This window comes from Podarcis vaucheri (genome assembly GCF_965113315.1).
Source record: "Podarcis vaucheri genome assembly, chromosome: 2".
Classification (NCBI taxonomy): domain Eukaryota; kingdom Metazoa; phylum Chordata; class Lepidosauria; order Squamata; family Lacertidae; genus Podarcis; species Podarcis vaucheri.
This window is the reverse complement of record NC_138760.1, coordinates 56950311-57094489: the sequence shown is the minus strand read 5'-3', so window position 1 is coordinate 57094489 and position 144179 is coordinate 56950311. Positions and strand designations below refer to the sequence as shown.

At 42.9% G+C, this 144179-nt stretch overlaps 2 protein-coding genes across 5 annotated transcripts; both read right to left on the bottom strand.

Moving 5' to 3' along the window:
- Window positions 1-62210: 62210 nt before the first annotated feature.
- NSG2 (neuronal vesicle trafficking associated 2) lies at window positions 62211-113706 on the bottom strand. 2 transcript variants are annotated; one of them, XM_082213525.1, is made up of 5 exons: window positions 113456-113706; window positions 112537-112687; window positions 86758-86877; window positions 67337-67447; window positions 62211-65849 (listed from the first exon to the last, which is right to left on the bottom strand). In XM_082213525.1, exons 2-5 carry the CDS (start codon window positions 112663-112665, stop codon window positions 65658-65660), a joined length of 552 nt encoding a protein of 183 aa, XP_082069651.1. In that variant the 5' UTR covers window positions 112666-112687; window positions 113456-113706; the 3' UTR covers window positions 62211-65657. The 2 variants fall into 2 exon arrangements, with proteins under 2 accessions (XP_082069651.1, XP_082069652.1); XM_082213526.1 differs by lacking the exon at window positions 113456-113706 and adding an exon at window positions 112916-113203.
- Window positions 113707-120748: 7042 nt separating this feature from the next.
- On the bottom strand, window positions 120749-133509 carry LOC309527127 (uncharacterized protein C5orf47). Of its 3 annotated transcripts, none has more exons than XM_082213660.1 (5): window positions 132170-133485; window positions 129261-129349; window positions 126131-126233; window positions 122746-122795; window positions 120749-121132 (listed from the first exon to the last, which is right to left on the bottom strand). In XM_082213660.1, the coding sequence occupies exons 1-5, from the start codon at window positions 132639-132641 to the stop codon at window positions 121106-121108; spliced, it is 741 nt and encodes a 246-aa protein (XP_082069786.1). In that variant the 5' UTR covers window positions 132642-133485; the 3' UTR covers window positions 120749-121105. The 3 variants fall into 3 exon arrangements, with proteins under 3 accessions (XP_082069786.1, XP_082069787.1, XP_082069788.1); XM_082213661.1 differs by having other exon boundaries at window positions 132212-132840; XM_082213662.1 differs by lacking the exons at window positions 120749-121132; window positions 122746-122795 and adding an exon at window positions 122802-123875 and having other exon boundaries at window positions 132170-133509.
- Window positions 133510-144179: the final 10670 nt, after the last annotated feature.

Here is a 144179-nt window from a genome sequence, read left to right as displayed (position 1 = left end):
CTATTTAAATATGTTTTCAAAAAGGTGTTCTCTCTCAAAACACTTACTCTGTTTTAATTTATTTAAGCAACTTCAGGTATTTGTGGATAGAAAAGTAGGGCACAATGGAGGAGATGCTTGGGGAGGGGGAATTGTTTTGTCTGTTGTTCTGATTCAATCCCACCTTTCCTCCAAGAAGCTGAAGGTAGTGTACATGGTCTCCCCAACTCTCCATTTTATCTTCGCAACGAGTCTTATGGAGTAGGTTAGTCTGAGGACTCAGCCATACAGCTGCAAATAAAACATTTTAAATGTGTTGTAAATATGCAAATGTGACACTAGATGGTGACAGTGAGCTATGCAAATTTCAATGTATTCTTCAAAACATTTTTTTAAAAAGCATTTTCACAGCGTTTTTTATATGTGAGAGGCAGTGACTGGCTCAAGGTCACCCAGTGAGGTTTATGGCCCAGTAAGGATTTGAACCCTGGTCTCCCAGGTCCTGCTCCAACACCAGAAACACTACATCATACTAGCTTGCAGACATGTGTAGCATGTAGTTCCACCCTTAAAATAAATCCTGGGATTAACTGTTGAAGTGTGGTGTGATCATCTTTTAAATAACAAATCCTTACTCAGTAAAATAAGGTTTACCTCATCTCATTGGATGTAGAATAAGGATTTATTTTATTCTTCATTAATTAAGCCACAGGGAGGCTTACAATAATTAGAACAATACTTACCACACTCAATTTCAAACAAAGGATTTCAAAGGATTTAGCTACGTATGTATCCAGTCGGCCAGTCACCTTGCTTCTGACTCCTTCCTGCTTTAGCCTGACATTTCTCCCCTCTGCTAGCACAGATGATTGAACCATGATAACACTCATGGCTGAGCTTTCAAATGCAGGTGAAATTATACCTAAGAGCAGGAAGGAAGTGCCAATCAATAGGTATATGTTGTATAATACGCTCAATATGTGACCCAAATCTCTGGGAAATCTGTTTGTAATTGTTCCTTATTCAAGGCAAATGGAATCCATTTTCTAAACTTTTGCTTCAGTTCTCTTAGGGCACCTTGCACTATATTACCTGCGGCATTATTTATCTTTCTTTCTTACTTTGCATTTTCTCTGTGAGTTCTCCCACGCACACACAGACATTATGTAGGAAGTCTTGACACTCTCCACCCCAGCATGACAGACGAAAATATACAGAGCACTGCACTGCAAAATAACAACAAGCACAATTTCAGAGAGTAGCTTGTGTACTGCATTCTCTTCAGTAACACCCTTACTTAAATCAAATCCAAATTTAACACAATGCCACTGAGCTACTAGCATGCTATTTGCCACCCACCTCGGGTTAGAAAATGAAGCACAGATTAAGAAAGGATAGTTTCAAAGAGAGTTATGTCGCAACAGTTTCAGAACATGTAGCTGTTAAGAGATTAGGGTGACCATGTGTTCTACCTTACAGAGGAGCCTCCTCTTATTCAAGGTGTCCTCTAATCCAATTTTACTTTGAAGATAACAAATCTAGTATGAAGGGAGAGTAAGGGGCCTTGAAGTTCCCCATCACCAGTTAGCACCTGTTACACACTGTGCTGAGATGGCCAGCTCATTACTCATCCCTGACTCTACATTGTTTATGAACAAGTTGAAAAGTTTGAGGTCCATGGTGGACTCCACTTTCTTTTCTTTTCTTTTCTTTTCTTTTCTTTTCTTTTCTTTTCTTTCTTTCTATTAAAGTTTTCAGTTTTACAATTACAGTCGTACCTTGGCTCCCAAACGCCTTGAGAGTCGAACATTCCGGCTCCCAAACAATCGAAAACCGGAAGTGAGTGTTCCAGTTTTTGAACTTTTTTTGGAAGCCAAACATTTGGTGCGGCTTCTGCTACTGTTTCCTGCACAAGCGGGAACCAATCGGAAGCTGCACCTTGGTTTCCAAACTTTTCAGAAGTTGAACGGACTTCCGGAACGGATTCCATTCAACTTCCAAGATACATCTGTACACCGTTTTCCATTCTTATATAGTAGTTCATTTTTACTTCCCACCCAGCATTCCTTGACAGTTCTTTTTACATCTTGCTTAGTTGCATATACATTAATTCCTTCACCTTATTTTCCACACTCTCATCTCTTTAATGTTGTCAACTGATGGTAACCCCTACCTGGAATTTACATTTGAGGTCAATTTTTTGTAAATATTCCCCTAGATCCCACTCACTCCTTGCCTGTTTGTCATCTTGATTTCTTATTTTAAATCTCATACTGGCAAGCTCTGCATATTCAATTAGTTTATTTAGCCATTGTTCTTTCCCTGGGGTCTCTCTTTGTTTCCAGTATCATGCATATACTTTCCTTGCAGCTGTTGTTGCATATAGAAATAAGTTGTGGGCTTTCTTTGGTAACTTATTCCCAAGTATGCCTAGAAGGAATGCTTCTGGTTTCTTGGGGAATGTGAATTTAAATATTTTTTTTTAACTTGTTATACACCATCTCCCAAAATTCCTTTGCCCGTTTACATTTCCACCATAAATGAACCCTCTGCTTCTAGACATTGCCAGCATAGTTTTGAGCCTCTTTTATATACTGCATTTTTTAAATGGTTTCTCTTACTTCATAACATAGAATCATAGAATCATAGAGTTGGAAGAGACCAAAAGGGCCATCGAGTCCAACCCCCTGCCAAGCAGGAAACACCATCAGAGCACTCCTGACATATGGTTGTCAAGCCTCTGCTTAAAGACCTCCAAAGAAGGAGACTCCACCACACTCCTTGGCAGCAAATTCCACTGTCGAACAGCTCTTACTGGCAGGAAGTTCTTCCTAATGTTTAGGTGGAATCTTCTTTCTTGTAGTTTGGATCCATTGCTCTGTGTCCGCTTCTCTGGAGCAGCAGAAAACAACCTTTCTCCCTCCTCTATATGACATCCTTTTATATATTTGAACATGGCTATCATATCACCCCTTAACCTCCTCTTCTCCAGGCTAAACATGCCCAGCTCCCTTAATGCAGAGAAGTTCATTGTTGAATTCTGTATTTTCCCCCACTCGGCAATTTCAATATTATGCCCAGTATCAATAGCCCATTTTATCATTGCCTCCTTTATAAGTTCATCTTTAGTCTCCCATTCTAGCAATAGTTTGTGTATTTTAGAGATTAATTTCTTGTTAGACCCCAAAATCACTTTTTCAAATTATGATCCTTCTCATACAAATCCTCTTTCTTTATCTTTTTTGAACATCTCCTTTGTTTGGAAGTATTGAAATCAGTCAGGTATCCAATTAGACACCTCCCCCGTATCTCTTAGTTTTATGTTGCCATCTTTATATTCAAGGAGATTTTTGTATTTTCCCCAAATCCTATCCATATTTAGCCTTTTTACTGCAACCGCTTCCACTGGTGAAAGCCAACCGGGAGTCTTTCTTTCTAAAACGTCTTTATGCTATGTCCAGACCTCATATAGACTCCTTCTAAACACATGATTAAAAAATCCTTCTGAATCCTAGTGTTCTCATACTAGAGATAAGTGTGCCATCCATAGATCATATCAGCATCTTCTAAATCCAGTATATTTGCATCCTTCAAATGGATCCACTATTTCATCTAGCTTAAACAGGTTGCTTCATAATATAATTTCAACTCTGGGAGAGCGAAACACACACACACACACACATCAATGCTTTTCATCTGTTAGCATTTTATATTTAAGCCTTGGTTTTTTCTTTTACCATAGAAAATTTAGTATATCTTTTTCCCATTGTGTAAAGCAATTGGGGTTAGATATTACTGGAAATGATTGGGGAGAACATTCATTTTAATTACAGATATCCTACCCCAAAATGACAAGTTCATTCACTCCCATTTTTAAGTCTTTTTAAATTTCAGTCCACACTCTGCTATAGGTACCTTGGAATAAGTTTAGATTTTTAGATGCAATCCAAACTCCTAAGTAATTTTCTTTTTCACTTTAATTCCTAAGTCATTTTCTAGTTCTCTCTTTGGTTATTTATATTCTGAGTTAGCATTTTTGTTTTATCTTTATTAATATAAAATCCCACTAGATTGCCACAGCTATTGGTAAGCTTACCTATGGATTCTCTACTGTTATTACTACATCATTCGCAAAGGCTTTGTCCTATCAGTATGCCCTTTATTCTCTCCTCCTCCCTAATCTTTCTTGCAAATACCTCCAATACCAAATTAAATAATAATTAAAGAAATTAAATAATAATGGAGATAGATCTTTTGTTAGATCTTTTGACAACCAAATCATGTCTATTCTGGAATGGATTTTCTTTGGGTGTGAATAGTAGGTGTAACTGCGCTTGGTGGGGGGTTTTATGTGATCATGCATCAACTAAATCTAAGGTTTGTGTCATTTCAAAAAAGGATCTCAGGAATTTCCCCTCCATTGGTTGGCCCTCGTTAGAAGTTTTATCTTCCAGAGAGATCACCTCATTGTAAACAAATTAAGTCCAACAACTACTGTTTTTGCAAATAATTCACAATTTTATTTCTTTTGGTTTTGATGTTAAGACCATTTACATTCCAATTTAAAAGCTTGATGTTCATCCTTTCTGTTATTTGGTCTACTTTTGTTCCAAAGGTTCTTCAGTTTCTCCTAACACTTTTTTGCATAGAAACTCCACTTTCTACATCCCTCCCTTCTATTCCAAGCGAAGGAATAGCCTCTTTGTACATTTAAATGTGCAATCATTGTGGCGGTGTGTGTGTATAATAACATGCTAAACTCTGGTTTTAAAAAAATGCTAAGCCATTTGGTGGGATTTCTTTTCTTACATGCCAAATTCAAATATACAAAACTCCCTTCCCAAATCATGAAATTTGGCTTTCACTATATGTTTTGCTGCTTTTATTTTTCCACATCATCTGCTCCCTATTTAATTGGAAAATACAACTTCCGTACTGTTCCTGTGTAACTTGGATTATGTTTTGTTTGTTTGTCTGTTCTTTTGATTTTTACATTTTAAAAATGGTAAGAAGAAATGTTAGGAAATGGTCCCATGAACAACAGGAAATAAAGACAGAAGGAATGAAATGCAGAGGACGAGTCGTTTCCTGGAGAGGGGGTGGGAATTCCAAACATGATGGAAACAAGGCTTCCCTTGGATGGGCAGGGAGTGCCCATGTTTAGTGAAAATATGGCCAATTCCCTTTTCAGTGAAGTAAACAATTTACGGATGGCTGTACTGCTGCTGAAAAAGTGCTGTCTGCACTGTGAATAGTGCAGGTGGCACTTGATGTGTATGACATCATGCACCCATCTGCATCTTAGATTCCTGCCCTATTCCTCTCCCATTGGGAAGGTGAAAAGCAGAGTGGGTGCTGAACATCATCTAACTGTCCATGCACCAGAATAGGCAAAAAGTTTCATCCTATCCTTCTCGGGGCTAACCAAGATGCGTTGCTGCCTGAGGCAAAGCAGAAGATGGCACCACCTCCGATTCCATATACTGAAGCCTAGTGGACTAGCAGTTAAATCTTTCTTCCCTACTGGCAGTAGAACCAGTGTGCTCTGCTGCACCAAAGGCAACAGGACAGAAACTGGAGTGCAGGATAGGCCATGAGGTACACATGGATCTGTCATCCAGCAGCCAAGAAGCTCAGGGAGAACAGCAGGGGTGGGGTCTTCCTTATTGTCATCCAGCTTTTGTTGCCGTGTGTGGCTGGGTGGGGCTCTATTACAGGGGTGGGGACACCTTTGGGCCTGCACATGTTGCTGGACTCCACCTCCCATCAGCTACAGCAAGCATGAACAATGGCCAGGGAAGATGGGAGATGTAGTTCATCAACACCTAGAGTGCCTCAGGTTCCACATTCCTGCTCTAGAATTTTAGTTCATGTGGATCTCACTATGCACTCACTCTGTCTTACTGAGAAGTAATTACGTTTTACCAGTGCCTGGTTCATTCTATTTTGAAAGCATATTTTCAACCCCCTCCCCACTCCCCCACAAAGTCCATTTGTTTTGCTTTGTTTTAGTGTACAATAAGCCAACAAATTGTATGCCTTTGGTTTCCCGTTTCCTATGGCACAGCTGCAAATCACTACATGCACATAATGCATGCACAGAGCAGGGCCAGGAATGCTTAAAAAATTAAAAATCATTGCAGAGTAAAAGAGAGGACTTGGGAATAGCTCTTCTCTTGTCTTTCTTCCTCCACCTTTCACAAAAGACCCTCAGCAGTGAAGCAAGGGCTTTCTAGAAAACATTTCCCTTTCTGTGACTGAAAGGGAACGTGGGCAGCAAAGGGCAAAGGAAAGAGTTGACCTGAGAATTGGCTCTCTCTCATCACCGCCTAACTAGAACCCAGCTTCTGAGGAGATAGAAACCGAGGAGATGATGTGTGAGTCTCTGAGGAACTAAAGCTTGAATATTAGCAAAGCCTTTTAAACACTGATTGGTGATGCTTTGATTTGATGAAGTGGAGAAAGTCAAATTAATATCCAAGGCTTTGGAGCACAGCGTGGTGTCACTGGTTTTCTCAGTGGGTGGTACAGAAGGAAAACCAGAAAAGGCAGTGAAAGGGAAAATGGGTTAGACTTATATACACATCACCCATCCACATGGTTGAGTGATCCCATAGGTGGAAGAGAGCTCTCTCTAGGTTTAAGAGTGTGTATTAGTTCCTAGGTGATAAAAGGTACGATTAACATCTGTCTTTCTCTTACCTGCTGTTGTCTCTTTGCCCATTTAAACTTTTACAAAATTTACACTAATGGGCAAGTATTATCCAGTACACCTGCAGTTTTGGTCGCAGTTTTGAGAAGGAGGCATGGGAGCTCCAGCAGTATCCCAGAGCCCTCCTGTTGCCTTCTCAAAGCCCAGTAAGTGTTTGCCTAGCTTTGGAAGGGAGATGTGAGAGCAGTAGGACCCTGCAAGAGCCATCACACCTTCCCAAAGTCCAGTGCATCATTTAAATATATATATCTTCCCCCACCCACCTGCACAAAGCTGCGACCACATAAGTAAAATAAGCATAAGATGAGAATTGCTTGTGTATTTAACCAGGGTTGGAGGGTGGGATTAAGTCTCTTTTTCAGATATTGTACCAAGTGGGAGTTCAGTTTAGTTTCAGCCTGATCTCTCTACCTTTTGCTTTTCTCCTGGGTTCCCCTACCCCCTCTATCACCACATCACTCAGTCTGTCTTTGGGCTCATCTTGCTGCAATGCTCCACATCTGTTTCACATGTATACACACCATTGGGTAGTGAGAAGTGTGGTCCAGAGAAGCAAGAGAGGGCTAGAAGGAACTAGACAGGCTGCTGCTGTCATAGGCTGAAAGTCTGCCCTGCTATAGAAAGATTGGTTACAGGGTTGAGGCCTCTAAGGTATGGAAGGGAAGAGACTCAGTGGCAGGACTCTCAGGGCCTAATCCATCCCTCAGGTCGGTGGTTCCCCACCCCCAGTTTACAGTAAAAGGGCAAATGCAATTGCAGCCACGTGCAGATGGTCTGAATTTGCCCTCTGATCTCCAGATATTAAAGCAGAGTCCGGTAATTGAAGGCAGAGACATAAATGACTGCATTTATCAAAGAGCAAGAAATTGCAGAGAGTCAGAAATAATGGCAGTGCTAACTTGTGAGTGGGACCTGGCTGCCAGGGGGGAAATGTTGGTTATTATACAACAATAGGCAGCAGATTCGTGTCTTTAGCGGAACCACCCAGACTAATAGCTTCCCTGCACTTTGGAGGCCTCTGCTAAAGGAAGTTCAGTAGCTGGCCCACATTATTATGACTCAGACATGTATTCTAATGGGCTGTCAGAGGACAGTCCACTGTTTCAAGAGAGCGTCTCTTTAAACAAGACAGGCTTAAAGAAAAAGAACCATAAAAGGTGGGAGCAGAAGAAGCCCATCAGCAGTTTGCAGCACCTGGTCAACAGACCAGCAGGCACATGTGTCACACACCTGCTGTCTTCCCTGCTGTGGCAAGATGCACTGTACTTAAATTATAGTCATTATTTCTCAAATTGCATCTATACGTACAAATTACCATATGCATTTTTATGCAAATTGGTGCCTTCTTTTGTCCTCGCCTTTGATTATGCAAATCCTCTTCTATGGTAATGCTTAACTGGCCACCGGATGCAGATTAGACCCGTAGCCTTGAGGACCTTTTCCTGAAGCCATCACCTGTAATTAGGAGGTAGGCTGTGATGGTATGGAACACCAGGGTTTACTTTAAATACAGTGCCTCTGTCTGTCTCTGCACATACAAACATATATATATATATATATATATATATATATATATATATATGCAGGTTTTGGTGTCTTCGGGTGTCTTCCCGTGTAAGAGTCGGGGTGTCTGTGCGACGTTTCGACGAGGTCTCACTCGTCATCTTCAGGCTGGTGCTTTCGGCTTCTTGTTACTGGAACAGAGCAGAATCTGGTGTTTGAGTTCCTATAAATACTGTTGAGGGGTGTGGTGTATAGCCTCCAACGTTCTGGGCAGACACACACACACACACACACACACACACACACCTAAAAAGGGGTGCATGTGAAATGAAATGTTGGGAGGGAGAATATTCCCTGACTAGTTTGTAATCTCCAGTGGGAAACCACATTATAGAGCTTGATTTTCCCTAAGTGTAGACAAGACAACAAAGATTAATAAGAATTTGGTACAAAATGTATTTGTGCCATTCTTCAGTCCGCTTGGAAATACATTTCCATTTTAATTTAATTTTTTTATTATTCTATAAAGGCTTTTGAAATTCCAAAGGGAGAATTTGAGCCAATGAAAAAGAAAGCCTGTTTCTTTGAACATTGTGCAAGAATCAATGCAGGTTTTTCTCCTTTTTAGAAGACTTCTCATTAGTTCTGAAACCATTCATAACTCTAATTTATTAGGCTCTTCTGTGCTTATTTCCCTTGAAGAAGCTACCGAGGAAACCGAAATGGTACTCCTGCTGATTAGGGCCCTTTATGCACTGTTTCTCACATCAACATGTTTTCCTGCTGAATCTGTAACAAAGCGACTGCTGTTTGGTTTAAGTGTCACTTATGTTACCTGAATTATGTTGAACTCCATCAAAAACCAGAAGAAAACCAAAAGGCAGAACAGTCACATTGGAAGGCTAAAGGATGAGTCAAAGATCCTGATCCAGAGACTGTTGCCAGCAACAAAGTGTTGCACACACAACTAGTAACACAAGGGGAATTTGTGTGCAGTTACATTACCTTATTACTCGTTGGTTAAATTAATGTGCCCCCAGCCCATTCAAGACTCATATAGTTATCTGTCTACCATATTTTTATACTGTTTTGCAATTTATCCAATGCCATAAGAGGCTCACAACATTGTTTTTTTTAAGGAAGAATTCATTTAAAGCAATAACTCCAATGAAATCTAAATTTAAATCTTCAACCAGCAGCAGAATTAATCCTCAATACCTACTGGTAAAGATGGGCCTGTGTCTTGCAGTGCATGTGCTCTAAGTTGCACAACCTGTTCAACTGAACCACATCTCTGCGTGTTTTGACTGACTTTCCTGTGCACAGTAGGATTTTGTAAAAGAACAGGACCATTTCCTGGATTCAGACTCTCTGACTCTCAGCCAGCGTGGCCAATAGGTAGGAATGGTGTAGGCCAACAACATTGGGAGGACCACAGGTTCCCCTCTATGATTTACAGGAATTGCTGAACTAGAACATTAAAGCCTCCAACATTTCTCCAGTGAATACAGGGACGTCCCATTCCAGAATGATAATTTTACTATTCATACCCCACACATCTTACTGGGTTGCCCCAGCCACTCTGGGCAGCTTCCAACATATATAAAACATAATAAAACATTTTTTAAAAAAAACAAAACAACAAACTTCCCTATACAGGATTGTCTTCAGACAGCAAGGGGGTCAGATAACTCCATACCCTCCAACATTTCTCTAATGAAAATAGGGATATCCTAAGGAAAAGTAGAGGACATTCTGGGATCAAATCAGAAACTGGGATGGCTTCTCTAGATCAGGGATGACCCTGGAAAACAGGGGCACTTGGAGGGCTTGGAACGTGTGTGCCCCAAGAGGCTGAAGAAAGGCGGGGAGTCCCTTGCATCAAGCCTTTGGCTTTGTGTGCATAGTCTCAGCCAAATGTTAAGCCTTCTGGCAACATGAGTGTCCCCCCTCCCAACACACAACAATATTCCATGCCTTTCCTGAACCAATGGATGTAGCCACACTCATGGCTTTATGGCACAAGACCCTTTAGTCAGATATGAAAATTGAGATTGCAGGATACTTCTGGCAGAGGTCTATCGCATGATCCATGTTTCTCTTTGAAGTAGCTTTGTGCATAAACATGTAAGAATAGCCCTGCAGAATCAAGCCAGTGACTCACCTAGTCCAGTATCCTGTTCCCACAGTGGCCAACCAGATGCCCATGGGAGTCCCACACGCACGACATGAGCACAATAGCACTCTCCCCACCTGTTGTTTCCAGCAGCTGGTATTCAGATGTACACTGATGAGGCTTTATAATTAAATAATGTTAATGATTATCTTTAATAAACTACAGCTGACCCTGTAACACGCAGGGTCTGTGATTTACTAGGAACATCCCTTGGAGCACACCAGAGAAATGAATATATTCTGAAACCAAACTAATAATCTCTTTTCTCTGTCTCTTATCAAAGAGGCCTAGATTAGCCCATCCATACAATCCCCTCAGTCAGATCATTCTTGAGGAGCAATAAAAATTTCTTGTCCCTGCTTTGCAGAGTCAAGTTTGATCCAGGATCAGACTACAAAAGGCTCATGCTTGATGCTAGCGAGCGTGCTAAGGATTTCATCCACATACGCACCCCACACATACTCACACACCACCATCTATGGGCAAAAAAATCTTGACACTAAAAAAGAAGAATACATCATCCACCCATCTAAAAACAGTACAAAATGGGATCTGCAGTTTAATGTTAGGTTACTCTAAACTACAAGGTGGTTTGTGGAAGACAGATTGGTAGCCTAGCAACAGGGTGCAGCTATTTGAAGCCATCCCTCGTGAAAGAAAGAAAGAGAAAAGGCAAAGTATTTTTACTAAGGTATATCCATAAAATGTCACTCCCTTATACCCTCATTTAATATTACCTTCCCAACCCCTTTTGGCACACTTTTCCTTTCACAGACCTCACCACCTTCCTAATAAGAGTGTTACTGAAATCAGGTTTCCCACAAGCATATATTTTCCATTGTACAGAATGAGTCCTATTCAGTCTAAACGCCGGTATGCAGGAGAATATCTAGGGATCTTGCTGACACCCCCTGCCTCCCTCAAAATCAGCTCTAGCCATGGGCTATGGACAGATATTCCCCTCTGTCAAGAGAAATATCTCCTTGCTCAATGGAACATTCTTCCACCTCTCCTCCTCTCATGCGCCTTCTAAACCTGTTCCAGGGGTCCCCTTAACCCTCTGAAGCACATTTGGGGAGGGTGTAGGGTACAGAAGGATAGCGCGGGGGAAGCCCCAGTGCAGGGGGGACTCCTTGCACTGACAGGATGCAGTAGTTGGCACAGGGTGTCACACTTCCACATCCATCTGCGATATTGTTTTTAAGCACTCACAAAAATTAACTGCAGTTTAATGTGCCTTTAAATTCAATTTGATCTAATACACATGTTTTTGCAAGCTATTTCTGCCAATGGAATGCAATTTTTGTATGTTATTGCCACATGTGTGAATTTTTGTGCACACTTCCTCCTAACGTACACAATTCCTGTACACAAATTTTGGAGAAGGGCAAATTTCAAAGGACAGTTGTGCATTTCAGTCCGTGTACTGTTTGGGGAAGTGCAAATTAGGCAGGTTTTGCATGAAAATGAAATCTGAACCAAATTTCTCCCTGTTCCCTAGAGGCTCTAGGTGTACCATAGTCCTGTTGTCCAACATATAAGAAAGGACAGCTTGTCTTCCATGTTCCATCCCTTCAGGCAAAACGCTGTTCTCTAGCACTGTCCATCCAGTATGGCTGGGTGATATATGAAACCGGCTGGAAGTCCAAATCATGGTATCAGCTTCATAATTTTTGACCTGGCAATATATCACAAATCATGGTGTGTGTGGGTGTGTTATGCAAAAATCTCAGTGTAGGAAAAACTGTGAAGCTAGCCAATGCCTCTACACAGCTCCATCTTTATTTGAGATATTGTGATATATCGGTCTATAGCGGCACTTAGCTGGTTATATACTGCAGTGTTGAAAACCAGATATTGCCCAGCCCAGCCATCCGGTCAACAGCTAATGTGGTGAATGCACATATGTGACAGTAAAAGCAGGAAGGCAAGATTGTATGCCTGTTCAGTTGTATGTCACGGATATACCTAGGTGCACACAACCTGCACACACATTGGTTCTTATTTGTAGTTGGGGAACTTTGCAAAAAAAGTACAATCCCTGCATACAAACCTACACATGTACAGTATGTATGCACGCACACATATGAATAAGATGGGTTGGGGAACAGAGCTTGTCACTGCAAACCTACTTCTCCTACCCTGAACACATTTACTGTACAGATCATCGGATCACCTGAACAGCCCTCTCTGTTCATGATATATGGCATGGTGGGGTGCAAAGCAAAACCTTTTCCAGGCTGGCAACTGTTTTGTGGAATAGCCTCCCCAAGGAAGCCTGCCTAGCTACTTCATTGTCCTTCCTGTGCCACATTTATATACATGTTGTGCACACATTTTTACGTTATACTTTTTAATTGTGGATGCTGCTTTGGGCACATTTTATTAGCAAGGCAGCTTTAAGAGATAAGTAATAAATTAAATACAGCAGTTCGCCAGCTAAATGGGGCAGCAGCTTTACCAGCATCCTTGGAGCAGCAGAAAACAAACTGGCAGAAAGCTAAGGGCATCACAACATTGGGAGGGTTAGCAAGACAGATAGGTTATTTATCATGTTAATTGCTAATTCAAACATCCTACCAAAAAGAAGAACAATATTGTCATGATCAATAAATTGCATTTTCCCCATTCTTGGCCCCGGCATCTCCGAAACTCATCAAAATGCACCTCTTTTACAATCTCAATTTCAGTCTCTGAAGAAAAGGAGGGGAGGGAGGGCAGCGTGCGGAAAGTATTCCATCCTTGATGCCAAAATGATCAAGAGTGTTCCACCATAATCAGCAGACCTATTGAATGTAGGGCTAGTATGTCGCTGCATTTAAAATAAGCTGCAGGCTATTCACTCAGGGATACCCTTTCATTGATCTTTAGGTAATTCATTCCCATAATTTATTTTCTGCTCGGCTCTCAGAGCCCTGTAAATGTGTTTGCATTCATCCAGCACAAGCCACTGCTTCCATTGTTTTTTTGGCACGGACAGGTGAATTTAAATGGAGCTTCTTAAAACTTGTCTAGAATTGTTAACTTGGGTTGCTCTTATAAGGGTGAATGCCAATAGCTGGATTAATTTCCTCTTTTCAGCAACAGGATGAAATTGCATCCAGCTCAGATTAGTAGCAAATGGGAATGCATGGCATGTGTTGGGGGTTTTTTATTATTATTATTTTAATCATTTCCAGTTCCTCACACCATGAATAATGATAGCAGCTAAACTGCAAAACTCACTGTGTGTGTGTGTGTGTGTGCGCGCGCGCGCGCGTGCGTGCATGTTGGGGGGGGGATCTCTCCTATAATGGTAGAGCCACAAATCTTTTCCATGACAAGACCTGCCACCTTATGGAACAGAACCATCATTTCAACTGCCCCATAGGATGGTTTCACAGATGTGTTTTCACGTCCCCTAAAATGTCTAGCAGTGACTGGAACTGCCAAAAGCTGTATGACTTTCTAGGTGCAAATTTAGTGGCTGGAATTTCATTCAGCAAAGCTGTTTGACCACCACCACCGTCACTAGGAAACGAATAATACTTTACTTTAGGAAAAGGTCATACAAATCGCATATGTATGTTACTGTGTGTACACATGGACATAATCAGCTGCGACCAGTAACATTCCAGCTCCTGAAACTCAGCAAAACATATGCAGGATTATCACATGTAGCATCCTATACAGAACTGTAGGGGAAATGCCACATTTAAAGTTAAGCACATGCTACAAACCAAGAATTTTCTGTCCAGATCAATTCTATACATGTCTTTGCAGAAATCTCGATGAATTCAGTGAGATTTGCCCCGCAAATATGTCACAGGATTGCAACCTTAAATGCCTGTTTGCCGTTTGGTTGTGGGAGAAATTTCACTGCCATCAAATGAAACATTGCGTATTAACTAAGTTCAGCAATTTTCTACAAAAGGACTTTGTGGAAGGTGTAATGACTGTCATGCAAATCAAGACACTGCTTAAATCATCCTGTGTTACCCTGCAGCCACTGCATTAGTTCCATCTCCTGCTGTTAACATAGTATTGAATACCTTTGTTAGGTTTTAATTTTTCATTCATTCATGATTACACAAAAGAAAGTTATTTTCACATATTGCATGGCAGTTCAGTCAAGCCAGTTTGTACTGTGCAACCATTTAGGCTACTAGAAACGAAAAGTTTAAGGGTATCACCAAGAGTGACAATATTTTGCTGTAAATCTCAGATATCGACTGGTCAATCAAATGTTGGCACCTACATATATATTGAAATGTGCAATAGCATTTTCTAGGAGTGTCCATTGTCTCTGTGTGTATCCTGAATGCATAGGTGAATTGTGGCTTTTTAGGACAGACTTTCATGTTCCTTCCCGAGCTGGATTGTGCTCTCAGCAGGGTGTATCAAGAGAGATCATGCTGTCCCATGCCTTCCAAGTAGCTCTGTTGCTTCAGTTCTTTAAAAAACCTTCCTGCCACTACCACCACTTTTCTTATATAAAAGAATGAATCCAAGCTGATCGGACAAATGCACAGAGCTGGAGAAGGGAGTGGGGTGGATGTTTCATGCCGGTGGACAACTCTAGCTCTTTGTCACAGTGAATTATTTTTGCAGTGCGTTCATAGCACAGTAATTTGGGGAGGGATGTTGATGTAAACATGTGGATCTTTGTTCTCCTCCCAAAATGCAGACTTGAGGAACAGCTTAGGTCTTAAATGTGAAAATGTAGGAAGGAATTCAACATGCTGTTGTTGATCATTGCCAGTGTGGTGTAGTGGTTAAGAGCGGTAGTCACGTAATCTGGGAAACCGGGTTCGTGTCTCCGCTCCTCCACATGCAGCTGCTGGGTGACCTTGGGCCAGTCACACTTCTTTGAAGTCTCTTAGCCCCACTCACCTCACAGAGTGTTTGTTGTGGGGGAGGAAGGGAAAGGAGATTGTTAGCCGCTTTGAGACTCCTGAAGGGGAGTGAAAGGCGGGATATCAAATCCAAACTCTTCTTCTTCTCTTCTTCTTTCAGCCTGTCAGGTGGAATGATCCAACACCAACACTCCTCTGAGCCAATTTCCAGGGAGAGGCATGTGGGTTGCCATGAGGAGGAGAGGGGGTAAGCCCTGTTGCGCATTGAGGTCCACTCATAAGAACACGTCAGCACTACAAATGCATACTGATCTGTAGTTTTTGCTCCCACCGCAACCCAAGATTCCCCAAGGAAGGAAACAATCAAATTTAAGTCAGTGGTACACTCTAAGTGTTTTATAGGTAAAGGTAAAGGGACCCCTGACCATTAGGTTCAGTCATGGCCGACTCTGGGGTTGCGGCGCTCATCTTGGTTTATTGGCCGAGAGAGCTGGCATACAGCTTATGGGTCATGTGGCCAGCATGACTAAGCCACTTCTGGAGAACCAGAGCAGCGCACGGAACCGCTGTTTACCTTCCCACCGAAGCGCTACCTATTTATCTACTTGCACTTTGACGTGCTTTCAAACTGCTAGGTTGGCAGGAGCAAGGACCAAGCAACGGGAGCTCACTTTGTCATGTGGATTCGAACCGCCGACCTTCTGATTGGCAAGTCCTAGGCTCTGTGGTTTAACCACAGCGCCACCCGCATGTTTTATAGTTGGTGGCTTATTGTAATCTCTGAAGATGATGGAATACCGTATTTTTCTGTCTATTTTAGGGGCCTCAAAATTTAGAAAATAGGGGGGGATTGAGCTTTTGGAGAGGATTATTTAGGGGGAATGCCGAAAATCGCTCACCCTCTGGAATGAAGTGCAAGCCCGAGTTTTTAAGTGGTGATTGGCAGCTTGATTGTTGGGGGGAGATGCCGAAAATCTCTCACCCGTCGGAACAAAGTGTGAGCCCGAGATTGTAAGCGGCAATTGTAAGCTACGCGAGTGGTTGTGTGCCGCGTTCTGGTGGGTGAGCGATTTTTGGCATCCCTCCCCCAAAAATCAAGCGGCCAATCACCACTTACAATGTCACACTCGCGCCAAAAAAAACATTTGCGTGCCAGCACTCCCCGTGTATTAGACGAGCCTAAATTTTGAACCTCATTTTTGGGTCAAAAAAGCTTGTCTTATACATGGAAAAATACGGTACATCTTGCAGTTGAAATGGTAGACACCACAGGCCTGCACATTCAGTTCAACTTTTGATTTTGCATTGCCACAAAATCACATGAAACATGGATGATGCAGGTGACTGCATGCCAAGCATAACCTAGTTCAGCTACTTGTACTAGATTGCAACGGTTACAGCTGCAGCAGCATGGAAAGCACTGCATTGGACTGAGTCCAGTGAATAATTACAGCAGTTAACTTATGCATGAGCTTTGGAGCCCGTGGTATAATAACAAGTCTGCCTACAGATAAAAAAAATCCATGCCTAGCACACGTTCAAAGGGTCACATGAACAAGCCCCAGACTAGCAACATGGCGCACGCTTCCAGTTATCTACCAGTATCTTCCCAGAGCCAGAGAAAATATTTTTGAGTTACACTGAAGCAATATTTCACTGTATGGCAGTGCCCCATCTAAATCCCTGTCTCCATCTGGAACACTTGCTGGAGGAGCTCTGAAATACAGGGATTTAACATGAGAGGTTTGAAAGGTCAAACTCTTTTGGTGCCATCTTCCAGGATTTGTTTTCTGTCCTCGTACTCCAGCTCTTGTTCAGCAGCACAGATTCCTGTTCCTTCATCCGCCCAGCAACGCCATCTCTCTCCCCATCCTCAGACATCCAGATTAGTCAACGGCTATAAATAAAAAGGTCGCCTGGTTTTGCTGTTCTGGAAGAGTCGGGCTTTCAAAGGATTTTCAGACCCATAAACTTTCTGCTGCTCAGGCACTTGCATCTCACACTCAAGAACAGCAAGTGATAGCTTCATTGCATCAGAGTTTTTGTCCTTTTGGTCCTACTTTGGACCAGGGTGAGAGATCAAAGTCAGCGGCCAATTTCCGCAGTTTGGTGCACCACCAGTACCAAGCTGCTGCAAGTCAGACATTGATAATTATTTGGTAGTTGAGCATGCAGGAGGCATGTGGGGAAGGTGAAGGAGGAGGGAATCAAATTTACACAACTCACTACAATGGCCTTTAAAAGACTTAGCATCAAAAATACATGACCTACCATGCATTATTTATTCTGCAATGAATAGAATTTTATGAAAATCAGGCTCCTGGGTCAGGGCTGACAAATTCGGCTTATTTAAACCTCACATCTGCCTGTTTGCTGGCCGTCATTAAGGGGATGAAAAGGCACCATAGCTGTGTGTCTGTATTCCTACATTAAAAGGATGCCCAGGTCCCCCCCCCTCCCCTTGTCCAGCTCACCTGGGTTCGGCAGCTTTGGTGTGGTGCTTTTATGAATACTCGGGCATCTTAAAGATGAAGCCAACTTGCAATTTCTGAAATGAAAAGCCTCTTTTAAATTAAATGTCTACAGCAGGCTCTGGCTTGACAGCCCTCCTACACACACACACACACACACTGAGCACCCTCCTGCTGTCTCTTTTGTTTCAAGATTCCTCATGCTCCTCCTGAATTGCATTAAGAGCTGAGGCACTGGGCACACTCCCTCAAGCAGCGCCGCTGATAAATGCTCTCAAGTTCTCTCTCATTCTCTCTGCCTTTCCCATTGTAATTCTTATTTGAAATTAATTTGGTGCAGTCTGTGGTCCAGCTGTGTTCTGAATGCTAATGAAGCCCATCTCCTGCTTCAGCTGGGGCTGCTCACTCACATGCTGGCCTAATACCGGATGAGGCAGGATGCTCTGTCTCCAGTGCCATGTACAGCGGCTTCCTCAGGCTTGCTCTTGCGTGTTCTCTCTCTCTCTCTCTATCTCTCTCGCACACACACAAACAAATCTGCACCCAAAACATGCATGCTTTCAACCAGTGCATGTTTGCTAACATGCTGTAAGACTGCTGGCAAGAATGACAATGCTTTCCAAGGTCAGACTTGTATACAAACTGCACAGACTCAATAGACCCTGCTTTGAGTAATAGGTGAACATTGAAAGGTTGCCCTCACACCCCCCCCCAATGTTCTTCTCTGGCTTGGATAAAAATCTAAGCAAAAGAACAATACCCAGTTCCCACCATCACCCATCTCCATTAGCCCCCACCCCACTTTCCAGAAAAGCCATTCCTGCCACCTGCCCAAACATTCCCTCCCTTGGGAGATCAACACCAGAGGCTAGCACCAAGGACAGAGGAAGGGAGTGCTTTCCTTCTTCTCTTCTTCCTTTCCTTCTTCCTGCAAAAAATGTTTATGTTAATGGAAATAATATACCCCCCAAATGCTTTATATTAGCAGAAATTGCTTTTTAAACTCTGCATATTTAACCAAATTGCATAATCAAATGTGGATATCAATAGAAAAAGCTGATGAGTTTTCATAAGGAAGCAAACTGATGCAGAAATGTGGCAAACTGAACTTTAGATTGGAAGGATGAGATACCAGAAAAAGTATCAAAACGAGAGAAGATATTTTAAAATGCTTATTTGGAGGAGAAAATATTTCAGATATCTAGAATTAAAAGTAGATGTTCATGTAGTTTTTTTAAAAAGAAATCTTGTTTAATGTGGAAACAGGATGGAGCAGACATATGAGTGAACAAATGTAGACGGCACAGACCAGAAATTGACTGATTTGTCCATCCCTATGGGGATAGTTTTTTTGGTCTTGTGTTGGGGGACTATGACAATAAGGATTTAAAGATGGCTAAGCAGCTCTGAGGACTTAGGCTATGCAGAACTGTGAAGACACATAAAGCCTGCCCTTGCATGTCCAAAAGTAATCACAAAGCAGTGCAGTTTGCTAGAGGCGCCTAGGATTCCAAGACTTCATAGCCTGGAAACCTCATAGCCTGAAGATTGGTTTGAGCCAAGTGGGGTGCCTCTTCCCAGCTCTCAGTTTTCTCCAGGCACTAAAGGGAATAGGAGTGTGCAGCTTCAGCCCCTGTGATTAGCAAGTAATACGAAGCCATTGGATCGCCCAGCCTGGTATAAGTAGGAGGAACTGGCCTGCAAGCCTTACCTGTTCAACAGAGAAGTGCCACCTGCTTATGGCACTTCAGACTCTGACCCAGTGCCGGATTTAGATATAAGCTAAATAAGCTATAGTTTAGGGCCCCTCTCCCTTGGAAGCCCCCCAAAAATTTAAAGGGGGAAAAACTGGATGTAAATTTCTAAAATACAAGATAAAGAACAAATAAAATAAAACCTTCATACGGCAACAGTGTTTTGTGTTGTGTAGGCTCCTATGATGTAGGCAATGGGCCCCGCCTGCTAGCCTGCTCCCTAAAATATCACTGGTTTGCTCATTTCTATATATAGGGTGTCTACATTCTGCATGTGCAAACAGCTTTAGACACCTGTTAGGTCCATAAATTACCATATAGCATATATTCAACACAAACAGTGACAATTTGTTGTTGACAAAGGACAGCTGGACATATAAATGGTCCCATTACCTTCAGTAGCTTAGGACCTCATCAAACCTAAATCTGATCCTGCTTTGACCTCTCCATCTCTACCACAGACACCCAAACTGAACTCCAGCAACTGATTTCTGGAATCCTGGGCTGGAGAATACATTATGTCCATTTGTTGTTGTTTAGTCATTTAGTCGTGTCTGACTCTTCGTGACCCCATGGACCAGAGCACGCCAGGCACTCCTGTCTTCCACTGCCTCCCGCAGTTTGGTCAAACTCATGTTCGTAGCTTCAAGAACACTGTCCAACCATCTCATCCTCTTAGATTTAATTAATTAGGCTGAGCCCTGACATTAAGTCTCTGAATAAATTAAGGTTAAGTAAAACATTCATAACAGAAGCCTCTGTGGTTTGGAAGTGTACTAACTGGGAAACCAATTCTGCCAGCTTTGTAGTAGGTTTGTCTTACCTAATGCTGTTTGGTTAGCATTTGAACATGTACCATGTGTATCAGCTGCCAGCAAGCTGATTGACTGACAGATGTAGTCTCTGCTGGCTTCACACACACACACACACACACACACACACAGACATATCCTGGAGAGGTTTAACAAACATATGGTGTGTGTTTTGAAGTAAGATGTCAAAGGAATGAATAAACTAATTATATCATGTAACACCTAAATATTGTAAACCACTGCAGGCAGGTGGGATCATAGCCTCCACAGCCAATCAGCACAATGCACAGCCAAGTGCCAGCTAGTTTAGCACTGTGCACAGCTGGTACTGCAACAAAGCCTCCAGAACTAGCTAAGTAAGGAAGAAAACTGTTAGCCTTGATGGTAAGAAATAATAATGATAATGATACGGTGCTTACTGCTTACAGGTACATCTCTGTACAATGCCAAGTAGACACAGAAAAACTGCATAGGCATTATTCATTCTTGGCAAACTTAATATTTGCTTTTTCTTCTCCTCTCCTTGAATCAGAAAATGATACATGCAAAGCATGAATCATAAAGAAACTCGCAATGTCTCAGTGCTAAGTGATGCTAGAGGAGCAATCTAGCCATACTTGTTTAGATATTGCCTCCACCTGTAATGCAACCCTTGGGAGGTCTGCATACTAATATTTATTTAAAGTAGGCGAGTTAAAAAGTAGAATCATGACCTTTGCCACTTTGTACTTGCAGGTAGGGTGCCACAATAATGCCACACGCAAAATTGATTCTATAAACTGGTTGGTGGAAAATTGTTACATAGAAGAATAAGTATTGCTGAAGCGGAAGCAGCATGCCTTCTGCCAGGGTAAGTCTTGCCTCACTAACCTTTTAGCATCATTTCAAAATGTCAACAAGCACCTTGATAGACACTGTGTGCTTGGACTGTCACAGATCCTTTGATGGAGTACCTCACCAAAGACTTGTGAGTAAGCTTTGCTAAGTCATGGAATTAGAGGAGAGGTCCTCTTACGGTTAAAGAACAAGAAGCAGAAAGTAGGAATAAATGCCTCTGAAAATGGATAGAGATATTGTCCAATCTGCCCCAGACACAATGCTTTTCAAAGGAGTCAGTTCACACTTTTTAGTGAGAAATTCACTGTGTGGATAAAAAAAACCCCTATAGAATATTATTCAAATCAGCAAGATCAGTGAAATTATGTGTTCATTATAAAAGGAAATGGATTCCAGATAGAAAAAGAAAACATTAGACAATTTATGGGTATTTTGATTTGGTAAGGAATCAACTTTCTTGGTGGCCACTATTTTTAGTGGGTGGTGTTGAATGCCTTGGAAGTCCACACAGTTCAGGAAAATTGGAAATGGAAGTGGAGGGGGAGGTGGGTGTGTTCTGTCTTTGTTGGGAATATTGCAAAGTGCAAGAGTTTGAAAACAATGGTAAGTAATCCAGTTAAATTAATATTTTAAATTAGTGTCTCACTAGATTCCTTCATGTGCCTATTGAATTGTGTGAAAGGGAAAACCAAAACAGTATTTTGAACTTGGATATTATATATTTTAACTGTAGCCAGACTTCCATAAGCCAGATAATGAAAATACGCCTACAAGCAGAGTAAGTTTGATATGATTAGGAAAAACTGGGAGCAGCTGAGAACAATAAAACTAACGGTGCCACTTAAAGATAAAGAAAGTATACAGAATTTAAAGACCAGATGGGATTTAGTAACCCAATATGTTACATGATTTTATAGGGTAGTTTTAGGATGAGGAAATCACTGGTTAAGGTAATTTAACAGCCAAGTTCTTCTTTTAGAAAGACATCTGCTTGGGATGTATTTAATGATTATTTTAGCTATTTAATGAATTATTGGATGTATATTGTTTTTGCTTTTAATGCTGGTAAGCACAACTTATAGGAAATAAAATAAAAATCAGTTGATGATGTCACTGAAAGCCAAGGCACCCATTAATTCTCTTCCCTCATTCAGCCTGACTGACATCTTGTTACAATTTGTTGTGTTTTGTATAACATAGGAATAAAGGAAGCTGCCTTGTGCAGAATCAGGCGATGAGTCCATTCTAGCTCAATACTGTTAGCATTGAATGGCAGCAGTTGCCAGGATTTCAGACAGGCAAACTTTCTCAAATGCTGCAGGATGCATCTGAGACCTTCTGCATGTTCTACCATGGAACTACGGACCCTTATATAAATAGTATACAGATAGAGCAATCCAATCCCTGATCTAGAGGGGGGTTTGGATAAGAAAGTGTCTCCCACCAGCTCTGCCCAGCTGCACTAGGGCTCTACTGGTGGGTGACTCCGCTAGTGGGTTTTCTGCCATCACAGAGTTTCTGGCTGCATCTGCCTAAACCAGAGATATTGGAGGATTCTGGTGGAAACGTGAGTGGAAATTGCCGGTGTCTGCTTACATGCCCCACGTCCAGAATGAAAATCAACTCATCAAAACATCTACTATTGATGTAACTTTTTGGTATCTTTCTGATCCTCCCTCTTTCCATTATTATGTTATATAAGAGACATATTTATTGCCTGCTATTGATAATATGGTAACCTAACTTGTATAAGGCCCAGTCTATACTGAAAGGCTATTATGGGTTTATGTAATTGTCTAATGAGCATAAAGGTAAAGGTAAAGGGACCCCTGACCATTAGGTCCAGTCGTGACTGACTCTGGGGTTGCGGCGCTCATCTCACTTTATTGGCCAAGGGGGCCGGCGTACAGCTTCCGGGTCATGTGGCCAGCATGACTAAGCCGCTTCTGGCGAACCAGAGCAGTGCACGGAAACGCCGTTTACCTTCCCGTCGGAGCAGTACCTATTTATCTACTTGCACTTTGACGTGCTTTCAAACTGCTAGGTTGGCAGGAGCAGGGACCGATCAATGGGAGCTCACCCCGTCACGGGGATTCGAACCACCGACCTTCTGATCGGCAAGTCCCAGGCTCTGTGGTTTAACCACCCGCGTCCCTCATTCTGATGTGCATATGATATACCTAAAAATAAAAGCTTCCCTACCGCTACCAGTATATTTCTTTACTTTACTTTTATTTTCTGTACAATTATGCCCCAATGGGTCCAAGGTAATATACCATTCAGTTGTAAACAATATCCTAAGACTGCTATATCTCTTCACACTGCTACAGCAAAGTGCAATACTTCACACTGATCAATCATCAGGCATAGTTCAGAGAATACAGCAAGAGAATTAAGATTATACTCAATGAAATAGTTGGGGGGGGGATTCTGGCTATTGTTATTTCTATGAAACACTGACACATTCATTCTCAGCAAAATGGTTCCATGAAATTGCTATGCATATATATAGCACTATTTTCATATTTCATTTCTGATGTGCATCTTGACGGTTGCATTCATAGTGCACGTTCATTTCTTGACTTTTATCATGTTGATCATGTATTTCACCTATACGCACACTCTATTTTATCCTCAGCTGTACTTTCTAGTATAATTCACATGGGGAGTTTGGTCCACCCTGTTAAATTTTCACACTACTGCAGGACAATAGAAGAGCTGTCAAGTGCCAATAAAGCCAAGGCACAAAAGTCCACTATAAATGTAGCAGCCAAGAACCCTGTCGTGAGTGAGATATTTGACAAATGTTCTCTCTGGCACATCTGAATGACTTTTCTTATTTTCCATGGCAACCAGGTGGGTGATTGTCTGACCACATCCTTACCCATGTTTACTTGGAACCAAACTCCATGGGAGTAAACCCACTGAATTGTCTTGATTTCAAACTTAAAGATGGTAAAAGAAATCATAATTAGACTTGTCAAATCTGAGGATTTGATTGAGAAATTAGGCTGGGAAAGACCCAATATTCTTTTACAATATACACTATGTGATAGACTCCCATTGCCACATAGGAAGTATGGGTCTCTATCATTGCTACTGGAATGACTTATTGATCTGGATTTCCAGACATGTCTCCACTGCCTGATATCATTAATTAAGTATTCTCTTTCACTCAAGCTCTTTAATTGACCACAGATGTAGCTAATGTAGCCCCGACTCAAAAGCACATAATAGAGCCAAGGTGAGTTCCCTGGAACCAGAGTTTTCAACACCTAAAGGTTTGAAAAGTTGTTGCAGTTGATATAATCAACAGTTACAATCTCACATTTATGCTGTAATCCAGTGGGAGGAAAATGAAAATCAGAAAGTCTGTTTATTTTACTGACAGAGGAATGGAATGGATTTCAGGGAGCTTAGCTAGCAAGCTGGAGAACCTGGTATGCAGGAGGCTAGAAAGCTGTTCTAGCCTCCAGGCAATTCTTCTTATGTGAGTGGGAAATTGTGGCCATGCTCCCCTGCCCCAACCCTGGCATTATATCCTTGTCAGCCCTGTCCACACATTGGGGCAAAGATCTGAAGTGGAGAGCCTGTTCTACACAACAGGAGCACAGAAAGCTACCTGAGTGAGACCATTGGTTCATCTATCTCAGTATTTGTCCACACTGACTGGCAGTGGTTCTTCAGGGCAAGGGACAGTTCCAGCCTTCTGCATGAACAATGAGCATGGTCACATTCTCCCTCCAGAAGGATTGGTATTGTATGATTAATGAATGCCCACAATAGGCCTTGAATTCCCTGCCTATGGGAACTTGCCTTTGAAACTCATCCTTCCTTACTTACTGGACAGGACTTACACAAAGGTCAGCCCTGACTGCACAATGTTGTTCTGGAGGGAAAGAAGAAATGTTGGAATCTGGGTGTAACAAAGATCAAACACAGACATTTGTATGCATCCTCTATCATTCAACCCTCCCCCCCCAAAAAAAAAAATTTTCATTAGGAAGTAGGGGTAGAATGATCTATCAGTTTCACTTCTTTTCATTCTTCCAGTCTTCAATTCAGTTCCTAACATGGCTGTAGCAATTTGAATAAATAAATAAAATCCTCATAGAAATTCTTCAGCATTTTTGTGCCATTTTATGCTATCCTCATCACTATCATTATTTTATTTTATTTTATTTTATTTTATTTTATTTTATTTTATTTTATTTATACATACCCTGCCTTTTCCCCTGCTTAAACTCAAGGCAGCTTACAGATAAAAATAACTGCTAAAACCATAGAATTTTGTATGCAGCTTTGACAAATGTACACCTTTCTGAAAGCAATTCCCCCTATTATAATGCATTTTTGTATGTTATCTTCACTAACATGTTCACTTTTGTGTACATTTCCTTGTAATATATGCATCTTTGTAAACACTGGTTGGTTGGTTGGTTGGTTGGTTGGTTGGTTGGTTGGAGATGCGAATCACAAATTTTGGAAAAGCGTGAATTTTGAAGGATGGCTGTGCTTTGGTTTTCATATAGTTTAAGAAAGTGCTTTAAATGAAAACTGAATTAAATTTTGCTCCAATACAAGGAAGTGCAAATCAAGTTGGTTCACTTGAAAATGCAGGCCAAGCAAATAATAATAATAATAATAATAATAATAATAATAATAATAATAATAATAATAATTTATTTATACCCCGCCCATCTGGCTGGGCTTCCGCAGCCACTCTGAGCGGCTTCCAAAAAAATATTAAAATACATCAAACATTAAAATCCGCCTCCCATGCTCTCTTGGCAGAATGCTGAAGGGCAAAGCTGTGTAAACAAACAGACCCAGAAAGAAATTGTAGCATAGAAATATAAAATCATTTCCAGAACTGCAAATTAAAATAGTGGGTGGGAAACGATTGTGAAAGTTTGAAACAGAATGGTGGACTATTCATAAATACTATTTTATTAACCATGAAAAATTCATTCCATTCTCCAATGTTTAATGCAATCCAGAACAGAACATTCCAATGCTTTGGGTAGTATCAATATAATATTTAAAAGAAAAGCCATCAAGCATACTAATTTGCTTCTTAAAGAAACTAAATAAATAAAGGAATGAATAAAACATAGAATGCGTTGAAATCACATTTTATTTAGGAAAGACAATGTCTAACTTTGGGCATATTGTGAAGAGCCGTGGTGTTGAATTATATAAGCTGAGTTGTTTGACAAATCAACAGCTTTTCCCCATCAAGGAAGGCAATCATCCTGGGCAACATTTCAAGGCAATTCATATATATTTAAGCTGTCTAAGTCATCTCTTAGGAACTGTGAGTGAGGAAAACCAATCTTATCTACCAACCTATCAATTAAAATTATATGTGATTTTTCCATCTTCATAAGATGCTCAAGTTTGCTAATAGCATCAAAATTAAAATACAGATAGCATCAACAAAAATAAGCATAAACATAAAAGTAAAGCAGAACTTCTTACAGAAAAAAACACAGTGATACAAAAGGCCTGATAAAATAAAAATATTTAACTTTCCACTGGAATGCCAAATGAAATTCCAGAGGCAGAATGTTCCATAGTATAGGCACTATTATCAGGAAAGCCTTTACCCATGTGCCTACCAACTATACATCTGAAGGCAGCTGAACAGAAATCAGTGCCACCTCTGGCATTCTCAATGGACAGGCAGGCTATATAAGAGAAGATGGTCCTTTTTAGATGTCCAGATTTCAAGCAATTCAGAGCTATAAAACTGAACTGTGCAAAGAAACAGACCAGAAGCCAAAGATGGTGAAATACTAATGGTGTGATCCTTTTCCCGCAAAGTGGCTCTGGTAAAAATCCATGCTTCTTTTCATACTCTGGGAAAGTGGAAATAGAAGCCTATGATTTTATGAGAAAAAGTTAAGGTAGGGAAGGGTTAAACATGGCATGGACCAAATAATTTGAAATACAAGTTCTCTAACTGTACTGTTATATTTCAAATGAATCAACTATGATTTTAAGAAAATAACAACCCATAGCTTTGGTAGGGAGGGCAGGATATAAAATTTAGTGGATAAACAAAACAATAAAATACCTGTAAAGTGCTGCCCCCAGCTGTCAGATGTCCTATTCAGATGAATGCAGAGACTCCTTTCCCCTTCAGTTGCTACTCACCGATGAGGACTTCTTCCTACCTCTTCATATTTGCCATACTATTTGATAGCCCAAGACTTGGAAAGCATAATTCTGGAGAGAGAGGGGGGGCTGTCTATGGGCAGTATTAGAACTCACCCATAAAAGGGAGAATCTGTCACTAAAAAATTCATACCCAGATGCAAGAATGTGGATATTAATTTTTATTATTTATAGCAATTTTATTAGGCTTACAGCTAGCTCAACAACTTGATGCAGATCAATAGTACAGAAGTTAGGATTTTTCCACCCTTTGGGTTGTTCTTCTAAATTTTAGTTAACATTTTCTAAATAGTATCATCTTAATGAATTTCAAAATTTAATATTCATGAAAATGATCTGTGTATTATTTTCAATAGTTTTTTCCGCTTTGCATGCGTCTGCTCATATAGACAGAACAATGTGTGAACAGGGGTTTTCATGGAATTATAGAGTTGGGTCATCCAACCTCCTTTTAGCTGCAGTTACTTAATTTCCACAGTCAGCAAAACTCCAAAACGTAACTTGGAAATAGCAGAAGTCACTATAGCAGAATCTGTGTACTCCCTGCTTTCACTCCGTTCGCAAGCTGAATTTTCATATGACATAGGAAAACAGCTGAAAGTGGTCCAAATTTCAGATTCAGGCCTTTTTACTGCCCGTGATGTAAATGTCCATCTGAGCTTGAAACATGCCAATTCACCTCTGCCAAAATACTGACATTATAACTGTGCATATCAAATCCTGGAGGGGAGGGGAGTCGGGAGAGAAAGGCATATTGGGAGGAAGCAATAGCAACTAAACATGATCACCATTTAAAGCGAAAAATAGCTGCAACACAAACCAAGCCCTAGTTATGAGCTGAAAGTCTATGAATAATCCATTATCTCTTCTCTGCTGAGGACTGAATAGGAGAGCCATTCTTACATTTCCTTTATGCTTACTGGCATTCAATTTCACTTTGTATTCTTCAGTGACATGAATGTATTGATGTTTACATCACTACTATACATAGATGCCAGTACTAATAACGGAAAGATACTGCGATGCTGCTAACATGAAAATTAGCAAGACAAAAGTCCTTCTCCAAGAGATTTATAGTGCCCAATTACTCCCCCGATGCCAAACCACATCTCTGGCAGGGGAGTATCGACTCTTGTTTTTAAGCAGATCTGAATGGATGTGATTTAAAAGGGGCCACCAGACTCTTTGTTGATTTAAAAGGCTGAGACAGAGACAGGAATAACCACCATTTTCTGTTCAGTTTTTGGTTCCGATTTCCCATAGTCATTCTTTAGCATTTAGGGCTGGCTGGAGATGAGTGCATACAGTATATTAAAAAGCAGCACCCTTTCATTTCCACGTGCCATATTTAAAATAAAAGTTAAAATGTTGAGGGGGGGTTAGATTGTTGGGGAGGGGACATTTCCATTGCGAAAGAGAGGGTTTTTTTAAAAAAAAGGGGACATCTCATTTAAGGGAGAGAGGCTTCCATTTCTGTCACAAGCTGAAATCAAGATGTCTTGTAACACTCAGGCTGCTCTCCACCCATAATGGAGTGTGATTGTTTCACAGCAGCAGCTCAGCTTCCCTGGTGACAGCACTCAATCTGCTAGATTCATTATATTTATGACCTCAGGATGAACTACAAGCAAGGTCTTGCTAGTATAAAGCCAGCACTTTTTAATGCATAGCAATGATGAATTCAACCTGGGAATTACATCTCAAGACATATACAGTGGTACCTCGGGTTACAAACATCTTGGGTTACAAACACTTTGGGTTACAGACTCCGCTAACCCAGAAGTAGTACCTCGGGTTAAGAACTTTACCTCAGGATGAGAACAGAAATCACGCACCAGCGGCAGCGGGAGGCCCCATTAGCTAAAGTGGTACCTCAGGTTTAGAACGGACCTCCGGAACGAATTAAGTTCGTAACCAGAGGTAGCACTGTACATTTAATATGTCTGTGCCACCAGGATGTAACAGATGACCCACATATTTGCAGTAAGAAAATGCAAAAAAAAAGCTACTTAGCAGCTGCAATGGCCCTAGACATTTTGGTATCCCAAAGCTGTGTCAGAGCTGGCATTGTCAACCAGCTATTCTGGAACACAGTCACATGGCAAAAGCATTGCACATGCACACAGAAGACCTGTATATTAGTAGTAGAGCAGAGACTTTGTTTGCAGAAGGTCCCAGGTTCAATCATTTATTTTGTAAACCGCCTTGTGATCCTCAGGTGAAGGGTGGTCTATAACACATAATAAAATATGGTTAATCACTGGCATCTCTGGTTAAAAGTAGGTGATATAGAAGATCTTTGCCTGAGACTGCCAGTCAGATGAGTCCATACTGGGCTCCATGGAGCAATGGTCTGGCCTATCGTAAGGCTTATTAGTGGCAGGTGCTTGGTTTTCATTGCTCAACAGCACTCTCTGGTATGTGCCAATGCAGCAGTTGGGCAGAACACAAAATGATACCTTAAAATTATCCACCCTACTCCTGGAAAATGCTGAGAGGGTATTTCATTAAACATCCTCAATAAAGGACTAAATTCTCCAGCAGTTTATTTTAGAAGGAACATTGGCACAGCTCTCCTCGCCCCTTCACCAAAAGCAACTGCAGAGCTTTTCTGTTGTCAGCCCAGCCAATATTTTGTTCCCCAACAGTGCCCCATAGTCTCATTCTGAAGCATTGTGTATGTGGAGGAGGGGAGAATATGGCCACCAAACAAAAAAACAAAAAACCAACCAGATAAGAACATTCAGAGGATATTCTACAAAGCTGCAAAATTTCAGAGGGGCTCCGAACGAGAAAATCAGGGCGGTCTTTAAGCTCAGGTTTAGTCCCAAGTGACCATCTGCGTTGCTTGGGTGATGGCTTACTTTGGCTAGATTATTGCTCATGCATCCTTGATTCAGCATAGTCTTTGTGGCTTTCACTCTTTGTTCCCTTTGCTCTTCCCTTTTTCTATATGGGGAAAACATTTTACAAGGAAATTAATTATTTAGTGGCTTCTCGGCAGAAGCTCATATTCTGAGGAAGATTTTGCATAAATAATATCTCAAAAGATGTTCAGCCAGCTACCTGGGAAGGAAATTCCAAATTAATCTGGTTAACTGGAAATGAAAATAGAATAGACTGGAACTGTGCTGTCTTATGCTCTAGGTTAATGCTTAGTAAGTTAAAGATCACTTTTTCATCTGTCAAAAAATTCTTGACAGAGCTCCATTAATCTGATGCTAAATGTAGAATGCTACTATAACCCCCATTCTTTCCAACAGGGGTTTAGGACTGCAGCAATCTACCTATTGTTTCCCTTTCTCTTAAACAACAACAAAGATCCATTTACAATTTGCATATTTTATAATTAATTAATATAGGGAAATTAGGAATGATCTTTTTTGAAGAAGGGATATAGCACTCTGATAGCATATCTGCAGTGTTATAATCTGCCTTGGGCTAATTGATTAAAATAAAACACAGGAGAAATTACTATAAGATGCTAGGGTGGCTTTTCAGGTTTCACCTTAAGCACGGATTGTGATATTTCAAAACAGCATTTAGCTCATGCATGAAAGCAACATTAAGAGGTGTCCTGGGTAGAGATATGTACCTTCCCTTCGAGCTAGATGAAATTAACTGAAAAAAACCACTATTTTGTGGATCTGGGAAAAACTCAAGCTCACCCATGTGATTGTTATGGAAGGACAAAGTTCTTGGCATCTGTCATTTCTCTTTGACATCCCACCAGATGTCAAAGAGAAAAATAACTACCAAACTTTTAGAAGACATCTAAAGGCAGCCTTGTTTAGGGAAGCTTTTAATGTTTAATAGGTTATTGTATTTTAGTGTTTTGTTGGGAGCCACCCAGAGTAGCTGGGGAGGCCCAGCCAGATGGGCAGGGTATAAATAATAAATTATTATTATTATTATTATTATTATTATTATTATTATTATTATTATTATTATTAAAGAGTTGAAACGTTGGACACCGTTACATCTGGCCAATAAAAAGTACCTAACTTTGAAAAATTAAAGTAGTGGACACAGATGTGGAATTGCTTGGGCCTAAATAAGCAATTAGCAGAGAGAGATTTGGGTGCCTTGGAAGCTGGAAAACAACACTTAACACAAAAGGTGTGGAGTAGAGCAGTGTTTCCCAACCGGTGTTCCGCGGCACACTAGTGTGCCGCGAGACGTTGCCTGGTGTGCCGTGGGAGGGAGGTGGGCGAGTCGGGCGGCGGCAGCGAGGAGGGGCCGCCCAGCGTGGGGCTCTCGCCGTCTGCCTGCCTGGCTGCCTGCGTGGCGCTGACGTCACGGGGCTGTAACGTGCCCCACATAGGCACACGCGGGGCAGCGAGCGAGCTCCCTCCCACATCCCATCGCCGGCTCTGCACCAGGCGGTAGAGCTCGGCGAAGTCGCCGCGCTGGAAGGCCAGCAGCGCGCGCGCCTTGGCCAGGCTCTCGCCCGCCTGCGCCTCCAGCCACGGCGCCTCGGCGTCGGGCGGCAGCGAGCCCAGGAAGCGGCCCAGCCGGCCGGGGTCGCCCGCCTGCAGCAGCGCCTCGCACACGCACGAGACCTGCTCCGCCGAGAAGCGCGGCGAGCGCGGAGGGTCGGGCGCGGCGGAGGCCAGCCCCGCGCTTGGAGAGGACGCAGAAGCCGTCGCCAAACCTGATCCTCCTCCTCCTGCTCCGCCACCATCCTCTGGCTCTCTGGCAACGGGGCGGGCGCTGAAGTTGGTAGAAGTTGGCGCGCCTCCTCGGCAGCACCTTCGTCCTCCTCCTCCTGCCTCTGCTCTCCTCCGGCAGCGGGGGTGCGCTGCCCTCCCCAGCCGGGGGGCTCGGCGGGGCCCGCGGGGAAGGAGGCCATGTTCGCGGTGCGCGGGATTGCGGCCCCCCTCGCCCGCCTCCGGCCCGCTCCCCTCCCCCTGCGCGCTGCCCTAGCCGTGCGGGTCTCCTCCCCCTGCGCCACATCCTAGGAGCCGCGGTCCGCCTTCCGCCCCCGGGCCGCGGCGTGGCTCCCAGCCCGGGCTGGCCTCCGCCTCCTGGGACGCGCGCCCACCCCCGCGGCCCCCCAAACTTCGGAGCAACTCTCCAGACGCTTCTCCCCCGCCTCGGTCTCCCTCCTTTCCACTTCTCTTTCCCCCTTCCTTCCCTCTTTCTTTCTCTTTCTCTCCCACCCGCCTTTCCTTCTATTAACTTTCCTTTCCCCTTCCCATGTAGAACAGTCCCTGCAAATAAAAACCTAGCATATTTGGAAGAGGGATGCTAGCCTAACCATTACCTTCTATGCTGTTACTATTTTTTTTATTTTATTTTTTACATAAGTAAAAAGTGACCTTTCCCCATCTGGCATGGTGGTGTGCCTCGAGATTTTTTTCATGAAACAAGTGTGCCTTTGCCCAAAAAAGGTTGGGAAACACTGGAGTAGAGTGAGGTTGCTGTGTGCTGGGGGTTGCCATGATTTTTGCCTTGAGGGAGGCATTGCCGCTTCCCTCTCATTCTCCTTCAGCTTAATGCTGTCTATATGAAATTCTCACATAAAAATATCCCCAGTGCTTTCTGTCTTTTGAAGGAAAGTGACCTTGGAAATAGTTTCTTAAATCTTTTTGGCATTAGGAAAAGATGGAGAAAATTCATCTATTTCAGGGAAAAGAAAAATTCTATTTTGTTTTGGTTTTGCATTTCTTATTTATTTCAGTGAAACTCAGAATCTCCTTGTGCGGGAAACTTGAGTCTTTTTTTGTTTGTCTCAGACACAATTCCATGACTTTGCCTGACTTAGCTCACCAATAGCAAGAGCAAGACTGAATCAGGCCAAATATCACGGAGTAAATGCTGAGCTTTACCAGGTGGCAGAAATAATACTTGAGACTTTATCCCTCTGTCTCTTGTACTTAGTTTGGAACTACAAAGCCTGCCTTCATTTTCCCTGGTGAGAGCTTTACAGAACTTTCTCCATTTTGTTCTCATTAGAGGCAATGTCAGCTCATCAGACACTAGTGAATCTTGTTTCTGTTTTATCCAAGGCTAAATGTACCATGCCGTTTTGGTGTCTTATGAACAGATATCCTGTCATTTCCCATGCTTCACTGAGAAAAGCTGCAGTTCCCATGCGAAACACACTGCATGTTCCACTAAGGTCATCCAGTTAACTTAAAACCTGAAAAATACTGTACTGGCATCTCCAGAACAAGACTGAATATCTATCCTACAATTACCCGTGATGGCAGGCAACAATTCCCAGGGCTCTGCTGTGCTTTTTCTAGCCACTGTTTTTGAAACTGCAGCTAGCCATATCCACGATGACAATGATTCACACAATGTACCTGGCCATGAGAATGCATAGAAAGGAACACACAATTATACAAAACCTATCATGCAAACCAGCTGGTATTGATGCACTGTTTGAAGAATTAGACGCACGTGAAACTATTATTTTGCTTTATGATCTTATACCCTTCAGTATAAAACCTTTCCAGGATGACTTGCAACGAAAGGGTGAAAAGAACAATAAGCATGTCATCCTTTGGTCCCTGGAAGAGCACCGTGCAAAGGAAAAAGCACCTAAATGCAAAGTATATGGTGCTGTTTAAGAATCTGGGAGATAAATTACAGATTGCAGCTTTAGCACAATAGATGTACCCCAAACATGCTCAGTTTTTCATTTTGCAGACTGCACAGAAACCTTATGATTACTTGATGGTGGATTTAAATGTCTCCACACCTAAATCTTATGGCTGACTTTTCTCTCCAGATTAGTCTGTGTTAAGCACTATGAAAAAGGCCACACATAGTTACAAAAGGTACGGATTTAATCGCTTTGTATTCTCTTGAGCCTATCTGTCCCACCAAGCAGCATACCCAGCCACATAAAGAGAAACTTGCCCCTCTTACACCTTCTTATGAAGGCCCCTCCTCATCGGAGAAAAGCCATTTTAAGTGCAGCATCAGGTGACCTGATTTCTGCAATCTCAGAAATATCCCTCAACACTTCAAAAGGCAATGTGCTGAAGTCCTCCTCACCAGGTGCATGTATTAATAAAAAAAGCATAGCGTTATTAAAAGTCTGAGCAACAAGAGAGCATCACTAAGAAGTACAAAGCAATTGATGAAACCATCTGGAGGGGTTCTTGCACTATTACTAAGTTTTGCCATCCCTCTGATATCTGGACTTTTAACTAACGGTGATGGAAAATGCTGAATAGATGTATTTGGTTCCCAGCCATTATCTAGAGCAATTAAAGGGAGCCCCTCCTGCTACAACCTATTCACTTGAATGGAGGGAATTTTTTTACAGGACGGATCTAACTGATTCTGAGGCAACTGTTCAAAAAGTACTGGGCAGTCTGCCTGTTCGATACAAGAATCATTAAACAGAATGATGCAGAGCCAGAGTGTTTCTTTTTGGGATGAGAAAGGAGTCTTTGTGTACACTAGGGGAACACTATAACCACTTCCAGTGTGCTAGGCTTGGTTAGACTTATGCCCTACTTGGGGGGGGGGCATCCCAAAACATTTTGGCACCTGAGGTGGACTGTGAAATGATGCCTCCCTGGCCAGGGAAGAAGGGTTGAGTGAAGATCTACATCAGGAACAAAGGGGAATAAAGATCTACACCAGGAACAAAGGATGGAGGAGACCAGGGTTGGAGAGGGGGTTGCTGAGGAGACAGCAGATCCAGCCTCCAAGGAGTATGCCACAGCCGTTGCTGCCACCTCAGCAACAGCAGGTGATGCAACCCCTGGCTTACCTGGCAGGAAGTCAGTATGCCAAGTCACAAGTTCAAAGTCTGAGGGTCAATCCACACAAGCGAAGTCCAAAGGTCAGGAAATGAGGTTCAGGGTCAACCCAAGTAGCCATGTCCTAAGTCTATCAGTCAGGATGTAGTCCAGAGTCAAACCTGAAGCGCAGTCCCACTGAAGTCCAGAAGCATCTATGTCAAGCTCCATCAACATGGGCAGTTGAGCAGTTCAGCTCTGCTTCCCTTGTGTACTTTGCATACTGACTGCAGCATCTGAGCTTGATGAGGCAGGTGACCCTCACCTGCTCCAGCTGAGGAATCACACACCACCTCCCAGAGCTAGCGAGCCCCACCTGGCCAGCTAGGGAGCTGAGCTGTGGGCCCTTGTCTGCCTCAGCCTCCTAGAGCACCACTCCTGCTGTTCCCAACACTTCAAAGCCCGCCATATTCATGGAGACGGGGTCCCTCTGGCTCTGGTGATGGATCCTGCTGCTCTGGTTTCTGTACATTGACCTCCATCCTCTCGCTATCCTCCGTCACCTCATGTGTACTTCCTACACTAACCTCTCCTTCCCCATCCCCAGTCTGCCCCAGTCTGCCCCATTCCTGGCTACACCCCTTCCTGGGATCCTCTTCCTTCTCTTCCTCTTCCCCATTGTCCTGCCAGTTCATGACACTCTATAGGACCAGTCGTGCACCCTATTTTGAGTTAAAGAAATAGAACTTTAGCCTTTTGGTCCATTGGCGATTACATGCTCTTAGAGGGGTCACATGACTTCCATTTCCTAGATCCTCCCTTCTAGGGTGGGACTCACTGGGAGGCAGAACATCCAGTGATATCATCAGAGGTAGGCCTTCCAGGCTTCTGAGATGGGACTTCCTGTGATAAACTCAAAAAGGATGGTGCCTAAAGAATTTGAAAGGAGGTGTGCTACCTTTACAACTGGTGAGGCAATTTGGAATCCAGCCTGCTGGCCAGCTTGAGTTCCCCATCCTTTTTTTATTAAAAAAATGATATTTATTAGAGGTTTTATTACAGAAAAAAGAAAAAAGAGACAATAAAAAATTACAGTACATCAAAAAGAAAAAGAAAAAGAAAAAACAATACAACAAAACAATAAGAAAAACAAAAACACTTAAAAACAAATCCAATATTTCTGTATCTTTGCTTTTCATTTACTTGTTTCATCAACCTCCTCACACCTCCCTTTTTTGTATTCTAGTTCAATTAACTATTACAGCAAATCCTTTCCATCTTTCTCAATTTTTGTTCTATAATTTATCTTAGCACAATCGAACCTTAAATTTTCCACTTTGGCCCATTAACAATCTATTTTTACTTAATTCTTTATAGCATTTCTGCTAACGCCATATAACTTCATTCCAACATCCTTCTAACATTCATTAATTTTGCAATATTTCTGTAAATATACTTTAAATTTTTTCCAATCTTCTTCCACCAACTCTTCTCCCTGGTCTCAGATTCTGCCTGTCATTTCCGCCAATTCCATGTAGTCCATCAGCTTCATCTGCCATTCTTCCCAGGTGGGTAGATCTTGTGTCTTCCAATACTTTGCGATAAGTATTCTTGCTGCTGTTGTAGCATACATAAAGAAAGTTCTATCCTTCTTTGGCACCAATTGGCCGCCCATGCCCAGGAGAAAGGCCTCTGGTTTCTTCAGGAAGGTATATTTAAATACCTTTTTTATTTCATTATAGATCATCTCCCAGAAGTTCTTAATCCTTGGGTATGTCCACCAAAGGTGAAAGAATGTGCCTTCAGTCTCATTACATTTCCAGCATTTATTGTTGGGCAAATGGTAGATTTTTGCAAGCTTGACTGGTGTTATGTACCCCCTCTAAATCATTTTCATTAGATTCTCTTTTAAGGGCATTTCATGCCGTAAACTTCATACCTGTGGTCCATAACTGTTCCCAGTCAGCCATCATGATGTTATGTCCAACATCTTGTGCCCATTTAATCATGGCAGATTTCACCGTTTCTTCCTGAGTATTCCATTTCAACAGCAAGTTATACATTCTTGACAAATTCTTAACTTTGGGGATCTAACAATTCTGTTTCCAATTTTGATTTTTCCACCTGGAAACCTAGTTTTTTGTCCAAATTATATGCCTTCATTATTTGATAATAATGGAGCCAATCTCGCACTCTGTTTTTTAATTTTTCAAAACTCTGCAGTTTTAATCTATCTCCCTCTTGTTCCAGAATTTCCCAATACTTCGGCCATTTGGCCTCCATATTGAGTTTTTTCTGAGCCTTTGCTTCCATTGGTGACAGCTATCTCGGGGTTTTATTCTCTAACAAGTCTTTATATCTTATCCAGACATTAAACAATGCTTTCCTGACAATATGGTTTTTAAAAGCTTTGTGTGCTTTAACCTTGTCATACCACAGATATGCATGCCAACCAAATACATTGTTGAAACCTTCCAAATCCAACACATCAGTGTTTTCAAGAAGCATCCATTCTCTCAGCCAACAAAAAGCGGCTGATTCATAGTAAAGTTTGAGATCTGGCAGGGCAAATCCACCTCTTTCTTTAGCATCAGATAATATCTTAAATTTTATACGAGGCTTCTTGCCCTGCCAGACAAATCTAGAGATATCTCTCTGCCACTTCTTGAAACAGTCCATTTTGTCCAAAATTTGCAATGTTTGAAACAGAAACAACATCCTTGGCAATACGTTCATTTTTATCACAGCAATTCGGCCTAACAGTGATAACTTCAAATTTGACCATATTTCTAAGTCCTGAGTTCCCCATCCTTGGTCTAGAGTGTTGAACACTTTCCAGCGTGGACTTTCACACAAAGGCATTTACACCATAGCTGTCAACTTTTCCCTTTTCTTGCAAGGAATCCTATTCAGAATAAGGGAATTCCCCTTTAAAAAAGGAAACCTTGACAGCTATGAGTTACACATTCACTGTCAAAACTCACAGATGTGCACTGCACCTATACTTGATGCAGATTAAACCCAATCGCTAAAGCAAAAGCAGCTGGCATCCCTTTTTCTGAATCATCTCTATGCAATGGGGAAGGGATAAAATGTGTTCATTCTCAAGATAGGAACATGAAGTTCAGATCTTTCAGAAGTAACTTTTTTCTGGAAGTACAGTAACTGAAATCATTAATTGATAATGGCACAGTGTTTTTCATTAACTTTTCATTTTCATAGTTAAATATTTAAAAATTCGAAAATAAATGGGCTGCAAAATTCTACAATTCTATTCATTGTTATTAAACCTTATGCTTTCCCAAATCCAGACTTTTTAAAAAATATATCTGTTGAAAGATGGATTAATATTGGGGAAGGGTGGTGCTTTACAGAGTGCATGAGAAAGGGAGGTCGAAATAGATTTAAACGAAAATAATACGAGATTGTTTCAATTCCACATGTTTTGCAATGTTTTGTTTCAGGCTTGGCCTCAAGCTTAGTTTTAATCAATAATTGTTCTCTCATTTTCTCTTTTGTATGACTGATACTTAACATCTGAATAGTTGCTACTCCCCAATTCACTACATAATATATCTAGATTTTAGAGTTGTCTAATTTGGCACAACTGGGCAAAGACGGGGGGGGGGTAATTTGCATTTTAATGTGAACTTACAAAATTTTCACTTCCCGAACCAATATCTAAACACAGCTTTCCTTTGAAACATGCATTTCTCTGAATTTGTCCAACCAAACAATGAAAAGAAGTGTATTAGTGAAATCACACACACAAAATGCATATATTGGTGACAATAAGGTACAACATGCATTTGGTTAAGGGGGAATTGTTTTCAAAAATGGGTTTACTAGGCAAACTTGCATAAAAATGCATAAGATAGGGGAAATGCACACAAAAATGCACATGAATGATTTATATATACACACAAATGGATTAACCAAAGTTTGGAAAAATGAGAAACAGAGTTAAAATGGAACTGACATATTAGTGCATCCTTTTAACCAGGGCTGTTTTTACAAGATTGTACTTTTAAAGAAACCTCCCCCATCTTAAATGAAGTATGCATAGCGATAACTGGTAAAATTGTGTATGACTTTATTGTTACAATTTCACTGGAGAATTGTCTTGTAGACTCCGTTTCCAAATCCCTAACACAGCTACATCCAAAGAGGCTGAACAAATCTCTGTTAATCCTCCACTATCATTATCATATTCAGACACAAGGCTCGCTGCAAGCTACAGATGAGAGACTGCAGAACTTCCTTCTTCCTGAATGTCTGGAGCTCATTCTAATGTGAAATCTTGCACATACAGAGGATGCTTTCCCAAGAGATGCTGGAAAGCTATTCCAATTTCCAGTTTCTGTACATGTTACACCAACATAACTTATGTTGCATCAAAAGTTCCATTATTAATACTCCCGATAAAACCATGCCCACCATTTTCTTTATTTAATGAAAACAAGCAGCAGGATGCATCACTGTTGAATTCGACCAGCTTCCACTAAAACCTAAGGCATACATTGCTTATCCCACATGACTACCTACAAAGCAGCAATATCAGTGTTCAGCCAAATTGTCATTGAATTACCCATGCTGCACCATGCCAGGTCATTGATCCTGGTAAGACGCTGATATAGCCCTTCCATTCTGTCCCTTGGTTTCAATCTAATAGGACATTGATTATTTATAACAAACAAAGCCGGCTTGAAAATGAATCGATCGGCTCCTTGTTGCCTCTGTATTTGAGAGAGACAGAAAGAAAGTGGCACAAAGCTTTTTATCATTTGGCTCCATTATGCAGTGAAAGAGTTGGTTTGTGAGACCAAGCTCCACAACATTATCTAACGATTTACTAAGGCGCCAGCAGGCAGCCAGGTCAGGCCCTGGCAGAGGGGCTCAACCCTGCTTCACCTGTAGAACTATGAAATCTATAGATTTTTGTCCTCTTAGGACTAGGGGTGTATTTTGAGTTCATTTATTTTAAAATTATTTATGAAACATCTTGTATTTTGCTACTTTAAGCTATACCTGAAGCAAGTACACTGTGCAAGAGTCTGCATATGTTCATGGGCTTCTTTCCCCAAATTTTACTTTTAAAATAATAATTTGCCTTTTTTTATTTATATTTTAAAATCCTGTTCTCCTAGGTTAATTGTGCGAGTAATCTCCATTTCCTCAGTTCTATTTGTTATTCTTTTTTTAAAAAAAATCCTTATATGTTAGTTTTACTTTATAGTGGAAAAGAGTGGGTGCTAGAGAAGATAGGACTTTGATTTTATCTAACAGGGTTGTTCTTCTGTCTGAAAAAAGGGGGAATTGCTCGCAGCAGTGCTGAAGCCCTCAACCCACCTCTGCTGTTGAGAAGAGTGGAGCAATCAAATGGTGGAAATCACAACTGGGGTTTAATTACAGAAAGCCCACTCCGGTTTGTGTTCCTCAACAACTCGTATTCAGAGTCATATATCATGCAAGTAATCCATTCCCTCAATTCTATCTACATCACTACCTTATCAGTTACATTGGTGGAATTCTTTTTACAAAACATACTTCAAAGTCTTATGAAATTTTCCCCAGGCAAAGCATGCAGGAAAGAGCGAGCTTCAAAATTATGAAAAACAACAGAGCCGCAAAGCAGAATGGGCTCGATAGTTCACACAAAACTAAATGGGATAACATCTCAAATCACATCCTTAATTGGGACTGTGGATCTTTACAGTCTATAGATAGATATAACGTGTTTTCTAGATCTATGGTACTTTTGCAAATATTGATTTATAAAATCTATCAATATCAAAAACAAAGAACTTCACATTTTGGAATTTGCCATAGCCATCACTGTGATCTGTTGCAAAGTTTGACAAGTGACACTATACTTGATCTTAGCCAAAAGGCCAAGATGAACTATCACCCAGCTTGCTTATTATTCATCCTCTGTGGAATGCTGGAAAGGTTTGTGCTTCTTGAAAACAAAAAACAGTTTCTGCAACCAAGAAGCCAAAATTCAGCCCCAAATCCCACAACAAAGCGACTATGCTGGTTCCTTAGAATGTCACTCCCATGGCCTGGGCAGAAAGATTGAACCTTGACAATATTCTGAATGTAAGATCTAAAAGTGCCATTTTCATCTTATTTGTTACCTCCCCAATACATGGGGTCAGATTAGCCGAGATCTGGGAAGCTACATTCACACCACTTTGAAATCTTCCCTGCAGAACTGGCTCTGAGTTTCCTGCTCCTATCGCTTTCTTTTCGGTTGCATTGTTCTCTTGGGAGAATTTTGTGCCTGTCGATGGTCAAAAAGGGCAATGTGTTTGCTCAGCAGGAGTTGATTAGCATATCCACTTTATTTTCTCTGAACAGGCCTGGGGATAAGATTGTTCTCGGAGGTGGCAGATATTAAAAAGAGCTAAACAACAACAACAAAAAAGAGGAGTGTATGCACAACACTGACTGAAGTGGAGTGAGGACAGGGACTTGCTGACTTAGGAGAGCAAGCTAGTTTACCTGCATAAAGGGATGTGCTTTGCGTGAGCTTTGGGAGCTGTGAACAGAGTGTGCTTCAGGGAGGCTTCAGGCAAAGGTAATTTGAGGGGGACTTGGGCCATTGGCAAATCTAGGCAGGTGCTATGAAACAGAGACTAAGGGTAGCGTTAGAATGAAGGTCAGGCAATCACAGGTGATGCAACCATGAGAGATTGCTGTGATTAATTGCAGACTAGACTGCAGTGCTACAAAGAACAGAGTATGGGATGGACACTTGGGCTGGGAGGGCATTGTGTATATGGATGATGATGCACCTTCCTATCAAAGTTATTAATGAAGTATAAAAACTCACTGGAAAAGGAAGAGTTGAACTATCAACAAATGTCCTGATCTCAAGAACTCCTATCACACATTTGCACATCATAGTAAACCATAAACCAGGGCTTACAAAGAATGAGCTGATTGCACCCACTTTGCTTCTTTCCACTAGTGCTGGGGTAAAACAAACCATAGTCCCTGGCTTAGTGTAAAGTCTCATTCTGTCAAGGACTGGGCAGAGGAGGTCATTTGAGAGGGGGATGATGTCAGGGGCTGGGCAGAGGAGGAGGAGTGGTGGAGACAGCCTCCTCATCCTGGCCCTTACAGGGGGGAGGAAGAGGAAGACAGTATTGATTCACAGCAGTGGTTTGTGGGAGATCACAGTTCAGAGGCAGGTGAGGGGGGAAATTGGGAAATAATGGGAGAGGAGGAGCAGGCAGAGCTGGAGCAGCAACTGGCTGGCACGTTGTCACTAGAAAGCATTCCAGACCCACCATCTCTCAGAACCCAGCAAGCCTTAAAAGCAGGAGAGCAAAGAGCTAGAAGACAGAGGGCACTCAGTGGCACCCATAGAGGATGATGATGACAAATGAGAAAGCGGGAGTTAAGGGGTGGGGGTGGAAATTCACTTGGGACAATACCATTATTCAAGTGGCTGGATTCTATAGCCTCTCTCTGTAAAGTCTGAAATAAAAAAGGACTGTAAGAAACTTTTCCTTGTCTTTATACTTCTGGGCAACCAGCCAGGGGCTGCTGACAGCATCCTGACACATTTAGGAATCACACTTTGTTCACTCCCAACAAATTCACTTAAACATAATCTGTAGCCATGGCTACAAATTTGCTGGTTGTGGTTTGTAGAGTGAAACAACTCAGGAGACAGCTAGAAAGCTACCTAACTTTGGAAAGGGAGTTGTAACCCTAAAATCCACTATTTCCCCCAAGTCTTCCTATGCTCTTATGCTCACACACTTTACTGAAGAAAGGCAAGGTAAATGCACCTTGAGATAGTAACCTAGAGGTAGAAGCCATTTCCTTTCACCCACACAAGCACAACAAGTTGCTAAGTTTCTTGGGTTCTTTCTTGACTACTATGAAAAGGTACCATGATCTCTCCTTCCTACCATTGTTCTGGCTCATCAGCTGTTTAACTTGACCTTCTCTCCTCTCTCCACTTTTTTCTCCTGTTGCAAAGGATTACAGCTGGGAAAATCAATTAATGGGTCGGAATGTATCTGGACTAGTTGCTGTGATGAAATAGTTACAGACAGGATGGAAATGGCTGCTGAGATCTGCCGGAAACCACCATAGTTGTTCCATGGTTCACTGCATTGGCATTTCTTGAGTGCTCACCCTTGAGACAGAAGTCTGTTGAGATAGCTATACAGCAGCTTGGCCCCTGCAGATTGACATCTCTCCCATTTGTTAACAGCAGGGCATATGCTCCATTAAAAATAATGTAGACACAAGCTTACTGCATTCAACTTAAAGAGTTTTTTTATCCACCTAGGAAGATCCTTGATACAGTACTGTCCACTAGTCCATCTAGTTGAGTACTTTCTATACAGACTGACTGCCACAGGGTTTCACACAGGAGACATTCCCAGCCTGGGGATACCAAGAAAATTGAACCAAGGATCTTCTGCATGCAAAGCAGGTTTCCACCACTGAGCTACAGCCGTTCCCTGAAGTGTGATAGACGACTCACACTGAATTGGAAACTTGCTACAGATGCTAGAGAACTAACTGGTGACAGGAGCCAGACTCCCCAGGATGCTGCAGAGTCTGAAAACATCACACCAAAAAAGAAACCCAAGAATTCCAAGAGTGCAATAGGAAGAAGAAACCAAAGAGCTTGAAGCTAAAGCAGAGTAAAGTAGGAGCAACGGCTTCAGAACCCTTTGACTTAAAAGCCTAATAATGGAACATCACAGGTAGATTATTCATACTGCTGAAGATCATGCCCGTTGGCCCTGGCTATGTAGGATCCTTCTTCTTCTTTGACGATCACTCGTAGCCAAGTAAAATTGTCTTCCATAAACACAGTTTTAAAAGTGAGTCCATAAGTGACTGTGGAGGCCAATTCTGGATCCACATGTCCTTCCACAGTGGGGACATAGGTTTCCGGGTGGGAGTTGATCAGGGTAAGGGTTTGCCAAGCGTGCCTTCCTTTTAACATGTTTCTCTCTTTTGTTCTGAGTTCGAGTGTCTTCAAAATGCATGACACCTTTGGTAAAGGCTGTTCTCCAATTGGAGGGCTGGCAGGCCCGTGTTTCCCAGTTGTCATGTTGATACTACATTTTTTTTAGTTTTGCCTTGAGAAAATCTTTGAACCTCTTTTGTTGACCATGCTATGTTGGATCCATAGCAGAGGTGGCACAAAGGAGTTACTGGCCAGATCAAACTGCTTAGATTTCAATCTTTATTAACAGAAAGAATACCAATAAATCCATTGATGCCAATGTGCTATTTTATTTCTAAAGTCCCTGAACAATTAAATCTGTGAAAAGCCATTTCACTATTACGTTAAAGCTATGTTTGATTAATCACATGCTGTTTTATGCATAAACAATCAGAACTCAGTTTTTTTCCCAAGTTAACAGAGGAAGAAGACAGGGTTGCCCCATATCAGCGTTGCCTTATGCACTCAACAATTAAAAGATGTGACTGGGGTACGTGCTGAATCTACAAGTTACAAAATCAGTTTGCATGCTGGTGATGCAATGCTGTCCTTACCTACTCCTTTAAAATCTGTAAGAAAAGTGCTTGAAATAATAGAGAAGTTTGGTGAAGTCTCTGGCTACAAATGAACTCATATAAGTCTGGAAATAAATGTGTTGTAATCAATTAAAGCAAATTTGATGAAAGTAAACAGAATTAGTTGGACAGTTAAGAAAATAAAATATCTAGTAATCTTGTTATCTTCAAACATAGAATAGTTATTTAAATTAAATGATTAACCAATGATGGTTGCAGTGGCAAAATATGTTTTAAAAATGGCCCCCAGATTGGAAGTTGTAGCATTAAAATTGGATATAATTCAAAGATTTTTCTGACAGACGAAAAATGAATATAATTCCTAAGATACTTTTTCTATTTGAAAATGCAGTGATAAAGATCGACAAAACGGTATTATTGAAGTGGCAAAAACTACTTACAAATTTTGTGTGGAATAATAAAAAAAGCTAGAGTTCCCATGGCAACCTTGGAAAAAGGCTACAATGAAGGAGGAATAAAATTTCCCCAAATAGTAGGTTGTTATAAGGTTCCGCGTTTATAAGTAGTAGCCCAATGACTAAATGTCTCAGTGTTATCTTCATGGTAATTTAGAGTAGAGCTGTGTAAAAAGCAATTATTCCATGGTATGGTAAAAACAGAGAAAAGAACAACAATTTTTGGTCAATTCTTGTATAGTTATCCTTGTATAATCCTTCTATAGATACAGTACTAGATACAGTGGTGCCTCGCAAGACGAAATTAATTCGTTCCGCAAGTTTTTTCTTCTTGCGAGTTTTTCGTCTTTCGATGCACGGTTTCCCATAGGAATGCATTGAAAATCAATTAATGTGTTCCTAGGGAAACCGCCTTCAGACCAGGTCCGGGGACAGTCTGTCCCCCGACGTCTTCTGAAGGCTGGGGGGGGACAAGGGCTTTTCTTCCCACCCCCAGCATTTTAAAAAACCTCGGGACAGCGGAGGACTTCTCCACTGTCCGGGGCGATCTTAAAATGCTGGCGGGCGGCATTTTAAAATCGCCCGGGACAGCGGAGGACTTCTCCGCTGTCCGGGGCAATGTAAAAGCCCCTGGGAAGGCAGGCAGGGGGGCCAAAGACTTTTGCCCCCCGCCCGCCTTCAGAAGAGGTCCTGGACCTCTTCTGAAGGTGGGCGGGGGGCGAAAGTCTTTGCCCCCCCGCCTGCCTTCAAAAGCTCTCCCGAGAAGGCAGGCAGGGGGGAGCAAAGACTTTCGCCCCCCGCCCGCCTTCAGAAGAGGTCCTGGACCTCTTCTGAAGGCGGGCGGGGGGCGAAAGTCTTTGCCCCCCCCCTGCCTGCCTTCAAAAGCCGTCTGGGAGAGCGGAGAAAGGCGCTGCCTTTCGGCCCCCGCCGGCCTTCCTGGACCTCTTCTGAAGGCCGGAGGGGGGGGGAAGGCTTTGCTCCCCACCACCAGCATTTAAAAGAGGTCCCCGGAGATTTCCCTATGGGCTTTCGTCTTGCGAAGCAAGCCCATAGGGAAATTCGTCTTGCGAAGCGCCTCCAAAACAGAAAACCCTTTCGTCTTGCGGGTTTTCCGTCTTGCGAGGCATTCGTCTTGCGGGGTACCACTGTATTTGGAACAGAACACTAAATATAATATTAAGATATCCATGCTCACATCTTTTCTTTTTAATGAAGGTTTAAAAATCAGTGGACAAATATCAAAGTGGATAGATGATGATGTAATTACATATACAGAAATTGTAAAATCAGGCAGTGCCCATTTTAGGTGTGTCCAATATGTGTGCAACCGCACACTCACGCATTGTGCCAAACCTGGAAGTGACCCAAAAACATCACAAAAGGAGGCAGAATGGGGCAGGGCAGAATGGGACAGGGTGGGCAATTTGGGGAGTGGGGGGGGGACACTGAAATCATGATCCTATACTGAACCAGTAATCTGTGGTTTTAGTTTTATGTAGCAGTATTGTACATATAATTGCTTTAAGCCGCTCTGATAGTTATAAGATTGTGGTGTATAAGTATTTTTATACATAAATAAATGGGCTTATTTGGCAGGATTTGGGGGGAGGGGAGCCATAGGCTTTAAATGGGTTTTAAAGAAATTGTGTGAATGTGACCTTAGTTGTCTATCACCCAGAAAGTGGAGGCAACGTATGGCCCTGTTTAACAAACAATAATAATTGACAGCCGGGAGAGTATCTTTTTCTGACAGCATCTCATCACCATTTGCACCCCATCACTGCTGCAAGGTAGTTTGATTGAAGTTGATACAATTATTGGAGTGTGTAGATTTGGAGCGGCAGCCTACAATCAGATCCCCCAGATGAGTCACAATTCATGCCTCCATCTCATTCTTCACTGGGGTTTCAGCTTTTTGTAATCAATCCCCTCCCTCCAGAAGGCGTAAGGTGACAAATCATACACAAATGGTTTGCGAATGTGCAAATAACACCTTCATCTGCCACAACAGCTTAGAAGTCCCTATGTTCAATTTGTTTCCTAACCTCTACATTATCCTTCAAATTCAGCCGGCACATAAAAAATAATTGGATAGTTGCTTTGTAAAAAACAGTTGTACGTAACCAACCATATTGAGTACATCACCAAACGTCACAGTTTATCACCATCTAATCAGCAGTGAGCAAGGGGAATTATCATATCGGAATATGCCTGTCTCCATCAATAAGCCAGTGATTATTCAGCCAACATGAAGGCTTAGTCTCTCTTTGTTTCTTCAAATGTACGATCCTCCATGAGGATTCCCCACAGGAGCAATTATTTATACAGAGGTAGAGAAAGCTCAGTGAAGGAGGCGATGGGAATGCTGAGAGAAATATTCCTGAATGTGAAATATAAAAGGCTGGGCCCCTAATTGGCATTTGCAGAAAGGAAATGCAAAGCTATATTACCTGGCAAATTAAATATGCATTGCTGTATCAGTTTTGAAATGCCAAAAGGCTGCTGATATAAAGTGGTACCACGAGAAAACCATATCAGCAGAGACAGAGAAGGGGCAAACATCATTTTGGGAACAAGTTGTCCCATATGTTAGATTTCTGACAGAAAAAGAATGGTATGTTTCACATTAATGCTGCCATCCTATACATATTCGTTTTTTATTTTGTGGGGATTACCTTTCAAGGAAGCAAGCTTGCAGCCTTATTTTAATTTCACTTCATGATTCCATCATAATTTTTATGGGGAAAGTACTTTCACTTCACTATCTTATCTGGATATTCTTACCTGTATCCCCTTATCCTCCCGCTGGTGTCACCTGTTCTGCTGTCCTGGCCCTGGCAGAACGTAAGCACCAAGATAAATAGGCTTAGGGGGGTTTTGTGTGTGTTTTGTAACTTTCTTTTAAAAGCAGGGACTTGGGTCCCACAGCCATTAATAATTGGCTGGTTGCCATGTTAAAAAAAAATGCAAGACAAAAGCAGCATTGGCTTCATGGATTAACATCATCAGAAAAAAGGATCCCTCATCACTCGTTGGCTAGATGATGCTTCTGATCCGGTCTCAACAAACATTAAAACTGGCATGATAAAAGTCTGTAATTTTATCAGGACAAGTTAATTGTTGTTTACTGTTGTAACAATTCCTTTCTCAAAATTTATCTTCTGTGCCATGAACATAAATAAAAACAGTGTGTTTTTTTTAAAAAAGAAAACATTAAAACCTATTCTTCAGCAGAGACTCTTTTGACAGCAACTCATGCAAACCCATCATGTGCAGATTGAAGTGATACAGTTTAGGAACAGCTTTGCCATGTAGTGAACAATTTGTCTAACCCAGTGGTGAAGAACCATTTTTCTATCAAAGGCCACATTCCCTCAAGTGTAACCTATCAGAGGCTGCTTGCTAGATAGGGGCCAGAGCTACTAGTAGCTGAAGCCACTCTTTTTCACTTCTCTTCCTGGCACATCCTCTGTCTCCCTCTCCCCATTCTCTGCCCAGCAGGCTGCCAGGGAAAGAGCAGCTTGCTTTTGCCAGAGGTCTCAGTTGCAAAGGACTTCCGCCCCCTCTTCCTACCACCATTCCACCCATTTTGGCTTTTTCCCTGTGGCTTTCCCCCTCCTGCCCTTGTTTTCTCCCTACAGGATCACCCACATTCACATGGCATTAGATCATGGGCCACATGTTGCCCTGGTGCCACTGGCTGCCCATTCCTGGGCTAAATCATGCCCTTTTGGCTTCCTCTCTCCATATGCCAGAGAGTCAGCTACTTTTACTCAGCTGCTGACCTACATCCTGCCGGGTCTGATACCATTTACCACTGGATCATCCTTGCACCATTTCAGTGGAGCACGTTAAATGAAAAAGAGCAGCAACCTATGAAAAAATGGCCAACACCGTTAGAGGGGTGGGGCCAAAGTGTTATCAACAACGCAAGGAGTTTGTGGTAATGTGCTTGATATCTCTTTCTATGATTGGCAGGAAGTAGCTCATGTTTACACTTACCCTACTGAAATCTGGACAAAATTTCATCCAAGATGACATCAGTTGGCATACAAGTTCTACCAGTATCAAGTCGTCTGTGCTGCTTGATTCATGTGCAAGGCATCCGTGATAAATGTGCATGTGTGGACCAGCCTTAAGCTATGTACAAACCTCAATTATAATTACAATGCACACATATTTCATGAAGAACATTTATTCTTATATGAACATTTCATTGCCTCAGCAATGAAATATGTATGTCAAGAGAGAAAAATGTCACTTCCTATTGTGATGTTAGAAACATGCAGAGCATTACAAGTTGCAAAATGTGAATTTACCTGTGCTGTGTGCCTCCTTTCCTCTCCTCATCTCCTCCTTCTCCTGACTTTGGCCAGCCTTATGCTGACTTCCATACATGTGTTGTCTCATAGTTCCGGCACAGCATGGTAGAAAAAGAAACATGCCAGCAACAGAAATAATAGCAAAAAGCAAGAGGTGGAGAACATTGGAAAGAGTAATAACTTTGGGATAGCTGAACTAGATAAACTGTAAAATGATTATTTTCAGTGTAAAATGAAGCATACGTTTTACTCGAAGCTATTAAGAACTGAGATCTGTGAAAAGCTGTCCCTCATGAGGAACCATGGTGCTGCAGGTGGCAGCTTCTCAGTGAAGTTCTCTCAAACTGTGGACTGACTCTGTACACTCCTGGGCAGGAAGGTGTATAAGAGGGTTTTCTGTTCCAGTTGAGCCTTGCTTCAGCAATGAGTTATGCATTCTTTAGTTCTGAGCTGCCCCAATCTTCAATCTGGCCTCCAGGTTTTCCTTAGCTCTTGACTTCATACCTCTTCGGTGCTGGGAGACCAGGGAGGAGGGGAGCTGTCCGTCGCAGGAGGGGGAGACAGCCTGGTTTCCTCACCAGTCTGCCTAATCTCTGCCTCTTGGCTCCCTTCCTCTCTAGCCTCTGCTTCTGCCCTTGAGCCTGGACTGCTCTCTTCACAGCCTCTTCCTGCTCACTGAACCCTGTTACCTCTTCAGCATCTGGCACCTTCTCCTCCCAGTCTGCTCTCTCTTCTCCTTTTCTGAGCCTTCTTTCCTTGGGAACGCCTCCCACCACTCCTCTGCATCCAGCCAGTCCATGACATGGTCTTGCTGTATACCAACACAGAGATCATTGGTACATCTAGCGCAGCATTATCCACAGCAACTGGCAATATCTTTTCACTGTTTCAGGGAAAGGAGTCTTTCCCAGTCCTACCTGGATAATCTAGGAATTGAACATGGAATCTTTTGTATGCAAAACAAGTTCTCTGCTTCCAAGCTAGACCCCCCTGTCAACAGTCTGCTCTCTACATGGATGGACTCTACAGATCACCAGCAAGCTATGTGGTTAGAGTGGCCAATGGGGACACATCTACAGTACGTAGCCACTGTACAGCTATCTACGTCCATCTTCTCATTTAGCAAATGGTGTTCCCAGCACTTCCCAATGAGCACAAGACCAAGCATACACCAATCAAGTACTGAAATGACTAAAGCTCGGATTTACAGACTTATTTAACACTTGGCTAAGCATCACTTAATGTGGTGAGGCCCAAATGATTCCTCTGCAAAGTGGAATATTTTGTCCCAGAGGAGCTGCAGTCATTACAAATCACAATTATTAGGCTAAATCAGTTTTCAGAGAGCCAGGCAGAAAAGAAGCCCATTTCATTAAACCAGGACCTTGTTCTTCATATTATGTTTTATCAAACATGGGAAAATTGAAGTGCTGCCCAGTGCCAGTTGGGCCAACCACTGTAGACCACTTAAACGGCATAGTGATACGAATACATCATAACTGGAAACCAGCGTAGTGCATTAATTTCAAAGACTGGGTTTAGGTTCCTACTTAGCCATGAACTCTGTGGGGAAGAAACTCAACCAAGGCAGTCTCTTGAAAAGCCCCCTTACATGACCATTATATTTGCAGCAGCCACTCATACCCTTGGTAAGCCACCATTACCAGCAGTGCTAGTAGAATGAGAGGTGTCCCAGGCAGAATTCTCTATGTATTCATGCCCTGGTAATACTCAGATTAGACTGCTGCAAGGCACTCTGTGTGGGGCAGCCCTTGAAGATTGTTCAGAAACTAGGACTGGTTTAAAACGCAGGTGCATAATTTGGTGCACAGCTTGTCCTAGTTCCTGTGGCTCACCTGCAGAGTAAGCTAGTGGCTGTTATTAATTGGAAAGACATGTAATGGTTCTCTCAGCCTAACACGAGTACAAAAGCTGTTTTGTAGCACCTTCCCTCTGGAATACCCTCCCCACCCCCTGTTATTGCGAGGCGCAAACCATTGGGTGCTTATGCCATTGAATAAAAGCATGCTTGTTTGCTTGGCTTTTCTGGACCACTAGAACTCTTACTTACGATGCTGGCATTCCTGTTTTAAATTATTTTAATCTGTACAGTATTTTATTCTTATAAAACCCTTTGAGATTTCTTTTAATGTAAGCAGCATCATAACATTATCAAAGAAATAAACTGCTTTGCATACTAAGAACTTTAGAAACATTCAGCTGAGAGCCAGTGTGTTGCAGTGGATAGAGTGCCAGACTACGATCTGGGAGATGAGGGTTCAAATCAGACATGAAGCTTACTGGGATAGTCACTCACTCTCAGCCTTACCTACCCCACAGGGTTGTTGTCATGGCAAAGTTACCTCCCAGTGAGATTTATTTTGCTGTCTCCCAGTCAAGAGGGATCCACTCCAACTCTACAGTTCTATGATTCTAAGACATCTGCTGATTTTCATCACTGGGTATCTTGACCATGCAAGAGTTTGTCTCTGTGCCATGCCCATTATCCATTAATGAGAGCACTTGCATTACATCCTTATTGGAAACAACTAGAATACCATCAACATTATGCATGCAGGGAGAACCTCTCACCAAGTTCTCAGCTGCAGAGAATATTAAATGTCTCAAGCTTGGACTTCAGTGATGAACATGAATCTGTCAAGTGCAAGAGCAAAAGACTACAGACTGTCCACATGCTTACCCTGCTCAGAGGGTGGAGCCAAGATGTTGTGGTGTACTAAGGGCAATTAAAGTACTCAAATGTCATTTTTGTCCTTGTCTACCAACCTTGTGGCCTCATTGAAACTCTTTTTTTAAAAAGGGAATTTTGTCTGGCTCAAAGGCAGAATCAGTGCTAGGAGAGGCTTCTTTTTCCTTTCAATGGATGAGAATAACATAGCCTGACTGCCTCTTTTCATCCTCTCTCGAGCCAAGGAAACAGCCCCATTTTCAGTGTAATGGGCTGCTTCCTTCTAAAGCACTCATAACCTCTGCATCAGCTGGCCATGCTAGGAGTGAAATATGTACACGGTTCCCATTGACTTTAATTGAGGGAGACAGACAGCCCAAGCACATTTGGAGTCTCCTGTAGTTAGCAGCAGTGCAAATGCTCTTTAATATCCTATAAATCGCTTTTGATTAGCAGCTGGGTGACATCCATCAGCATGCAGCACATCAAAGAGAACAAGAACTATTTTCTTGGTTCTCTCATTTCTTTTCATTGCTTTCCTCCTTTTGCCAAGTTCCTGTAGGACTCACCACCTGCAGAGGGCAAATGGGCCTAGACTGGAGGTCCACCCTGGGTGGGTGAGAGGAGTAGCAGTCTTCTTTCCTTCTGTTAAGAGGCTAATTACATTACCCATGGCTGCCAATGCAATACCAAATACTGGTGAAGTTTCAGTGCACTAGCTGCCAAGATGTCCTGGGACATCGTTGCTGGCCACCAATGTGTTTGACATCTATATCGCCAAGAGTTTCAGTAGGAGCAGGCATGGCCCTTTTCTCTCTTCCCATTTTGACAAGAAAGCTTTGCAGTCACTCCTGAATTAGAGTTCTTGGAGAGTTCTTGGAGTACTTAAGGTAACAGTCGGCACCTCCCTCATTATATGCCTGTTGTTCGTGGGGGCTCCATGCCATTGAATGAATGGAGACAAATCACCTTATCAAGTAAGGTCCCAGAAAGTATAGCCCTGTTGGAACCTGTTGGAGATTCAGCAACTCTTCCCCTTTCTTTCCAGGACTAGAAAATCTGCTCCCAAACCCGGACACACTTTCTACCTCCTCAGTGCCCCAAGCATGAGCCATTTGCCTTGTTATCTCGTAATTTATTCTCTGGAATGTGTGCTCAGCATCACTGACATCTTCCACTGAAAACAAATGAGATCTGGGAATATTTAACTCTGACTGGTTTGCACCCTTGTCATTTTTGTATTGGTGTGCAACAAAAGATTAACATTTATTTTTTGTGAAAATAAGCTGCACCTGTTTTGGTTTTTGGCTTCCTAGTTACAGAGTAAACAAGTGACAGCCAAATACAACTCCCATCATCCCTGACCACTGGCCATATTGCCTGGGGCTGATGGGAACTGGAGTCTAACAATTTCTGGGGTCACCATAGAATCATAGAATCATAGAATGATAGAGTTGGAAGAGACCACAAGGGCCATCGAGTCCAACCCCCTGCCATGTTGGCTAGCATTTGCATGAACTGTTTAATTTTACACTTTTTGATAGCTCCTGTTCACTGCGTGATACTTTCATTACCTGTCTTTTACTGCAAGGTGTTTGCAATCCTGGAACCCTTCCACCCAATTAGGGAAGGAGGTGATTTCTGGTGAGAGCCTTTTCCATCTGCAGCCCCTATGCATCATGTCTCACACCATTTCCAAGGGTACCCCCACCCCATAGGAGCCCACGGTGTAGAGCACAAGGGAGGGGCCCAGGAAGTGCAGCAGGGAGGAAAGAAACCCCTGTTCTGTGTGAATATGATTAACGCTATTTTATGTATGGAAGGAATGTTTGGAGACAAGCTAATAATCATGCTCAAATTCTGTAGGTTGCCTTGTGCAAACCTGAAAAAAAGCAACTTATTCATGTGAAAAATTAAATGCACATAATTAACAAATAAATGGTTGAGTGGATAGAATCTGAAATTTTCTAACTGGTCAGAAGAAGACCCAGGAGAGAATCTGGAAAGGGTATGGTCAATGATCCTTCAAAAGGTCTTTGACAATCATATACCTTTCTTGTTAGTGGCTGAATTATTAAGCTGGTGAGCCTGGCTCACATGAGCACAAATGAATGAAGTAAACACAATGTCCAAAATTTGCAACGCGCATTTATTGCCAACCTGGCTTTTCTTATGAATGCAGAGCCTTTTAGAAATGAATCACTTGTTTTGAATTCTGGAATGACTGTGTGTAATGGAATTCAAAAATAAGCTTTCTGAAGCCGTGGGACATTGGAAAACTGCCTTTTGGTGTTATCTTGAATGATGCCTGCTTGTGTGTTCATTGCAGAAACACTCGTGAAGGCAGCTCTGGTGGAAATAGAATTTTACAGAGTGTGAAATGAAGACAGAACAGAACTGCAGTGCAGACTTTTTCTTAAGCGACTGGCTTTGCTCATTCCACTGAAACGTTGGGCAGCTACATGAAGCTGTTCTCTTTTAATCTTCAACTCCTGAAACTTGCCAGGTCCTAATAAAATAGCAGTAAAGTGACCCAAAAGCCCCTCATTCAGACGGGCCATTTCATGTCTCACGAACTCTTAGCTCTTTTAGAACTCCATCCTCATCTTGATATTTCACCACTCACTCCCCTCTCTCGCTGCTGATTTATAACTGCAGCCATGTTGGTTACTATTATGTACTCTGCATTAAGGGAATAAGACAGTCACAGCTTTTTATATCTTAAATGGCTAAATGTCACAGTCATCTATTTAGGCAACAATCTTAAGACATGGCACAGATCCATCTCTAGACTGACCCAGTGATGGATTTATGGTCCATGGAACCCTGTGCACAGCTCATTTGGGGGCCCTATTAATTCACTTGAATAAACATGACTATGTCTGAAAATACAACAGAGCTAAATGCATAATAGCGTGTTAATTAGTAACTTGCGTCACCTTTGTTTTTCTATTACATTATTAAACAACACTTTTTGTTTCTAATTAATTTTCTGCTTTTCACTTCATGGCACATAATATTGTTTTATATTATACTTTCAGTGGAACGGGGTTTATAAATATTCACTAAGACATGTTTTGGAATAACACACAAATAAAACAAAAAAAAGTCAATGTCACAAAACAAAGAAATAAGAATGGATAGGTAGAACACTATGCAACTGCAGTCCTGGCTCAACTCTCATTTCACTGCTTCCTTGGTCTGACTTCTCACTTCCTTCTGTACCCTTAGTGACTGCTCATGCATTTTCCAGACACTTCTTAGAATTACTACAAGCAACGGAAAGTTCTGTCAAGTTCAAGAAAAGAACATGGCAGCACTGGGCAGCCTGTTGGCTTATATGACACCACAAACGCTACATTTTAATCGCGGAGTAGGAGAAATGAAGAGAGGAAACAATGCAATAAACAAGTAGTGGAATTGAGCAAGGGCAATTCATTGTTTGAAGTATCATTTCAAAGGTGTGCTCTCAATTAACAATGTATATTAATAACTCAGGGGTGGAGACTCAGCTGCACAGGGTATTACTGCCACTACTACTATATCCCATAATTTCATCCAGTGAGTTCTAGGTGGCATTCAGGGTTCATTTAATCCCTACAACCAGTGCTTTTCTTCTAGAAAAAAAATGGTGCTGGTACTCACCATGAAGTTGTTACAGTAAGTGCCACATTTTGAACCAGTGATTTTCTCATAGGAAAAAAGGTGTCTGTACTGTGTACACTTGGGTACCCCCAGAAAAAAGCACTGCCCACAACAACCAGAGATGCCGCAAGTCCTAGAGTGGCCCTGGGAAGTAAACACAGCGCAGCCTGGACCAGATTCTGGGGAAATTGGGGCATCCTGGAATGTGTTCAGAGGCCATGGCAGCTTATGTAAATTCAGGACACTTGAGGGGTCTGGAAAAGTCCCCCATAACATCACACCCTGGATGTCAGGATGGCTAAGGGAGCGGGGACATATTGTTTCAGCACTATATAATTACCATATACACACTTGCAGGACTGTTGCAATGATTTTGTCTGAAGGTAGCACATTTGTTTACCTCAGTCATCATGCAAGCAGCAGCTTGGAGAGAAGGTTTCCTCCTCCTCTCACAATTTTCTAGGCCTAGCCGTCAGCTTAGCAAACTCAAGTTTCCATGGAGAGTCACCTGCTAGGAAAATCTCTTACAGCGAATAATGCAAAGCGAATCTTTAGTAGTGGGGGCTTCCCTCACTGCCCCTCCCCACATATCCTAAGCCTTTTGTCTCTTGTTTCTCTATACATCTCAGCATCGAAAAAGGGGACAATGCCTGTGTGGCTGTTCCATTTAAAATGGGGGGGGGAGAGTTTCCCTGAAAAGCAAGCAAAATGGCTGCTAGTGAGGAAAATGAAGACATTCCTTCTGAGGGGAAGCACATGAGCAATTCATCTCTATTATAATGATCTCTTTTTTAGTACACACTGAATCTAGGGCTTTTTAAGGAAATGCACTGAAGAGAACTCAAACTGAATTTTTAGATCATTCACTGACTCCCAGCTGGTACTAGAACAGGAAAATATGCTGTTGTAAATTGAGGCCCCTCAATAGCAGGGGCAAGTTGGCAGCGCTGTGTGCATGTGTGACCCTGGTTTCCCTCTTCTCATGTCATTTCCACACCCCATGGTATAACACTTGAACAGGGCTACAGTCTACAAAGGAGTTTTTTCTGCTTTAAAGATTTCTAATTAGGTAGAAACTGCTAGCAAAACATATGAAACTGCCTGTAATCAATTTGATTCTGTGCTGAATCTATATCAAACCAAGGGGTCATTTGTCAGTTGCTTTGACTGATTTCCCAACACATCAGTACAAATCAATTAAAAAACACCACCACCATAAAAAAGTTGGTTTAGATTTCCCTTCTGATTGCATTTGTGAAGCAGAAGAAGTAGAGTTTGATGTTTTAGGGCAGAGGGTGAGCACCAACCCTGAAGGACCTACATTTTCATGCAGGTTGCATTGCATTGTCCAGACCAATTCCCTGCAACTCAGAACCAATTAGCAGTCTACTCTATCTGAGCTGCTCCCTGGTTTTTTATTTATTTTCATAAACACAGCCAAATTGTTACAGTTAATTACATTCTGCATACTGTTGACAGAGTTGAGTAATAGTGGAAAGAGGAAGCCACGAGAGTAGACCGAGTTATCTGCTTTCTTATTATCATTTGCCTTCACTGCTTGAGGTTCCGCTCAGTTGTAACAAGTTCTCTTTTTTTAAGGGCTCCCATCAGGGTTTGCTCTCTGTACTTGGCAACAGTCTTGTACAGCCTCTTCTTTGCCTTTCTAAATGCAAATGTTTGAGGATTACAAATCCGTTGCCTCCAAGGTTCTGCTTGCTACAGAAAAGACGGAGGATTGGGCTCATTCAGTAGAGGAGGGAAATGAAAGAATGAATGAATGGATTTGTTTTGTTTTGATTTGATTTGATTTCTTACCCACCCTTCATCAATAAGGTCCCAGGATGAGTAACAGCAATTTAAAAATACAAAATCAGTTCACACAGTTCTCTCTCTTTATACCAGTTAGAGAGAGAGAGAGAGAGAGAGAGAGAGAGAGAGAGAGAGTGTTATACCTAGCCTAGACTAAATGTTACCCTAGCCTAGACTAAATGACCAAGTCATCTTTGTCCAAAAGGTGCCAGAGCTGGCAAACCACCCAGAACCTGATCCTAGTAACCTGAGCCTCCAATGACAATGTACTCCTCTATATTGCATTTTTGCATATGCTGCTATTTTAGATTTAAGTTTCACGTTGAAGGGGGGCTTGAATTTATTTTTAATGCCCCAGAAGTCAAGTAGGCTGGTTTATCTGCTACACCAGTTCAAAACTGTCCACATGGTGTCTGTGATTGCAAGAGTATGTGATGCTTTGGTGAAGACATTAACACCACATGAAATTTATATTTATAATCATCACTACCACCCACTCCAGAGAAGTGATTCCATGAAGATAAGGAAGAATGTTACACCCAAAATTTACTGCCCAAGCTCCATTTGTAGCATTGCATTAAAGGGTATGAGGTTGGGTCATAAATCAGATTTCCCCTTTTTACAACATTCATACAATATGCTATATGAGAAGATAGACAGGAAGCCTTCAATGAAGATAGGGTTCACCTGCCAGTTGACCATTTCATTGCATGGCAGCTGCATGGATAGTGCCATTCTGTAGTTTAGGTACTAGGAAGCACAAGGTCAGAAATTTCCTGTTGCTGTTCTGTTCTAGTTTAAAAGAGACAACAAAGTTCTTGTTCCTGACCAATGATACTAAGCAATTGTTTTTGGAACCTGCTAAAAACTGCTTTATTTCAACCAGGCATGTAACTTTAACCTGTCATCTTGATACATGATAGTAATAAGCATAGGTGTTTCATAATTGCTGGTTGTATTTTACTCTTTAAAACATCACTTGATTTATTGGTATTTTTAATTATTTTGGGGGGTTGTGTATTGTAAACCACTGTTAGGTCTTCTATTCTAATAAGTGTTATATAAAACTTATGAAACTAATAAATAAATATTTCCCAGGAGGAGGGAGGAAGATGCAATGTCTTTGGCACTTGGCAATGGGATGGGTACAACCATTCCTAACTCCCTAAGCCAAATTAGAATTCTTCACTTACCTTGGAGACAAAAAAGCTCTTGCTGTAATGAGGCATGTGCTTGGTTCTATTATTTGGGGAAATAATGACAATGCAAGAGGGAGGTGTGTGTGGTTTGTGATATGTGTTAAAGGTTCCATCATTCTGCAATATTTATCCAGGACCACCCAGTGAAGAACAGGCTGTCCTGGCAGTTTGCTGTTGCAGAGAAATTAGATGCTGAGAAATTCAGCCAGTGCTGCTTTGAGTCAAGGGATCCCAATTATTCTACATTTTAAATGGGCATGACCTATCACAGAAACAGCCCCTGACAGCAATATCAGTTATTTCAAGGGTCTGGGTCCCTCCACGGTCTCAATTTCTTTTTGTCAAGTTATTATGAATACTCAATATGAAAGTCAAAAGTGTGGCACTTATAGAATCCCAAGTGTTGCTGAAAATAGAAAAATGTTCCCTTTTAATAATGTGATAGAGAGACACCACTGAGCCACAGAGACTTTCTGCTGGTGGCTGGGGAAGTGGAGTCCATAAAAATATGAAGCAGAATGAAAATTAGAAGCAGTCCTCCTCCACCTATTTATTCTGCAGTGGGGTTAGGGAGGGGAAAACCTTACAAAACTCCATTTCTAACACACGTTTACATTGTCATCCATGTATTACTTGCAAATCAGAACTATCATTTTGGAAAGTGTTCACATTATACTTTCATTGAGCAACTCGTAAAGTAACTGGGATATTGTATCGATTTTGACAAGATAATCTATTCTCTTATGGTTGACTGTTCTACATTTTAAAAGGAATTTCAAACAGAGAATAACAAAGAATGCTTTATGATGTTCTTTTGTCTGGGATGTGATTTCATTGGGATATGAGAAACTGAACACTTGTTGGTATAAGTCAGGTATAAGTTAGCTGACATCTGAAGCATCTTTATTTGGGAGGTACGTTCAGCTGATGTAGCCCAGCACCCTCTGAAATTCAGAGTCTGAATAGCCACAGGCTCCCCATCCCCGCTTTGCAATAAGGGAAAGGCCTTCTGCACCTCCTTGAAGGCACCTGCTCTTTGTCTTTTGAGGGGCCAATTTCACATTGCACTTTGCCACTGAGCTGCAGTCCTTCCCCTCATAGTTCTGCCCTAAGGAGCCTTTATAAAAGTTGATTCACACAGAAATTCAGATTCAGAAAGATTATTTCCCACACTAGCTTCCATGACAACCACATTCAAACAGGCTGATTAGTTTCCACACAGGTGATTCACTGTACTCTTCAAAGCAGCTATATTTCTCCTCCATACCTTAAGCATGACACCTATTCCGATCTATTGTCCTTTGCCTGCAAAATCATTAATGGAGCTACCTTCTAACTTTCCATAATCAGAAGTGTGCTCAAATGTGTTCTTCCACTCATGAAAGGCTCTTTGCTCCAGCAGGGACTTCCGCAAATGGAAGACAGTGTGTGATTCTCACAAATTCCACCATTTCTCTGTGCTGTCTCCCATAAAGTGTTCTTCTGGAATAAATTCAACAGAAATGGCCTCCTTCTGCCTTCCTTTCAGAGACGCCTCCATGGGATTGAAATGACCACTCCCCGCTTAAAACGGGGACGCCCTTTGCATGGACGCGCACAGCCCTGGATCTGGAGCAGCCCCATCAACATAGGCTTGGCTTTGCCTTCCCTCAGGTGGGATACCTGGAGGTCCCCGCCTACCTCAGTCAGTTGTCCAATCCCACCTGGGGGAAGCGTTGCCAAGGAGACCAGGCCAGGTAGGGGGAGGGATTACCTGCCCACACAATAGAGGGAGGATCTTACCTGGGAATCCTCACTTGGCTCCAGAGCTTCTCCCATCCTACCCACCCTCAGTTAATGTCTTCCTTTGCAGGTTAACTTTTCTTCATAGTTTTTGCAGGTTAACTTTTCTTCACAGGTATGTGGGCGCTGCTACGATAAGGTCGCTGTTAAAGGGCTGGAAAGGAATTTCCCTGCATTGGCAGGTTTCGCCTTTCCCGTAGCAAAACGTCACAACTTTGGCGATATCAGGCCTTGGGCGGAATCCTTTAGTCCATCTTCCTCTTTGTGGCGGCGATACCAGGGTTCCCCATTAAAGGGGTTTCTGAAGGGAGGCTTTGACCATATGCCGAAAGGTCGTCATTGCTCTCCCCTGCGGCGGCGGCGTAACGGGGGCAGCTATCTCTGCTTGAACATATGTTCTCCAGAGCCGGCCCATCCCCTCCCCACACAGTGGATAACCCTGAAGCTCCCTAGGTCCCCAGCTGGGGACTGGGGAGGGAGAACGCCCAATGCCTGAGCCAAGGTCTACCCATATTTGAAATTTAATAAAGTTGTGGCCAATTTAATCCCATAGCACGTTGTCTTGAGTCGTTATTACACATGACGGGGGGGGACCGCTCGGGATCTGGGGACTCCGCCTGTCCACGCAAAGCCTTCTGTGAGCAGAGTGGCACAGCTGGACAAACAGCCCAATCATTTGCACCTGTTGATGGGTTTTTAGTTTCCTTCTTCCATTTTTTGAGTCCTCCATGTCACCAGAGGGTAGACTTTTTTTTAAGCCTGTAGCCACCTTAGGTCAATTCTACTGGATCTCTAGGGAAATTGAAGCTCTATCATTCTAGAGTTCTGAGGAAGTAATCTCCTCTATGAAAGTTGAAAGAGTTTTGCCACAGACCTTGTCACTATGCTTAATTTTGAAACCTAACTTCTTTGGTTTATATAACTCTGTTTTCATGACATGATTGTTTGATTCAAAGGGACAATTTTATCATCTCTCAATCATTGCCGGTGACTCATCAAGCAGAACTGCCTTGCATTGCAGACTTTTAGCTTGGTTCTAAATGTCTGCTAATCATCCTGGAATTAAGCAGCAACACTGATAAGATTGTGGCAAGACTGTGATATCTTTTTGCAACTGACCTTTTGTGCTAAGGTCCATTCTGGCATTCACTTCTGATGCTATAAAGTAACTGAAGCTTATCAGTTTCACAAGGCAATGATTTCTTATGAATGCAGCCCTTCTTTTTTTGCATGTCAGAGGAAAGAAAGGTTTGAGGACCTGCAGGCAGCCTGATGCAGTAAATAATCCTAGCTGTCAACTAAAAAGGACACATCATGGTGTGACAACTTTCCCCCCTAATTTGTATACTGCTCTACATCCAAGTATTACAGGGTGGTTCACAACATATTACTTGACTATGGGCTGGCCTATGCATTGAGCAGAGGCAGCAAATCTCCTGAGCACAAGTGCCACTGGGTTCATGCTAGATAAGCAATAATTATGGACTCAGTTACATTTGGTTGCTGCAACGTGCAGTACTACCCTATGCATGTTTGCTCATGAATCCCATAGCTCAGTGGGACAATACGTGTTTTGCATGTAGAATGTCCCAGGTCCAATCTCTGTCATCTACCAGTAGGGCAAGGAAAGAATCCTACTGAATCTTAAATATAATGCAGCTTCCTACATCCCTAGGCCAGCCCATCATGTTTTGAGAGAGAGAGAGAGAGATAAGGCAAATGTGAGCAATCAGTGCTTTGCATTTCCAAGAATACTAATTCACCCACATTTTATTTGCCTCCCCCATCTTTTAAGTGAAGAAAATAAAAATAACCGTACCATAGTAGCTGAGACTCTCAGACACATCTAGCTTTATTTGTCCTGTCAGAAAAGGTCAAGAACTACACCAAAAATACTTCAGTCTCTTCTACCTACTGACATACAATACACCACAAAATTATAAATTGTCCAGTAGTTGTTCTGGGCATTGTTGTTGGCGGCTTAGCCCCCCCTCCCCATGGATTTGTACATTTCAGGTGAGAAATGGATTTACAGGTGAAGTATGAAGCAGGAAGGGGGTAGAGAGATAAGGATAAAAAGTCAGACAATGAGATTTGGCACTACAGTTTTGGCTACATTATACAACCATTTATCATAACTCCTTTCGTACTCCAGCTCCAACTCAATGGACTTTTTTTTTTGCAAACAAAATATACATATTTGACTTAAATAAGACTTCCAAGTTCATTTTTTAGGACTCTCACTTGCAGTCAGTATAACACTTTGATTCGGTTTGATTCAATTCCACTTTGCTTAGTTTTCCTTTTAATTTGGTTCACTTTGGGCATAATCATCGAAACGTTGCTCCCGCTGACCACTCCCAAGCAAATTCCAGCCCATCTAATTGAATGATCATTCACTCAAAGAAGTTATAATATTTCTTCAGTATGTTTATAACCTGCTTTCCCTCCGTGATCCATCATAAGACAGTGTACATGGAGTTCCCAGGCAGTTTCCCATTCAGGCACTGACCAGACCCAGACCTGCTTAGCTTTAACAAGGAGGGTACATTACATGCCCTCAAACTAGGACTTCCTGCACCAGCGTCAAATTGCATGGAAGTGCCCATATGATCTGGGCATCTAAGGTGGTGCTAGCAAGCCTTGATGTTTAATTGATAATGCAAGCAGTAGCAGCCAGTGTCAGGGGACAGCTTTGCCCAGCAGGCTTCCCAACGAGGAGATCACTGCTGCTAACCAAGAGGGGAGGTGTCAGTGAAGTTGAGTGTGATTGTGGGTTCAGCAGCAGAGATGAGATGTTCCTGCTGCTACATCCACACCGTGCCAACCTCCCAGCTGCCTCGACCCTCTCCCTCTCAGTTACCAGCAGCAACCTCCACACTAGGAAGCCAGAAATGCCGCCATACCCTGCCCTGATGACCACTACCCACTCCAAGGAAGCAGCACCCCTGCTCCAAACCATGTAAAGCATATTGGGCTTAAGGGTCAATTCACACAAGTACTTTGTTTTCACAACAAGGTGGTTTTGTGCAGTCAGCTGGTGGAGGAGACTGGCATGGAATCCACTCTTCTTGATGAGGTCAAAATATACTAGTCTCCGTCCCACCAATGACAAGCCTAGCAAGACTTGTTTATGGGAAATGAACACCCTTTCCTGAAGTCTTACCAATTAAAGGTTGGCTTTGATGCAGGAAAATGGTGAGGCCATAGCTCAGTGGTAGCACACATCATCTGCATGCAAGAGGTCCTGGGTTCATTCCCTGACATCTCCAAGTACAGGATCAGGTAGCAGATGATGTGAAAGAGCTCGCTCTCTTTCTGCCTGAAACCCCAGAAAGCTGCTACCAGTCAGAGCATTGGGCTAGATGGACCAGTGCTCTGACCCAGTATAAACCAGATGCCTAGATGCAGTAGCCAAGTAGTCTTTGCAAAATAAACACTTATAGACTTATAGAATTGTAGAATTGTAGAGTTGGAAGGGACCCTGAAGATCATCTGCTCCAACCCCCTGCGATGCAGGAATCTACAGCTGCCCCATGTGGGGATCAAACCTGCAACCTTGGCATTATCAGCACCAGGCTCTAACCAACTGAGCTATCCAGGCTCAGCTTCCCCCCACCCCGACTATTAGAGGAATTAGACTATTTCTTTGTGAGTGGGGAATGGTAGATGCAAAGTGGCCCCATGTCTCTTTGCCATCTGCATGGTGATAGTTGAGTATTTTAGCTTTGGGCTTCATAGCTCATGGCGAAAATATGAATCTAGAGGGATTAAAACGTATCATCCTAAGGAATCTAGCTATGATCCAACAAGGAAAAACATGCAGATGGTACACAAGGGGTTTGTCTACCTGTTCTTTCCACAACAGCTCCAAGTAACATGCAGATTATTGGGGGGGGGGGTCATATAAAATAATCACTTTGTCTGAAAAATAAGACAATTGGAGGTTGAATGAGGTGAGGAACAGCTGAAGCAGAAAGAGTAGGAAAAAACCCATTTAGGTTTGCAAGTCTGAGAGGCGCTCACCTCTGGATTGTGTTCATAGAATCCTTCTTGTAAGCTACTAATTATCTACAGAATAAACTAATTTCAGGGGCTTATCTTCCTCAAAATACTGCTCACTGCACTGGAGAATCAATCCTCCTGTGGCCTCTGAAACAGAAAGAGGTCATTTCAGATATTCCTGTTTCAGCTTTTCCGACATCTAATAGGACAGGTATTTTAGAAAGCAAGAAGGTTGCCATCAGACCAGCTCAATTGTAGCCTGCCCTTTGGGGGCATTTACCTGGTAGGGGTTGGGGTGAACATTTTAAACTCAGTTTGTTAGTCAATATAGACATGTGAATTGGCACAAACATAAGGAGTCTCCTTTTACTGAGTCAGACAACTGATCCATCTAGTTCTGGACCGTCTACACTGACTGGCAGTGGCTTTCCAGGGTTTCAGGCAGGGGACATTTCCAGCCCTATCTGGAGATGCTGGGCGCTGAACCTGGGATTTTGTGCATCCAGAATAAATGCTTTGCCACTGAGCTATGGCCCTTCCTCAGTATTTCCCTCTGAGAGAGAAACCAAAGAAATGGTAGCCATGATCCACCAGGTCATTGCACATGCAGGGGACTCCAATGAACGTACGAGTTACCTTGTATCAAGGGCTTCCACATCCATTTTCATTTTATAGATCAGATCTGCAAAGCACTAAATTGGGCTAGAGGCTCATGCCCTTTTGCCCAGCCTAGTGTAACATTCTATTGTGTCCCTCCATCAACACAAGTTTCCCTTTTAATCTGACAGACAAATTCCACAGTATTGTGTGTTGTTGCTGTTTTCCCTTTGGGGGCGGGCAAGGAAGGCCTGAGAAACTATGCTTGTGATTTCTTCTACTTCCTCGCAAATGTTCTCTGGATTTGCTTTTGTTTGTGTGTTTTTTCATTATTTTTTTTCATTTTTCTAACAAATCTTAAGCAATGATTTTAAAAATATTTGTACATTGTTAAGATATAGTCAACACCTAACATGCCTTTGTACAGGATTTTGACTTAGTTACAAATCAACGAGAACAATGCACCAAAGGAGGGGGGAGAGAGAAAGAGTGAAAGAGCGAGACAGAGAGAGAAGAAAGAGAGAGAAATATCCATTAAGATGACACCTGCACTTGGAGTTGCTTTATTCTTGCTGCACTGATTGCCCAGTGCCCTCGCTGAACTAGAGCAATGCTTTAGAGACATGATGTTGTTCTTCCCCATTCCCCTCCATCCCTAGGCCACCAGCTGGCTTTAATGGCCTTCTGTCTTGGCGGCCTTGGCTTCATGATTTACCGATCCGGAGGAAAGCCAGGGAGAGACGGACCGTGAGCTGGTTTGCTTGGCCATGCTGTAGTGGCTGATGACGGTGTAGAATCTGCCCCTGGAGTTGGAATCCTGAGCGGAATAGTAAGCATCCAGGGAGGCTGGAATGCACCGCTTATGCTGAAGGCAAGGAAGAGAAGAATGACCAGTAAGTGGCAATCTCATTTACAGAAACTTTTTTTAAAAAAAATAAACATTATTCATCCTGCATTGATCCAGGAAATTTTGAACATTTCCCTCCCTCCCAATATATTCAGTATCAGGGCAAGGGACAGAGGCTGCGTACACTAACCCGTTTGTAGCACAAAAAGTGAAGTTTTTCATGTCCTGAATTGTTCATGCTCATCCTCAACATGATGCTTTCAATCCAGATTGATTCTAGATCCTGCCATCCACAAGGGTGGGTGGGTGGTGACTTGTTACATGTTTGAAAACCTCCCCTCAATCAGGTTATCCATGCCTTTTACTCCCTTCACATGTCCCAAGTAAATAAAGACATGGTGATTGAAATCTTAGTAAATGCCCACCGACAACATCATTGGAAAAGTGTGGATATACCCTCCATTGCCAGGACCACCTACATCCGTTTTCAAATGGACACACTGTGGGGTAATGCAGAATCAATCTGAAATCAATAGATCATAGAGTTGGCTGGGACTCTGAGGATCATCTAGTCGAACCCCCTGAAATTGAGGGGAATTTGCAGCTGTCCCATATGGGGATCGAACCTGCAACCTTGGCATTATCAGCTAAGCTGAGCCTTTATTCTCACAATGAAACCAGCCCCCCGCCCCCCAAAAGCAACAGATTTGATTCTGTGTGGACTGTATAGAAGAAGCAAATAGTGTACACAGTCTCCATTGATTCTAGAATAAAATATAGTGTGTGCCAGCTTGTCTTGTTAGGATGTGGAACACAGGTTCAGATCTCCAGTCAACCAGAAAACTCACTGGGTGACAGGTGTTCATTTCACACCTGTCCATACTTAACCTTCCCCAGCGTCACTCCCTCATCCCTCCCCCCTCCCCCCAGTTATGATGAGACTTTGAAATTTGCTCTTCCAGCTTACCTCATCCACAAGTTGATCCAGCAAAATAAATCACCTCTTCCTACTAAATCCCTCTCATTTTAGAGGACTGGCATGGTAACCACCACCTTTTGTTTTCTATATCCTATGTTGCCTCAACCCTCAAGACAAATATCCTGCTAGAATAAGCACACGTTTCTCCCACTTCTCCCCAAGGGCACACATCCAGCAACTACAGAGAGTTGCCACCAAACCTCTGACACTGCACACAGTCTCCATCCCAAAATATTCAGTGGCTAATCTTCATAGTGAGCGAACTCTAAAGGCCAGTTTATGTGAGCTCATTTAGAAATATGGGGGGTTGGCTTCATGCAGATTTAAACCTGTCAAGTTCAAAATAATTGTGGTTGGCAGAGGGTGCTACCAACCCCTATTTCCTAAATCACTAACTGCTTTTCAGCATGTTGTTGACAAATGATGTCTTTGATCCTGATGCGAAAATGCAGGCCTAAATTGTAGCCGTGCGGTGAATTAGATTCTGTCATTAGCAGAGACAGTTCATCCATCTCAGACTTCTTACCTTATAAACAAATCCATCTGGGCAACTGTGGTCGTAGGTAAAAGCTTTGTATACCACAAGAAATACTATGCAGGCGAGGAACGCAAGAGCCAAACTGATGAGAATAGTGACCTGCAAAAGAGGGCTAATATTAGTCTACTGACATATGCAGCATCTCACAGTTAAATGACTTATATTAACAATCAGCCTAATAGACTGCAGTCTTTATCACACTTTGCAGTGCTTAACTAAGCATGGAAATTAAATGAATACCGCATCCAATATCCCCAGGTTTTTATGTCGATTTCCCCTCTAAATTAAGGCCCTGATGATGTGCATTTTTCTCTATGCATCGTCTATAAAACCTGGGTTTGTCCCTCTCCCACCTTGCTTTCTTACTATAAACCAAAAATTGCTGCTGCATCTCCTTTGACTTCTGCTGGTTTCACGATGGAAAAGTATTTTGAAGATTTTGCCTTGTTTGGCACTTGATGGTAAGAACCTGTGTGCTACCAAGCGTGTAACTGTTAGTGGCATTGTGGGAAGGGAGAAACAAAGCACGGTCCATTCAAAAGCAGCCAAGTGCATCTTGTAAGCCTTCACCACCTCCTTTTACGTCTTCTGTTGCAAACCAAGCACAATTATGATGTGTTTTTAGATATAGCCAAAGGACACTTTCCCTGGAATTCGGCGAGGGTGTTTTTCTTTTCCTCCCTCTCAAAATATTGACACTCCACCTTCCTGTTTTATTTGGTGGCTTGCAGCATTTAAAAGAGTAAAACACTGCAGCATTTAAAAAAGACATGGACAGCCTTTTTTATTATGGAAGATCATTGGGAGTGGGAGCAAGGCCCCTCCCTTGGCAGGGAGTTCATCTCCAATGTCAAAGATGCTGAAGGGATGTGGGGGGAAACTTCTCCAGGCAATCTTAATGAGTAGTCACATTTGTGTGTCCTTTAAATACCCTGGTCCTAAACATAGCTGTCAACTTTTCCCTTTTCTTGCGAGGAATCCTATTCGGAATAAGGGAATTTCCCTTAAAAAAGGGAAAACGTTGACAGCTATGGTCCTAAACCATTAGGGCTTTAAATGTTATAAACACTGCTCTGAATTGTGCAGCAAGTGACTGTTGATGGCAGATGGGTTTGTGGTGAGCTTGACTATTGGCAGACACAAAAAGGCAATAAAGAGTTATTCAGAGCTAAACACTTCATTTTTGTGCTGTTTTATTTAGCACACAATCCCAGGCCACTGTTAGTAGCTTCAGAACCAGGTTAAAAAACCCACAACCTATCTTGTTCTTATGGAGCCCTCTCACATAAGCAGGAGCGTCTCATCCAGACCTTGCTTTGGCTGAATGTATTTTTGTGCTAAGAACAGGGAGTTGAGATGAGTAAAGGGTCAGTATGTTCCTTCCACCTACAACAATCTAAGAATAGTGAAACCTTTTGTTCTGCACCTGTCTAGAGCTATTGCTGGGAAAGCTTGAACAAGTCTGATAAATATAAATATCAAAACGGCTGCCTTAGGTCTTTGCACTCGCTGCATGCCTTTGAGACCAAATTCGACAGTGGAATTTGCTGCCAAGGAGTGTGGTGGAGTCTCCTTCTTTGGAAGTCTTTAAGCAGAGGCTTGACAACCATATGTCAGGAGTGCTCTGATGGCGTTTCCTGCTTGGCAGGGGGTTGGACTCGATGGCCCTTGTGGTCTCTTCCAACTCTATGATTCTATGATTCTATGAAATTTGGACCATGTGGTGCTTTCTGAGGGGCGCCCATTTGGCCAATGTGACCCGATTCCGTCACAATCCAATGCGGTAACTGACACTAGGACTGACCAGCTGTGAAAGATGATGTAATCCAGGAATAGCCAATTAGTAACCCTCCGGATCTTGTTGGACTACAACTCTCATCACCCCCAGTCAGCGTGGCCACTGGTCAGTGATGATGGGAGTTGTAGTCCAACAATGTATAGGCAGCAGCACTTTTCATTACCCAGGGATAGCCAAACCCTAACACAGAGAAATGTGGTCATGAGCTTGTTGGCTTGTGCATTTGCACCCTCCTTCACCATAAATCAAAGGATCAGTTGCTCAAATATGCATTCACAAGAGCACAAAAAGAATAGGAACTCTCAGAGAATTGGCTAAGTCTAACCCACACAAGACAAATTTAGGGAGTCGAGAGACAGTCAATGAAAATAATACACCAAAAGCATATTCAAATGTATAAAAGCATATTTACAAGATGCTTCTGGAGATTGTTGTCTGAGAGTAATTTGTAAAAGCCTCCCTGCACAATGCTAACTAATAGCATCTCAGAAGAAGAGGCAGGCTGGCATTTTGACAGAAAGGGAGGATATTATTTGTATTAGGGAAGATTCTTAACTCATGTGATCCCTCCATTTCCATTCCAAAGTGGTGCACCCTCAGCAGGACTGCACGGCATGCTTTTTCTGAATGTATAAATCTGCCATAAAAATGCAGATTAGCAATGAAATACAGAGTTGTTGCTGGGACAGAAAGCTGAATTGGAAAGGGTTACAATAACAGGCAAATATTCAAGGAGAAATGTCAGAGTTATTAACATTTTGAAGTTATGAACTCCTTGAATCTTTAGCACATATAAAATGAGCAAGCTGACATCTAGTATGTAGGCAGAAAATGTGCAATTCAGCACTTGAAATATTACTGGGTTGTGCTAAACATTACCAGGTTGCATCTGGGGCACTACAGCACCTGGAAACAAGAAAAAGTGATCCCTGAAAGAGCATAAAAGGAATTGTTCTGGGAACTGATCAAGGAGAATGCATGACCTTGTGGGACAGTCAAAGTGGCTGAAGGACGAAGTGTCATGGGATGCAGTACAATCCAAACATAGGGAACGTTAGGTTGCATTGCCTAGAGGGCAGCCAACAATCCCATGGCCAAAGCTTCAAACAGCTGAGGACCACAGCTCCTGCCCCTATCAATCCATCCCCAAAACCTGCCCCACCAACAATATTGCTTTTCTCCCTCCCTAAGAGTCCCTAACACACCCTCCAAAACTGAGCCACGTTTTTCTCCCCTCCCAACTTGTCTGCTATTCTTCCTTCCTTCACTAGCGCATCCCAACCTCCAGTCCCTGCTTCTCTGTCCCACTAGGCCCCATCTTCCTCCAACATTCATCTTCCTGCACACCAGCTTTTGATGATTGATAAAAGTGCCATGGCTACCAGCACAGAACGCTTTAAACATTCTCTTTAGGGACTCTAGCACTGTTGTATCTGTCTGTGAACCTCCAGTTTTATCTCCCAGATTCAAACCCTCCCTCTTCCCTCCTGTTCTTAGCCTCCCCTCCCTCCGAGCATCCTTGGTTACTCTCTTCCCTCTTCTACACACCCACAGAAATATTCGGTGGCATTGCATTATACCTGAAAAATGCACAACACACAATTGATCTGGGTTAAAATGTCAGCAGCCATTTAAAACCAGAAAGAAAAATGGGGGGGGCACGGACTGGAAGGTGACAAGGGTGAGTTACAGCTCTCTGGGTACTCAAGGAAATACAGGGCTTCATTAGCATTCAGATTCTGCATGATCAGGCAGCTGAACTACCTAATAAAACTCAGGGTTGGGGTGTGTTTTTTAAAGAAGTGTATGAACCTTGGCAAATCTCAAAGCAATATAAATCCCCACAAAAGAGAAATAAAAAATTAGGGAGGGAGATAAAACTCACAGACATTATAGACAGAAATTCTTTGCAGGCAGACACTGCCCTTACCCTATCAGCAAAGATTTATCAAAGGTGGTACTTAATTGCTGCACTGGATTGCTATGGAAACTAATGCCCTCATTCCATGTCTCTTCAGTTGGGGTGGGGAAGTACTCAGCCTTAATTTTATCACTCTCTTTGCCAAAACAGTTGTCATGGGCTTGCAGCTATGTATAAAACCTTGATTGCTGTGATACACAGTTCTAGCTTGCATATTGTATAATGCTGCTCTCTGGGGGTATGGGCTGTATTTTACCAGATTTGTTTTTGCTATATTTCATTCCTGTAAACCATCCTGGGAGTTTAAATGAGTCTCCTAAATAAACAAATATGAATACATGGTGTAGATTTATGAGACCAGTACATTTATTAAACTAAGTAGCCCTGATAATGTTGCTAACCAAGATACTTCCCCTTCATGCCATTGTCTAATTCCTATTGTTTTACATTAGATCAAAGCATTGTTCCACACCAACTTTAGAGGCATTCTAGCTCAAAAGAAACCTCCTTTACAAGTTTTCTTGATTCATACAACAATATGAATATGAAACAATCAGAAACTGATGGGCTTCCTTTCGGGCACTTGTCTTAACCAGAATACACCCATGATTTCTGTGAGATGATCCAACTGCTCCTGCCTTTCAGTGTTTTTAGTCAATAAATGAAATCAGGGTTGTGACTGACAGCTGAGCTGTTTGAACAAAAGGAATGTCACTCCCACCTTCAGTTCTTTTCTGTCTAGTGGCTTCGGTCTCCTTGTACAGGCAACCCCCAATTTGTGGGGGGGGGGTTTGCATTCCAGGTCATTGCACACGACAGCAGAGCACACATAAGCCAGCTCCGCCCATTATGCCCCTCCCCCATTCCTCCCCCTTTCCCACCCACTTCTGGGTTGCCAAAATGTGTGCATGTGCATGTTGCACATCAATTGGTCATGCATAAATTGGTTGTTGTATGTAATCTCCATTTGAGATCAGCGGTTACCTATAAATTATTTTCAGCAGATTCTCCTAGACAGGACACTCAGAAGTAAGTTTCCTTGTGCTTCATAGGGCTTACTCCAGGGTAAGTGGGTACAGGATTGCAGCAGCCTAGGCTTTCTTGTGAGGAAGGGGAAGAAAGTGGGTCATGCATCAGCACAGTTGAATACAGTTGGGACCTACACATTCAAACACACAATAATCAGGCCAAATTGGTTGAAGCCCCAGAGGTGTAATAATTTGGCAAGGTGACTGGCAGAAAGAGAGAACAAAATATGTCCTTTTACAAAGATGCATCATTCTGGTTAAGTAAAGCAAAAATTAATGCTTCTAATAGAAACATTAAGTCCCCTTTCACAGCCATTTTATACCTCCCTCAATAGATTCACAACGGTAATGTAAGGTAGGTTTTGCTGCTGGTTGTGAGCAGGAAGTGAGCAAAACAATGATGAGCGAAATCAATTTATACTGCAAAACTGTATGTATTTAGAGTACTTTTTTATATCAGGGTTGGCAAACTGTTTTCTGTTTTGTTTTTTGATGCAAGAAACATCAGAGTTGGATGGCAGCAACCAAACCAAGGAGGAGAGGGAGGGAGGCATGCCTGTTTTCCTGGCTTTGGCTAGGCTTGGTTAGGCTAAGAGACACTGATTGGCTCAGGGGCACCAAGTGAGCTTCTTGGCTGAGTGGGGATTTCGAAGCATTTTAGCTCAAAAATGAAAAAGAAAAAAATGTTATTATGAGGTATTATTAAATAGCCACAACAAATGACTACACGGCTTGCTTTCTGACTAATTAAATCTTGAATTTATCCAAGAATGAACATCTGAACAGAACTGCAGTAAATCTTAGATCACTTTTGAGCCCCTCTACGCCTGATGTTGCACTGAGTGTAGTATCGCAGCCTAAAATCAGTAGGTGAAAGACCTACAGTAACATAACACATCTACAGCTCAGGAAGTTTGAGTTCTTTACTTGGTTTAGGGTTGGCATGGGTAGAGAGCAGGGCAGATACTAAACACAACGATCCTTTGTAGTGTGGAACTACAGTGATGGGGAGTTTCCCACCTTTTGATATTCTGTCTCATTACTCTGATATTTTTGTGAGTGTTTCACCCCACCTGTAAAAGAAGGTACAATTCTGCAAGTGACATAAAATGGATGCTAATTTTTGTCTCCTTTGGCAAGTGCAGCAGGGCGCCCAATCTAAATACAGCATACTGGGTGTAGAAAATCCCATTGGCACTTTAGTTGACGGCTACTGGTAGGGGTTCCAATTAGGAATCGAGGAGACATTCTATTCAGTACATATTTAAGGTCAAAACTGTTGTATTTGCACTTTCGGAAACCATATGCGAACCAACACACAGCTAGCCTTCAAAATTCAGAGTTATCTGAATTTTGTAATGGAGTTCTCCAGCCGAACAACATTTACAAAAATGCATGTGTAAGTGGGAAGTGTGCATAAAAATGAAGATATAAGTGAAAACATACAGAAATGCAATTTATTGGACAAAGTTGCTTGCAAAACATATGTCTTAAAACAGCATATAAGAAAATGTTTATTAGGATAAATTTGTAGTAAAATGCTGATGAATTTTCAAGAGGATTTTTATTTTAAAATTGTAACCAGCTGCAAAATGTGGAAATCTGAACTTAAGATTGGAAAAATGCGAGAAACTAAACTGGCAGATCCTTCCACCCTTGTCCCAATAAATGCTTAGAGATGGGAAACCTTACCTGAGCTTGATTTGCAATGAGCATGAATTAGCTCTAGCTATGTTGCAATGGCTGTTTTTAATTCTTAAAAATTAAAAATGGCTTCTTAAATACCTTTTTAAACTAACTCTCTATACCTAATGATCTTATTTCCCTCCACATAGCCATGTATCTGTCCCAGTCCTTTCTGTTTTCTGACAATACAATTATTCAGAGTGGGGAAATTATGTATAGCCTGTACTAAAAGATTTCATACTTTAAGTTGATCTGGAAAGGGTGGGTTGCAAAACAATATTATCTGGAACAATGTGATGAATTCATTCTGTACTGGAAGCTTAAAATAAGTATCAAAATATGAAAAAAATGTGCTAGAAGTTTTATGATGATTTATTATTCACAGAAATGAAAATGTAAAAAAAGAAAGAAAGAAAAATATTTAATTTATAAAGCATAATCCATGTATGATGGAGTGGAAGAATTATGATACATTATTTATCTAATATTGGACAGTTGGTAACTCTCTAGAACTTCTCTGGTATTTCGTTTGTATCATACTTTTAAAAATTAGAATCATAGAATCATAGAGTTGGAAGAGACCACAAGGGCCATCGAGTCCAACCCCCTGCCAAGCAGGAAACACCATCAGAGCACTCCTGACATATGGTTGTCAAGCCTCTGCTTAAAGACCTCCAAAGTAGGAGACTCCACCACACTCCTTGGCAGCAAATTCCACTGTCGAACAGCTCTTACTGTCAGGAAGTTCTTCCTAATGTTTAGGTGGAATCTTCTTTCTTGTAGTTTGGATCCATTGCTCCGTGTCCGCTTCTCTGGAGCAGCAGAAAACAACCTTTCTCCCTCCTGTATATGACATCCTTTTATATATTTGAACATGGCTATCATATCACCCCTTAACCTCCTCTTCTCCAGGCTAAACATGCCCAGCTCCCTTAGCCGTTCCTCATAAGGCATCGTTTCCAGGCCCTTGACCATTTTGGTTGCCCTCCTCTGGACACGTTCCAGTTTGTCAGTGTCCTTCTTGAACTGTGGTGCCCAGAACTGGACACAGTACTCCAGGTGTGGTCTGACCAGAGCAGAATACAGTGGCATTATTACTTCCCTTGATCTAGATGCTATTAAATTGAGAAATTCTGATGCTATGCTAGCAAGTTAAGAACATAAGAAGGTCTCTGAAGGATCAGACCAAAGGGCTCTCTAGGGCAACATTCTGTTTTCACAGAGGATTATGGGAAGCCCAGAAACAGGACCTGAGTACAATAGCACTCTTCCTACTCATGCTTCCCAGGACCTGGTATTCAAAGGCACACCACCTCTGCTACTGGAGGTTAGATATAGCCATTATGACTAGCACCCATGGTTTTTTCCAATCCCAGCCAAGATGGTGGCCCACATCGTGTGATGATTTCTAAACTGGTCATCAGTAGAATTCAAAGGCTTAATGTTAAGGACAGACTTGAAATATGTTGCAAGCCAAGCACTCGATGTGTAAAATAAAGCTCTTACTCTCCGAAACATTTCCCTCCCACTTTTACAAAAAAACTTTTCTCCCTCCTACGTAGCTATCCCACGACACCCTTGCCCTACTTCTTCCGCACATTTTGTAATTAAGAAAGAGCTTATCAGCTGAGGTGACATCTCTGCCGCTAATTCCCCTGTCCCGCTGTCCCGTGGGCACAGTGAAAGCACAAAACAAACAAGTACACCATGTTTCCAAGCAATTTGTCAAATCATTAAATTGCCTGGGCAATGAGTAGTTGGCTCAATTAGACTGGCCAATCTCCATCACATAATATGATTTCTAGAGGCTGTTTCAGTCCTAATGGATTTGATGTCTTAAAATGTTTGCAGTGCCAAGCTGCAGCCATGTGATGTATGGCACTGCCAAGTCCTAGGCACAAACAAAACTACAATTTCCCTGGGAAGTCCTAAAATGTGATTTCTAGGTAGATGCTTTAAAGTCCTTAATGTTAACAGCTTGATTCCCCCCCCCACTTTGTCACTGAACAGCCTGGAAAATTGCTCCCCATCATTCAAGCAGGGAAGTAGCCTAAAATATTTTGAGTTTTAGCACATTAAAAAAAATGGAATGGGATTTGCTTTCCTGCAATCTGTTCTCGTATTGTGGGCTTGAAGGAGAAGGTTGACAGTGTCAGAATGGCTGCAAATATTCTTTGCTGAGCACATTATTTTCTTAAGCGAGCTGCTGGTTTCTCCCTGCCCCCAATTCCATGCTTTGATGATGGTCATGGTCCATACTTTACAGGGAAAAAATATAGGAGATAAATCATACACATCTAGCCAGCCAGGTTACATCACAAAAATATTCTGTGCAGGTACAGTTTCACATTTTAAACTTACTTAGCAAATTTGATTTCTTAGTGTAGAAATGGGTTTGATTTTCCTATTCCTGAGCTATTCCTATTCCACCCATAGTGTGGATGGAGGGTCGAGAGAAAGAAGTCAACATTTATTTTGGGTGGTGGTGAATCTAAGAACTCATTTACTCCAATAATACTCCATCTGTTATGGATATTTCAGCTGAGATTCCTGCATTGCAGGGGGTTGGACTAGATAACCCTTGGGGTCCCTTCCAACTCTACGATTCTAAGAAGACTGCAATCCTACGCCTCCTGAGCAGGCATCATTAGGCCTGGTGCAGTGGCTATGCTTTTATCATCATAGCACTACAGACTAGGAAGAGGCAAGGAGAATATCTACAAAGCAGCAGCATCTCATAGTTGTTTCCTGCAGGGTCTCATCTCCTACTCCCACAATGCAGCTGGACAGTGAAAAGCAGAGAGTGGCTTGCAGGCTAGATGAGGCCCCATTGCTGGCAAAGTCAAAAAGGCAGCTATAAGAACATACAAACAAAAGAAGACCCTGCTCCCCCCAAGCCTCCCTTACCCAGATCACGTGGTGGTTCCCACAAAGTAGCAGCAGCAGCAATAGGTTTCGGCAAGATCCCACAAGATCTTGTGGAGCTCTTGTGAGCTCTCAGTGTGATTTCACTGGAAATGGCTCCCACTACTGGTGCTGCTTCTCAGCTGGTAGCACCCCCTCTTGTGTTTCTGTGCTTGATGCAGCTGCCTTAGCCCACCTCATGGGTGAGCCGGCCCTGCATTACCTGTCTTTTTAGTGGAAGCTTAAGGGTTTCAGCATGCCCATCTACTCGGTTGGTGTGACGGATACCAGAGCTAGACACTGTCCACCTGACATGTGACTTTTGCTGTGAAATATGCAAATATGCCGGATCTCTGTGAAGCTGACTTGTTGTCATGCATCAAAGGGTTATTTCTGCTACTCACAGTCATGTCTGTGGCAGTGTTAGTAACTATTAACAGGAGAAACATTAATAACTGTTAGTAGGAGATAATATCAGAGAGTCTTTTGTTGTCATTATTACAGCTGCTTTCCTCCAAGACCACTATTGTGGCTCTGGAAAGTGTCTACAATGCATGCCGCTGACAAGAATATTACATATCCTTTAGATTTAATACAAGCGGATGAGTAGTTTGAACTCAATATGTGAACAATGCAGTTTGCTCCCTAAATTCAGGGTTTCTGGTCTTTGGGATCTGAAAAGCATCTGTTGTTTTTCCTGCTAAGAATTTCCTGCCAATGTTCCCAATTAATGCCCAGGTGCAGAAAAGCTTTATCTTTTTTTTTCTTTTTCTAAAGTGGATCATTAGGAAGGGGGGGGAGCGTGTTGAGAAAAATTGGAGCTGACTTGCCTTTCAAATCACTAATTTGAGCAGGTGATTCAATTAATGGGATTACTGCATAGGGGCATATCATCCTGCTGCTGACCTTTCATTAGTGACATCTCATAACTTCCCATCAGCTTGTGCAATGTGGCACTTTGCCACCCTGGCTACATCTGGGATTTTGCATTAACAGAAGCCTCAGAGCTGCAAGGAGCCTTTTTAGATGCAACAGTGACTACAGCTCAGCAAAGAAACGTCTAGGGAAGTTAGAATCCTCTGTGGCCACGAGGGAAGCTCATGGGTTGCAACATCTGGCTGCTGGTGCATTACTGCTCAATCTCCCAGAATCTCAGATTTAATTACTGAAAGGAGTCCATTTTAAGCTTTTGTTGCTGCAAAATGATAGTAATAAAACGAAGGGGAAATAATCAGCAGTCAACACAATCCAGTCAGCAAGGGTGACCTATAGCAAAGTGTCTGGTGGCCCCTTCTAAAGACCAACACATTAATCATGGCATAAACTTTCAAAGACCAGTGCCTCCTTCCTCACATAAATGAAATACAATTTAAGTATGTTATGCAAAAATCAAACAGGGGAGCTCTCAAACATACAGTTCGCAACTCTCACAAGTAGGAGGCCTGAGCAGAGCATGCTCAACTTGAAGACTGAACTTTTTCCTCAGCACAGATCAGCTGCACAGATGGGGGGTGTCCACAAGTGTAGTAGCAAGTATGCACCCTTCAGTGGCATCTTGAGAATAGGGGCATTGCCTCAGAAACCTTACAGCAGGGGTGGGGAACCTGTGGCCCTCTAGGTGTTGCTAGACTGCAACTTCCATCAACTCTGACCATTGGCCATGAAAGGGGCTCATATTTGCAACAAGGGTGAATCAATAGATTGTGTGAGTGTATGTGCAATTGATAACACAAGTTCATTGTGTGCATTACAAGACAAATCAGCCGAGGTAGGGTGAGAATAAATATGACACCAATAAAACAATAAAGTGCAGCTATGAAATCAAAAGATCCATTTAGAACACAGTTGGGAGTGCGACTTCACAGCACTGAATCAGCTAAAACAGGAACGCAAAAATGAATGACTGCTAATTTACAAATGTTTGACTTGACTCTTCCATTACTCTATACCCGGCCTTCATTATATATGTTATACAGATTATACAGATTATAAAACTGCCCAAACATGGATTGCTTCTTCCTGCCACGTCACTATTTGGAGCAACGAAGCAACCATACGAATCCAAGATGAATTTTCCGAGGTTGAGGGGTTTTTGTCCTCAGATCACATTTTAACATTTCAGTTGTTCATGTGCCTCTGACATTTAGTACGACATCCCTCAGAAGTGGGGCCTCAATATCAAGAGCCCTGGAAAAGCCTGAAACTTGTACACAGATCAAAAATGCAGAGGAATCATTCCTCCATCCCAAAGCCAGTGATCTTTTCACTTGGAATGAAATCAAAGGCAGTACTCTGAAGTATGTTTTAGATTTGTTTGTTTGTTTTGAAAAAGCCGATGTAATCAAATGCACTTTGCTCTGTGTATATCATCGTAGGTCATGAAGCAGAACTTTTTAAAAAGCTGAATTCACAGATGGCACACCGATTTCCCTTCTACTGAACACATTATTATAGGTGCATGGAGGGCATCTGAAGGCCATCCAGTCCAAGCCATGAAACTCTGGCAACAGGCTCCACTTTATGGATGGGGCATAAATTTGATTCACCTCACTTTTAAAGGTGAATCCACCTAATTTGTACTTTCCGAAGCAATACACAAACCAACGTGCAGCCATCCTGCAAAATTTTCACTTCTCCAAATATTGTTGTGCAGTTTGCCAGCCAAGCAATGCGTACAAAAACATATTTACAAGTGAAAATAACATACAATAACGCATATTAGGAGCATTGCTTTGCAAAAAAATATGTGCACGGAATGTGTCCCATCAAAACCAGTATTCCATTTCCCACAGTGGCCACCCAGATGCTCCTGGGAACTCCATAGGTAGGGGATGAAGGTCATAGCTCCCAGCAATGGGTATTCAGTGGATTATTGCCTCTAAACATGGATAATTTATATTTAGTTATAGTGACTGGTAGCCACTGGCTGATCTATCCATCATATCTGGTCCCCTTTTAAAGCCAGTGGCTCACACCTTGTGACAACAAATGTCACCCACAAATGTGTTGGATGAGGAAGTAAAAAAAAACATGAAAAGTATTACTGGATCAGGTTTTTTACTGTTCAGTAGCCTCACTGCCCTTTCTGGAAAACTGAACACAATACACAACCCCTGTGCTTAAGTGACCCAACTGTGCTTGACAATTCACCTAAGTGAGAGGAGACAGTCTATGCTCGTTTGATTATGCCCTCTTCCGGAAGCAACAGGATTTTTCAGCAGTATCTCTATGCCTCAAATGCATTGGGCACGAGGCCTGATAGTTGTCATGGCATCAACTTATTTTCCTACCATGAACCGGTTGTTGCCTGAGCCTGTAACTATTTGTTTAAATGAGTTGCACTGAATAGACAGATTGAAAACACACAAGCCTGCACTTCAGGGGTATTTTCCTTATATAATTGACTCATCCATTTTGTTCGCCCTTGAAGGATGCCTGAATGGAGTACCGCCATTGTTCAACATCCTAACAAATGAGATGGGAGGGCAGAAACATACACCAGAATGAACGTGAGAGATGCCTGCCTATTATCATGCTTCTCAGGACACCCCTTGAAACCTGGTTTGAAGCAAAAGACTCTAGAAAATTCACTCATACCAGGCTATTTCTATTTCTGTTTCTCTCCAGTCAGAACAGCAAAGACTAAAGAGGGAAGGGCTTTCTAACCCTTCAGTGATGGAGCACCTGCTCTGCATGCAATTTCAGTCTCCGGCATCTCCAGCTAGAGCTGGGAGAGAACCCTGCTTGCTAGTCAGTGTGGACAAATCTGAGATATATGCACCAGTGGTCTGATTCAAGGCAAGGGAGCTTTCTGTGTCTCCAAATTCTGTCTCAGTACATTGCTGCCATCTGTCCCAAGACTGTGGCTTTCGTTTACATCAAGTTCAGAGGCCTGACTATTTGGCTTCTATGAAAGAAAGATCCAGAAGAGGAAAAGGCCAGAATAGATACTGTGAAGCCTGGAATCTGCAGGCAATCACCTCAAATGATTCAAGAAACCATGGAGCTGGGCAGACCAAGGCTGACAGAACAGCTCTGACAGGATTTAGTGATTAGTAACGGTGATGCTTAACAGCACAGCTAAATTGCCTATGTGTTCGGCTCATAGAATCATAGAATTTCAGAGTTGGAAGGGACCCTGAGGGTCTTCTTGTCCAACCCCCTGCAATGCAAAGGGTCAAGGGAATCAAAGGTTTCTGGTGGCTTCTGTGTAAACCCTTGGAGTGTTGGTCAGGGAACCATAGGAAACTGCTTTCAGAAGACTCAAAACACCTTCAAGCACCCCTAACCAAACCAAGTAACTCCAAAGTGATTCAAGTAAGATGAACAACAATTGGAGTATCCAATGTATGTTTACTGTGTGTTCAGCCTGGCTTGTTCAATGGGTTCCTTGTAAAGTAGAACATTTTTGAAGAACAAAAACCTTGTTTAGCAGGGATGGGGAAGCTGTGGCCTTCTAGATGGTGCTGGACTACAATTCTGAGCACCCTGACCATTGGCCATGTGGCTATGGCTGATGGGATTTGGAGACCAACATACTAAGAACCCTGAAAGGCCCATTCATCCAGCATCACAGTAATCAACCAGATGTCTATGGGAAACATACAAGCAAATTCTGAACACAACAGCACTCTCCCTACTTGTGATTCCCAGCAACTGGAATTCAGAAGCATTATCTCTCTGACAGTGCAGGTAGAAAACAGACATCATAGGTATGTTCTTTGTCTTGCATGAATTTTCTAACCCTCTTTTAAAGCCATTATCTCTCTGACAGTGCAGGTAGAAAACAGACATCATAGGTATGTTCTTTGTCTTGCATGAATTTTCTAACCCTCTTTTAAAGCCATCCAAGTTGACAGCCATCTTACAGGAGTGAATTCGTTTAACGATGTTCTGTGTGAAGAAGGGAGATTCAGGCCAGACAAAATGATACTTGTCCAACATTCAGATTCATCGGATGGCCCTGGGTTTTAGTATTATGAGAGAGGGAGAAAAACTTCTCTTTATTCACTTCCCCATCTCTGTACTAGACGGCCTTTTCAAGCGCATTCTTGCAGCGCAGGAGTAAAGAATTCTAAATTAAGAACATTTTGACATGCCTTTCTGCAGGGCAAACTCGGCAATGAAAGAAATTACTTTGGGGCATTGGTGGCTGGGCCTTAATGTCATTTTAACATCATTTTCTTGTACTCCACCTACGCAGAGTAGCAATGATGTTTGTCATAATGTATGTACAAGATGAGTCATGCAGTTGCAGAGTAATTGGTCAAAGTTCCGGGATGCTCTGTAATTGAGCTGAGCTACAAGAAAAATATAGTATCATATTTCAAAAGTGACAAGCAGCAGAAATTACACAAGATTTCAGCAAGAGGAAGAGTGAGCGAACAGCAGTTGCCTAGGGACAACAGCTCCTGTCAGATGCTACCACAATTAAAGAGATCATATCAGCGCTATCCTAGATGGATGACAGATGCAGTTGCGTAAGCTTCCCTTCTATGGAAAACTCCAGCCTCTTCGTGATAGAAGGATGTCTAATCATTCATTAGCTTGTTCAATAAATGATCGCCACTGGGCACAGAATAGAGGTCATCTTCAGCGCTACCTACCAAGCACATCCAGTTCTGAAATTTCCTGCAAGGGTGAAGCCACCCTCCCGGGAAAAGCAAAACTTCCTTCTTGCCATTTTATCTTTCTAGTCCTGGAACAGGAGTCGGGGGTGGGGAAGGGATGCTACTGAAAACAGCCCTTTGCTAGTCTCTCTCCTCTCCCTCTTTGTAATTTCTACTGCAATTTAGCCCATGTCCTTGCGTGATGCTGCTGCTTATTTCCTTGCCCCCAGTAGGGGCAACCAATGATGTGGAGACGAGAAAGCACATGGCGTAAGGACATCAAGGCAAGTTGCACTAGGTGCTGTGGAGCAGGGAGGAAAGAATTTGACACAGGGCTGCCAGTTTCAGCAGCGATCTCACACTTCTTGTAATGCTTTGTTCTGCCCATGTACATCCAGACTGGACCATTGCAGGGCCACCTTTAAAGACAGTGGTATAAAAGGTGGCCTCCAGAACGCTGGTAGGGAAAAGGCAGTTGAAGCACATGACATCAATCTTGCACTAATTACATTGGTTATCAGTTTGTTTCCAGAGTCAATGTGAATGTTGGTCTTAAGTTTTAACAATTAGAGGCCTGAATAGCCTGGGGTCAGGTTAGCTTAAGGACCAGCTTTGCCCCTGCGAACCAGCCAATCTTAAGATTAGGGTCACAGGCCCTTTTCTCTGGCCCATCTTTAGCAGAGATTCAAGGAGGGGAAGACCAGTGGCAGAGCCTTCTCAGTGGTAGCACCACAGCTATGGAATTCTCTCTTTCTGGACAATCAGTTTATGTTGGTTTTAAAAGCTGCTATGCTCTTAATACAAATAAGTGTGTTTTTATTGTTGGTGTTCTTTTTATCTAAACCATATAAACATATTTTAAAAGCTGGACACAAAACACTTGGAAGAAAACAAACTGGAAAGCAAACACCCTCTTGCTTTGCCTCCCTAGCTTCCGCAAGCTCTTCTTCCAGCAGAGCCAACAGACTGAGATATAACGAAGGTGCCAATTTGCATCCTGGGAATGCAGGAAACCTACTTCCACTTCTACAACTGCCGTTCTTAGCCATGAAAGGCTCTCAGAGACTTTTGGTTCTCACGTTATTGCTTTGGGAGCTTTACTTGGGGTTTCTGTCTTCACTTCTGTGAAGGGTAAAGTTTTCTAAATAAAAGATATAGCCATTCTTGTATGTCAGGCTGTTTGAAGGCAATAGTTAAGAGAGTGTCTATGCCATGAAACGTGCACATGAAGCACACCCTGTAATAGTGAGTGCAAAGCCTCAGGTTTGGGTTTTTGAAAAACGGCATGCTTCTGAAAGCAGAGATATGCTTGACAATGCATACGTACCATCAGCTGAAATTTCTGAAGGCCCAGAGGCACAGGGAGCTTGAAAAAGAACTCCAGGAGTCAGGGGAGCATGAATACCCTCCAGAGTTCCTGCCCTTCCGCCCTGATAACAACACCGCAGCACATTATGCAAAATAAGCAAATTTGAACATTTGTCTTGATTTGCATATTTCAGACAGGCTTGAATGCAGCTTTTCTTGGTGCAGAATATTTTGCAGAGTGCAGAGAACCCTGGCAACCATTTTCTCAAGAGAGGGAGGGGGAAAGGCTTCAACAGCTCATCAGGAAGAGGTGAAGCAATGTCAGCTGCTCCTTTCCCTTCATGGTAACGGAGAAGAGGCAGACTTTGCAGTATTCCTACATCACTGATCCCCTGAAGTGGTATTGCTCACTTGGCAATGGCATGGCAGGAAAAGCCAGAAGCAAGTCCCTTCCTTTTTTATCTTCTACTGACACTGTCTTTCAGGATTCTCTTACAAGAGCTGGAAATGATTTAGAGCTGCACGTAAGCATAACTAAGGGTGCCATTCCATACACTCCTAGTTGTAAGTTCCATTAAGCATGGGGGGGGTGTTTCTCAGTAAAATATGTCCGGAATTGCACCCCTAATCAAATTCAAAATCATATCATTGTGAACTTTAAGAGAAAAATCTCTTCCCTCCCCCCCCCCTTCACTCAGGGATCTCTCTAGAAAGCTTGGATTATTGTCACTCCTATTCCAGTCAATGGGATGATGGCTCATTTGGCCTAGAAAAATCTATAGAGCCAAATCATACTCCAATTTAGAGAAGATGAAGGCATGGCCTCTGTGTATGTATAAGCGTTTCATATTTTACTGTAATATTACAGGAAGGTGAAAATGAAATTCCTAGTACATTGCTCACTGGAGGGCCATTGAGAGAGCATCCACCCAGCAACAGAAAATATGATGATCACATTTGTAATGTCTCTACGACTATATCTATCTACCCATCGCCAAAAGCTGAGTTAATAAAACTTAAGCATTTTACTCTTTTCCTTCCCGCTACAAAAACACAAATGCAAGATGATTTCATCAGCTCTAGATAATAGATATGCACATAACCAGAGGGAGGTATATTTAATAACTTGCCTAAAATATGCACTGGGTTCAGTACAGGAGAAGTACAGAAGGCAATAAAATATAATCTATTATCTCAGCTCATTTTGGTCAGGAAATAATACCGCAGAGTTAATATGGTGCATGTGAGCCTTATGAAAAACAGGCAGGAGAAGCTTACAACCTTATCTGCTGGCAGTTGCTATGATGGGCGTTTAATAAGTGACACTGAGAGGCATGGAATAGAAATCATATGGACTATGGAGAAAGGAAAGGGCTTGGAAATGAAACTGTCAGGTTGAGGAGGGGAAAGAGTTGATTCTACCGCTGCACTCATAAAAAGCAAAGGGAGAACTCCTTTCTGTAGTCAATCTGATGCTTCGTTGATCTCAGCAGCAGTGCAGGGGAGGTGGAATGCAAGGAAGTGCAATTCCGGGGTGTTTTTTTCCAGAGCAGGAATTATGACATCATCTGCAGCAGCACCAGGATAATTGAGGAACCTTCTTTGCTCTGGCACAGCTTTACAGTTTTAGTATTGATTATGGCATAGCATAGAGCAGTGATGGACAAACTTGGCCCTCTGGCTGTTTGGGGACTGCAACTCCCATCATCCCTAGCTAACAGGACCAGTGGTCAAGGATGATGGGAATTGTATTCCCAAAGCAGCTGGAGGGCCGAGTTTGGCCATCACTGGCATAGAGGAAGTCAGAGAAGTCTGCTTACCGCTTTAAAGCTACAAACAGCATTGCAGGCTGGCCACTGGCCACCCCGAACACTGACCCAGCAGAGGAGGGTTGTGCAGACTCTTCTCTTGGTTGGCAGGGGTCAAAAACGGGCTTCTTTGCCAGTCAGGAGAATTGATCCCACCTGCCAAATTGGCCAATGGCAGGCAGCTTCTGGGGCAGGCACTCCTCAGGGGGCAGGACCAATTGAGCCTGCAGGCTTCGATTGGTTTTGCTCCCTAGCCATTTAAAAAGGCCCACCCCAACCTTCACACAGAGTTTCCTCACTGGATGACTCAACCACCTGCTCTGAAAAGCATCTGTAAGATCGACATTAGAGCTAATGTCTGGCTCTTTCACGAAAAAAATTAATTCTGGAAGTGTGTTGTGAAAGTCAAGTACCTTTCACTTTCCATGTTTGGGAAGGGCAGCAAAATCAAACACCTTGGACCAGCACTGAGGGCCACATGTCATGTTATGTTGGAGTTCTGGGACTGGATCTTGCAATGTATCTGTTAATGCGAGTTGTGGTCCACAAAGGCTTATATCATCACGAATGTGCTAGTCTTTAATGTGCCACAAGATCCTTGCTTGCTTCCAATGTCAGTTTGGTCCTCTAAAAGCAGCCAAAGGGAGGGGTAATCTGGATCAGGGTTGCAGTACAGGAGGAGAAGGGTCATTTCTCCTCTCCCTTGCCCTACACAAAACATTTTTGTGCTCATATTCTCCCTCTTCTGTGACTAGCAGCAGCTGGAGGGAGCTAGCAGCTGGGACCACAGTAGGGGGGGGCTGAACCCCTTTCCCCCATATCATGACTGATCCAATCTCCTCCCCACCCCACAGCTGCTTTTGTGCAGCTGTAGTCCCTGCCTGGCCACGTGACCCGGAAGTGTCTTCGGACAGCGCTGGCTCCCGGCCTCTTAAGCGAGATGAGCACGCAACCCCAGAGTCGGTCATGACTGGCCCGTACGGGCAGGGGTACCTTTACCTAGTCCCTGCCTAGGTCTTGGAGTAGGGGCTGAAGGCTGACAACTTGAAGCTGAAGCTAAAGAAGAGCAGGTCTGGCCAGTGCCTGGAAGAGTGGCCACCTGAGAACCCTCCATGTACACTGCCTTGGGTTCCACAATGGGAGTAAAGTGGGATATAAATGTAAGAAAATAATAATAAATCCAAAGAACAAAATCACGTTGAGAATTCTAATCCCATGACCCCAACATAATGGACTATGGGACCAAGTTGTGCTATTTTAAAACCAGAATCAAGGCAACTGTCATCTATTAATTATTCCATGGTAATTAGCACTGAATATAGCCAGTTAGCAATTAGCATTTCTTACCTTTAATCTTTCTGTTACACCATCAGTGAAACTGACTGTGAATTCAGCAATTTTGGGCACTCTGAGTTTTCCTTTGTTCTTCTGGTCTGGTTGATATTCTGTTCTTGTTTTCACAATCACCTAGGAGCAAATGTTGACATCTTAAGCTTTCAGAACAAAGCAAGCACGGTTTTGTTGGCAGAAATGTTACTTTCCCACAAACCCTCTCCTCAGATAACCTCATGTATACTGCAATCAGCGTAATTTTTATTTGTAAAAAGCAAGGAGGAGGAGGTCAACTAAGTGCATCATTAAAACCTCACAACTCTGAAAGATGGAATGTTTGTTTTAAGTGCATGAGCATCCTACATGTGGTAGAATCTGCTTATGGCTCAACAGAAGCCTGCGTCTTCTCTCCCCCAGATAGCTATGCAGAAACAGCATGCCAGGGCGATTTGCGGCATGGAAGATCTGGGTGCTCCACACTCTTGATACTGTTCAAGTTACTTGGGATCCAGCTTGTGGCGCTAGCCTTGCAACCACTTGGCAATGCTAACCAGCATCATTCCAACTGACTCTTTCCATCTACCTGCTCTCAAAAACCTATCTCCCTGAAGCTCACTGGGTGACCATGGAACAGTTGCTGTATCTCAGTGCATCCAACCTCACAAGGTTGTTATGAAGACAAAGTGAAGAGGGGAGAATCATCTATGCCACCTTCTGCTCTTCTGAAGAAAGGTGGGGTGCAGATGTAGTAATAATCTGTCATCTCCAGCTTTGTCTTCCTAATAAACTGCATCCTATTGCATATTTTTCATTTACTGCTCTGCCCTCTGTGGATATTTCAGCAATCTGAATCCAGAACAGTGCTGAAAATTTGCAGTCTAATTAAGGTTGGAACCAAACGTTACAAGGAGCTACTGGTGGAGATGGCCTCTTTGCTGAGTCCCCTTCTTCCCCTCCATAACATGTAGTGCAACTAAACCATATCCTGGCCTCTTTGTACTGTGTCTTTCCTGCCTCCATAGAGACCAGAGGTGCAGAAATTCATAGATGAAAGATGTCAGAGAACAGAGATCTTCCATTTTAAGCCTTAAGGCTTCATATAGACCAGAGGTGGGGAACCGCAGGCTTGGGGAGCAGGTGCGGCCCTCCATACATTTCTGCCCAGCCCTCAGAATTCTTCTGAGGCTGCACCTCCTCTCCACAGGCAACAGCTTTCCCTGCTTCATACCCCAAGCATTTTGGCCTGGTTGGTGCGTGTCACTGAACTTGCTTGTCCAGATGAAAGATAGAGATGGGTATATGAGAGTGTGGCGAAACTAGCTTAATGTTCAAAGGCAAATTTGCATGTTTCGCTCATCTCGCTTTTGCCTCTAGCCCTGCCTATCACTGGCATGTGGCTTTTGAAAGGTTGTGCAGAAGGATATGTGGTCCTCAGGTTCAAAAAGCTTCCCCATCCCTGATATAAATCCTTCTTCCTCCGCCCTTGTTTAAAACTAATTTGGGTCCTGTCTGCCATATTCCTTGACTCCCCACCCCAAAGAGCAGCCAGCCTTAATGCTGATCATTTTGGTTCACTTATACAATACACACATGCTTCCCAGGTCTTCATTGTGTTTTGTATTGCATTTTAATTTCAGTGGGTCACCTTGGGAGCCCATTTTTAGCTGAAAGGGAAAATAAAATTAAATATATATGAGAGGAGAAAGTCTTCTTTTTTCCCCCAGCAGTGAACACCACTGTGTGAATAACTAAGCAAGTATTTATTTTCCATCCAGGATTTGTGTTCTAGATTTACATGGTGTTGTTCATAAGAACCTCCCTCAGCAGCATGGCTGGCTACTTGCTTTCACCTCGTTCCAAACACTTGAATCGTTTTAAAACCCACGCGCCGGAAAAGCTCTTATCGTCAGTAGCCCACCCTTCTCACCTACAACTGAGAACTCACAGGAGTGACTGCTGATCCCTTTCGTTTTTCTCTGAAAAAGGAGCTCTTAGAGTGTGCACTGATAAGGAGTGAACCACTAGGACTTATCAACAAGGAAGTCATTTTCAATGTTTCACCTTGCCAAGAGAGAGATAGCAAATGGGAGAGGGAGGGAGGGAGGGAGAGAGAGAGAGAGAGAAGTATGCTGAGAGATTTAAGTAGGATGAACTGACAGCAATCTCCTCTCTGTCATATTTTGTAATTCGCCCTGTGATTCTTTGATGAAAGGTGGCTTATAATTAGAAATCATCCATCAATAATTCTCCCCTTGCCCTGCCCCTTCGTAACTAGTCTCCCTCCTGCCACTCTGAAGTTATCTGCTTTTTAATTGGCAGTGCAATCCTATGCCCAGCTACTCAGATGTAGGCCCTGTTCTGTTTTGATCCATGAAATGCTAACAGTAACATTTTGAACTTGTTCTGGCAGCAAGTGGGCACACCTCTGAGCAGAGCGGTTATTTGCAGGCAGGATCTCACTCGTTCTGCGCTAATGGCAGCATCCAGATCAGAGGTCAGAAGGCGTGTAAAACAGCAATGAAAAGGATCAAGCAAAGGTTTGTACATTCATCTGTTGGTTTTGTCAGGGGCCAGGAGTCAGATTCGTCTTTGGGTGATGGAGCTGGGGACTCTCAACCACAAGCAGAAAGCCATGCAGAGCCAGCCCTAGAAGCCCAGCAACATCACGAGAGGCTGTGACACTGCCATTCGTAGATGCAGAGAACTTTACTGAAGATGCAAAGCAGCATCTTCCGGGGGGGGGGCTAACAATCAGGACACAGCTGCTACTATATAGGGCTGCTACTATTTAGGGCTGAGTCTGTTCTGTCCTTGCTGAAGCAGCATGAGAGTCTGTGTTTCCTGAGCAAAGCCTGAATCCTTCTATACTTTGTACAGTGGTACCTCTGGATGCGCACGGGATCTGTTCCAGAGCCCCGTTCACATCCTGAGCAAAACGCAACCCGCGTCTGCGGGTCACGATTCGCCGCTTCTGCGCATGCGCGTGATGTCATTGTGATCGTCTGCGCATGCGCGGGCGGTGGAACACGGAAGTAACCCATTCCATTACTTCTGGGTCGCCACAGAGCGCAACCTGAAAACGTTCAACCTGAAGCGACTTTAACCCGAGGTATGACTGTATTCAAGATGGCTGGACAGTGTTCTCAAAGCTACGAACATGAGTTTGACCAAACTGCGGGAGGCAGTGGAAGACAGGAGTGCCTGGCGTGCTCTGGTCCATGGGGTCACAAAGAGTTGGACACGACTAAACAACAACAACAACAACATGACTGTATTGCCTTAGTTTCCCTGGTATCCAGTCAAAATCTCACCCTGTTCACAGCCTGATTTCTGCCTTGCATTGCCACAAAGCAGGACTGATCCGCTGCTTTGTTGTTATTTTTTTAAGAAACTTTTTTTAGAAGTTAAAAAAAGAACATTTTAAAAAATGTCCCAAAGACTGGGGACAGTTTTATTAAGTTCTGTGTTCTTTGGGAGAGCAATTTCAAAGCATATTTTTAAACTCCAAGAGCTGGGCTGGATGTAGGGGAGCAGAAAGTCCCCCAAGCAGTTAGACAAACCAGAGGGTGGGGCTGGATGTTTATCCTACTGACATTCTTTTAAAAGGGACCTCTTCATCACAAAGGGAGTCTGCCAGTAAGAAAAACCTCTATCACCACCAATCCATCACAGACTCCAAACCTTCATATACTGAGTAGGTACTCATGTGGATCCTGACAACTTGCATCACTTTAGTAGTAACTATCCAGTACTGCCTGATTCTCATTTGTCAAGTCAACCCCTGGCCTTTGACTTTAGCATTCTGAATGAGCATGTTAATCCTGACTCCAGCATGCATCAGAGTGACCCTGAATACACACGTTGCCTTATATGTGTTGCTGACATGCTTTCGACTTCATTTCCCCTAGCTTACATGAAGCTGTTCCCAGTACTGTAGATCAGACAGCCGTATACGTGAAACCAGCTGTAACATAGTTAAGTGTCTTCCATATGAACCACAGGCCCTAAAATACTGCTGCAGAAATGTAATTGGCACGTTGCCATTTGCAAACAAACTTAATGGCGGAGGATCCAAATATCTGAAGGAACAACCCTGTCTTGCTTTTAACATCAGTAGGGAATAGCTTGTTGAGAGCACCACCACACTTTGTGGTTTGACAGGTAGCGTAGCATGAGAGGAGCTTTATCCTTTATTAAGAACGATTTGACAAAACAAGAGAATTTCACACTGCTCATTGCATGTGGAGATTATTTGCGCAGAATCTGCACCCAAAAACTCCCCAACAAAAAACCACAGATGGCCAAAATATAGAGCTTTTGAAATACCATTAAGATCTCTGAGCTCTGCAGTCTTGCCTGCTGGTTATGCCAGCCGTAAAGGCACCAAGCAGTGTTCACATCCCTCTCTCATGCTTTGTTCCTTGCTGCAGTGTCTTGTGTTCCTAGCTGGGCCCTAAGGCAGCGTTCCATTTGTTTTCTCCATGCCCTTTGTGCAGCCCGGACCATTAATTATAGAAGTGTCCCATTAGCACCTGCTAAGTAATGTTCTTCAGAAAATGCATCTGTGTTCTATTTCTAAACCAATCAGACATATCACCCAGGCCCTTGCAGCTCTGCAGCGTGTGGATGCACATTTCCCACTATCTCATCATGAAATACAATGCAGAAGCTCTGCCAGAGCATCCATTTTCCCTCTGTAGTGCCTGACTCCTTTCCAGGTTTAATCCCTTAGTCTCCCTTTAAATCTTTTATTCCCTTGTTTAATTTATATCTGGTTTGTAGATGACCTATTGGAATCGATACAGGAGGACTTCCCTCCCATACTCAAGGACATCAAGCAATCTATTAATGTACTTTGGAAATCAAGGAGATACAAGATGTACTAAGGCTCCTATGCACATTAACCTGGGAATGCGTCACACCGGGACTGAATTTTGCACACGTTGCAAGTACAGTGGTACCTCGGGTTAAGAACCTAATTCGTTCTGGAGGTCCATTCTAAACCTGAAACTGTTCTTAACCTGAGGTACCACTTTAACTAATGGGGCCTCCCGCTGCCGCCGCACAATTTCTGTTCTCATCCTGAAGCAAAGTTCTTAACCTGAGGTACTATTTCTGGATTAGCGGAGTCTGTAACCTGAAGCGTCTGTAACCGGAGGTACTGCTGTATGTTTAGAGAGCATATAGCCAGCGGATAATTTCTCAAGAAGGAGTTGGCAGCTTGAAAGTTTGCCTTTGACTTGGAAAGGCAGACCACGTTTGTAGATTGTTGAACAGCGAGGGGGGTGCATTTGCACATGTTTAGATGAACTTTTGTTTTATGGACTGTCGTTGAACTCAGGGCCTTTAATTAATGCTTCAATTTCCTGCATGAAGAAACTGCCTAATTACAGCAGAAACTGAACTGCATAAATGTGTGTGGCAAAGCGTCTGCTTCATCAAATGCATTCATAAGAAGGAGTTATGCCTTGACACCCCTCCCCAAATGTTTCATTACCATTTGCACACTTTCTACCATTTAGCACACTGGTGTGGACCTCTAGCTCATGGGTCATTTGGCCTGCCAGGCTGACATCATATATTATGTTAAGTGTGAGAAATGTCACAGTTAAGAAGTAGCTATGGAGATTAATACTTCCTTTGCATCAAGAAGTCACATTTTTATCAAACTGAAAAATCAGCATCTTTTTCTGAATTCAAACTAGCGTTTGAAAAGGGTCTTCTGACCGTGTGTCATCTGACATCAGATGACTGATAACCACTATACTATAATGTCAGATGCTTTGCCTACCAGTCAAAAGGGTCGCTCAGGATCCCGCCTGCCAGCCAGATCCATTCAACAACCCAGATTCACTGTAATTTACATGAGAGCACAAGGAACTTGCCTCACCCTGGACTTGTAGGTGCGCTGCATGCTCATATAATCCTTATAATTAAAGTGCCTAAACAGAATTTAATTATTGAACTTTCCTTCCATACAGTTACATTTGGTCTCCATTAAAATTTCTCTATAGTATTGTACACTTGTATTTAGCATGCCATCCTTGCTACCATTATAACCCACAATGTTTTCTGTTGTGAGCAGGTTTATATACATTCAACTTACAGCAGCTGCCAGCTTACCTATATCCAATTCCCATCAATGAACAGACATGGTGGTCCATCTCACACAGTTAATTTTCCTACAACATACAAACAGTTCAGAGCCTTCCTCAAGTATACACTCCTCTGGGGGGTGGCGAAGCAATATAAACCAGAAGCACATGCATGGAGTTGTACCTGATCTTAAAGGTGTTCTCGTGACAGGGAATGAATGTTACCAGTGGAATTCTGTTCTTGAGGGATTATGAGCTATCATCAGTCTTTTGAACCTTCCAAAACTAGTTTCATGAACCTCATATTCATCAGTAAAGAAAGATCATGTAAGAACATTTAATAGTATGCTGTCACCACTATCATACCATCACTGAAGAAGAAGAATTAGTTTTTACCTTTAAGCCCTAAATTATTTGTGAGCAGGGCATCTAAAACACCACCTTTAATGAGAACCTGTCTGATACCTAAGATTTGCTTCAGAAGTCCTCCTCATGGCATTTGCACCATGTGGAAATTGGGAAGAGGGGCTTCTCTGTGGTGGCACCTTGCCTACAGAATACCATTCCCCCAACCAATTGTGGAAGCCCTGATACTTTTAGCTCATTGCCTCCATAAAAATCTCTTTGTTCTTCAAGGTTCTTAGCAGGCTCATTGTTTTTTTACAAATTATTTTACTGACGCTCCTATCGATTTTACTGCTCTCTGCTCCTCTGCTTTTTAAGATCTTAATGAGTTTTATTCACCATAGTTTATTTTTTCTGTCTGCTGTTTGTATCATACCGTGTTAATGTACTGCTTTTGAAAGACACACTGTGAATATTTTTATAGAAAATGGACTAGCACAGTTTTAAGTTAAATAAATAAATGCAGCTACCGTTCTCTCTTATTAGACCTGATTTCTCAAAGCCCGTATATCATGTACACACATACATTTGCAGAATCAAATTATTTTCAGATCTCACACTCGGAACTTAATTAATCATTCCAGAAGAATTTCCTTTAAGGAAACCAAATGTAATAAATCTCAGAGTGTTGTATCCCCCCCCCCTTTCATTCAAGCTGTTCATCATCCCACCGTTAGTCCTGGGGGCGGGAGAGGTGCTAATATGACACTTGATGATGCCTGATGGATTCCAATGGCTCCATTCCTGACATTCAGTAGCTCATCTGTAACCAGCATGAGCACGCCAAATTGCAACCTGGAGATCCTCTTATGTCCCACTCCGTTCATCCACCACCCATTTTGTCTTCCCACTTCCCAAACTTGATCCATCGGGCAATACTTCCATTTCTCCTCCCTAGGGAAAGGCTCAGCGTTAAAGCATCTGCTTTGCCTGCAGGTGGGACCCAGTTTAGTCCCCAGCATTTCCAGGTCTGGCTGCCTGAAACCTTGGAGAGCCACTACTAGTCAGTGCAAGCATGTGCTCCATGTGTTTTAATCTGTTTTTAGCTTTCTTGTAATTATTATTTGAATGTTTTGAGTAGCTGTTTTCACCAATAGGTTTATTGTTTTATTCTTTTTGTAAACCGCTTTTGTAAACTACGATCTAGCGGTATATACATTTATGAAATAAATAAAAATAGGCAACTCTGCAGTAGATGGAGCTCATTGTAAGGCAGCTCCCTAAGCCCCTATGTTCTTCCGATCTCACAGCAGTGCCCCTCCAGAGATGGAGCCCAATGGTTAGACGATAATGTTGTATGTGCTCGCTCTACTGATTCCCTTTAGATACTGCCCAGGCTGTTCAAACAAGGCAAAACAATTAACACCTGCCCAACACCTTTGAAGCAGAAGGGTAGAACTTAAAATGTTCCCTGAAAGAACCTAATAAAAATGAAGTTATGAATAGCCGGGTAGAAACTGGAGCTAACGTGCACACAAGGAGCCACAAAACATAAGGGATTGTTTCAGCATGAGACTTGAAGGAGAGAACCTCACCTATGATGGAAGTGTTTATTATGAACTTAGGCTACGAAGTGCTCCAGCTCACAGGAGGAGAAGTCATGGGTGTTACAAAACAGGATCAGGATAGGACAAATGTTCTGGGCTTCCTCTTCGTATGTTCCTAGTGTGACATCTGACGCTAGGCAGGAGATCTCACAAGACACATTGCACCAGATGCTCAAAAACAGGTGTGGGTCCCTGCTGCTGAGTAACACGTGGAATGTTTGCTAAAAACCCCTTTACAGAACCACTGGGTAGGTAAAAAGAACAAGAACATGCCATTCACAAAAATAAACTTGGGTTGACCTAGATATAAAAACAGGCCAGGCTAAATTAAGGACTATTATCTAAGAGGTTTTCTGCTCCTCTTTGAAGGAAAGAACATTAATGACTTCTGCTATAACCTCTCCAAGAAGGTTCTACGGTGACTAATATGAGACAGAAATGCTTCATATCAAGGAATGGAGACCGAGATAGTGACTTGCCTATAGTCACCAAGAGATCTGCAGCTCAGCCTGATTTCAATACTCACTGAGCCAAACTAGTGTCATTCCAAAATCATGGTCATTAATAGGGCTTAAATGTCACACCACTTGACTCCAACTCTAGATCTTACTTCCCTGTTGACTCGGTTAAAGGCCTCAGTACTGTGTGATGTTCAAAAAGGAGTCCCACATTCTTGCATGTCTCCCATATACTTTGCAGGATTCCCTCAGAGCTAGTCTGTGTCCTACCTGCAGGCCAATCTCCAGTAACACCTGAGCCCCTGCTAACTAGCTGATGGTGATGAGGTCCAAAGGCATGTACTTCAATCTCATTCTGAAGCTGCACTCCTCTGCCCTTCCCACCAACAATCCCAGAGGGGCTGGCAAGTCTCACTCCACCCTGGATCCTTCACAAGCAACCTCTCCTTTCTCCTTTTCACAACTTGCTAAATTATACCTACTTCATAGTCTCAGAACTATGGATTGTATGCAACATGGTGCTCTAAGAACGTTCCACCATGCAAGGATTTCTCCTTTGTGTTTTTGGTTACATTAAGGGCCCCTCCAGATGTTCTTTTTATTGTGCATTATCATTTGTGCTCATGATGCTATCAGGGTAGCTGTATGCAATCGCACTTTCAATGCCAATTGTACCTGAAAAAAACATCAGGGCGGTTATATGGCTTCAGCTTCCACTGAGGTGTGCCCCTTGGTTTCCTGCTAAAATCCCATAACTGTTTATGCTACAACTGTTCCAGCTCTCTATAGATTCCCACTATGCACCATAGCATAAGAGCACCTCTGCAAGGTGCCAAAATGCATCTGCTTCTAACCCATTCCAACATGCTTCCTGATGATGCCAGATACTGGCATCCCTGAAGAGGGGGATATTTTTGTGGAAATGAGCAATGCTTTAGCACAGGCAACCACAGCCTGGCCATAAAAGCATAAAAAGTACACAAATGACAGTACGGTAGCTTAAAGTGGGGGAGTAGCAGGGAGGGAACACAGACAATGAAGTGTTGTTGCAATAATGCGGGAACACTGGGGGAGCATCGCAGAACAACTGATAAGTGGGGTGATGCCTGGACAATCCAGTATAAATCCACTTCAAATAAACTATTAATGCATCAACAATGGCCGCTCAACGTATCTATGGGGGGCAACAGTTGCGGCCTCCTCGTGCTCTACCTTCGTCCCCAGCAACTAGAGCTTGCTCACTTGCCAGCCACTGTTGGGGAATTCCCCTTGGCCAGTGGTGGCAAGGAGCAGTCTTCTCACCAAAGAGGGCAATTGTGAATGGGCCAAAAGGAAGCCCCAGTTGAGGGTGGTGCCTTGCTGGCTGGCCAAGCATCGGCTGTTGCCCTGCCCAGTCTGGCAGCAAGGCTTAAAAGGCTGGCAGCACATGGTTTCCACACCTCACATAGAAGTAGGGGGGCACTGTAACTAGGACCACAACGTATTACTTTGTACACCCACAATAGAACAGCAGTCTGGAGCAGGGGGTGGTTAAGAGTGTTTGGCTCAGATTTTATTTTCCAGGTTTGTGGAGGGGAGATATTTGAGTTTTCTGAGCTTAGTTCTCTGACTGGGGGGGGGGGCAGTTTGCCCCATAACTAGCAACAGATCACCAGCTTTGTAGGAATGAGCTCAATTGCATGGCAAGGCCCCGAACCCTCCCCCTATGTTGGAATAAAGACACTTGACACCAATATTTTAGGTTAATGGGCTAAAAAGGGCCGCAACTTTATTGGGTACAGAAGGTGAGTGGTATTGGCTTAGGCACTGGAACCGAACCGGCCCGACTATATCTGACTCCTGCCCACCTGCAGGAAGTCTCAGAAAGGTTAACCACCAGTAGGGGGAGCCCCGTCGATGGAAACCAACTCGAACCAGAAAAAGGAGGCAAGTTCCCACCCGCGGGCTGCTTTAAATGCTGCACGTCACACCCCCTGGCCAACCAGATTGGTTGGCCTAGGATGCGTCATGGAGGGGGGGACTCCCTATGATGCAGGGGCTAGCCACACCCCCGTGCACGGGGCAGGATCGTGTCCAGCCCGCAACTCCATTTCCCCGGGGAAGGGAAATGGCTTTCTCGTATTCTCCACTTGAAAGCTCTCAGCTAGCAGGGCTTGGAAAGAGCTCTGGGGCCTTGGAGAAGTCTCCCGATTAAAAAGCAACAGTACTAATGGACCAGTGAACAAGGTCAAAACAAGGACATTCCTTTGATAGCCCTTTGATGGAAACCCAAATGAATGAAAGATAGGAGACCTTTAAAAAAGATTACAATAGCTTGCTTTCCATGTTGAAGAATAAGAAGACCCAGCACTCTGATTTGTAATTATTCAGAATCCTTCCGTCACTTGAGGAAATCCAGGATCATTTATGCTTGCACTTAAAACTCTTCCTTTCCTTCTTTGCCCAGGATAGAGCGATAACATTTAACAGAGCTGGGCATCATGAATGCTCCTAAATTATTCATTTCAGGAAAGGATATGTAGCCCTGATGTAATTCTTGCTTTGCCGCCAAGGAGTATATAATATGTTGTAGGTCAGGTGGTGCAAAAAAAGTGCAGATCATGAAATTTTAAAATACTGCTCCTCGGGATTATTAATAATAGAAAGTCTCGCTCGCTGCAGGAGTCCCGGGGATTGGCAGGACTGATAAATAAAACACATTGTTCCTGCCAAGGAGATTGATTGCTTCCAGGTTCAGGATTGGCCTGTGCACTCTTCCAAGGCTCACGGTCAGGGCATTCCCCGAGCAGGAACGAGAAAAGCAAACTAAGGGTTTTCATACATTTTGTTGGTGAATTCTGACTCATCTAACTCTATATTCAAAGCTCATGTTGCTTTCACAAAGGGCTGCATGTTTCTGTTGTTCTCCGGCTGTAATCTCTGTGGCAAGGACAGTCATTGTGGCCAAACTGGACTCTAGGTTTTAATGTGCCCAGCTTGGGGGTAGTGAGGGAGAGGTCACCTGAATTTCACCTTCAGAATCCCACAGAAGGATGTCAAGAGACAGCCTACATAACTTTTCCCTCAAGGTTGCAATCCTACACACAAACTTTCCTGAAGAAAAGCTCTGCTGAGCACAGGGGGAATTACTTCTGAGAAAGCATGTATAGGATTGCACCCCTCTTTTAGATACATAGTTAAGTTTCGCCCCGAAGCTTGCATTTATTATTTATTCATTTGTGGCATTTATATAAGCCATCCAATGACATTGTTCTCTGGGCAGCTCAGAAGCATAAAATAGTAAAATGCTGTATTAAAATGCAATGTCCTTTCTCTTTGCCTCTGTCTCCACCCCCATCTCGCCCTCATCTTTACTCTCCTCCTGCTTGCTGGCTCCTTCCTCTCTGCTTCTGTCTTCCTCCATCTGGAATAAAGAAACAACAGACTCTCTCTGCTGCTGCCATGCTGTCCCCATCTTTACCACTTTGGGCTGAAAAGAAGTACACAAACAAACCAACATCATCTTTCGTTTCACCTTTAAATCCTTCATACATCCTATCCACAACCATGGCCATCATATATTATCTTCCAACGTGCACCTTGACCCTCTTCTGTCTAGTTTTTGCCATTCTCACTTGCTTGTTGTTTCCAGTGACTTTCCTCTAGCCAAACTGAGTGGCTTCTCTTTATGTTCTCAAATGTCTCAGTCTTCCTTTTCATATGTTCCTAGTGTGACATCTGAAGGTGAAACTCCTGCATCTCCTATCTGATGTGAGTGCATGGGAGGCGCATGAGGTCCAACGTGACATACCGCACCAGAAGCTCAAGGAGCAGGAAATTTGGATCCCTGATTCTGAGTAACATTTGGAAGTTCTGAGAATATTTCACATGGTATGCAAAGAAATTTCTAGAGATTTCTTTTTAGATATTCCATCAATGTCAACAGTTGAAGAAGGTCAAAACAGGACTTATGGTTTTCCTCAACCAATCCCTCCCTTCTCAATGAATAAGACAGTCATCTATCTACCACTTGAGTCAAACAACCTGAGATTCATCAATGAATGACCTCCCACTTTCCTTCTCCCATGTCCATTCAGTCACCAAATTTGTAGTTTCACACATCTCCAATAGCTACACTTCTCTTTTACTGTTGGCCAATGAAGCCTGTGTCCAAGCTGTGGTTGCCTACCAAACCTCCTGGGGTATCTTCCTAACTGTCCTTCCCTCCTGCCAAATATCTCTACTCCAGTTTGGTTCAGAAAGTCACTATTAGGCTTTTTTCTCTCCAGTTACTATGACCATGTCATTCAGCTCCTTAAGTCTTTTCACTATCTTTTTGTAACACTTGACATGAAAGTTTGAGTCCTATAGCATTCCCCTTCTCAAGCCCTTGCTATGGGCTGAACTATACATTCAAGAGTGTCACACAGTATTGCCCCTCCGGAGTCTACATCACTTCACACAGAGTGTTTGAAATGCTTTCCTACATCAAGCTGTTCTTGCCTGTAGAAAGACTTGACCCTTGGCATGTGAGCTTTTCACAGGCAGTAAGTTTTTGTAAGAAGAGAGCATTCAAATTTATAGTAGTAGGCTATCTGCAGTCTGAATCAGCATTGTGGGTCAGCTCTGCATCCCTTTTCCCACTTCTTTTTACACCCCTTCTCTCAGGCCAGCCCTATCATTAGACAGAGTGAGACAGGCATCTCAAACAACCAATCTGGGGTGTCATGAAAGAGCAGCAAATAATGTTGTTGCTATTTTATTTTTATTGTCCGGAAGTATGAGTGGTACTTGTTGGATGCCAGAATATCTTGGCTGACATTGGGTACTAGGTATCTAAATTAGAGGGAGTGGGGGTTTTTCCACTTCAGGCAACAAAATATATTGGGGTGGCCCTGCCTTTCTAAGTCACCCCTCTGCTCTCAATGTCATTTCTCTGATCCCCTGAGTCTCCATGTCATCTGCCAGGCTGCACTTCCTCTGCCTAGAACAGCCTATTCTTCCCTCTCCATCAGGCTTGATCTCTTTTGCTCACTCTCCTTTTTCTCCTCCATGTTACTTCTCTAGAAACCCGCTTCTCTAACAACAAATCCCTGCCTGGATTATCCTAGCCTCATCTTGCCTGCCTTCTCTTTGCCATGTGATGTTCCCTGACCTTGATCTCTCCTTCAGTCTTCTCCATCCAATGCAGATGTGCTTACTAGGCAGAGACAGTGGACATTTCCATGTTATGAAGAGCCCATCAATGCTTGGTGCTATGTTGACATCTAGAATATCTAGATGACACTACTTTATAAAGCTCTGCTTTCATCCCTTCCATTTCTCATACTGAAGTAATTCACTTACCCACCCCCCAAAATAAAATAATTCAAAGCCCTTTTATTAATGCATTTCCTCAGCGGCAGGAAGCAACGGGAGTTTCTTATCCCTCTGATAATGCATGATGTCTGGAAAAACCGAGTGTATGCTGAACTCTTCACAACGCCCAGTCCCACATGGAACTCATGAAGGGGTGGTTACCAAAAAAAAAAAAGCCTTATGATGGGAGAAAAGTGAGTCCATGAATCAATCCTCCATCTGAGCCAAAGTCAGATTTATTGAGGCACACAGCACAAACATCCCCTGACCAACATGCCCTCATGGATTCATGCACATACTCAGCTTACATAGGAAGCAGCGTTCCAGTGACTCAGTCTGTTGGTCCACCCAGATCTGAACAGTTGACTGGCAGCAGCTCTCTGGAGTTTCAGAAAGGGCTTTTTCCCAGCCCTACCCAGAGATGCTGAGGATTGAACCAAGGACCTTCTGCCTGCAAGGCAAGTGCTCTCCCACCGAGCTACAACTCTTCCCAAGAACGGATGTCATTATATGAAAATTTAAAAGGCAATCTATTTCCTTGCACAGCTCATCTTTATGAACCGCATACGTTTTTAAAAACCACAGAAAGTAAGCCCATCAGGACTGGTGATGGGAAGATGGGCTGACGTTTTGAACAACAGGTTGTGGACTCTCCTTCCTTGGAGCTTTTTAAGCAGAGGCTGGATGGCCCTCTGTCCTGGATGCTTCTGTCGAGATTCCTGCATTGCAGGGGGCTGGGCTGGATGACGCTCAGGGTCCCTTCCAACTCTACAATTCTACGATTCTATGAAGGCAAACTGGAAACTTTGGCTCCAAACAATATATAGAAATCAGCAAAAAAACAAATGCAAACACAGACTGTGAGAGAACCGGTGTGGATGGGTAAGGGTGAATTCAGCTTTCCACCACAAACCAAAGGGATAACACAACAAAATACCTTTTTGTGTTATTTTTTGAGGGGGAGGAGGATTCTATTGGACAAAAAACTGAACTGTTGCTGCCAGTAAGAAAAATACTGTTATCAGAACACATTATCAGAAGTGCATCCCCTCCGAGGTAGGGGAAGTAATACCATTTCATGATGTTATATGTTTGCTATCTCTTAAGTCAAGCATCAACAATCTGCAAACACTGAAAACCTCATAGAATAAACAACTTTGATCTAACCATGAGGTAAAAGGGTATTTTGATACATGACTGAATATGTACCTGAATATGTACTGGGGGACTATGGTTTCAAAATGCACATCCCATTGAAAGCTATGGCATGTGGGGAGTAAGCATGCATGCCCAATGCACAATCAGATGTATATTATGATGCACAGCTTGTTCACACCCACAGATCATAATGCAAGATGTGGCAGTCAGTCAGATGCTTGCTCCACACATGGATCTCCTTGGCAGGATGGAGGCATCATTTTGTCCTCTCTGTTGCCAGGGACAAGATGCAATGGGTTTAAACTGCAGGGAAGTGTCTTCCTGACTATAAGCATGATCCAGCAAAGTTTCAACAGGAGAAAGTTAAGCACACACTCATGTATCCATTGCTCATGGCCCATGACTGCAGTGTGCAACTGAGCTACACACCAAGAAGTTCAGTTTAAAATGAAAGTAGTGGATTGACAGGGACTGAACTGCACACAAGACTACAACCGATATCAGCAATTGGCTAGTGCCTACAGAAGCTGCAGTCTTAACTGCTGGAGGAGGCTTATTTCAGAAAAAGACGACTCATTATTTTCCAGACACTGCATCTTCAGGTCTAGCAGGGTTTGCCTCATTGCAGGGGATGGGGCAAGCCACGCGTCCCCGAATTATCGTGAATTGCAGAAGCCTCAGAATAATCCAACCCTTTGGGCCTGGGACACGAATTATATTACAGCAGCACTAGAAAGAGCCCGTGGACATATAGAAACTCCTTATAAGCAGCTTAGTATTGCAGCAAATAGAAGTGAGACCTAATATGTGACTTCAGATAGTGTGGTCTTCTTTGGACCTAATTCCATGCTGCTTTTTTAAACTCTGTAAACTCTCTATTAAGTAGAATGCTATGTGTTTGCTGCATCTGGTTTTTGATAAAGAAGCAAAGAATCATAGAGTTGGAAGGGACCCAAGGGTCATCTAGTCCAACCCTCTCCAAAGCAGAAGCATCCATGACAGACGGCCATCCAACCTCTGATTAAAAACCTCCAAGGAAGGAGACTCCACCACCTCCTATTCCACTGTCAAACAGCTCTTAATGTCAGAAGGTTCCTCTCGATGTTCAGTCAGAATCTCCTTTCTTGTAACTTGAAGTCATTGGTTTGGGTCCAACCCTCTGGAGCAGGAGAAAACAAGTTTGCTCTACCTTACATGAGATGGTCCTTAAGCTATTTGAAGATGGCTATCATATCTCCTCTCAGCCTTCTCTTTTACAGGCTAAGCATACCCAACCTTAGGATGGGACACACCTAATGAGCCCCATCAGCAAAAGCCCTGCACCAGACCTCCACCTGCACAATGGGGCTTCCCTACACTGCACCCCTCCTGCACCCCTGGAATTGGCGCTGAGGGGATTGGGAGAATCTCCAGCACAGCCGAAAGCTGAAATGCTTGCACGGGTGGAAGATCTCCTTAGTGGAATGCTGAATTATTCCCTTATGGTTTTACTGAAAGACATTTGTCCTTCAAGGGAAGGGAGACTAATACAAAAGCAGTCCTACCCACATCGTTAGCCCCAAAATAGCTTCATGGCCCCTGCTTTGCACGCAGAAGATCCCCAGCTCAGTCTCTGGCATCTCCAGGTAGGACTGGGAGATGTCATTGTCTGAAAGCCTGCCTGTCAGTATAGACAATACTGAGCTGAATGGACCAATAGTCTGATTCCGTACAAGGCAACTTCCTTAGGTAGGTCTGAGTGACAGAACATACGAGCTGTTTTCAAAATGGCTCTGTTACTATTCCTAGAGAGTCTCAGGCCTGATCTCAATGCACAAGAGGATGAGGTGGTGGAGTCCTGAGAGGATGGACCATATTCCTTTCAGACGGCTAGTGGAGTTGAAATCAAGGCTTTGAATCCCACAAGGAGATGCACACAGAAGGGAGGTGGCTATGCTAGACTCCTTCTCCCTGATATGCTATGTGCAGGGAGGAGGATGGGTGCATGTGTTTGATGTCAGGGAAGTATTACAAAATTGCACCCTCTTTTGCAGCCAGAGGGACACAGGTGGCGCTGTGGGTTAAACCACAGAGCCTAGGACTTGCCGATCAGAAGGTCGGCGGTTTGAATCCCCACAACAGGGTCAGCTCCCATTCTTCAGTCCCTGCTCCTGCCAACCTAGCAGTTCGAAAGCACGTCAAAGTGCAAGTAGATAAATAGGTACAGCTCTGGCAGGAAGGTAAACAGTGTTTCCGTGTGCTGCTCTAGTTTGCCAGAAGCAGCTTAGTCATACTGGCCACATGACCCAGAAGCTGTACACCGGCTCCCTCGGCCAATAAAGCGAGATGAGCGCTGCAACCCCAGAGTCCCCAAGACTTGACCTAATGGTCAGGGGTCCCTTTACCTTTACCTTTTGCAGCCAGAAGTGGTACAGTCCACTCTGCCATCTCAGCATCCTACCAAGTCCTTCTGCTGCATATCTAAAGCTGGCCGCAGACAATCCCATCACCTCTAGTTTGAAGTTCTTGGTATCAAAAGGCATTGCCTCACGCAGTACTTCAATTTCCAAATCCACAGTCCATATCCTGAAACATGACTCCATGCTTTGTTTGCTGCGGGGAGGATCTCCATTTTTTAAAGAAAACGTGTTCTGTCTGCACAGCAATGTACAGACAGCACCGCAGAGTCAGGTGAAGCACCTATTGGTCCATCAATTCCCTAACACAGTGTCAGGGAACTGGATACGGCCAGTGGGCAGGTTCCATGTCTCCCCCACACACCATAGGGCCACCCACTTGTCATTCACCTGCCATCACTATAACATCAAGCGAGCCGTTTTTGCCTGCGCCCACAATCGGCTGTTAGAGCCTGACAGGAAGTGCTGACAGACATAAGAAAGAAGGGATAGAGGAACCACAGGAGGACACTGTGATAGGATTTTCTAACATGCAGAGATGCTTTAAGCACAAGAATATCCACCCCTGCTAACTATTCCTCTTTCCTATGGATTTATTTAGACTTATTTCCGCCACCCACCCACCCCGCTCCAGTTTGCTATATGCTGCACCCTGGGTGAATGAGCTATACATGCTATGCATGCTATTAACCTGTGTGGGAGTATTTTTGTTGTATGTTATTAGCACTGGCCCTCTAACGCTTGTATTGTGAAAGAGGAAACTGCTGGTTTCTATTCACTTTTATCCCCCAGTATGTCAGTATTTCTCATTTTTATTATCTCCTCTTTAAACTGGATGGCTCTAGGTCAGGGATGAGGAAACTCTGTCCCTCCAGCTGTTGTTGGACTCCAACTCTCATTAGCCTTAGCCAGCAGGGCCAATGGTCAGAGATGATGGGAGTTGTAGTCCAGTATCTGTAGCACACCAGGGTCCCCCATTCCTACTTCATGTTAAAGATACCTTAGCAGTTTATAGCAGAAGCACCTTTTGATTATTTTTATGACATTCCCCCCCCCCAGTTGTTCCTAACAGCTTGTTCAGGTTTCTGGCGACTGCAACACATTAAGCTATCACATTCAGTAAGTTATTCAAGGTTTCTTTTTGAGGGGTAGCAACTCATGTATAAGCAGTCATCATTGATATGTAACTAGGATACCGGTTTTCTTTTTTTCACAAGTTACGTCACTGTGTACTTTTTAGCACGGGCATTATTGGCCATTTTGAGGCCTACTCTTCCATTAACTGCAGTCCTGAAGTACCCACACTATCGGGAGCATGTGCTAGGGTTGGGGCAGGGGATGGAATGGAGCCCTCTCTAGTTGGAATGAATCCAACCTAATTAACATCTCACCTGGCCCTCAGAGAAAGCAATTTCTTGCTTTCAAGGGAACCAAGCACACATCTATTTCTCATAATAAGTATGCATGTGCCTCTGGCTGCTATTATGAATAGGTTTGCCAACTCAGTATATCGAGCTGAATGCCTCTGGGCACAAACAAAATATTTCCACCATAGGGAACTGTGTGTGTGTGTGTGTGTGTGTGTGTGTACACACACACTAGGAGAGCAAAGTTCCTCTGAACGTGAACAGAATGTTGCTCCATTGTGAAGGAACACCAGAAGGAATTCAGCAGAGCACTTAAGGAGATTGTTCCATCAATGCAAGCATTTCATTTTCCCAGATGGAATTATCTCTCCTCTCCTCCTCCCATGCACTCTTCTGAGGGTTCCCTTGATACACACACCCCAAAGCCAATTGGGGGGCAGGGGGCATGTGAGACAAAGAGAAGAGGCAAAAAAGCCCTAGTTCACTAGCAGAACATTTATGCTGGTGGATCTCATTAGATGAATCCAGCCCCAGGTTCTATTAAAAATGAAATGAAGCTCTGAATACCTCCAGGCATGTGCAGAGAGCCTTCCTAATCTGACAGAAAGCAATATGAAACCTAAAGTCTATATGGGGTGTAGTGCATTTGAACCTGCAGAGAACACCACCAGATTGGCACTATCCTTTTGAATAAAACATAATAATAATGCTCCTATATCTTAAACAAACAGGGGATATAAAAAGCAATACTTTGAAGTCAAAGTGCAGATTCCTCATATCCTAGGACATTCAAGAAGGAACCGGTGTCATGTGCTGCATGTTCCATCAGTCACAGAGCCACATTGAGTACACTGTGCACCTTCTCCTTCAGACCAACTCCAGTTGAATGGAAATATCTGAGCACACATGCTGCACACATGGGAGGCAAGTGAATGGGTGCCACCGCAGCAGCAGGGGTGAAGATAAGGAGCTGGGGACACTCGGGGAATGGGGCCCAATGAGTAAGAGCACATTGCCTATCCATCAAAACCTGGAACTGAACACTGGTAGGTCTACGGAGCTTTTGAGGCCAGGCCCATTTGTTCTGTTCTCCAATCTGTCATGCATTTACCCATGCTCCACATGTGACCCACCAGTGTCAGAAAACTGCTTGCCTGTGTATGTTGCAAATCAGCTGGGAATTGCTTGGCGGGGGTTGGACTCGATGGCCCTTGTGGTCTCTTCCAACTCTATGATTCTATGATTCTATGGTCATTTATCATCACAACGTATTGGCATTTAATGCCACCAAAGCAAAGGACACACAACCGGAACACAAAATTCATGGAGCGCTGCTCTCATTAATTCTCCATTAAAAACAAATCTGTGGTGGACTCAGTTGTTGGCAACTTTCCCTATGATTTATTTCATTTCAATCCCAACTTTTCCTCCAATGAGTTTTGGGTGACATACATAGTTTCTCTCCCCCCCCCCCAACTTTATCCTGCCAATGGCCACATGAGGCAGGTTAGGCTAAGAAATGACAGTCCTAATATCACCCAGGAAGTTTCGTGATTGAGTTGGGATTTGAATACCGGTCTTCCAGGTCCCAACACTTGAACCACTAGACTGGTGTTTCCCAAACTTGGGTCTCCAGCTGTTTTTGGACTACAACTCCCAACATCTCTAACTAGCAAGCCCAGTAGTCAGGGATGATGGGAATTGTAGTCTAAAAACAGCTGGAGACCCATTTGTGAAACCCTTCACTAGACTGATACTTCGTACTTCCCACAGGGTTGGCAAAGCTGCTTTCTGGTTGAATCAGCTGCAGGAAACTCAGTCATGCAGACAAGCCAGTAAGCTCAAACTCATAACCCAGATGCTTATGGGTGGTGACTTCAACCCTGCTTTCTGCTGAGATCAGCTGGGTCTCTACCACCTGCCCTGCATCTGACAATCATATATGACACCAGGTGTGGGGCAAGTGGGCATGGTTTGCATTAATCAGCCTCACAATCTGAACTGGGGACTGTGTCAAGCCAAATTTGGCCCACAGACTGGAGGTTTCCCACACCTGCATTAACCCATAAATAAGCCTAGCAGAAAAATCCATAAACAAACCCACTAGATAACAGCCTCTAACAAACGGTATCAACTGGCTCTGGCTCTACAACAAAATTCTTGAAGTGGTTTAAATGCCTTTTGGATTGTCACAATTTCACTGGGAGAGCTAAAGAAGGATGCAGTAAAAATCCCCATTAAGACAAGATGAAAAAAGGATTCATCAGCTAAAATCCACATTCAGAAATGCCATGGGGATAATGCTCAACCCAATTTATTGCACACATTTACAATAGGCTAGTAGCCTGGGAGAACACTGGGTTTCTAAGAAAGAAAAGCTTACAAAGCACATCGTCAGGATAGATAGCGAGATTATGAAACCTCAACAAGTGCTTTAACAGCACATTCTAAGAGCACAAGTCTACTCAGAAGTAAACCCCATTGAGTTCAAAGGTGCTTACTCCCAGGAAAGCAGATATAGAACTGAAACCTTAAAGTACCATTTTAAGGAGGCTGTTTGGGAAAACTGAAAAGAGAAAAGACTTATCACTGGGGAAACAAAAGCAAAAACCCTGCAACCCTAACAAACCACTGCCTTTCTCTCATTTACCACCACCCCCTTTTCTTTTCTCACATTCATGCACACATTTTCTCTTCTCTACTCCTTCTGTGGCTGCCACATTTTTGTTCACATATTCATGTGCAAATGCTCACAAAATGTCCACCGAAGGCTGCTGCTCAGTGACACACGTAGGAGAAAGAAGCACTCAGCACACAGCTTAGAAAAGGGAGGCCTTGGTGAGAGAGACCCCACCCCACCTTGGCTTGCACACAGAGCTCCTTCAAAAATACAAACATTTTGCATCAGCCACTACTATCCTTTGTGGAAATTAAGCAAACATACACATCTCTGCTTTGCTATTATTATTATTTAACATATTCTGTTCTTGAAACCCAGGTTATCTAAAAAGTACAGAATGATGTATCAGAACAAGAGGGATGGATTTTGGAAAACAGATGAATTATGAGTTCTGCAGAACAGGAGCGTGGTTACAGGAACAGAGGCAAGAACATAAGACTATGATCAGGTCCAAGAATTAGCCCATCTGGTCCTGCTGGGACTAGGAATGGCTCCTCAGGGTCTTGGGAGAAGGGTTTTCCCGCCACTGGTCCTGAGAGATGGCACACACTGAACCTGGAACCTTCTGCATCCCAAGCAGATGTGCACTACCTACCCCTGAGCAAAATTTCTTGTAAGAGTTTTCTGAGGGAAATATGCCCCTAACCACATGCATACAATTTTGCCACACACAAATAGCATGGAGAATTGGGAAAGGCCATTGTAGTTCAGCTACAGGAAAACCCTCATGGGCATCAACAGGTTGCTGGAGGACATGCTGATTTTCTAGTTGGGGGAAATTTCCTTCCTTACTTAACCTCTTCTCAAACAAAGCCTCATTTAATTAATAGGAACTTCTTAAGGATCTGTCTCCTGGGCAACTGATACCAATCCACACTCAATATAAAACAAACCAATGTGCTTCCAATCAGCTCCAGAGCTCCCATAGATAAGAGCTACACTTAGCTAAGTCTATCTCACCTACTAACATGTTTCCAACACTGACCAATTTCAGATCTATCAAAAGAAAAGGAAACAATTAGAATGTACAGTGGTGATTCCATCATCATTTTATTCAGTTACTATTCTTTGGCTATTCACCATTCAAGTGCCTATGATCAATTTAATCCATTTTAAGTAAGTTATAGTGTGGGCCAGAGCATCCCACAACCTACTTTGAAATACTCAGTATTTTTAAGAGCTGACCTCTTTCTTATAGCTCCTACATATGAAAGCTCTGTCAACTGGCTGTAAGAAATATTTACTTATTAACTACACATCCATGGAATGGTTGCATGAGAACAGCACATTTATTCTCAGAAGTCACATTGAGTGGGGAACCAGACAACAGATCCATACTGTTCAAATGATTTTTCAGTAGTATTCTTCTTCAGTACTTCAGTACAACAGTATTCTTTTTCAGTATAAAAAAATTCAGTGGCCTGGCTGCACATAATGGAAAGTTTTCTTGCATTTTCAAGAAGAAACACCTGCTAATTTGTTTAAAATAATAAAATGTGACACATCTAACACTTTGTTTTGCCTTGTGCTGTCACTAAAGGAGAGAAAGTTTTTTTTTCACCAAAAGCTTCTTAGTTGTTTGATATGAAAATTTAAAGTATAGCAACAACGTAATGCTGGTTGTTGTTATTAGCATCATCATCATGACTGTTCATTATTATTCAGTCCTCGGTCGAAAGCTCCACATGTGTTCAAAGATGCATGTGGAGCTTCAAGGTAATTTAAGCTCTCTTTCCATCCTAGTCGGTGGACCAGCTTCAAGTGTGATTTTTTTTGCTGTCCACCTTGCCAATCGAATAGAAGGTGAGCTGCCCTTACATGAGTTGATGCATTCAGGACCGGAAGAAATTGTTGGAATGAGACATAAGGGTTTGGGAAAGTAATGATAAAACAATTGCCTTTATCTGAGACATTAGTCAGGTTTCCAAAACAGCCTTCCACACTATTTAGCTTGCTGGTTCCTCAACAGATACCGAGTCCTCACACCATAAGGATTTAGTTGCACTGTGGAGTGCATCTCCCTCGAACAGCATCCCCGCCCCAAACCTCCTGGTTCTGCATCACAAAACCACAAGATCCTTCTCACTCCTCCAAAAAGCATCACCACCACAACAGCAACAACCAGGATGTTATGCCTTACACGCCCTGGAGGCCAAATTAATCTGACCCACCCATGAGGCAGCAAATGTTAAGTGAAGACTCTGATTCAGCTCTCGACTCACACGGTCATCAATCACACAGCTGAGCTGCAGCATTATGAAGGTGGTCAGTGTGAACCCAGCAGTTGCTTGTGCAACAACTTATTTTAGCCCCGCTCCCTACACTCTACTTAAGCTGCTGCCGTCCATGCTGACCTTACAGCTTTCCGTCCCCCTGTGTATACCTACTTAAGCGCTTGCCTGCCAGATCTTGGGGCTGCACAGCCTACAACAGGCTGCAGTTCTGAGATCTGGTTCATCCACTTGGTCCAAGAGCTTTTGCCTAAATAGAGCCAGGCCAGCAGCAGTTGCCTCCTCTTCCCATTTTGAGATATAGAGTGATGAGGGTGATGAAATGATTAGCTAATGCTACTCACTGGACCTTGAAGTCCCAGGCAAAACATGCTTTTTGGTGGACCAACCATTTAGGTTCATGCAAAACTGCAGCAAATTGATTTCATAGGCAAGGGTTTTATTCATATCATATATCTGAAGCGGACAGGGAGACAGTCCACTGCATGCCCCTGATGAAGCAGACAGGCTCTTGCCTACATGCTACAACTGATGTGTAAGTCACTAGGCTACTCCTGTGGAATTCAGAGGAACTGTTTTCATTTAGAAAAGGAAAGAATGGGGGGAGGGGCAGATTTGCATTTCCACATTTTTATTTTATTTTTGTTGAAATGTTTAATCTACTTGGCAAAATGTGTGCCTTGGTTTATACGATTTGGGAGGTAGAGGATGGAGAAAAAATTGCAGTCTTATTTTGCAGCGACAACAGGAAAGGAACAACTCCCGAAAACTAGCACTTAGGAAGCAACCCTCTTCCTTATTTTTTGAAAAATATAAGAAAAGAAAAGAAATATTCCATTCTAAACCCCAATGTCAGACCTGCTTCCAGAAGTTTAACACCACACTACGAACACTCATCTTGCAAACTGTGTGTTCTTTGCTTCTGAGAAATCAGTTTGGATTATACCTTCTTGCAACCAAAATTGTGGGTGCTCAGCTTGTCTTCATCTCTCCTTGCTTATACCAAACTCAGTCCTCCCTCAGTTACCATAGCATAGTCCCAGGTTGCATTAACGGAGTTCCTCTATATTGTTATAATGATTCACTAGGCATATTACAGGCTTTTGCCACAAGTCTGATTCTACTGAAGTAATCGAGCCCAGTCGCTTGCACCTTTCCCCTTTTCTATTTGCCAACAGATATATTAGCATTACATCACCCATATCAACATGTTTTTCTGAACATTTATGACATGTGCAATTTGAGAATCAAATGTATTTACACTGTCGTTACTGCATGAGGGCAACACCTTCTTTGTATTGTATATACTTCATTAAAATACAAAGACGCAGCACTGCAGTGGCTCTCTTTTTCCAATAAGGATTAATGCTACATAGATGCTCTGGGCACATAGTATTATGGTGAGATGTGTTGATGGCATTGCATTATCTCTCCAAATACAGTACAGTTGGGAGTTAACAATGTGTATGGAATACAAAACAGGCTATATAAAGATAACAGGTCGATGCAAAGCTAATCAATGATGCCCACTTTTCAGCATGCCAGTCGAAAGCTACAAGGTTTGATTATGAGTTTCACAAAAGTGATCACTTCCCAGAAGCCCATTTATGGGGGAGGGAGGAGATGAAGGCACTGAATGACCCTCTCTGCATTATTTTACCTGCTCATCTATAGAAGGTTAGTGTAATATTGAATAATGAATATGGATTACAGATATTAACCACACTCCTGAGAATTGTAAAATAAAACACCCCAAATCATCACAATCTCAGAGCAGGCACAGAACGCCAATGATTCATAAAATCATTTTAGTGGATCAGACGCAGCTTTATTTCTTCCCCCACTAAATTTGAGTGAAGAATCTGTTGAACAGACTCTGCCATTTTGCAGACTTCAGTCACGAACCATTTCCCAGGTTTAGGTGGTGTGTCTGCTGGGCTTTAAATCTCTCTCTCTCACACACAAACACACAGGAAACAGTCAATCCCTTTCTATAAGGTAGCATTTAATTGGAACCGTAGCTGTGCTTTTAAAAAAAATTGCTTCCAAGGGACAACAGAACAAACTAGTGGGAAGACAGTGTTGCCTGCTCCTGTTTTGTTCTGTTCTGTTCCATTTACCTTTTCCGGAGCTGGGAACTGCAAATGATTTACTTCCAAGGGTGTTATCAATGGAACCGTCTGAAAGCCATCCTCATTGGACGGCTGCTGCTTGTTCTTGTCATTCAAATTGCTCCCAAGTTTCACCATCCTTAGACCTCACTTTCCAGACCTAAAAACATATAGAGACGACTAGTGTTAAGAGGGAGGGAGGAAACTGGAAATTAAGGAAGAGAGATGTTGCTTTGCCTTGCTTCCATCAACCTTGCCTATCACCCCTTCCTTTCCATTTGAATGTCTCTGCTAGATCACTGGGGGAAGTTACTGGTGGGTGCGGGGGAAGCATCTCACATTTGGTAGCAATCTCTGGGCACCATTTAAAACAACAGAACATCATTACCAAGCATGCTTCTTGAGCCACCTTCCAAGAGAGCCCAGATCAAGCCTCCCCTTGCTTAGATCCAAACATAATAAGCAAAGCGATAAATCACGATCATGTCAGATGAGCGAACCCCGCCTTGCTGCTTTGTTCGAAATCCAAGGAAACCAGGAGACTTGCACAAGGAAAGGGTGGTTCTGGCCTGGGGCTTTTGTGTATGCGTGTTGCGCTGTGCGTTGTTGTTTTAATCACGACTGCTGCATTAACCCCTTGGGGTGTGGTGTTTAATCAGAATCATTCTTTTAGCCACCCCCCTGTTCTGAGCCTGCTGTTCGAGGATGGACACGCTTGCGTCTGGGGCTGCATTTTGAACAGGAAGGGAATCGGAAAGCCCTCGTTTTCTCCAGAGATAAATCTGCGCCAGGAGTGCTGGGCGGGAGAGACACAAGCGAACGGGCGCTTCACCAGCGGAAGGACCGATCTAAACGCCCACGCAAGACCCCCAGCCCAGCCCAGCCCGCCCACCTCGGAGCCCGCCAGTCTCCCGCGCTGGCTACTTACTGCAGGGCACACCGCGCTCTCAGAAGGAGGTTCTGTCCGGATTGCGCAAAAGGGCTGGCTCTGCTCTCCCCCCGCGCTTTCGCCTAGGTGGTGCTGAACGGACAGCGCTTCGCTCCTCAGCCCGGCTGCTTGCAAATGCTACTGAAGGCGAAGCTGGGACCGAGTGCGCAAAAGAAAGGAGCTCGAGCCTGCGGGAACGCAAACGCTCGCAAGCTGGGGCGGCGGCTTCTAGGCGGGATCTGGCGCCACCTGCCGCCTGCAGAGCGGAGCCGCAAGAGCTCGCCCAGAAAGCGAGGCATTTACCCACCGCGACGCCTACAGGCAGCTCGGAGAAACCCGCGGCTGGATTTCTGGCCCGGCATCGCATGCGCGTCTCCGACAAGTGGGCGGGCATCGTCGTCTGCCTGGTATGATGTCATTTGCAAACGGGCACGGCTCCGGCGTTAGACAGGGCGACGTGCAATATCTGTGGCTGTAGCAGGACGAGCCTTGTCGCCAAAGAACCTTAGGCAGAAAGAGAGCATTGTCCTTGGCGGATTAATGGAACGGGGAAGAAGGGGGATGGTTTGTGATTTTGCTGATCATGAGCAATAGGCGAACTAGAGGCAAACCTCGAGATATAAAAAGCAAAAGCCACTGGGAACCAGTGGGTAAATCTGAAGAAATACGTTTAGCCTTCGAAAGAGTATGCTGACGGGAAGGGGACAAGGGGCTAGTTGCAACACAATGCACAATGTACGTGTTGATTCAAACCAGGTTTTCAGATTCCTGCACTGCAGGGGTTTGGACTTGATGATCCTTGGAGTTCCTTCTAATTCTATGAATTCTAGGGACTTGCTTTCAAGTGAACGTGCTCAGACCATCAGATGAGGAAGAAGATAAGGGCTTCTTTTCAGCCTCCCAGTGGAAAAGTCAGTAATATATCCAGTACCACAGACATGAAGATGTCAAGGACTATATCTGCTCAGATTTTAATTGCTCTAGCCAGCTGTTCATCTGTCTTACTACCAGGCATTTCAGCCTAGCCCGAAATACAGCTATGTTTAATCACTAAACAACATGGTGACTAGTACAGTGACTAGTACAGCGGTTGCTGAACAGCTTGGTAGGTTTCTGGATGAAACATCTGCTCTGGACCCATTCCAGTCCGGCTTCCGCGCTGGTCATGGGACCGAGACGGCTCTGGTCGCCCTAACAGATGATCTCCGCAGGCAGCTGGATCGAGGCGGGTCAGGGCTGCTGATTCTTCTAGATCTGTCAGCAGCCTTTGACATGGTCGATCACGAACTCCTGGACCACCGCCTTGCCGACGTGGGGATCCAGGGCACAGTCCTTCAGTGGCTGCGCTCGTTTCTCTCTGGTCGGGGACAGAGGGTGGCGCTTGGGGGGGAATTGTCATCACGCCACTCCTTGGTGTGTGGAGTGCCTCAGGGTGCAATTCTCTCCCCGATGCTTTTTAACATCTTTATGCGCCCCCTCGCCCAGCTTGTCCGGAGTTTTGGGCTGGGTTGCCATCAGTATGCCGATGACACCCAACTCTATCTGTTGATGGATGGCCATCCTGACTCGGCCCCAGACACACTGATCAGATGTCTGGAAGCTGTGGCTGGATGGTTACGTGGGAGCCGGTTGAAGTTAAATCCTTCGAAGACAGAGGTCCTCTGGCTGGGGCGGGAAGATATGGGATCAGGGGGGCAACTCCCATCTCTTGCGGGGGTGCAATTAGTGCCAGCACCGTCCGTTAAGAGTTTGGGTGTAATCTTCGATACCTCCCTCTCTATGGAGTCGCAGATTACAGCTATAACAAAGGCGGCATTTTTTCATCTCCGCCAAGCTAAGCAGTTGGCCCCTTATCTCTCTCGTCCTGACCTAGCCACTGTGATCCATGCGACGGTCACCTCCAGACTGGATTATTGTAACTCGCTCTACGTGGGGCTGCCCTTGAGACTGACCCAGAAACTCCAGCGGGTGCAGAATGCCGCGGCGAGACTCCTTATGGGGTCTTCGCTGCGAGAGCACATTCATCCGGTATTATACCAGCTGCACTGGCTCCCGGTGGAGTACAGGATCAGGTTTAAGGTGCTGGTTTTAACCTTTAAAGCCCTATACGGCCTAGGACCCTCGTACCTACGGGACCGCCTCTCCTGGTATGCCCCACAGAGAAACCTACGGTCTGCAAATAATAACATCCTCAAGGTCCCAGGCCTCAGAGAGGTTAGGCTGGCCTCAACTAGAGCCAGGGCCTTCTCGGCTGCAGCTCCAAATTGGTGGAATGCTCTGTCAAAAGAGACTAGGGCCCTGCGGGACCTGACATCTTTCCGCAGGGCCTGCAAGACAGAGTTGTTCCGCCAGGCCTTTGGTCAGGGCGCAGCCTGACTCCCTCCTCTGGCAACCTGCACATAATTCTGCATAATTGGTTGCCATCAATTTGATTTAATTAATTTTATAATGAAATATTTTTAGATTGTGTGATTATTTGACTGATTATTTGATTGTTGTTAGCCGCCCTGAGCCCGGCTTTGGCTGGGGAGGGCGGGATATAAATAAAATTTTTTATTATTATTATTATTATTATTATTATTATTATTATTATTATTATTATTTCAGCCACTGGTCTGGACCCCTGTGTTGATTCCCAAATTCATTTCGTTGGAGAGGAAAATGTGGCAAAGGAGCCAATCCACTTTGCCACTTCTGGTGGGAAGTAATTTCAAATAAAAGAGAATACCATAGTGCTGACGAAACTGATGCTGTTTTCACATTAAACACCAAACATCTTTGTACCTCTGCTGTGCTACTTGTACCATGAGTGAATGTTCTTGATGCAAGATAGAATAAAAACAGCATGTACATTTTTGTCAGTGCATGCTTCATAATTGCATTTGTATGTTATAAAGGAAAAAAGGCAATTAAAGCTTGTTGTAAAAAATACAGTTTACCATCCCCTACTTAGAGCCTCTTCAGTTGCACATTACATTTTTAATAGCACGGTTAAGTGTGTGTGTTTTAATTAAAGTGCACACCTAACAATGCAAAGTGTGAATGTGGCAGGCAAGTGTAACATCATCCAAAGCTTGGATTAGTAATGGTTCTCTGGTGATCATACACTTGATGGGAAAACTGGGTTGTTACATAGGAGCATGAAACACAAACATACACCTCCATCCAGGCAAGCAAGCAGTGTTTTCATAGTATACACACATTCTAGCTGGGTAAAAGTACTTGGGAGGGTTCAGAGCAGGACCAATGAGTATAATGCAAGCCACAGGGGTTAGTCAGAGATGCCTGGAGGGTTACATTCAGCCCCTAGGTCTAAAGTTCCTGGAGAGGAATAGAGGGGGTGAAAACATAGCTTAAGGTGAGCTGATTTATGTCTACTGATGGAAAATAACTTCAGCTATTATGCTGAAGGTACAAGATCCAGATATTTCAGACTGGACCCCACATCCAGAAACACACTAGAAGAGACATGGCTCCCCAGTGGCCCTACCTTTGGTTCCCTGCCTGTTATGGAAATTTGGAAATTAAGAAGCAAGAGGTGAGCAAGGAGAGAAAGGAATGAGCAAAGCAAGAGGTGACAAAAGGACATGTGCCTGGCTCTTTCTCTTATTTTCATGATATCTGAAAGCATGTAAGAGGTAACAATGAGCAAAGATGAGACCAAGATTGAATTTAATTATTTGTTGGACATCAGAGGAAGCATCTCTTGACTACTTATTGCAGGACAAAACCACCATTCCATCCAGCATGATGCCTGAATGCAACTCATGAGTTAAAAACATAACAAAAAAAGACTGGCATTATTACTTGGAGGCCAGAGCCATACATGTAGCAACATCTAATTTCTATAATTTCAGAGGTGGTGGAAGGCAAGACAATTCCAGAAGAAGAAGAAATAGTTTGGGCTTTTCTTATTAAGGCTGTAGAAACCCCTATAGCGATTTTAGAAGTTTTAAAGGTTGATTTTAGGGTTGAAAACCCTTGTCTTTGAAACTTGCCAAATCAATTATTTGCACATTTATGTGACGTAGCACTAATGAGTTGGTATAAACTGGATGCTTCGTGTTTAAAGCTGTTAGCCCTGCCCAAAGACTTAGAATGAAATCTCAGTGGAGACACTATTAAGGCAGCAGAAGGCAAAGCAAGTTGGAAACAGCAAATCAAAGCAAAACTTGAAGATGTTATCGCATATTAGATGTAATCTGACATATCTACCCACACAGGGGCAAGACTTATTCGGCTAACAGAAAAACATGCCTGTGTTTTTAGTCTTTTAATAAGAGTGTCACAGTGCTTTTTTTATCAGGCTAAACAAATCATAGTAGAATTGCTATTTTCACTATCACTTCTGATGATCCCATATGCTTAAGGGTCTGGTCCACCCATTTCAGCTGCCCTTAGCCTTGGATCTCCAGCATCTCTAATATTTCTAAGCAAATGGGCAAAAAAACCAACAAAGTCATCTCTTCTGCCTGCTTTTTAAAGTCTGCAAATAGCACTGGTGACACATATATTACCTTGCTATTATTTATTTCCTTAACTTTCCCAGCCATGTTTGAAACATGAATAAGCAAGCATATTCTCTCTTGTCTTGGACTCCAAATAACTCTTTTCCTTATCGCGCACATCACAGAAAATAAACCATTATTTAAATTACACATTGTATATCTACAATGGCTACACGTGTACATACGCCAGCAAAATCAGTAGCAGGTCAGCTGTGCTACATCTTGACAGAGAGGCTCTCTGTCCTCTCTAGAACTAGTAATTATTGCATTCACGACTACAGTATTTTTTTCTGCTACACCACTATTCTAGGACTAGGATGCTACACCACTATTCTAGGATAGGGACACTTTGGCCTACAAGCTGGTAGAACAAGATGGCTCAGTCTTGCTGTGGCTATACTGAGTTCCCATGCCAGCACTACTGCTTCAAAAAGGCATGTGATACTGGAAGGCAACTCTCCATCGGTCCATCTTAATCAATATTGTCTACACCCAAGTGCCTGGGGGTTGAATACAGGTCTCGAGGTTTCCCTATCTGACCCTTGGGACTGCCACTGTCCCCCTAGCCTCCCCAGGCCACACCCCTCACTGGCCACACTCCACGTCCTCCTCAAGGGGTTTTGTCAGTCTGGAATGTGCCTTTGCAACGAGACAATGCTTCTTTCTTGGCTGGAGAATGGAGAGATGGGGGGAAGCAGAAACCTCTGAGTTTTGCAGGGGTGGAATGCAGCCCATTGCATAAAAGTAAGAGACATACCTATTGCTTTACTGACTTCTGGCTCTGGCCCCATTCACCTCAGGCATGTGGTCTCTGGAAGGTTCCACATGAGGGAATGTACAAAGTCTCTTTGTACAAAGAGAGAGAGCACAAGGAACTGAGCCAGAAATTTTTCAAAGGGCAAAATAAACCTAAGGTTTTAAAACACCATTCACTGTTACCATTTTAAATAAATACATCTATACTTCCTATGTTGTTGCTTTCTGTATTAATCTCAAAGGTTGTTTTGCTCATTTGAGTACACTGAAGTATGACCCTTGGATTCTATTCGTTTGTACTTTAGTACTGTTTATACACCAGTCAACATTTTAAATCAAAATTTCACGTAACTGACTTACTAACCCAGTTTCTACAATATATTTATCTTTTCTAAGGAATTGTTGGTAATTATACCTGCTGGAACATTGATTATTTATTTGTTTGTTCATTCCACCTATCCCTAGGCAATTCAGAGCATGTTAAAAACAATAAATCCCCATCATGAAAAACCAACCATACAAAACATTTAAAACAATATGAAAACAGAAGCTGGAAGTTTTGCACCAGCATAAGCCCACATACAAGGACAATTCTAATTCAAGATCCAAAGTATTTTTGGGGGGTGGGGTATAGTTAAAAGCGTATTAAAAGGCCTGTGGGACTTAACCTAGCACCCAGGAGAATAACATAGGCACCAGGTGAGCTCCTCTGGGAAGGGCATTCTGTAGACAGGATATCACCAACAAAAAGGCCAAATTCCTAGTAACCATTCAAAATAGGTGGGGAAATTTGAAGAATCCTATGCAAATATGGGATGCAGGTGGCGCTGTGGGTTAAACCACAGAGCCTAGGACTTGCCGATCAGAAGGTTGGCGGTTCGAATCTCCGCGACGGCGTGAGCTCCTGTTGCTCGGTCCCTGCTCCTGCCAACCTAGCAGTTTGAAAGCACACCAGTGCAAGTAGATAAATAGGTACCGCTCTGGTGGGAAGGTAAACGGCGTTTCCGTGTGCTGCTCTGGTTCGCCAGAAGCGGCTTAGTCATGCTGGCCTCATGACCTGGAAGCTGTATGCCGGCTCCCTCGGCCAATAAAGCAAGATGAGCGCCGCAACCCTAGAGTCGGTCACGACTGGACCTAATGGTCAGGGGTCCCTTTACCTTTACGTGAATATTAAGACTTGGTGGGAACAATTGGTGGAAGAAGGTCAATGACGTAATCAGGCCTCAAGTCACTTAGGGAGAAACACACCCACCCACCCAGTAAAGCACATGGGGGGGGGGAGAAGACAGCGAATCGTTTCATCCTGCAAGCTGAGCTGCTTCTGCCTATGGAATGATCTCCAGAGAGCTACAATGAATCCCTCCTTCCATTTCTTTTTAAATTGTCACTTAAAATTTTAAAGATGGCACCCTATCTCTCCCCATACCCTTGCAGAGGACAGACTATAAGGAGCTGAGAAATGTATCAAAGTCTGACAGGGGAGAATGAGAGGTCTTGGAGATAATTAATGAGTTGGCAATATAAATAAAAGAAGAGCCCTACTGGATCAGACATTTATTTATTTATTTATTTATTTATTTATTTATTTATACATGCTACTACTACTACTACTACTACTACTATTACTATTATTATTCTTGAACTGTGATCCTCTGCTATGAGTCTTGGGACTTCCAGGCAATTCCACATAGAAGGAAATGAGTTGGTATGTACCAGGAGAATGAAAGCTGGAAGGAAGTGAAACCTTCCTCTAACTCCCAGTAGACTTCATTAAGCTGAATAGTTCTTGGACTCCTGCTTGCGCTAATGAGACACTGACACTGCATCCCAACTTCTACACCATCAATTCATAATGTGTTGTTATTATGACCCTGTAGTATTACCCACAGTCCACTGTCCTTGAGGATGACTACCCTGTATATTTTTGAAATACATTATGAGATTCAGGTAAGAGTCAGGTGCACCATTACAGTGTAATGGAAACAGGAATTAAACTCAGTTTTGAGATACAAACTCCCAGACCTGTACATTTACTTCATTGATCCATACTTTATTATGAGAAGCTGATTAGTACAGTACATACACATAAAATCAACATAAAAAATATTGTATTGTATTGTAATCATACTGCATTATATTCCTTTATGAGCACCTAAACCCAAGTGCAAAGCTGATTTGCTTAATCACATTTAAACAAAATCAAACTTACATTACAATTAACCTATTACATGAAAAACACAAACTGTTCCACATAACACGTATAGTATTTGTATTCCAGTACCTCTGACGCTAAGAATCTGTTTCTCCTGTATAGTTAAAGGATTACTGGAAAACAGCTAAAATGCAAAACCTGAACTAAATCTTCATTTCCTTGTTGCTTTGTTTCCTACACCCATCCAAAAATGGCTTCATCCTAATGGAAAAGGGAGATTAAAAAAACCTTTGGTTATGAATCTCTTGTTTACAATAAACAGGCTTATGGAATATGGTAGTTATCTTTGGAAGAAGTCTGCTTTGCAAAGCAGCTGCTTAATTGCTCAATGCCTAGACAACTTCAGGAGTTTCTGTACTGCCGTTTCTAGTTAAGTTTGCCTGACCAGATGAGATGGGCAAATAGACAGAAGGCTCCTTTGTTCTGTCAACCATCAGCTCTTAGGATGGTTCCTGATGAAATACAATATAGAGCAAATTAAGGAAGAACTGTAGCATAGTCAAACCATAGTGCATCCATAGATGAGGTATGGGAAATATCATATCCAATATTTCCTACATGTTAAGAGTTGGATCCTACCAGAAACATTTTCCTTCCACAGAATTCTATGAGCAGGGACTATTCTCCTGGTTTGGATCCCATATCAACCCAAAATTTTGGACTAGATTCAAATACCTCATTCCATTAGCAGAAGCCAACACAAGAATGCCCCTAGTGCAATGGGGGTTTCCCGTCTCCTCCCCACACCTGCTGTTGAGGGTTACAAGATTCCCCAGAAGAGCATTCCTCCGGGCAAGTACAAATCCTTGTTCTGAAAGAACAATCACCTTAGCAATATGTTGAATTCCACCCAATATTTCTTGGGGTGGTATTCAACTAGGATCTAACTCAGGGGTCTGCAACCCACGGCTCCGGAGCCGCATGCGGCTCTTTTACACCTTTGCCGCGGCTCCGGGGCGGATACTAGCGAGGGGAGGAGGCGCATTGTGTACCCACTGTGGCGGGCGCTGTACTGGCTGTGACGTCGCATGGGGGCGGTGTGTGCGTTAGTCACGCACTGTCCCGACGTCACCTTCCCGCCCGCTGTCAGATCGGAGGGCAGCGGCGCGCATGCTTTAAATGTCACAATGGTTTTGCAGCTCCCAGTTGTTTTTTCCTTCGGAAACGGGTCCAAGTGGCTCTTTTTGTCTTAAAGGTTGCAGACCCCTGATCTAACTTATTCATGCTCATTAGTTTACATGGGTCTACTCTGAGTAAAACATAGCTGAATACTGCCCTTAGACTTAATTCAATTGTTTTTAAATCATGTTGATACCACAGTTTACAAACATTTGAAAATATTTAGCTCCAAAACCTGCAAAGTATCTAGGTGAAAAAAATATTTGTCTTGGCAGTAGACCAAAGAAATATAGTAAACAATGTAAATTCTGTATGGCTTTTGCCATTGCACAGTAAGATATATCCATGACTAAGATAGTTTACAAAACATAAATATACCCTTCCTACCAATAAGCAAAGCTTCTCATGGGCCACCTCTAGACAATTCACCATCAAAATGCCTCTCATATATATACCTGAGATAAGTTGATGATATGCATGTCACTTGGAATGATAAATTAACTCTCACAGAATTTTACCACAGTTAACTGAAGCATTCCAAAAAGAGCATCAACATTTGCAGTGCTAAATATATGAAGTATACGGTCCATTGTCATCCCTGATTCTACAACTTTTGCTTACCTCTCTGTGAAAGTGTAGCCCTTATTAAATAATTTTCTATCACCATTATGTAATTGAAGCAGAGTTTTACTTACAGTGTCAATGCAGGAAGTCTCATTTTGTACATTCCCATTTACATCTCTGCCTGTGGATGAATTTCATGAGAACAAATATATCGCTTTCATTTGTATTGGAACTCTCATTACATTTCATCTGAAGCAATCTATGGTATTAAAATTGCAATAATCACCTTTAAAGAAAACAATTTACAGAAATAGCAAAGTGTGGCATTAATAATCTTGCTTTTACTATATAAACAAAAGTGCAAAACAATAACTGCTTGGTGCAAAACAGAGCCTTCTTGATTCAGACATGTTGTTCTGCATTTGCAGTTCTACTGTGATTACTCCAATGTATTTTTACTACTTATCTGATAAAGAATTCACATCAATAGGAGACTTATCTCCTTAGTGCAATATTGTGCAAAATCTGCTAATTAGAAAGAAGGCATTCGAATCAAGTGCTTTCAGCTAAATAGAGTTTAATAAGTGAGCCACTATTAAAGCTCTGCAAAAATGAACTACAATTAGCACTGAGGGTAACATAATGGTGCCTTTCAAAAAGAAGCAAATTATAGCCAAAGATTATTGCCACTATGTAATTTCTAATGGATGATAACAACAATGGGCATCAGAAAACACAAGTAAGGGGGGGGGATACCAATGTCCCTTCCTTCCTCCTGGTGTACAATCAAATCTCTCAACTAGGCCATGCTTACTATTGTCAAAGCCAGTGGAAGAGGGATGGATTTTTAAGTGATTCATATCTGTCAAGACAGAATGTTAGCTTTGGGCTTTCTTTTGTTTTTAAATAAAACACAAATGCTCTGGAAAACCCTATAACTCTTTTTTGTAATTTAGTGAGAAAGCAAGGCAGAAAAAGGCTGTAGGGGAACCTCAAGTATTATGAATCACAGCTGCAGCAGCTGTAAACCAGGCCAATGGAACCTCAGTCACAAAGACCACAAATTAGTTCCTCTGCTTGCATACAGGTATTGCAGTGGTTTGGGAATACAGGAACAGAGAGGGGACATATAAATAATACGACATTTAGAGAGTGAAATCCACCAAAAAGCCCCACTGGACATAGTTTAATTTGATACACACTTACCTGGAGTAAATTCCACTGGGTGGTATTCAACTAAGTTTTACTTTGAATAGACCCACTGTAATTAATGAACATGATTAAGTTGGATCCATTGATTTCAACAGGCCTACTCTAAGTAAAATTGGTCGATTACTTAGAAGTGAACTCTGTGGAGTTCAGTGAGTGGTAAACACACATAGGAATTGGAAGTGCCACTCAAAACCATGGGATTTGCTTTCAGTCTAGGAGTGGGGCACAAGTACCTATTACTAATATTCTAAACGACTTGTTGAATTTTGACTACTTACCTGAGCTCATCAGAGGAAATTAGATACTGGTTTAATACCCTAATCCTATAGTGAAGCAGCAATCCTATACACACTTATCTGGAGAAAGCCCCACTGAACACAGAGTGACTTACAGTAAAATCTTAGGTATTTTTACTTGGAAGTAAGTGTCAAAATCACTGTCATGGTACTGTCAATGTTTATGCTACTGTAATTGAAACCATGCTACTATAGCTGAAACCAGTCTACAATATTGGACTTTCCTAATAGATAATTAGAAATTCTAGCTAATTTAAGTTTGGCTTTTTTGAGTTATATGGAATGTGAACAACAAAAGGAAATACAAAACACTGCTAACAGAAACTACCAATGGTTATTTCCAAATACCAATGCATATTCTATACTCACATAGTTTGCAGACCTCTATTGACATTAATGTAAGCTCAGCAGACAAACTGAGAATATGTCACTTTAAATTTAACACATAACACTTAATGGATTGGTAAATCTGTTTCCTAAAACTAATTAAACTGTGAAGCCAGAAATTCCAATTATGATTGTAAGCATAATATTGTGTTACTTTGAATTGTGCAGCAGCTACAAAGCTCTAATGGAAACTGCATCAATAGAATGTCAGTTTTAATTCATGCTTCATTTCCATCCATCCATTCGCATCCAGGCCTCAATTAGGCCGCAAATATTCTAATATTATATTAGTGTAAGTCATAGCCAGCATTCATTGGAAGCTCACTTATTTATGTAATACTCATATATTATAGGCAGTCATCTTCTAATTTTACAGAAGAAACTCATTTTCATGATAGATTTTGTATCAAACGAGTATGGCAGCATCTTTGTGCATCTCTCTTTTAAAAAAATGTTTTATTTGATTTTACAAGTAAAAGGTTATAACAATGCCAAATACATAACCATATATAGAGATTTCTCTGAATCTCCAGACTTCCCACCCTCCCCTCCACGGGTCCTACTGTCAACTTTTTCAACTGCATAATATTTCATCATCCATATTTTGTATCTCTCCATATTGTCCATAGTATTTGTTACATTACAAGTGTTGTTAAAATCCTGCTAATGTTTTCATCTGCTTACAGTGGTCTCCTAAATAAAATTTTCCCATTCCTTCTTGAAGTTTGTTCATCTCTCATTCATAGCATTGTAAAATGAAAGTATGGAAAAGAGAGGTAGATGATGTCACCTGTGATAGCTAGTTTAATCCTGGAAAAGTAGCAAGTATCTCTTTTGCTAGGGAAGTTTAACTGTAAATTCTGCCCTCAACACCATCCCAGAGGCTCCATAGAAAAGGAGTGACATTGTTATTTAAAGCAATGAATAGAGAAGGTAAACCTAAGTCACCACATGTCAGAACACATGTAAAATACTACTTCTGGACAATTAGTCTGATAAATATCCAGAAGTGTTTTATAAATGTGCAATAGGTACTGAGAATAAGTGGTATCTATCTCTTATATTCAAATATAATTTATGGATGATATTGGGGCACTAGTGCCTATGCAAGCCTGAGGCAGTTAGGGCTTTCTCTGTCCAAACTGTGGGTTTGAGTTCTGCCTGCAAGATTAGAGGAAGCAGGTGTGCAATCTGCTCCCAAAGTACTTCATTGTGAGCTCTCCTTCTTAGAAAAAAGCCGTTGTGTCCTGTATTAACTCACTGCAGCACCACAGCAGTTTTCACAGGGAGCCCCTCATGAAACAATTCAAATTAGAACCCTATCCAACTAAATTTATCTCTGCTTCAAGTCTCATTCAAATCAGTGGAAACTCAATCATTCATGACCACCTTCTCCTTTTTATTTCAAGGGCATTAAGCCCAATTAACCTTAATTAGATTAGGGCCACAGTTTTCAGATCCCAAGGAAACAAAGGAGTGGATGTTATTTAGCATGACAGAATGTAAAGTCCATCTTACCAGATGATACTGGTGAAATGTATGTCTGGATATCACCAGAACTTTCCACTCTGGGCATAGTAATGGAGTCAAGAGTACCACAAGAAGCTTACTTCTTACCTACCTTCACTTGGAAGTTTGCTACAGGACAGCAATCTGCTTCTAAAGTGTCCATTTTCTTCTATCATTTTAGAAATTACTTTACACACTCCAAGCCAGACTGTGGACTAGAAATAGAGATATGTGAGGTATGTCAACAGAACCACATTGCCTTACCTATTGATAAGTGTTTTTAAAATGTGAGAAGAGATAACACAAGTGTCTCTTTATTTACATTGTTAAATGACTGGCCTTAAACATTATTGTCTTTTATTTTAAAAGGTCTAACCCTAAAAATGCATTATTTCACTTTTTGGTGTTACTTATGAGCTAGCACCTCCAAATCCGGTCCCCCACCCAGTAGGTATAGTCAAAGCTAGATGCTGATCACTAAGAATTGTATCTTCTAGTGTGGTGTTGTTATAAGTCTAGTACTGTATATGAGTGATAAAAGACTCATCTTTGTCCCTCCATGAAGCAAACCTCTTTCCTAACAGTATTTTCCAGAGCTATTTAGAACCAGCTTTTACATCATGGATTAGCAATAACACAGACAGTATTGACATTTCAATATTGACTGTATCTGTGTTGTCTGCTAACCTTCCAGGTCAGTATTCTTGCTTGCATTTCACTCCCACTTCCTTTTTGTTTCAGTACCAATCTTTGCATATTTCCTATTTATATTTGCTTCCTCTTTCAGAATTTCAACAGAAAGGTTTTTCCCCTTAGTAAATGTTGGGCATGTACATGTGATGCTGTTTGCCAAAAAAAAAGGAGGAAAGGGAACCATGAAACAGAATTATTGAATAGCAGGGCTCCAGGACTGTAAAAAGAGAGTGTAATATTGGGCTGTAAGTTTTGACTAGGGGGATGAGATTCACGTTCATCTCCCTATTGAGGAAAGAAACTTGGGCTAGTCACTCTCTCACTAACCAAGCCTACCAGGTTGTAGCAAGGACAAAGAGAGAATCCCATTTACACCACCTTGAACTCTCTGGAGGCAGCAAATACACAGACCGAATGACATAGCATAGTTTGGCTTCTATTAAAATGTCACACAAAATTATCTGTGTCAAGTTGCAGAGCAGCAAAGGAATAAGAGAGAAAGGATCCATAATCAATGGTATGTGCCATACCAATGGGAAGCAGTCAACAAAAATATTGTATGTAGACTAATCATGCCAGAACTTGTATTTATTTAACAGTGGGGGTTTTTGGAATTTAATGAGATGGAAGATTTTGCATGAAAAAAGTTTGTGCATACAGATCACAGAAGGTGGTGTGGACCGTGCAGCACCTTCTCACATGAAGCAGCAGATTGTTTAACAAGCAGCCACAGGCATAGACAGATATATATATAGTGTCTCACAGTCACACACATTATTTCACACATATGTGTATATTTCACAAAGAGCCCCTGGTGCTTCTAGGCACATGGGTATATGTTCCAAATGAAATGTGTTTGCCTTCTTCACAGTTTAATATGTGCATTGTGTGTACATGTTAAGAATAAAGCTCATATATCAGCCCATAGTGGTAAAACACAACACTTCTTATAACCAATACAACTAAAGTAGAAACTGGCACTGACATCAAGCTGAAAATGTAATTCATGTACATTCAAAAACATGATGCTAACGCAGTTAAAATTACTACTCTGTGATACATTCAATTACACAATTTGAATCACATCAATGAAAGTGGCAGAAGCCTAATGATAATAAGAGAGACTATGAGTTAGCCTTACTTCTAATGCTGAATTATAAGGCAAATTCCTTGTCCTTCTTGCAAAATATTGAATAGATAAACCATGTAACAAGATGTTAAAATAGTCCTTTGAAGGAAGTAGTTTTCCTCATTATTTTAAATCATGAATCAGTGACATTTGAATAAATTAAATCTGAGTTGATTACTTTACACATAATAAAACTATTAATCAGTTGTCAATTTAACAAACATGTCTGGTTTTATCCTCAGGCACTAGGTGAACTTTTCAGAGAGCACAGAATCACATTTATGATACAGAATGAAACGTGGCTTTCTACTAATATAGACTCTAGTCTCTTTTCCAATCAATTTATCCTTATATATTGCTTCCCACCCTTTGGGAGGAAAGGTGGGATATAAATTTATAATTAAAAAATTGGATGACCATTGTATTTTCCAAACTTTTAAAGCTGATCCTTCTTTTCTAAATATACTTGCCCTTCTCAGCAAAACTGCACCAACTATCACCATATCAGATGATCATATGGAGATTATCATGCATAATGACAGGCATCCTACTGCTACATGTGAGAATCTGTGGGTCAGGGTGAATGGATATAAAACTGATTGTGTAATCAGCCGTTACAGCTGCTGTGAATAGTCACTGTGCTTATTTGGTATACAGTTAGACTCAACCAAAATGTCAGACTGTGCATTTTGCATTTAATTGTCATTTAATCCAACTTTCACATTCCACCCCCCTTTAATCCAGAAGTGGGGAACATTTTTCAACCCAAGAGTCACATTCCCACAAGACCAACCTTCAAGGGGCCACATTGTAGTGGTGGACAGGGAAAAACAAGTAAAACAGGAATATAAAATCATGAGTGTTTCTCCCCAACCCCACCTCTTCATTTCACCCCACAATCAAAGAAATATGCTACAATAGGACAAGAAAAACATTTGAGCCTGATCTTAGCCTCACCCACCCAACTGTTTTTAGTGCCTGGACGTAATTCTGCAACATGAGAAATGGGACGTGAGTGCTGTTGAGCATGGGCAGAGTACTTTCCCTTCACTGCTAATTAATCACATCTGGGATTAGAGAAAGGCACTTCCAATTCACCAAAATAATTTCTAGGCTATCTTAAACCCTGACATCTTATCACTCTCTTCTTCATCTTATCTCTCTTCAGTATTTTAAATTCACCCACAACTGAGAACATAATCTGCTTTCTTAACATATTATCCTCTTCTGAAGCAACACTCAGTGTATAGCACAATAAAGCCTCATCCTCCATAGAGAACCACTCTCATATTACACCTTAGCAGGGCCCAATTGGGTAGGGGACAGCTTCAAAGAATGCTGTAATGGCTAACTAGTTCTGGAATGGACTGCAAAGCATCTTCATTTTTTTATTTCTAGTGCCATTGTGCTGATGTTCTACCTCTTTCTTTTGATGCCTGATCTCACTGTTATCAACTTCCCAGGAAGGAGGAAATTCAAATGCATCTCCTTGAGTTTCCTTGCAGCCACCTATTAAAAGAGTTGGATTTTATTTGCCACTGTGTTTGTTTCAGCTACTAATATCAAACTGCTAACATGTGGCTGTGAGACATCACAGATTTAAATCAGATCATGTAGCTCTAATTAAAATCTTATTTTCCCCCACCTTCCCTTGCAATCATGGTGCAAGTATAGGAGCCAATCTCTCACAAACCACTTTGAAAGATCAATATTTCATATCACTTCAAAGCATGAATGTCAGCCTTGCAGAGGGTACAGCATAATGCTGCATTACGAAGCTCATCTTGTTCTTCAGATAGTAGCTGGAAACGAAGGCAAGATGGCAATCAGAATTGGGGGCAGGGGGAAGAATTCAATATGTTTCCTGATGCTGCTGCTGCTGTGAGAAAGGCTTTTTACTGCAGTACAAATGGGGGGAGGGTTTCTAATATCTTTAGATGTGCCAAAAAATATCATTAGAACTACCGTTAAGGTTCTTGTTCTTCAGGGGATAGAGGGAATCTTTGGATGGGTTTGCCCTCCTACCTGCAGGACTATGCAAACAGGGCCATCTTAAGTATATCCAGCGCTGTGGTGCAAAGATCCCTCCAGCGCCGCCCCCCCCCCCCCCCGCTTCCCAGAGTTGTCAACCTTATTACTTATTACTGCGCTGCTGGCAGCTTTGCGGGGCTGGAGGAGGCAGGCAGCGGCTGGAGGGTGGCTCCTCCGGCGGGGAAGAGGCGGACGCTCCGGGCGCGGTGATGCTTCAATGAGGCAGGCAAGGGCGGCAAGCTGATGCCGGGTGGCGCTGCGTCCAGCCTCCACCTCTTCCCTGGCGCCCCACACCACTTGCCTCTATGGGCAAGACGCCCCTGTATGCAAATAAAGTTGCTGCAATCCTATATCCACTTACCTGGGAGCAAGCCCCAATGAACTTAATGGAAAACTATTTCTGAGGGGACATATATATCAAACAATTAACTTTTTATAAGTGAATGATTTTCCAGCATTTATAGACATTGTATTACGTTCTGAAAAATAATTAATTTAAATCACGATATACTCCTTAATAGTGAAATGATTGACTAAGACTACTAGCCTAGTACATCACGTCTTCCCCAAATCTGTTCTGGAGGGTTGGGGAAAACCCTCAGAACAATGCATGGGCAAAGAGACGGGAGACTGTTCCAGGTTCCAGCAGGTGCAGGTTCTCCTGCTAGTGTTACGGTGACAAGAGGAACATATTAAATGCACCAAATGGAGACAAAAGTCCTGTTGAAAAAAATTGTGTAAACAAGAAGAATTGTACTAGCTTCTGGCCGTTGTGTTTGTTTGTTTGTCTGTTTATTTATTTATTTATAAAAACTTTCCCTTCTTACATCTTAAGGTCCAAAGGCAGGCTATAATAATTTAATATAGTTATAAAAACAGATAAAACCATTAAAATGACATTTATGTAAAGCCATTCAAAATGGAAATCTATAAAATCAGCCAGAGCCAGATCCACCCCCCACAAAAAAAACAAAAAACAAAACCTGTCAAAGGCCAAAGTAGGGGATGGATCTTCAACATACAGAGAACGCTTCATAGCTGTAAAATGAAGATGTTGGAGAAAAACCTCTGCAGTGAGTTCCACAAGTTAGGGACTGTCACAGAGAAAGCTCGTTACCCACAGGCTAGTAAAACCACCAAAGGAGCCCCCTCTGCAGATCTTAACAACCCAGGTTGGCAGGAATGGGGCGTTCTTTTGGATATTTGGGGCCTAAGTCATTTAGACACTGGTGTGTTTAAATGCGTCTTGAATCGGACCTGGCAACAAACTGGCAACCAGTCTTGCATTGACACATGAAGAAACTTTTTAAAAAAAGAAAAAATCCTGAGGGCCAGGAGGTTGCTGTCTATTTATTTTAACGGGGCAAGGCTTGGTATTGCAAGCTGTTAGATGAAAAGGCAGGCCAAGCTTCTTAGTCAGCAGAACTATTTCCCACTCCTCAAGGGAGCACAATCCTATGCAAGGGGAAATCCCACATTCAAAATGGACAAGAAATGATTCCGCCCACCAGTTCCTTCATCCGGATTATTGTGAGACCCTCACCACCCCAAGGCAGAACCACCATGGTAGGGGATATGCAAGTATTGCAAACAGGGCCAGACTTAAGTTTGATGAGGCCCTAAGCTATTGAAGGTAATGGGGTCCTTTATATGTCCAGCTGTCCTTTGTCAACTACAAATTGTTGCTGTTTTTGTGTTGAATATATGCTATATGGTAATTTATGCACCTAATAGGTATCTAGGGACACGGGTGGCGCTGTGGGTTAAACCACAGACCCTAGGACTTGCCGATCAGAAGGTCGGCGGTTCGAATCCCCACAACGGGGTGAGCTCCCATTGCTCGGTCCCTGCTCCTGCCCACCTAGCGGTTCAAAAGCACGTCAAAGGGCAAGTAGATAAATAGGTACCACTCCGGCAGGAAGGTAAACGGTGTTTCCGTGCACTGCTCTGGTTCGCCAGAAGCAGCTTAGTCATGCTGGCCACATGACCTAGAAGCTCTACGCCGGCTCCCTCGGCCAATAAAGCGAGATGAGCGCTGCAACCCCAGAGTCGTGCACGACTGGACCTAATGGTCAGGGGTCCCTTTACCTTTACTAGGTATCTAAAGCCATTTGCCCATAACAAAATATGTATTTTATCAAAGTAATTGTTGAACTGAAATATAATTAAGACGGATGTTAATAGTGAAATTGGGGGAGGGGGGGCAAGAGAGTGGGGCTGTAAACTATAGCTTGTTTAGCTTATACGTAAATCCGGCACTGATTGCCAACCCTCGCCATTAACACCACGAGACGACACCGGCGAGGACACGCGGCCTCCTGCCCTGCGCTCTGCTCGTACCCGCTTCTTCCTGGCCGTCGGAGCCTGTGGAGTTGACAGCGGCCGCCTCCGCCTTGCTGCTCCGCCCTTTGCGTGGCGACGCCAGTGGCTTGACCCCAAGCAGCCTCTCGGCTCTGGGCCTCTTCGCCTCGCCTCCTTCCTCCCAGCCTCTCCCGACCCCCTTCGTTCTCGCCTCGCCAGGGGCTTTCAGCCCCAAGCAGGGGCTCCCTCGTTCCCCGGAGGGAGGACCGGCTGCACCCCGAGAGCCTCTTCTGCCCGAGAGCGCGGCAGCGGGAGACGCGCCCGAGAGGCAGGAAGCCTCCGGGTCCCTCAGGTGGCCGCCGCCGCCGCCGCCATAACGAATCACGTTGCCACAGCGGTGGCTGCCGAAACTGTTCACGTAAACCACCCGCCGCGACCTGCCCCTTCCCAGGCCAGAGCTGGCCTTCATCCCGAGGGAAGCGGAGCCTCGGATAAGGGGCTTTCTCCTGTCAGGAATACAAAGGGGGGAGGAGTTGTGGGGTGAGCCAATGAGGAGAAGCAGGGCGCCCGCACTGTCCCCTCAGAGAATCCTGGCCCCTGTGGTTTGTGCAGGCTTGTTGGGAAGAGTAACTCTGTGAAGGGAAAACTACATTGCCCAGAATTCTTTGAGGGTGGGGGAATGTGTCTGGAATGGGGGGGGGGGTGTTTCCTGAAAATTGCACAGCCTTAAGCGTTGGGGTCGAGGAACACAAAATGAGAACACACATATTCATATTAAAGACAGCTTTCCCCAAGCTGGCCTCCAAACATTTTTGGACTACAACTCCCATCATGCCTTGCCACTGGGCAAGCTAGCTGGCAGGGATGGTTGGCTGTTGGGAGCCCATTGTCATCTGGCTGTGCTAAGAATATTCCTGGGTGACTCATACTGCAGCAGCAGCAGTGAGTAAGCAACTTGTTTCCATGGAGGGGCTTGAACGTCAAAATATTCCAGCTTCTTGCAGTGAAGAAAGCGCGTATTTATATTTAGCTCATCATCATCTGACAGCCAGGGTGTCAAGAAGAAGCTATCTGAGCGAGCAACATAGAGGCTCTGCACCAAGTCCATTAGAGTAGAAGCATCCAGACTGCAGTAAATGTGTTTCTGTTTTGCTTTTCTTACCAGTCCAGTATGGTAAGCACAATTTGCAAACAACAGCATAAGAATCACCTTAGCACCTCTAGGTGCTCAGGGGGCTAAGATTTATTACAGGAAAGAGGAGACAGGTTGGCACTGGGAATCAGGGCTGCCTTTAGGTATCTTCTAAAATTCAGATTTCTTTGACATCTGGAAATGAAAATGACAAAAGTTTATTTCCTTGACATCTGATGGGAGGGCGTTCAACAGGGCAGGCTCCACCACCCAGAAGGCCCTCTGCCTGGTTCCCTGTAACCTCACATTTCACAGTGAGGGAACCACCAGAAGGCCCTCGGAGCTGGACCTCAGTAATTGACCTGTAATGGCTGCTGCAGAAGCAGGAGGGGCCTGACACAAATAGGATCTCATTCTCCAGAGATTACATAATTCACCAAACCCACATGTCAGACAGGGGCTTCACATACACTGCTTCAAACAAACTTTCTATATAGAACATCCCACTATTTTTTAAAAAACCCACATCTTCCTTGCAGAAGCATAACTGCAGTCTTCTCATTCACACCCACTCTACCAACTACTGTAACAGGGTTGCACTGCCATGTTAGCTTTCCTACTCTAATGAAGCTGTTGCCTGTGAGCTTTAGAGCCAGGGTACTGAGACCATATGATTTGTGAAGGGCCCAGAACTGCAGAGGGTTATATGCAGCTCTCTATAACTGTCTAGTTTGCCCTTCAAGCACATGATGATTGAGGATTACCAGGAATGGAATGATCATTGCACTGAACCACAGAGGAATCACAACATGACTATTAAATTGCCACAAAAGACTGGCGGGAGGAGGCCGGTTAATAATCACACGGAAAACATTCTTGCTTGAGCACATTGCAGTTTGCTGCCTTCTACAAATTGTGTGCTTGTAACGCACAAGTCATCAGACATCTCCTTAATACTCACTATGCAAGAAATAAAATGAAATACTATGCAGTATTTCATCTGGATTTTGTGTCAGTCTTGCACTGGCTACAGAAAGGTACTCCGAGAAAGACAGTAAAGAAGGAGCAAGGTGGGGAAATGTGCCAGTTGGGTAAAAGGTAGTGTTTTACAGCAGTGAATTCAGCTAAGCAATTTTGACTATTTGTAAAGCCATATTTATTGCTTTTCACATGGAGCATTTCACGAGGTGATAATGGGCTCTATCACAACATTTGCTGGAACTAGGGGTATGTCTTATTTATTTAACTGTTTTTAACATTACAGCATCTGCATATATTTGTGTGAGGTTTTCTTCAGGTTAAAGACCTCCTTTAAATACAGTGGAGTTTTCACTATAACAAAATGCAACTCCATTAAAGGATGCAAACTGTTGTTCAGAGACAAACCATAAGATGGCAGGCTTAGCTATCAAAACACATATACACAAAGATAGAGGGAGGGAGGGAGGGGGAGGGAGAGAGAGAGAGAGAGAGAGAGAGAGAGAGAGAGAGAGAGAGAGTCTGGTGAGACAGTGGGGATTATTGTAACAAGCCCATCCCTTATTCCAGAACAGTAGTGTATTTTTATGTTGCAGGTAAAATGTCATGCTGGCATAAGCACAACTTGCAGACACAAAGCAAAATGGTTTGCCATGAGTGATAGATAATTTGCTTCCCCACAGAGCAAGAAAGGCCTATCACAATCTCAAGATACTTATTCAACAAAAATGAGAGCCCATAAAAAGAAAATAATGACCAATGAATGAATGAGAATAAAATTACTTCTCAGTATTTTTAAGTATGTTCAGAACAGCCATTCCAAGGAAAATGTATGTGATACAAAACAGGTAGGACGTGCAAACTGGCCTGCACATTAACAAAATGAAAATTCAGTTCAAGTGAGTGAAGAAACCAGTTGCCCATATTTTCTCTTATGCAATACAAACTTAGCACTCTGGTGAGAAGACGCCAGTGAGCCTGATTAAGACTCTCCTCCTGCAAGAGAGGGGAGTGGTTGTGGTCGGGAGCCGGACTCCGCCTCAAGCAGGGGGCGTTAGCCCCCTGCCTCCCACTCACCTGGCGGGCCTACGCCCACGGGCAGGCACCCAACCAGGTGCCTGCGAGGGGGCGTGTTTAGCATCCCAAATTGCTGCGGCACCAGCCTTCCGGCCTCACTTTTCATCATCCCGTCGTGAGTCATCAGCTAGGAGTCATCACAGTCATCACAGGGAAGAGCCACGAGGTTTGGTGTCGGGGGGGGGGTGTCTGTGTGTGTGGAGGCTGCCTGGTTCCTGGCTTGCCTTTTAACTTTAGGAGGCTTGCGTGCGCTCATTGCTTTACTGCTTTTAAAAACCCAGGCATCCAGGTTAGCCTTGCTGTGTCCTCTTTTCCATGTAAAAACCTACATTTGAATGACATTTGGTTAAATAGCATCAGCGGAAGGATCAGGGATTGGTTACAGCTGTGAGGGTATTGGCGGTGAGCCTTTTTGGGCTCGGGTGGCAGTTAGGCATTGGAATAATGTGTTGTGGTGTGTCGAAGGGCTAGGTGTGGCCATCGCCTATGCCTTCAATTTTTGGGTATTCTGTTAAAGGAATCTGGCGGTCGTGTATTCCGTCCGATGCCTGCTTGGCGGGAGGCCATGGCACGACCCTCGGTGACATCAGGGGAGAGCTTATAGTTGGATTAGCATCAACAGGCTCCACCTACTGGTGAATAAACCCCCCTGTTTTAGACTCACCCCTCTCTGAGGGGGTGGAGTCAGCTGACGTAATCCAATGCCTAAGCCAACACCTTTTCACTTGCTGTAATCAATAAAGTTGTGGCCTTTTCTATCCCATTAACCTTATATCACGTGTCCTCATGTTTTCATTCCACTACGCGGGGATCGGGTCCTCGAACCACAACAGGATGTTCTTTTATTGACTATTATACTGAATGAATGGGAAAGGTACCACAATCCTAGAAACTATAGTCCTGGTTGACTTCTGCATTCCAGGTGCTCTTGCCTCCAGTAACTGGCCACTGAATCAAATTTCACATTAGCCACACCCTTTTAGCCCCCTCAGAGGAAAAGAGAGTTACCTAACATTTTACATTTTACAAGACTGATACTGCTTGGCCACTACAGTGCTTAATGCCAAGCATACAGTATGCACTAAGAACTGTGCTGACAACAGCATCCTGGAGGGTTCAGAGTGTACGTTAAGTAGGCAAAATGTGTGGGACAAGAAACAAATCAGCTGGAAAATGAGCATTGGCCTGGGTGTGAGGTAAAGTCAGCAGTAGACTTTGTAAAGCCTTTCTTAAAGAGCTTGGAAATGATTTACAGAGAGATTGTGCCTTGACAATTAATGGCAGAAAGAAGGTTTCTGTCAAGCTGCTCCCTACAACTGGAACCAATAGAATGAGAAAAGGGGGTGATATCAGATGAGTTTGTGTAGAAGGTGAAAAGCACTGCAAATGTTAGCATCTGCTTGCAGAACGAAGAAATGCTTTAAAACAGGGGTGGCCAACTCCCAAGAGACTGTGATATACTCACAGAGTTAAAAACTAGCAATGATCTACCCCCTTTTTGAGGGTTCAGGTCAAAGTTGAGCTTTTTTTAGGAATGAGGAAGAGCCATTTTGGGGGGGTCAAAGCTGTTGAGTTTTTTCATGTAAAATGTTGAGCTTTTTTTAGGGGAGCCACAGTTGTTCAGCTTCTTTGGGAGGAGCCAATGATCTACCAGTGATCTACCTGTTGGACATGCCTGCTTTAAAACAAGAATGGGGAACCTGCGTGACACTTCAGATATTCCCATCAGCCCCACCCCCTCCCTCAGCCAGCACAGCCAATGATCAGGATGATGGGAGCTGTAGTCCAAAAACATCTGGAGGGCCACAATTTCCCCATCCCTGCTTTAGAATAAAGACTAAAGCTTAAGGTTGATGCAGAATGTGGCAAGAAGCCAGTGTAGGTTTTCAAGGAGATGAGTGATGCATTCATAGCAATGGGAGGGAACAATGAAATGTGTGTTTTAGTTTATGTGCTGTGCCCAAAGCAACTCGCAGCAAACACCAGCTTGCTACCAAAAGATGCAAGTACTATTATATAGGTACCAAGCAGTATGGAAATACTATCACTTGCAAATTTACTGATTAATTTGTAAGCCCTCAAGTGATGCTATTGTCCTGTGAGATTCTCCTAAGAATCCAACAGCCTTGGAACAAGCACACTTGCCTTGTCTGCTTCGATAGAATTCTGGCAACATCCAGTATTTAATAAGCATACAGGAGCCAAGTTGTGATTTCAGCCTGCATAACCACCATGGAACTTTTATATTCCCTTAGTGAAGGTTATTGGGTTGTTGTTTTTAAGCATGGCTCAAACCCAGTTACAAGCGAAGCTCTCAAGTTTATGATATTTGTGACGCGTAGGAAGGAAAATCTGCTGTTGAGTCATAGCAGAATTACTTCAGTCAGCTATAATACAAAGACAGAACAGATTATCCACCTTCAGAGCTAGTATCTGGAGACACCTTGATGGCAACTGAGGCTACCCTTTGCAGTGACAAAACTCTCGCATATCTTTGAGAGGTGCCAATCAAGAATAAAGTGCCACAACAGAAGTGCCTCCTTCTCCAGGAAACTTTCAGAGCCCCTGTTGCTCTCACTGTGGCCCCCACCTTGTTCAACAAGCTTCCCAAAATGTAGGGTATATATGGGAGTAGCCTTTAATGTGGTGTGAGATGCTGGAACCAGAGCAGGAAATCAAGATTTCACTCGTGCACACATGAACACGTGAGCGGTCATCCCGAAAGGCTCCTTGGATCCAGACTCCAGAGGACTTTTGGAAAAGGTGATTCTCCAGCTTGTGAAAGACTAACTTCCCATTTAAGGGCCATCTGGATATGCCCCAGGCATGTCAGCAAGGTATATTTTATTTCCTGCAAAGGTTATGTGTGTCACTCTCAAAGAGAATATATATCCTTGCAAAGCAAGATTCACAATGAGTCCAGAAGGGACATAATGCTTACATCTGCAACTGGAATTTATCCAGCACATGCTGTTCCAGAAGCATTTGTAATTAGGGCTTGGGACTAAGGGCCAGTTCACAAGTACTTGATTAAAAAAGGATGAGTGTGAACTTATCAGAATGTGCATGCAAGGTTCTGGGCAACTGTTTCTGTGATCACAGATTTTGGAGGAAATGCAACCACAATTATCAGCATGTACAGCCGAGTTCACACTGACCTTTTGTGGTCTTGCACCGACACATGTAGTCATGCGGAAGAATTTGATGTGTAAACTTGCCCTCCACAGAATTGTTTCTCTTCCCTGGTTATGCCCCCATGTCTGCTGCTTGCTTGCTTATAGCACTCATATATAATATGGACCTGATCATCAGGACACAAATTGCTTGTGAAACTTCATTGTGCAACAGTCCTGTGAGCAGATGACCCACCAGGACCCACAAGTACTGTTATGTAAATGACATGGATGATGGGGGAGTCCTGCCCTTTGCCTGCTTTTTGCTTTTTGAAACTGCAGACCTTTCCCTCAAGAGGTGATAGATTTCAAAAGAGCATGGGAATGTCCAGAACTAAAATGCATTGGTTATTAAGAAGCTCCTCACCCTCCTTCTATGGCCACTAAATCTTTCTAAAAGCTTGCTATGCAGACATTGCCTATGAACAGCAGAGAGCCCTGCAGGGCACAGTCCATTCATCACCTGGGAGCTCCAGTTAAAATGGATTGAGCAAAAGTGATGAGAAAAACACCGCAACTCAGAGTAGACAATCATCTGCTAGATGTACAAGAGTCACCTGGTGTAAGGCAGCTGCACGTACCTCTGGAAAAAGCAGTAACAGAATTATTCAGAAGGCCCAGCAGAGGGAGTGCAACACTGTTAATTTCATGCGCAGAGAGATGGTGGGTGGTTTCCTTTGAGTACTAAAAGCCAGAGAACACAACACACTTACGTGATAGGCAAAAAACGGCCACTTCCACAACCAGCTTAACATAAAATAAATGTTAATACTACCTTGGTTACCCACAAATGATAATTCTATCACATTGCAGTGGTATAAGATGAAAGGTATTTACAACTAAGCCACTTGAATGTTATACACACACACACACACACACACACACACACACACACACATATATATATATATATATATATATATATATATATCCTGCAAAAGGCAGCTGCATACAGAGCATCATTGCAGACGTTTTTCATACTGACGGACTGAATTGGCTTATTTTACTGAGAAGAAGAGATGTCAATGTTTTCTGCTCTGCTCTCCCTTCTAAGGCCATTATTTGTCTCCCAATTTCCTGTAGGCAGGCAATGGGCCTTTTGGACTGTTGTCTGAGCTGGCTTTCATGACACTGAATAAAGAACAGCTGAGGAATCGCCTCATAGGCATTTGCTGGGCAGCCAATTTTCTATCAACCAATCCGTTTTGAAGCAATGGGGAGATCTATTCTGCTTCCATTCCCAAAAAGAGAGCAGGCACGCCCAATCAGAAATAAAATGGACATTTTGTCACCTAAAAATCACAAGAGGAGGATGGTTTTCCTGCGTTTTAAGAGTTTGTAAGGGATGGAAAATTTTCCGCATGAGATGTGCTACGCAGAGAAATGTGCAGTGTTCTAACCCATTATGCTGCACATGCCTCCTCGCTATCTAAACTCTAGCTTTAGGAAAGCAGTCTAAACAAATTCAGTTTTCAGCTTCCATTCCAAAGCTGACGAAAAGGACAAGCTTTAACCTGCAGGAAAAACAGGTCCTGCTGAAAGCATTTGCACATATTCAACCCAGTCCTGATACTTCACAGGGTAACAAGAGCCATCTGATGCACTCTCTTTCTGACATACAGTGGTACCTCAGGTTAAGTACTTAATTTGTTCCGGAGGTCCGTTCTTAACCTGAAACTGTTCTTAACCTGAAGCACCACTTTAGCTAATGGGGCCTCCTGCTGCTGCCGTGCTGCCAGAGCCCGATTTCTGTTCTTATCCTGAAGCAAAGTTCTTAACCTGAAGCACTATTTCTGGGTTAGCGGAGTCTGTAACCTGAAGCAAATGTAACCTGCGGTACCATTGTATTTTCCTTTCCCCCAAAGTTACCTTAGGAGGGGATACAGAATTCATTGGCTGGCTGGGGCAGAGCTGCTGTGCTAGGTTCCTGGCAGGTGAGTTTCTGTTGCTTACCAAGAGGGAAAGGGGCAGGGATGTTAGAGCAGTCCAAACACACCAACAGGGGCTCCAATCAGCTTTGGAGACCAAATAAAAGCAAATGCAGTATTAGTACAAAAATAAAAGTAGGAACCACCATTCTTATTATCGTTAATTATATTCCCCCAGTTTCCGAACAGTCTCCCCTCGAAGTGTTGACCATATCCAGATTTGCTTAGCTTCAGCAAAGTGGCTGCATCATGTGCCTTCGGATCGTACTCTGGAGTCATGCCACACTTGACCACTTGTAGCATCCTTGTTTCCAGGCATCACTAAGGAGCGACCAGGCTACATAGTAGTACACATAGAAATACAGTGGTACCTCGGGTTAAGTACTGCATTTTTTGCTCTATAAGACTCACTTTTTCCCTCCTAAAAAGTAAGGGGAAATATGTGTGCGTCTTATGGAGCGAATGCAGGCTGCGCAGCTATCCCAGAAGCCAGAACAGCAAGAGGGACTGCTGCTTTCATTGCACAGCGATCCCTTTTGCTGTTCTGGCTTCTGAGATTCAGAATATTTTTTCCCCCTTGTTTTCCTCCTCCAAAAACTAGGTGCGTCTTATGGTCTGGTGCGTCTTATAGAGCGAAAAATACGGTACTTAATTCGTTCCGGAGGTCCATTCTTAACCTGAAGCACCACTTTAGCTAATGGGGCCTCCCGCTGCCACCACGCCGCTGGAGCACAATTTCTGTTCTCATCCTGAAGCAAAGTTCTAAACCTGAAGCACTATTTCTGGGTAAGCAGAGTCTGTAACCTGAAGCGTATGTAACCTGAAGTGTATGTAACCTGAGGTACCACTGTAGTACAAAAAAAGAGGACTCATCAGATGACTTCAGAAAACAAGTAGATTCATACCTCACATTTAACTTGGGAGACAGTTCCCATCTCTCAACCGGGCATGTAGCTCTAAACTCCCCTGATGCAGACAAAAACAGTGGCCCACCCTATTCCTTCCCTCCCTCACCCTGTCATCCGGCCCCCTCCCTCACTAGCCGTGCAGTACATCCAGAACCCTGCTTCCCACAACCAGGAGGAACGGGCCAGGCTCATATTGTTGCCTGCTACATCAGGGGGACTGTGGCCAAGATGAGAGATGGCAACCGTATCTTCTGAATTAAATCTGGGATGTGGACACGGTGCATATTTATAACAGGTTGTGAGGTGAGAACCCGTTGGGAGATGGCTAGTATGTTGCAAAGCAGCAATTCCATGTGTTTCAGTAAATTGGCAATTTCTGTTGCCAATAAAGTTGCAAAACCCTCTATAACCTACTAAAAAGGTGTGGCCCTTTCCAGGACTGGGCTTCATCCTCATTGTGAAGGGACAAGGTTGCAGACAGCTCAGAAGAGATATATTCACTATACACTAGAAGTAGGTGTGCAGAAAATAGATGCATTTAAAATAGCAAATGACTGCTTCCTGCTGTGACAGGATAAAGGCCATTTCACCATTATGTTTCAAATGTGTACACCTATGATTCTTTTAAATGTATGGCGAAATAGGTAAAGTGTGGATTTGACACCCACCCACACTAACATGTTTATTATACTTAATTCAGCTATTTGGGGAAACACTTTTTATTGCAGAAAACGAAAGGCTGGTCTTGTGTCACCCAGTTTACATTATTTCAACTTCAGAATCCAAAATGCTGTGTCTCAGTAATATCTTCCAAAACTTCGGGAAATGGAGGTTGCAAAAATGAAAGACTTTGCTAGATTGATTGCTTCTTATACAGCAACTCTATTCTAATAATGATGGGAAAACTTGAACTGGTTTTGTGGGCTACCTGCCAATGTTTCTATCGAGAGAGTAAAGCAAGGTTGTATTTTAACACCTGTTGTTTAAACTTTGCACAAACGATACAGTTCAGGAGCTTTCTTCTCTCTCCCCCCCCCCATTGGTGATCAAAAAATCCCAGTGCTTCTTTTAGCAGCTGATATAGCTCATTATCTCAAGTATGGCAAGGCTACTTTCCAAATTTGGAAACTTTAATCAATTATAGTAAGGCCAAAGTGATGCACAGTTTGCCAAAAGGCAGAGGCAGCATAAATGTTTCTTGGTCATATAATCAAACATTATTAAATTAAAATTTTAGGGCTTTTTTGGGGGGGGGAGAATTACAGCATACCCATTTTCACACAACTAAAAGTTTCATCTGCCATTCATTGGGGGCTATAAAGTCACTTTATTTCAGCAAGGGTCATTGTTTGCTACAACCAAGTTTTTGTTAATAAAATGGTATCTCATCCGGGCAGCAAAATTTGCTGGGCAGATAAATTTGATATAATTCCCATTGGTTTTGTGCATATTGTGGTCTCATATAGTCTACTTGGTGCATTACCTAGAAGTAGCTCTTCCTTCTGTAAAAGGACACATAAATAATTCATCCTAAACTAGGTGGAGGGGGGGGCGACTTCCAGTAGTATCATGTCAATGCCTATTTTAAAAATACAATTTTTAGATCTGCAGCATTAAGAAGGCTGGGCATAATTTGGGAACTGTTTTATGCTATTTAAATTCTCTTGTAAAATAATCTCAGGATGTGTCTGCTCACAAGATCTATGAAGAAGATGCCCAAATAGATTGTGAATACATGAAGAATTCAAAGTCTGCAGTTTTATATGCCTCTTGCAGATACCATCTTTTACATGATGTTAAAGGCAGGCACTTATTGTAATGACACCTACCCTTTGCAACTTTCTGTATTAGACAAGAACCATCTCGGTTGTCTTTTTGGAATACATTCAAGGCTTTCCTTTTTAAACAAGACTTTAAAGGGGAGATTATTATCTTAGTCTGTATCCATACTGGATTTGAAATGGTTTTTATATTTTGCTTTGGGATGTTTCATAAATGAAAAGAAATTGCGGGGGGGGGGGGATGTACTCACTTCACATTTCAAACAATGGCCAAGTAATATCTGACTGGCATTTAAAAAAAGCCAAAACCAAAAACACAAAAAAACAGGCGAAGAATAATATTTGTGTATGCACACCAGGTTGACGATATCACTGTATTTTGTATTGCTGTTTCTGTAACTCACATAACAAAACATAGGGATAGGGTTTTTGTTTCCCTTTTTAGTTTCCTAGAAGGTAAATCAGATTATTTTAGAACTAAATATGTTGCTGTAAACATGCCGATTACCTGTAAGGGTAGCTCTATTAAGAAGCAGCAAGAAAACCGGGAGCCATCTTTCTAATTCAAAACAGTGATTGATTTTGTTTTCAACGCTTTGGCAAACAAGTGACATTTGCAACATTAGCTTTAGTGATCTGAATTTTGAAATTTTGGGTTGCTTTGTTTACATGTATCATGTATGGGATTTAGATTGTAAAGGGGCATTGGCTATAAAAACACAATGGCTTGGCATTGCAATATAGAATACCACGTAGCTCAAAGCCTCAGCTGTGAACATTCCATAAAAGCTTTCCACTTTCTCCCTAGAGCAGCTTCCAAGTGTGCTTGGGGGATGAAGGAGAAAACCACAAGAACCCAGGCCGGCCTCACCCAGACTTGGCAAAGCTGGCCGAGCTTTCTTCTGCCCCGCCTGCCAAGTCACTCCAGTTTCTGATGCTTTGCATTCTTCTCCTCCGACACGTTGCCACCCCAATTGTCTCACCGCTCATCCAACATTCCATTATTTCGGCATCACACACTGGGCTTCCC

Excerpts from the sequence above, each read along its gene's own strand:
- NSG2 (XM_082213525.1), bottom strand. The coding sequence starts at position 112,665 with ATGGTGAAACTTGGGAGCAATTTGAATGACAAGAACAAGCAGCAGCCG. Across the intron at positions 86,878-112,536 it reads AGTTCCCAGCTCCGGAAAAG|GTGATTGTGAAAACAAGAAC; the intron begins GTAAATGGAACA and ends ATTTGCTCCTAG. Across the intron at positions 67,448-86,757 it reads GTGTAACAGAAAGATTAAAG|GTCACTATTCTCATCAGTTT; the intron begins GTAAGAAATGCT and ends CCTCTTTTGCAG.
- LOC309527127 (XM_082213660.1), bottom strand. The coding sequence starts at position 132,641 with ATGAAGGCCAGCTCTGGCCTGGGAAGGGGCAGGTCGCGGCGGGTGGTT. Across the intron at positions 129,350-132,169 it reads GAGGCCGCGTGTCCTCGCCG|GTGGCTGCAAGGAAACTCAA; the intron begins GTGTCGTCTCGT and ends CTCTTTTAATAG. Across the intron at positions 122,796-126,130 it reads TAGCAAACTTCCAAGTGAAG|GCAGAGATGTAAATGGGAAT; the intron begins GTAGGTAAGAAG and ends ATTCATCCACAG.